The sequence below is a fragment of the Symphalangus syndactylus genome, chromosome 1 (genome assembly GCF_028878055.3).
Source record: "Symphalangus syndactylus isolate Jambi chromosome 1, NHGRI_mSymSyn1-v2.1_pri, whole genome shotgun sequence".
Lineage (NCBI taxonomy): Eukaryota > Metazoa > Chordata > Mammalia > Primates > Hylobatidae > Symphalangus > Symphalangus syndactylus.
The window spans coordinates 38,577,654-38,721,832 of NC_072423.2; the positions used below are offsets into that span (position 1 = coordinate 38,577,654).

Consider the following 144,179-nt stretch of genomic DNA (forward strand, 5'->3'; position numbering starts at 1 on the left):
CCTCCCCGCCCCCGAGCCCCGGTGGGAGCGCGCCGGAGCCCAACTCAGGCGAAACCGCGGGCGTCCCGCCCCGCCCGGCCGCGCCCCGCCTCGCCTCACGCTACACTGGGGAGGCGGGACCAATCAGCGAGCGACGTCTCCCTTCCGATTCGAGGCCCCCGACGCGCGGCTCACACCCCGAGCTTCCCGCGTGCTGATTGGCTGCGGGCGCCGCCGGTCCGGCCGGGAGGCGGGGCGGGCCGTAGGCAAAGGGAGGTGGGGAGGCGGTGGCCGGCGACTCCCCGCGCCCCGCTCGCCCCCCGGCCCTTCCCGCGGCGCTCGGCCTCGTTCGTTTCCTCCTCCGCTCCCTCCGTCTTCCGTACCCGCCCCGCGCGGCTTTCGGCCGGCGTGCCTCGCGCCCTAACGGGCGGCTGGAGGCGCCAATCAGCGGGCGGCAGGGTGCCAGCCCCGGGGCTGCGCCGGCGAATCGGCGGGGCCCGCGGCCCAGGGTGGCAGGCGGGTCTACCCGCGCGGCCGCGGCGGCGGAGGAGCAGCTCGCCAGCCAGCAGCCCGCCAGCCGCCGGGAGGTGGGTGCGTGGCGCCGCGGCGGCCGGCGGCCGAGGGCGGAGGGCGGAAGCGGAGGTGGGCCGGCGGGGGAGGGCGCGGCCGTGCGGGCGGCCGGTAGGGCTGCGGGCGCGCGCCTGAGGGGAGGAGGGGCAGCGCGGGCGCGCGCGTCCTCACCCCCTCCTTCCCCGCGGGCGGCGGCCAGGCTCCCTCCGCTCCGCTCTCCTCCCCTCCCCTCCCCTCCCCTCCCCTCCCCTCCCCTCCCCTCCCGCGCGCCGGGGCCGCCGGCCGGGCCCGGGCCTGGGGCGGGGCGGGAAGACGGCGGCCGGGAGTGTTTTCAGTTCCGCCTCCAATCGCCCATTCCCCTCTTCCCCTCCCAGCCCCCTCCATCCCATCGGAAGAGGAAGGAACAAAAGGTCCCGGACCCCCCGGATCTGACGGGGCGGGACCTGGCGCCACCTTGCAGGTAAAGCCTGGGCGCCCGCGGGCCTCCAGCTAGGGAAGTGTTTGCGTGCGTCCGCGGCCGGGGCGATGGGCCGTGTCACATGGCCGCTGCGGGTGGGGGCTGGGGTGTGGCGAGTTCGGGGGCTGTGGGTGCGCCGGCCCGGGCGTGCGGGTTCGGGGCCGGAGAGCCGGGAAGGGACGGGGCTCGGCTGCACTGCGCTGCCGCCCAGCCTGGCGGGGGCGGGGGCTGCCTGCGTCCCTTCCCCTCGCTGCTCTCACACTCCATAGTTTGTGGTTCTGATTTTTAAAGCCGAAGGGCCAGAGCTCTTGTTTCAGGAGTTGTGGGGAAGCCTTGTTAGGGGCGCGTAATACTTTGCTTCCACTTTTTATTTTGGTCTCGTAACCTTTGTTAACCGTGGTAGTCTCGGGTTTTCCATGGCTTGTGTGTACTCACAAACACGCACACAGCTGATAACTCGGTGATCATCCTTCACTCACTTGTGAAAGTTGTTCTGCGAGTGGAGCCTATTAGTTTTTATCACACGCCTTTGGAAAGCCCTCGAAGTGATTTCTCGTATTTCAAACTTGGTTTTTAAAATTGCAACTTATTTTGTTCTCTTGGAGGGCTTGGGTCAGGTACTTTTGTCTTTTACTTATCCTTACGATTTCCTTTTGATCCTAAACAGAAAAAGAATGCCTGGGTTGGTTTTGTTATTCTCTTGACCCTTTAAAAGCAAAATACCACCAGTGTGTTGTCAACCATACCTTTAAAAAAGAAATCTCCAGGTAAAACGAATTTGCAAGCAGCATTTTCCATCAAAGTCATGTCTTGTTTGTTACAGTTTGGACTATCTTAAATTTGGGTGTGTGAAACTTTTAAAACGACATGTGTAAAATAATTGTTAATAAATAGCTTGGAGTAATTACATCTTTTTAGAAATGGTCTTTGAAATGTGATTTAATTTCCAAAATGCTTTTTCTCTCTTCTGACTTCATTTGAATTGAACCTGATAGTTTAGTATGAATGAATCGCTGATAGGATGTTTTCCTTGAGCCTAGTAATAAATTTGCTCTTATGCTGAAAATTTGCTATTGTACTTTAACACCCTTTAAAAAAGTTTCCATCTTACAGAGAAGTTAGTCAAATAGTTAATTGGAGTTTCAACAGTTTTAATACATTAATTAGTGAAGCAAATGAAGCAGAGATGGGAGAAATAATTTAAAATGGGCTTCATAAATGTACTATAGTTTGAGAGTTTTTAAAAAATGTGCCTTCGGAAAACCCATACAAGATATTTAAAGAATTTCCTCTGCCAGAGGGTCATTTAGCAAACGTTTATATCAAATTCAAAGGTAATACTTTTATTTTTAAAGTTCCTTAGCCGTTGCCGTAAACTTAGCTGTGGTAGTAAATATAAATAGTTCACATCTTTCGGCATTTCTAAAGAGTGTGCCCACTTTTACTATAAATATTAAACTCTACAGGATTTAATTGAGTTTAAGGCTGTTCACTGGCCAGGTTTAGTTAATATAATGTGATTGGAAACGTTCATTTTGGGGTTTAATAAGAAATTGCTCTTAGAGCTTAGTTTTTATACTTAGCCCACCTTGTAAAGTGCGGCCACAAGCATTGTAGGTGTTCAACAAAAGTTTGTGTTTTCAAGGTTGTAACCTACGTTTACTTAGTCATAAGTGGTCATGTCTCTACACAGTCTGTAAGTTTCATGAAATAATAGTCTTTTAAGAAACTGTGCAGGGTAATTTCCTGTTGTTTGTGGCTTATCAGGCTTGGTATGTGTTTTAACTCTTGTGTAGGAATATTGGGGATGGTTTTGTGTATTTCAACAGAACTTTCCTTTAATAGGAACAAAGGTTGTTTGTATTCTACTTCAAGATGGCCAGAGGTTGTTGTCCCCTTTTCATTTTCACATTGTAAATATTAGAATCATGTTGCTATAATTTTTACTTCACATTTGGGGGAATATATGTGAATGGAAAACTCAGTTTAGCTGTGTAAACTGCTGGCCTATTGAATTTTTACATTTTGGAAATATTGTCAGTTTTAAAAGTCTTCCCTTACTCTTGTTTGGTTTTGATTCTGTTGGTTTTGTGCTTTAGGGCTCCAAAAACCTCGTTTTGTAGCAGCTTTTTTATACAGGTGTTTTTGTAATGCATATAAAAGCTGTATTTAGTGCAGTCTGGCAGATGGAGATTTATTCATATTCTTAGGACAAAGAGTCATTTTTAGAGGGTAGAGGGGGGCATGTCTTTTAGATTCTTAGTCTTTTGATGGGTGTAGAAGAGCCATTTTTAGGCCCTTAGTTTCTGTGAGAGGTAAGATGTTTTCCCCTAAGTATTCCAAAGGTATGTCAGAAAATGTGAAACGTAAGGAATTCACAACCAGTTAAGAGAGGTTATGCATTTATTTATTTTATTTTAGTTTAGTTTTTTTTTTTTTTGAGACGGAGTTCACTCTTGTTGCCCGGGCTGGAGTGCAGTGGCACGATCTCCGCTCACTGCAATTTCCGCCTCCTGGGTTCAAGCGCTTCTCCTGCCTCAGCCTCCTGAGTAGCTGGGATTACAGGCATGCGCCACCATGCCTGGCTAATTTTGTATTTTTAGTAGAGACGGGGTTTCACCATGTTGGTCAGGCTGGTCTCGAACTCCCGACCTCAGGTGATCCGTCCACCTCGGCCTCTCAAAGTGCTGGGATTACAGGCATGAGCCACCGTGCCCGGCCGATGCATTGATTTTCAACAAATACATTTATTCATTTATTCAACAAACAGCTTTTTCTGTGTGTCAGGCCCTGGACTAGGCAATAAAGTCTCTTAACAGCAAACAAGTACACCCCTGTTCCTTAATGCAGTTAGAAAAGTGGAAACTCATGTCCCTTGCCCGATTCTCCAGTGATTAGAGTAAGACAATTGTTAGTGTACAAATCAAGGGCACATGCATTACTGAGCCATTCCTAAAGTGAGCTTGCCTTGCTTCCTATCACATGTAGCAGATAGCACTAGGGAAGATGTGAAGTGTTAACTCAATGTCACTGGGAACAGTCTGTGTATTTTGGGGGGACCTTGGCACCAGTTTTGCACAGTCTATACAAACTGAAGATAGGCCAGTCTTTCAGAAACGTGTTTATTGCTGAACAGATGTACACTTGTAGAGCTAAGCTTCATCTGACCTTAATTTGATCACTTATTGCCCTTTAATTACAGAAACTGGTTAAGGAAAGAAAGCAGAGTTGAATAACTCAGTGAAAGGATCAGTAATAAAGTGTAAAAACAATTAGTTAAACCGAGACCCAGGATTGGACAGCAATCTCATGTAGTGGAAAGGCCTTGGGTTTTGGAATCAGAGAGCCCTAGCCTAATATTTTGTTTCTCAGTTACAGTATTGGGCAATTTACTACCAACCCCTGACCCTTGGTTTTCTGACAGAAAATGGAAGTAATAACCCCTTCCTCTTATTCAGTAATCACAATTAAAGTACCTAGAACATTGCCTGAGACATAAGAGTCCTCCCAAATGATTTCTTCCTCTCTTGTAGTTGTGGGTTTGTTACTTGGGCTCTAATCCAAATGATTTGCCTACACTGTTATTATTGACCTATTGTAAAATGTATTTGAGAAGCAGACAATGAACAACAAAGGCCTAGGATAGCTAAATTGTCCCAGTCCATAGCTTAAAGCTTAGGAGAGCCTTGGAGACCCTTAATAAGAATGTATTGGCATTTATTTAAAGTGTTTCTAACAAGCAAAATTATCTGGCTTCTAAACCTGCACTAGATTAGAAACAAGTAGATTATGGGTACTGTGGGAGGTTTAGAGGGGGTGTGGTGGGGGCTGGGGAGTAGGGTGTTAGCCTAGTGTCTCTTGTAAGAAAAAACAGATAACAGCCCGGTGAGGATAATAGAGGTAATCTACAAGACACAAAAATAGTCAAAGCCTGACTAGCATGTCTGGGGCCATTGAGTGCAGGACCAGACCTGAAAGCACAGTAATGAATGTTCATCAATTGGCTTAAATCATGTTTGGGAAAATCTTTTTAAGAGTGCAGTAATCTACATAATATACTTTAGATTGTCACTCAGGATGATTAAGAAATGTTCTTGAAGGGGTTGAAGATTGTGCTATAGCTTATGGCTTATTTCATGAAAGATCCACAGTACCTGTTATGACCAAGATGTTTTTCATTTGTTTTGCCATTCAGACTCCAAGCTGAAAGGGTAGCCAGCAGTAAAGAAAGGCTGTTTCAGTGTGGTAGTACCCTATGCCACCCCTTTCTTCGGTGTAAGTAATTTTTTGTCAGTCTGCAGGAGTGTCATATAAATTTTCACTTGTGCTTTGACAGTAGCGTATGCTTTTCACTGTGCTTTGAGATAGAGTATGCTCGAGATTTCTAGGATAAAGCAAGAGTGGATAGTTGGCCAGTCTCTCTGTTGAGGGTTTCTTGACTCTTATAATATGACTTCTGCCCAGTATTGTCATTGATAATTTTTTTGATCCCCTTTCTTGTAACCTTACCTCAGGGTTACTTAAGTTTAAACCATCTACACCATCAGATAATTATTGGTGACCTTGTAATATGTAGCCTTGGCTGTTTTTAAAAATCTGGGTTTTTTTTAGCAGTAGTACAAAAGTACTAGCCTTTTTGGTTTAAAAATGCATAGAGGCTTATTGCTTGTCATTGATCAATTTTGATCATTTTTTCAGGTTGGTGTAATTGTGATGTATTCAGTTAGGACATAATTCAATGTTGATTCTAGATTTACATCTCAAAGATAGCTCGCAGCTTCAGTTCAGCAATTTCATGTAGGGAGAATGTAATTTTTCCAAGCCAGGTGGATTTAGACACTGCCTTTAGTTTGTTCAGATAGCCAGAAATATTAGGGCGATTCTGTTTAAAAGTAAACTACATTTTCATATGCTGCTTCAGCTACTTCCAGAAATTCTGTAAAGACATAATGGTTAAGGTCTTGTAAATATCAAGGAAATGTTCCATCCTCATCATGTCTTTCATTTAAGAATGTGGGGTGGTGAGGCCGGAGGCAGTGGCTCACACCTGTAATCCCAGTACTGGGAGGCCGAGGCGGGCGGATCACGTTGAGGTCAGGAGTTTGAGACCAGCCTGGCCAACATGGTGAAACCTTGTCTCTACTAAAAATGCAAAAATTAGCTGGGTTTGGTGGCGAGTACCTGTAGTCCCAGCTACTCGAGAGGCTGAGGTAGGAGACTTGCTTGAACCGGGTAGGCCGAGGTTGCAGTTAGCCGAGATCCCGCGACTGCCCTCCAGCCTGGGAGACAGAGCGAGACTCTGTCTCAAAAAAAAAAAAAAAAAAAAGAAAGAAAGAAAATGTGGGGTGGCGAATCTTTTTTGCAGAGTCCCCTATATACAATCCTCATAAATGATGTAGTGGAAGCTGGGCCCATGAGCCTTCTGCCTTGACTTGAATGAACTATTGAAACTTTTTTGTTGACTAGAGATACTTTATCTGTGGTAGTGAATGCAAATTTTCCTTAGTGAGATCAACTTTTAAAGTTCTTTTTTTTTTTTGAGATGGAGTTTTGCTGTTGTTGCCCAGGCTGGAGTGCAGTGGTGTGATCTCGGCTCACTGCAACCTCCACCTCCTAGGTTCAAGCAGTTCTCCTGCCTCAGCCTCCCGAGTAGCTGGGATTACAGGCATGCGCCACCATGCCCGGCTAATTTTGTATTTTTAATAGAGACGGGGTTTCACCATGTTGGTCAGGCTGGTCTGGAACTCCTGACCTCAGGTGATCCGCCCACCTTGGCCTCCCAAAGTGTTGGGATTACATGCGTGAGCCACTGTGCCCGGCCTAAAATTCTTAATAGGTAGTTAGGTTGTAGTTCATGTTAGCTGATCAATTAAACTTTTTTTAAAAAAATGTTTTAGTTATCAGGAGGGTCCAGCTTTGGCCTGAGGTTGTGTGCATTGGCCATTTCTGCTCGAAACCAGTAGTAGTCAGACTTAAAACATGCGCACACCTGCACACATGGCAGCAATTAGAAAGCCTTTAGAGAGAAATATGCAGGATTTCAAAATGTAAAACAGATAAAAAAGGAGTAAAGTTGTTTTGTGGAAGGAAGAATAGGCAGTTGTTGAAGTCCTGCCTGATCAGTTTTCCTCTCATCCTCACCACCAGGAAGCCTTTGAAGCACCACTGAAGAACAGTAGGTCTTGGAGAAATTTTTGCTGTAGACCTGCTCTATCTTAACAGGTAGCTGCCAGCCACATGTGGCTATTTAGCACTTGAAATGTGGCTGCTGTGACTGAGAAACTGAATGTTAAATTTTACTTAATCTAAATTTAGATAGCCATGTGCAGCTAATGGCTACTGTATTAGACAGCACAGATACCCAAGGACATTTACATCATTGTATAAAGTTGTGTTGGGTGGCACTACTCTAGACTTTGCTTTAATTGAACTTTTACGGCCTGAGGACCCCACTCACATGAATTGACGTGGTATTAGTTGCTGCTTCAGAAGAGGGTCAGGATAGACTTGAGAATTTGAAGAGCAATTAGAGTACTTGTACTTTATATTTGTGCTGATTTGAGTCTGGGCCTGGGTAGTGTCATAGGTGCTTTTTTTTTTTTTTTTTTTTTTTTAATAATCTGGGAATGATAAACCAATACGTAAGTTATATGTTTACAAGTTGATTATAGAGTTGTGGATTCCACAAAACTCATTATAGGTGATAGGAATATAACTCCTAGGTAAGAAAAAAAAATAGGTCATCTCTTTACACAGCAGTCCCTATTTAATGTGGACTTTTGCTAAAATAATAATTTTCTTGAATTAAATTCAAGCCTGCATTAGGTTTGACAGTCCATAAAGTTGAACACATGAATGTTTTCTGTTTGTTTTTGTTTAAAAGACATCACCCATCATTCTCCATGGGGACCAACCTAGGTTTCCAGTTGGCAGTGTCTTTCCTTACTAGCTAATGCTTTGGAAAGAACATAGTTATCGTGAGAATTGAAAAATCTGTTTTTAAAAAATTGGCTCTTATGTATTTTAATTTTTTTGAGGTTTTCTATTATCCTGGTTACTAATGAATTATTTATTTAACTAAAACAGTTGTAAAATTCCAGGTCATTGATGCTGCTGCTTTTTCCTCTGCCTTGTAGTATGTTTGAATGTAGATTGCTAAAAATCTCGATCTCCAGGAGTCTCCTCCAGGCACCAGAATCTGAGAACGCTGAAGTCTCTTGTATAAAATGGTGTAGAATTTGTTTTATGCACATTTTATTGTTATTCTTTAAATCATCTCTAGATTACTTAATATCTAATACAATGTAAATAGTTGTTATTCTATATTGTTTTAGAAATGATGAGAAAAAAGTCTGTACATGTTCAGTACCGTCACAGTTTTTTCCTGAATATTTTTTACCCATGGTTGGTTTAATCCATGTATTTGGAACCCACAGATAAGGAGGATTGACTGTACAGTGATTTTATATTATTTCTAGTGGGACCTTAGATGTTCTAGATGAGGCAGCACCATCATATTTAAAGTATTTTTGTTGAAATAATTAACTGGTTTTCTTTCGAAATAAAAATTCACATAGGTATTTGGGGGAATATTTTGTATTTCCTGCAGTTTGAAGATCTGAAATTTCTCTTCCCTCCATACCTTTTAAAAGTGCAATCTACATTTGCTTTCTACATTTAATCACTCTCTGTTCTTGACTTCAACTTTGCAAAAGTATTTTTTAACCATTCTTTTTCACATTTCCCTTCCTACTGGCCTTCCAGATGAACTGCCAAGTTTAGCAGTCTTTTCTCAATGATCATACTTTCTTCAGTGTTTGCTGTTATTGTTTATACTGTCTTTATCTAAATTTCTTAAAATGACACAGACACAAGTTAGGCCCATTCTTCCTACTGTAAACAAATGAAAATGTTGGATAAAATATTAAAGTTTTCTCTTATGTATATAGTTGATCTTAAAGGGAGAGAGAAAGTGCCCACATACTAGAAACTTAGAAAAATCAGTCAACTTTAAGGAAAGTGTGGCCTTGGGGGATTTACTAGACATAAGATTCAGTAGTTGGGGCTGAGGTTATAATGCCATTCAGTGCAAGGAGACAGAACTGTGGGAACTGTGTGCTTAAAAAAATTAAAAAATAAAAACCGTTCTGATATCATTGCAACATCTGGGGCTTCTTGGAGAAAGAAGCCTCACACCTCTCTATGGAGGAACTGGAAAAACAGTAGGCTTTAGATGGATTTTAATATCACAGCAAGGTAAGGCAGGGTACATGAAAACATCTACAGCTGCACGTGGAATAGTGAATTTTTGTATACATAATACGTGACTGCAATCCAAAATTCAGGGATACGCAGTGAAGAGTCTCTTTACTGGTCTGTTCTTTGCCGTACAGTTGCCTTTTCAAAGGCAAGTAGCTTTACTAGGTTTTTGTGTGGTGTTCCAGAGATTTTATGCATCTATGAACAATTTTGTGTGTGTATTACCTTTTAGTACAAGTGGTCACATATGTCACTTAATAGTACATCTTATTTTGTGTCAGTATGTAATGAGTGCCTTTCTTCCTTTTTGGAGGAGTGGGTTGTATAATATTCTTTTGTATGGGTGTCTGTAATTTTTTTTTTTTTTTTTTTTTTTTTTAAAACAGTGTCTCACTCTGTCACCCGGGCGGGAGTGCAGTGGTGCGATCACAGCTCACTGCAACCTCGACTGCCAGGGGTCAAGTTAATCTCCCACCTCAGCCACCTGAGTAGTTGGGACTGCAGGCACGCGCCTACCATATCCAGCTAACTTTTAAAATTTTTTGTAGAGATGGGGTTTCGCCATGTTGCCTAGGTTTGTCTTGAACTCCTGGGCTCAAGCGATTTGCCTGCCATGGCCCCTCAAAGTTTTGGGATTACAGGCGTAAGCCACTGTGCCTGGCCAGGTGTCTGAATATATCATCAGTCCTCTGTTGAACGTTTGGATATTTCCAGTCTTGTGGTATTAAAAACAATGCTACAACAAATAATTTCGTTTATATAGCATTTTGCTCCTTTGCAGGTATGTCCGTAAGATAGATTTCTAGGAGTAGTTCAAAGAATATCTACATTTGTAATTTATTTTAGAGAATGTACTTTATTCATTTTTTCGAATAACACATGCACATGGTATAAAAGTCAAGGGGAACAAAATAGTAAATACTGAAAGAAGTAAGCCTCCTTTACATCTCTTACCTCCTGCTGCCCAGTTGTGCTTTCCAGAAATGTAATCACTGTTACTAGCTTTTCGTTTATCCTTCTAGAGTTGCTCTGTCCAGTATGATAGCCACTAGCCACACGTGACTATTGAGCTCTTGAAATTGAGATGGACCACAACTGTAAAAGACACACCAATTTTCTAACAGTACAAAAACAGAATGTTAAATATTTCAATGGTTTTTAATACCGATTGCTAATTGAAATAGTATTTTGGTTATATTGGGTTAGATTAATAAAAAAATTATGATTTCATCTTGTAATTCCCGCTGTGATGGCATCAGGAAAATGGGATCTTTGGGAGATAATGAGGTCAGGAGAGTAGAGCCCTCATGAATGGGATTAGTGCCTTTATAAAAGAGACCCTTGTTAGCATTTTGTCCTCCATGTGTAGATACCGGAAAAAAGCGGCAGTCTGCAACCCAGGAGAGGGCCTTCCTTGGAACCTAACCATGCTGGTACCCTGATCTCGGATTTGCAGCCTCCGGAACTGTGAGAAATAAATTTCTGTTGTTTATAAGCCACCTAGTCTATAGTACTTTGTTATAGCATCCTGAACTGACTAAGGCACACCAATTTTTACTTTTTTAATGTGGCTGATAGAAAATTTAACAATATGTGGTTGCATCCTGCTCCTGTTGGGTAGCACTGGTCTGAAGAAATCCATACATATATAAACATGTACTAATATAAGAATTCCACTTAGGCAAAATTTTTTTCTTTTGCATTGTAATCTTTGGAATCAGAAATCTGCTGTGATGTTGGTAAAGAGTGGTACAAAACTGTTCTTTATGGCCCCATCAGTCACCCTCATCCATTTATCATTATGGCTCTAATCAGTGAAGGTTATGCTTCCATTGACTTTTACAGTGTTCACTTTGGAGAGAAGGCTGCCATTGTTTTGACTTCGTCTTTTTTAACTTGCTCCGATTTGCACTGGTTGCCTATACACCTAGTACGCAGCAGTCATCCTGAGATTCCCCCTCACTAGCATATTAGGGATTGCCTTCATTTTTTCTTCTTTGTTAGATCTCCTATTTTTTCTTTGTGTGTATGTGTGTGTGTGTATGTGTGTGTATATTTTTTTTGAGGTAAGGTCACACTCTTGTCTAGTTGGAGTGTAGTAGAGTGATCATGGCTCACTGCAGCCTTGCACTCCTGGGTTCAAGTGTAGATCGTATTCCTTTTTGTTTTACTAGTATCTCCTTTCGATGAGACATATTCTTCAGGACCTTCCTGGAGAGTGTGTTGGGGGTGGGACGGTAAATACTTGGAGATGTTGCATGTCTGAAAATGCCTTTGTTCTGGGTAACATAAGTCTAGGTTGGAAATTTTTTTTTTTTTAAATTATGAAGCCCAGAATTACGAAGCCATTGCTCTCTTGACTTTATTTACAGTGTACTGTTGACAAAACGAAAGCCATTTTGATTGTTTTCTATATAACCTATTTTTTTTTTCCTCCTTGGAAACTTTAGGCCCTTTCTTTGTCCTTGGCATTCTGGTTTTGCTACCGTGGGCCTTCATGTAGGTTTGTTTTCATCTGTTTTACTGGGGTCTTGATGGGCCCTTTCCATCTGGAAACTCCCATCTTTCAGTTCAGGGGCCTTTTCTTAATTTATCTATTTGACTCCCCTGCTCTGCATCTCTTTGTTTGGAACTGCTGTTGGGACATTGGACCTCTGGAACCAGCCTTCCAATTTTTTTCACTTTTCTCTACTGTTTCCCATCTTTCTTTTTTACTTTCTGGAAGATTTCTTCTACTTTATCTTCTAGCACTTCTATTGATTTTTTTTCCCCCCTGTTTCTGCTGTCATGAGCTATCAAGCTATGCAAGAGCTGTTAAGTTCTCTGAATGCTGCCTTTGAGAGCATGCTGCTCTTTCTTCAGGGTTGCTCAGTCTTATTTCTCTGGCCATGTTGATGTTTTAAAAATGTTTTCTTTCTCTGTATAGTCTTTTCTTGAAGCTGAATTTTTCTGGTTTTGTTTGACGTTTTTCCTCAGATAATCAAAGTAATTCTTAAGAAGTGGGGATCTAAAAAGCTGATCAAAAACTGAACATGTGGGTGAAACTTGTCTCCTTTCAGTTTCACTGGAGAGGGATCTGAGCAGGCAGGCTGTTTGTTGGTAAACTCCCAATATTAGCATCTATATGCCTTTCCTCCTGGGTCGGTCAGGTACCCTAGTGAAGTCTTTTGATCTGAATAACTGGGCGGAGGTCTGGCTGCTAGTATTTGGGAGCCAGAACCCAGTGGAGGAAGGGGTTTGGGAGTCGACATTTAACATAGCGTGCTCATGTTCATTCACACCCTCTTTTCTTCCTACTTATACCCAGGCCATCTCCTAGTCCAGGGATGTTGTTTTCCCCTTTGCAGAAAGTAAACGTTGAGGCAGAGGATTAGTTATCCAGAGACAGTAGGGGCGGAAATCTAAGAACTGAATTCCTTTCTACGAAGCTCTTAAGTGCTACCTATTATTCCTTCCCCCGCCTGGCCCTCAGTTCCTGCTGTGGCTTGCTGTTGGTTCCTTAACTTTTTGAGGATTCTGTGTTAATCAATGGTTTTCAGCTTTCCCTACAGCTAGCATAGTTAGTAATTTCTGATCTGTTCAATTACTACTCACCCATTTTCCAGCCATTAAAATTTTGCTTCTGTTTTCTCCTTACCTCTTCTCCCTATCCTCTTGAGGTTTCTGGTTTCTAAAAATTCCCTTGGTCAGGCATGGTGGCTCATGCCTGTAATCCTAGCACTTTGGGAGGCTGAGGCAGGAGCATCGCTTGAGTCCAGGAGTTCAAGCCTGGACAACATAGGGAGAACCCATATCTTAAAAAAAAATTCTTTATTATGGTTTTTAATAGGCTGTTTTCATCTACAGTGCAATAATGAGTTAAAGTTTTCCATTAAAAAATGTTTACCAGTAACTCTCCAAAAGAATTGAAATAGAATAACGTATAACTCCAAGTCAGTGGGGATAAGGGGTGGAAATAAAGAGAATTTGATCACTCCAGTATAAGGCAGGGAAGAAGAAAAAAGCAAAGAAAAATGCATAGGTACTAGAAACACAAAATAAGATGGTAGAAAATAAGCTGAAATATCTCTATAAACCCAATATGTAATCTCAGATTAAACTTGCTGGCTAAAGGAGAAAAAAAATTTAAAAAATCCAACCAACTGTATTTTACAAGTGGAGATACTCCTAAACGTATGATGACACAGTTTAAAAGCAGAGGAATGGAAAAGATACACTAGGTGTAATTTATAAGGTAAAATTGGAAGAATTACAGGGATAAATCAAATCTATAATCATAGTAGAAAATTTTAATATACCTCTCAGTAATTTATGAAAAGGTAGATTAAAAAAACTACAAGGTTATAAAGGATTGGAAGAGTACAATTAGCAAGCACCCAACAATTACAGAAGATACATTCTGTAAGGAGAATCGCTTGAACCCAGGAGGCAGAGGTTGCAGTGAGCAACCACTGCACTCCAGGCTGGGCGACAGAGCGAGACTCCGTCTCAACAACGACAACAACAAAAATAGTATCTTTGATTTAGTGTGTGTAACTAAGTTGAAAAGAGTGCCAAGATTGATAGAGGAGAAAAAATGTACAAATGTATTGGAAATGAAGGGGTGGTATAACTGCAGACAAACTGAGATTTTAAAACTGCAAGAATACTGTGAACAGTTTTATTTCTTTAAATTTGGAAACAGGTAAAGTAGACAATTTCTAGCAAAATAAATTACAAAGTTGGCTTAGTAAGAATTAGAAACTTCACTAGATTATTATTTAAAAACTTAGTCATGTTTAGAAATATACCTTTACCAGGCTGGGCGTGGTGGCTACCAGCGGGCGGATCACTTGAAGTCAGCAGTTTGAGACCAGCCTGGCCAACATGGTGAAACCCCATCTCTATCAAAAATACAAAAAATTAGCCAAGCATGGTTGCAGTCGCCTGTAATCCCAGCTAATCAGGTGGCTGAGGCGGAGCCCAAGAGACAGAGGTTGCAGTGAGACAAGATCCTGCCACTGCACTCCAGCCTGGGCGACAGAGTGAGACTGTGTCTCAAAACAAAACAAAATAAATAAATAAATATACCTGTACCAATATAAAATTTTAAGTCCTCAAGCAAAACACCAGACTACAAATGAAAACCCCATATGGACAAGTGCAACCAAACGTGAGGGATTAACTCCAATCTTACACAAAATGTTACAGAAAAATTATTTTGCAAGGCTACTATAATCTTGATACCCCAACCAGATAGTGTGAGAAGGGGATATAGGCTGCATTCTCACCAATGAACATGGCAATAAAAATTGTAGTTTGTAAAATGTTAGCATTTACTCAGAACAAAAATACCATGACTAATTAGGGTTTGTCTCAGGAATGTAGGGATGATTAAGCATTAGAAAACTCGTAAATGAAATTTACCATGTTAACACATTAAAGGAGAAAAGCTATATGATAATTTTCATGGACAACGGGAAAGCATATGATAACATTTAGTACTTGTTCATGACAAAAATTCTTAGAAAAGGAATACAAGAGAACTTTCAAAAGGGTGTTAAAAAACACAGAAGAGTACATACGGTATAATTCCATCTATATGAATTTCTGGAACAGGTAAAATTAATACTCAGTAATAGAAGTCAGTAGTTGCCTGACGGGGGAAGGTGGATTGACTGAAAGGGAACATAAGGGAGACATCTGAGATGCTGGAAATGTTGTCTCTTTTGGGATTGTGGTTACATTACTGTTAACATTTGTTAGAATTATTGATTTCATGCCCACTCATGGTTCGTGACCCTCAGTTTAGAGAAATTGCCGAGTGCAGCATATGGTGAAATGTCTCTTTTAGTGTGTGTGTATATACTAGGTTGCGTGTAAAATGTACTTTTCACTGTGGGACTTTTTTTGGTTAAAAAGTTTGAAAGTTTCTGCCCTAGAAGATCTTTTACATAGTATAAAATGATATATACCAGCCTATTCATAGCAGGTTGTGAGAGAGGAAAATTGGAAACCTAACTAGTCATTCAGAGTGAATGGACAGTGAACTGTGCTAGTCATCAAATGGAATACCATGTGACAGCTAAAATGAATGAACTAGGATTTAGGATTATGTGTGTATCAGCATGGACTGAACAGTATCAAACTTTCATATAAATTTATAAAATGTACAGAACTGTATTGTATGGATACAATATGTAGCAAAACTGTTAAATGACCATGGGGGAACATCAGGATAGTGATAATCTCTGAGAAGCAAGAGGGAGGGAAATGGTATCAAAAAGGAATATATGGGGGGCTTTAGCTGTATCCATATCTTATTTCTTATATCTGATCAAGTACTGCAAATGCTAAGATATGACAGCTAGATGGAAAGTACATGAGTGTTGAGTGTAATATTTTTGTATAATTAAAGTCCCCATTTACAATAAAAACCAAGATACCTGGAGAAATAAGTAAATTTGACAAGATGTAAGATTTTTTATGGATAAAATATGCAACTTATCAATAGATAATAATAAATGGAAATACTCATTTGCATAGTAGCAGTACTTGATATCATAAATATGTTCTCCATAAACTAATATAAATTCATTGCACTTCCAATCAAAATCCTATAGGATTTTTGTAGAACATGCTAAACTTAAAGTAACCAGCAATACTACACATCTGAAAAATAAGGAAGGGGGCTTACCCTGGCAAATATCAAGACTAACTAGAAAGCAGTAGTAATTAATATTTTCTTACATTGATGTTCAGTGTGAACAAATAACAGAGTGTGTGTGATCAGACCTTTAGTAGGAATTTGCTATGCAACAGAAGTGGCATTATGACTTAGCGAAAGGTAAACTTTAATACACAGGCTGTCCTTATGAGAGATGGTTAGATCACTATCTCACTTCTTAAAACCAAATTTCTGATCTTTCTTTTAGAAACTTAATATGAAAAGTAAACTAAAGTGTCCATAAGAATATCTGGAGGGGATTCTCTGTATTACGTCAGGATATTTATTTGTGCCTCACATTCCTCATTTGTAAATAATAGTACCTAACCCCAGTTGGTTCTTAGGATTCGGAATTCTTGCTTACTGGACTCTTAGGCTTAAGCACTCAATAAATGTTTCCTACTATATTTAGAGGCACAGCAAGATTTCTTTGAAAAGAAGCAAGGTTGTGGCATAAAATATTTTTAATTAAAATACAGCTTTGTGTATTCCAAAAGACAACATAAAATGAAAAGTCATTCTAAGGATTTGGAGATTTTTTTGTAGTACATACTTAGTGATAGGGTTTATGTCAGAGTAAAAACAGTAAGAAAAGGACCACATAGTTGAGGACTCTGGAAAGAGTATACACTGTTTAATTAAATGTGTAGAGAATGCTATTTGTCAAACCATAGTATAGAGTTAATAACTTGAAGGCTTTACTGCAAGTTCAGGATAATTAGACCTCTTACCTTATTGAAACTTTCCGGTGAGTAATCTTAGAATCCTAATTTTACTAAGGTATCATTTGGTAAGCCGACTTATTCAGCTGTAAAGATAGTCTTTGTGTTCTTTTGAAATCTGCATTATGTAAGTATCACTTATTGCTGGAATTAGAAATAGTGTCTGAACTTAGATTTCAATTCTTGCAGATGTTGAAAATTTATTTCAGTAGAGAACTTGCTGCCACACCATTGAAGGAAATCTGTATATTCTGTAAATGACTCATTCACGTTTTGATAGCAACTTGATCATAAATCTAGTTTCCTTTTTTGTATTTCATTTGTTTTTAACCTGGAACACATTGTTACCTGTTCCTTGTCAGCCTACATTCAGTCTATTTACACTTCAAAAATATTGGCTAAAAATACTTCAGTTTTTAAAATAAAAGCTTAACTAATTGAGATGTATTATCAGCATTACGTACAACAAATGCTATTTTATTACATAATTTAAAAATTCTCTGGAGATATTAGACAGATGTCAGCCAACCATGGTTACTGAGACATGCAAAGGTAAGGCTGGTAACTTTAAGTGTTCACTTAGTTCCAAAATGGTTTTAACCCTTCTTTTAAGACATGGGACACTGACATCACGTGGCAATACCAGGTCATGTGGCCATTCAGATGACCCAGAATAGGCCTAAACTTAAGTTAGTTTCATTTCAGTGAAGAAAACATACTGTAAAGGTTTTATAGAAAACTTTTAGATCCCCAGGAATACAGCTTAACTCATAAGAAACATTTCTTCTAACGAAAGTGTAAGAGAGGCTGGGCGTTGTAACTCATGCCTGTAATCCCTGTGCTTTGGGAGGCCGAGGCGGATGGATCATCTGAGGTTGGGAGTTCGAGATCAGCCTGGCCAATATGGTGAAACCCCATCTCTACTAAAAATACAAAAAATTAGCCGGGCGTGTTGGCGCGTGCCTGTAATCCCAGCTACTCCGAAGGCTGAGGCAGGAGAACTGCTTGAACCCGGGAGGCAGAGATTGCAGTGAGCTGAGGTCACGCCATTGCACTCCAGCCTGGGCAACAAGAGTGAAACTCCGTCTCAAAAAAAAAAGTGTGGCTGGGCGCGGTGGCTCACGCTTGTAATCCCAGCACTTTGGGAGGCCGAGGCGGGCGGATCACGAGGTCAGGAGATCGAGACCACAGTGAAACCCCGTCTCTACTAAAAATGCAAAAAATTAGCCGGGCGTGGTGGCGGGCGCCTGTAGTCCCAGCTACTCGGAGAGGCTGAGGCAGGAGAATGGCGTGAACCCGGGAGGCGGAGCTTGCAGTGAGCCGAGATTGCGCCACTGCACTCCAGCCTGGGCGACAGAGCTAGACTCCGTCTCAAAAAAAAAAAAAAAAAAAAAAAAAGTGTTGCAGAAACTGTTTACTCTCATTCCTCCTAATGCCGGAAATCACTTTTATTTTTGCTGTTTATACAGAAGTTTCATTTTTTATTCTTTTTTTAGGCTAAATTCTTATGAATGGAATAATTGAACAAAAGATATAGACATTTCTAGGGAGATTTCTTCTTATATCTTGCTTTTTCTATCAGTTTTTCACAAGGAACAGAGATATTACTCATGCTAAGTCAAAAAGAGGTTTTGTTCTGAGGATATAATTGTGGAGCTGGAACAGGCCTGGACAGTCCTCAGAAACCAAGCCTAGAGATTGGCTGCTCTACTTTTCTTCAAGACACCAGTTGTCTCTGCCTAGCTTGGGCTCACACTCTTACTTGTACACTGACTGCTAGCTACCCTGAGTCTACTATATTTTATGCTGCCTCCTGGCCACCTGATGAACATAGTTACTTACATAAAGGCATGTATAAAACTGACCCTTCGGCCTTCAGGGTTGCTTCTCTTTCCTCATTCCAAATAGTGACGAATGTACCATTACATGCCACTCAGTTACATTAGGTAGTCGGTCACATTAGTTGTGTTTCAATCCTTTTCCCTAAACTGCACTTCCAGTAGGTCATTCAAAATGCGAATTGTCACTGAAATAAATGAAGTAATACTCCTATCATTAGCAGTAATTTTTGTCTTCAGCTCTTTAATCTGTACTGGCCTTATTTTCCCCTCATCTTCTGCCACAGTGCTTCCTGTGCACCATATTTTAGTGGTAACCTAAATTTTTCGTCTCTCCTAAAACGTTTCCTGTCTTTAGAAAACATGCTGAACTTTCTGCCTGGTGTACTCTCTCAATACTTGCGCTCTGGTGTCAACTTTAGTGACACCTTTCCCTTCCAAAAGTTGAATTAATCCTGTTCTCTGTGCTAGGATAAGACTGTGTCGCATGATATTACAGTGTCTGTAGTTGGCTCCTCTAGAGCATACTTTGTGGCACAGAGTAGGAATCCAACAGGGACCAAAGGTAGCCAAGTACACTTTTTGCTGCCTGATAGTCCCAGGTTATTAGTTGGTAGATTATTACATGTGTTTGATGGAGTTTTGTGCATTTGCTTTATTTTATCAAGTTACATACTACCGTGCTTATTTACGTGTCATATTATAGGTCTACCACTATAGACAGTTTAACCAGGCTACTGTTAAGTTCACTGTTGCTCTTTTATTTGCATTACAGTTCCCTAATTCTATGCAAACCTCACTTTCCCACCATTTCTACTATATTGCTGAAGAAAGTTACATAATCCTATTATTGACTCCTTTCAAATTTTTAGTGTTTGAACCCTAGTTGGATTCCCAAGGTTGCCAATGCAGTATTGGTATGTGGCATTCCATACATCCCTAAAAAGTGTTGACATAGCCAAATTTATGAAATTTATGAAATTTGGCATGCTGTGTTGCCTCTTCCTGGAGGGAGGCCTTTGGGGCCAGTCTCCTGAATTGAGCTTGAGGACGCATTGATTTTTTTTCTGTTTTGAGGGGCGTGAGTATGATTATATTAGGTTATGACCATTCTTTTCTTTTCTTTTCTTTCTTTCTTTTTTTTTTTTTTTCAGATGGAGTCTCGCTCTGTTGCCCAAGCTAGAGTGTAGTGGCGTGCTTTTGGCTCACTGCAACCTCTGCCTCCCAGGTTCAAGCGATTCTCCTGCCTCAGCCTCCTGAGTAGTTGGGACTACAGGCACTCGCCACCATGCCCAGCTAATTTTTGTATTTTTAGTAGAGATGGGGTTTCACCATGTTGGTCAGGCTGGTTCTCAAACGCCTGACCTCGTGATCCACCCGCCTCTGCCTCTCAAAGTGCTGGGATTACAGGTGTGAGCTACCACGCCTGGCAGTTATGGCCATTATTTTCTAGCAAATTATACCAAGGGCTGAATATCTTCAGTTTGAGGACCTTTTTTGAGAACATTCTTTTGATAATTTAAAGTTCTTTTTTGAGCTCTTACTTAATGTTTCTTTTTTAGTAAATATACAATTGACCCTTGAACAATGGGGTGGTTAGGATGCTGTCCTCCTGCACAGTGAAGAATCTGTGTATAACTTTTGACTCTCCTAAAACTTATGACCTACTGTTAACTGGAAGCCTTACCAATACATAAACAGTTGATTAACCCATATTTTGCATGTCACATGCATGATAAACTGTATTCTTTAAGCTAGAGAAAAGAAACTTACTAAGAAAATCATAAGGAAGAGAAAATATATATACTATTCACTAAGTGGAAGTGGATCTTCATGAAGGTCATCATCCTCATTGTCTTCACTCTGAGTAGGCTGAGGAGTCATGCTGTCTCACAGGTGGAAGAGGCAGACTGGGAGTCAGGCACATTCAGTGTAACTTTATGAAAATAAGCAATTTTTGCCTGACTTTGCATTTTCATTTCTCCGAAAATGTTTCTGTGTGGTACCAGTCCTCCTTACGCCTTTTGGTTTAGTTTCAGTGCCCATGTCATAGAAGGATCTGTGTTATAAAAGAAGTCAAAAGCAGCCTTGAATAACTAGAACCCTGTATATATATAGCTAGATTGTCCTATGTCAATTTGTTTTCTGGCACTGCTTCTTCTGCATCTTCTTCCTCATCATCTGGAGCTAGTTTAGAAGCACTGATCTCTGTTATGTCGTCTTCTGTTAATTCCTCTGATGTGTGGAGTCTGTTAGCCCTTGAATTTCTGTACAAAGATGCATCTCTTGAAGCCCTTCACTCCTCTACTTTTTTTTTTTTTTTTGCCATATCCACAATCTCTTATGATTTCCTCGATAGGCTCTGGTGTAAATCCTGTCAAGTCAGGCACATCTGGACACTGTTTTCTCTAGTAGGAATGTATCATTTTGGACTTGATGGCTTTCGTGGTTTTTTCTGTAACAGCGATGGTATCTTCAATGGTGTAATCCTTCCATACTTTGATGACATTCTATCAGAGTTCTTTTTCGTAGCATTGGCAGTCTTTTCCATGGAGTACTGTGTGTAATGAGCCTTAAAGGTCCTTATGACTCCCTGATTTAGAGATGTTATTAATGTGTTCAGGAGCAAGTAGATCACTTTGACACATTTGGTGTTGGAATCATGGGGTTGTGGGTTACCAGTGGCATTGTCCAATGTCAAAAGAATTTTAAAAGGCAGTCTTTTACTGGCAGGGTACTTGACTTCAGGGACAAAGCATTGATGGAACAAATCCAGAGAAAAGGGTTCTGGTTGCCCTGGCCTTTTTGTTGTGGCAGCCGGTGTTTATCTTTTCCCTTCAAGGATTGGAGGTCAGCAGCTTTATAGAGAAGGGCAGTCCTGATCATAAACCTGGCTATATTTGCACAAAACAGTAGAGTTAGCCTGTCCTTTCCTACCTCAAATCTGGTGCTTGTTTCTGTTTTTGCTAATAAATGTCCTTTCTGGCAGTTTTTTCCCCTAGAATAGAGCACTTGGGTCTGCATTAAAAACCTGTTCAGGCAGATACCCTTTCTCCTCAATGATTTTCTTAATGGCGCCTGGGAACTCATCTACTTTGGTTGACAGAAGCTCCTTTCCTGTTATCTTGACATTTCTTAAGTCAGCCTGTTTCTAAATTCTCAGCCATCTTTTACTTTCATTAAATTTTCCAGCTTTAGATCCTTCACCTTAATTTTGCTTTAAGTTGTCGTATAATGTCTCCGCTTTTTCTCAAACCATATAATAGTCTATAGGTATGCCTTTCTTTATAGCAATCCTGTACCTACATAAAACCTGCATTTTCAATATGAGATAAAAAGTTGTTTCACAAAAGGTGCAAGATCTTCACACCTGCTGGCCTAGCTGCAGTGGCAGCTTCACAAATTTTCTTTTTTTTTTTAACAGTAGTTCTTACACTGGGTTCATTTATCTTGAAATGACGGGCAACTGCAGCTGCAGACCTCAGTCTGTGGTACATACCAAGCAATTGGAGTTTTTATTGTAATGTCATGATTTTTCTCTGCTTCTTGGGAGCACTTTCAGCATCACTAGTGGCACATCGTATGGATCTCATGGTATTAGTCAAGGCTTATGGTATTGCACTACACATGGTGAAAATTACATGAGAAATGTGAGAGATCACTTTTTACTGTGATAGTTTACTGGAGAGAAGAACTGCTCACGCAGAGATGATTAGCCTCACACGGTGGATACTCGCAACACTTCTGCTCACCATGATAGCAACAGGAGGTGGCGATGAAATTATTACAGTAGTACAGTATATACTACCTTTAATTTTATGTAGTTATGATTTAATACATCATCTGAATGTTTACATTTCTGGACTGTAAATGGCTCCATGTATGGTCTGTGTTTGTGTAAGTTTTGATAAATTTTAACTTTTTATAGTAGATTTTTGTATTTCATGATGGTAAATGATAGACTAGTATCTACATATCTTTTATGCTTTATAACCTACCTTTTTCTTAGTTTTTTTTTTTCAGTGTTTCTAGGTTACCTGGTTTATCTGAGTTTTTTTCAGATCGTCTCAAATCTCCAAGACATTTTGCAATGTTTCTTGAATAAAATCTGTGTATAAATGGACCTATGCAGTTTAAACCCATGTTGTCCAAGGGTCAATTGTATAGCTCTGTTACAACAACCATTTTGTCAGTGCCTCATTAAGTTTGTGATGGCTGTCATTTGGGCTCTCAATTTTTGTCCTCAAAACAATACCCCTTCCACCCTCCATCCACGAACATTTGCCTACATGTACTTGCAGAGGCTATCTGCATGTTATGGATGGAAACTTCTAAGCTTACATCTTTGGTCACTTGCAACCTCCTCCCTTCTGAAATTTGCAATGTGCATTGGCATGTTGAAGCTTTTGAGAAGTTCTTCAGTAAAGTCTATTTAACTTAGTTTATTTAGGAACTTCTTAATGTGTTTGTCCAGGCACCTTTTTTTTTGAATTGTAATTTACATTGCTAAAATGCACAAACTTTAAATGTTCAGTTCTGTGAGTGTTTTTGAGATAGAGTCTCACTCTGTTGCCCAGGGTGCTGGAGTGCAGTGGCACGATCTCAATTCACTGCAGCCTCTGCCTCCTGGGCTCCAGTGATCCTTTCAAGTAGCTAGGACTATAGACATGCACATGGCTAATTTTTTTCTGTATTTTTTGTAGAGATAGGGTTTCGCCATGTTGCCCAGGCTGGTCTTGAACTCCAGAAATCAAGCGATCTGTCCGCCTCAGCCTCCCAAAGTGCTGGGATTATAGGTGTGAGCCACTGGGCTTGGCCAGTTCTGTGAATTTTGGTAATTTGTACTCATGTGTGATTACCTCTCAAGATAGAAAACATTCAGGAATTCAACAGTGGATTTACAGGAGCGAGGGAATAAAACAAAGATAGAGAACACTTTTATCACCCTAGAAAGGTACTTTGTGCTTCTGTCCAAACATTTTCACTTCTCTTCCTCACTGCCTCTGAGATGATCATTTTGACTTGTCATTAGATTAGTTTTGCCTGTTGTGGGAAGCCGTGAATGAAATCAGTCTATATTTCTTTGTCTTTTGCTCAGCATGTTTTTGAGACTGATCCATGTTGTGGCGTGTATAAGCTCATTCATATTTGTTCCTGAGCAGTATTCCTTTTTATGAGTACATTATAATTTTTTGTTTTCTTTTGATATTTTGGCTGTTTTTAGTTTTTGGCTATTATTAACATGGCTACTATGAACATTCTTATACAGGTTTCTTTTTGTGGACATATGTATTTATTTTTCTTGAATGTGTGATACGGGGTAGATCTATGTTTAACTTTTTGGAACTTGCCGGTTTTCCAAATGTGCTATACCATTTTATACTTTCATTTCGGCAGTTTATGAATGTTCTAGTTGCTTGATGTGGTAGACTGAACCATGGTCTCCAAAGATATTCGGGTTCTAATCCCAAGAACCTGTGAATGTTTTGTATGGCAAAAGAGACTTTACAGATGTGATTAAATTAAGGATCTTGAGATGGGGAGATTATCCTGGATTATCTGGGTGGGCTTTAAATGTAATGCCAAGAGCTCTTACTAGAAGGCCGTTGAGGGAGATTTGAATACAGAAGAGAAGGCAGTATGATGATGGGAGCAGAGATTGGAATGATGTGCTCTGAAGGTGGGGGAGGGAGCACAAGCTAAGGGAAGGGAGCACAAGCTAAGGACTACAGGTAACCACTAGAAGCTGCAAAAGGCAAGGACGAACTTCCCCTCAGACACTCCAGGAGGAATCAGTCCTGCCAACACTGTGACTTTAGTTCATTGAAACTGATTTTGCTAAATTTGTGCTGTGATTGTGATTATTTGTTACAGCAGTGGTAGTATACTAATACACTCCACATCTTCATCAACATTTAGTAGTGTTGGAAAAATTTTAAACCATTCTAGATGGTGTGAAACGGTATCGCATTATGATTTTAGTTTGCGTTTTCCTGATGATTGGTGATACTAAATACCTCTTAATGTACTCCCGTATCTTCTTTTATGACATGTCTGTTATTCTTTTCCTGTTTAACAAAAAAGCTGAGCTTACCTTTTTCTGTGATTTTTAAATTTCAGTGGTTTACGTTACATACACAGGTTTGAGTATCCCTTATCTGAAACGCTTGGGACCCGAAGTGGTTAAGATTTTTTCCAATTTTTAGAATATTTGCATTGTAGCTGTATACTACAATGACCATTTTTTTGGGGGTGTCATGTTGGTATTCAAGAAGTTTCAGACTTTGGAGCATTTTAGATTTCAGTTTTCAGATTTGGGATGCTCAGCTTGTATTTTTTTTTTTTTTTTTTTTGAGACAGAGTCTTGCTCTGCCACCCAGCCTAGAGTACAGTGGAGTGATCTTGGCTCACTGCAGCCTCCGCACCCCTGTGCTCAAATGATCCTTCCACCTCAGCCTCCTGAGTAACTGGGAGCACAGGAGGCACCATGCCCAGCTATTTTTTTTTGTATTTTTTGTTTTTTAGTAGAGATGGGACCTCGCCATGCTGCCCAGGCTGGTCTTGAACGCTTGAGCTCAAGCAGTCTGCCTATTTTGGCCTCCCAAAGTGCTAGGATTACAGGTGTGAGCCACCATGCGTGGCTCAACTGTATTTCTCTTGTGGTTAATGCTTTTTATGTTTTAAGGTCGTGAATGTATTCTGTGTTTTCCTCTAAGAGCTTAAGATTCTACTTTCCCATTGAAGATGGTATGCACTTGTGGTTGAGGCTTATTCTTTTCCATGTTGTGGAAAAGTTGTTGAAAACTAGATTGACCTTGGGCCTTACTGGAAAATGAGTTGACTGTATATGTGTGGGTCTATTTCTAGACTTGTTCTGTTCCACTGATCTTTTTTTCTTATGCCTACTCTATACTCTTGATTACTAAATCTTTTTAGTAAGCCTTGAAATAAGGTGGTGTAAGGCCTCCAATTTTCTTTTTCAAGAATGGTTTGGTTATTCTAGTTTTTTTTTTTTGTTTCCATATGAATTTTATATCATGAATTTCTTAACTCTGCTGGAATTTTGGTAGGGATTACATTGAATCCATATATCAAATTGGAAAGAATGGACATTTAAGCAATATGAGTCTTCCAGTCTATGAACATGGTCTTTCTTTGTTCAGTGTTTTTCATTTTTCTTAGCAATATTTTGTAATTCTTAGTGTTGAGATCTTGAGTATCTTTCTTTAGATATGTAGAAAATATCTGTTGTTTCAAGCATATTTGTTGAAATTTCATTTTCCAAATCTTGACTCTTTATCTTGAAACCTTGCTAAATTTACTTACTAGTTCCAGTAAGTAGATTACTTGTAGATTCCGTGCACTTTTCCATGGAGACAGTCATATCACTGTAGAATATAAAGTCAGTTTTATTTATTTCTTTCCTGTCCATCTTTTCTTTGTTGTGTAGTTTTCCTGTCTAGAATATCCAATGCATTACTGAAAAGAAAGGGTAACCGTGGACATCTTTGTCTTATTCCCAGTTGTAAGGGAGAGATTTAACGTTTCTTTATGACATATGCTAGCTCTAGGTTTTTCATAGATGTCCTTTTCAGATTGAAGAACGTTCTTTTCTAGTGTTGCTGGGCGTTTTAAATTATAGATGAGTGTTGAATTAACATTTTCAGATACCTTTTTTCTTGCTCATTTGAGAGAATCATAGGCGCGTTTTCTCTTTTATACTATAAATGAGGTGCTTGATTTTTTAATGTTAAACCAATTTTGCTCCTTGGGATAAATCCTACTTAGTGATGATGACCTTTTCTATTATGTTGCTGGATGTGATTTGCTAATATTTTGTTAAGGATTTTTGCATCTAGTAGTAACAGACCTTTGCTGTGTATTAGTACGGGATCTTGGGCCCAAGTGGGTTTGTTGTCCCTTTTTCAATATCAGACAGCTGTTGATTCTCATTCCTCAGCATCTGTATGCCTTTGTCTGGGACTGGTGGTAGCATTGTTTCCTCCCTTCCCCTGGCAGTAGAATATGGTGTTTATTGTTACAGAGTGAAAGGCATGTTTGTGTGTGGGAGATGGGCAAGTAAGTTGTGCTCCACAAATCCCCCAACTCAACAGCACATGTCTTTTGCTCTACTCTTCCCTTTGAGGCAGGGGATCTTTGCTTTCCCTTGGGTTTGGTAGACTTTCCTGCATCTCCCATCATAGTTGAAGGCATTTGCTTCATACGAGATGCCACCAAGTGGGAGGAAGGAGCTCTCCCATTTTCTGCCTTTTTTCAAGAGCACTCAGTTGAGGCCCTTGGAAAAGAGCTTGTGAATGAGTGCAGATTCTCTTTCTATCGGGGACTCCCGGGGATTCTTAACTGTTATCCTAGCTCAGCCTTTCATCCTTACTTTTATCTTTAATATTCAGCAGGTTGACCATGAATGTGTTTTCTTTCCATATGTGGATTAGTATCTGTCATCTCTTGAAAAGTTTGTGGCCATTATCTCTTCATACATTTTTTTGTTCCCCATTCTCTTTCATCTTTCTCTGGCACTCTAATTAAACCCAACTGACATTTGGTTTTGGATATTCTGAGTTTTTCCCCCCACACTGTTTTTTCCCTCTTTGTGTTTCAATTTGCATACTTTAATTTGGCCTGTCTTCAAGTTCACTGGTCATTTCTGTTAAGCCCATCTAATGATATCCTTAATTTCTAATGCTGTATTTTTCATTTCTAACGTTTTCCTGTGATCCTTTTTTGTAACTTTGATATCTGTGATGAAATTTTTTTGTTATTCATGTTGCTATCTCTTCCATCAGTTTCTTTAACATTTTTATTATAGTTATCTGATTTTATTCATGTTTTGACTGTTTGCTACTCCCTGTATCTTGTAATTTTTGATTGAATGCTGAACATTTGTATAAAAACAATGGAGATTGAAGTAAATAATATTTACTTTTAGAAAATGGTCCGTCATTTCTTGTGTTGTCCAAGCGTGATTTTGGATCTCTTTTTGGTTTATAGCTGAGCCATCAGCTTTCTGAACCATGAGAGATTTCTCTATAGCTCAGCTGTCAATTCATTGGTCATTCTTTTTTTCTTTCCCCCACCCCCTCTTTCTCTAGTCCTGCCTCCAAGCTTTTATGCCCAGTGAGAGATCTTTCTGCTATTAATACCTTCCAGAGGTTTCTTTTAGCAATCCTACCCTGTCTTCAAGTTCACTACTCATTTCAGCCATGGTAGGTCAACGTCCTGAGTATCTGGGTGAAAGTTTTTTTCATCTTTCCTGTCCTACCACAGTCCTTGGCAGCTCAATGTCTAGAGTCTCTTGGGATCATCTTTTTCTCACCTTTCTTGCCTGTCCCTCCCCTCATCCCCCATTGATGAGGGTAGATTGTTTGCATTTGTGGGAGATCTTAAGCTCCTTAGGGGATCTCCCTCAGCTTTCCAGCCCTGTTCCCCAACCTTTGACATAGTTTTTGCAGGTACTTAGTGGAAACCTACGGGAATGAGTGGTTGGGATGGATGCACGCTTGCTCTGTGGGATCCTTGCAATTTAATATGCCATGTCATGTACATGTAGGCTGGTTGCTTCTTACTTTCATTTGTGGCAGGATTATTCCTCACTAGTCACTCCGCCAGGAAAGAGACCATCCATGCAGCCTCTCTCCTCTCAAGGCTCAACACTTGGAATTTAGTTTTTCTTAGGCTACTTTGTATCCTTAACTCTCTGGTTCAGAGAGACCATGATTTTGTAGCTTATCTGGCTAGTTTTGATTATTAGAATGAAAGTGATGCCCTGTTGTAACTTTCTACATCCTAATCAGAAGTGGAATTCCTTCTATGGAATACTTTTTAAATATATAGTCTGATAATATATACCTGACACGTTTTCTGTTGTTTCATTATGGTTGATTTTCTCAGGGCTAGGTTTCTAAATTTTTTCCTGTTCTTCTCAAATCTTAACTCTCCATCTCTGTCCTCAAGTGTTAAGTGATCTTTTGTCTTATTTTGAAATTAAAGTCATCAACAAATTATTTCAACATATAGGTTTATAGTTGTGGAAGACTCGCTACTCAAATGGAATGAGAACGTTTTGGGGGATAGGATGCAGTAGTTCTTGGTAGTCCAAGACTCTTAATAAAACAACTAGAAAAGCCAGGTAATTTACAAAATTTATATATTTAGTGATACAGAACAATGGGTGTAAAAATGATTAAAGAAAGCAAAATTTTGCACCCTGGGGGAATACCTTTCACAAGTGAGCAGAGAGGTCTGCAGCTGATCATTGTTTTTCCTGGGTACAGAGTAGAGGAGGCCTTTGGGCTGCAGCCTGAGTGGCAGATTGGAAATATGAGGGGCCTTTAAACACACAGAACCCCCTCAATATATTCCTAAATTCCGTAGTTCAACTGGGCGGAAGAGATAAACCAAAATCTCAGAAAAGGAGATTGTGATATTTTCTAGTCCTGTGGTGTTGAGATAAAGATTCTCTAGGGGAAGCGACTTGAGAACAATAGGTGAGAGTTGAAAGCGTTTGAGGAAGTGGTGAATACACACTGATGATTTTCAACACACCCAGTTTCTTCCCCCGTAGACATTTGCCAAATTCTGAAGCTGCTTAGGCTAGAGAGCTAAACCAGAAATCTCTTAAAAACAAAGCAATTCTTATAGTATCTAGGTACCTAGAAGATAAGGATCTGCTAGTTTTTGAAATGAAGGCTCTGCAGAGTCTCATCCTAGGAACAGGGACAAACCAGAGGTAGTCTGGTTCATAGCAAAACTGCTACTCAGCAGTGTTCTATGATTCTGGCATTATAGAGGAAGTAGTAAAAGTCTATGTATGAAATTGTGTTAAGTGAAGGATGAATAAGAATATCTAGGGTAACCACTAAAAGAAAAGAATGTGTAACAAATGAATACAGAAAAAAATTGGATATAGAATATGTGATAAATTCAGAAGAAGACAAAGAAAATGTAAAACAAGCAGACAACTAAATTAGTAATTATATTACGTGGAAATGGGCTAAATATTCCAAGTAAATGGCAAAAATAATCAGACTGGACAAATAATAATTACCTAAATATAAGTACCTAGAAAGATTGAGAGAAAATGATGCGAAAAGATATACCATCCAAATGCTAACTGAAGGAAATAAGTGTGGCTATACCAATCAGGCAAAGGAGACTTTAATACAGTAAACAGTAGTAGAAAAAGAGAACTACATTTTATAATGTAAGGGGATTGATCCACCAGAGTTATCACAATCCTTTATCTGTACCCAGTAAAATAGCCCAAACATCTATAAACCAAAAATTTTATTTTGAACTAAAAGAAACAGACAAATAGGCCATCACAATGGATGCAGGTGCGTAGGACATACATACATCACAATCAGCAGGCTTGATCTAAATGTCATACGTAGAACATTGAAACTATTAATGGTGGTATTAACCATCTTTTTCCCTTGCACATGGAAATTGTACTAAAATTGACCATAAGCTGGGGCCATAAACAAAGCCTCAGCAAATATCATTGATTTTAATAATTGAATATGTTGTTTGTATTATAGTAAATAAAAATAACTAGAAAATTCCTAGCTGCCTAGAAATAAAATACCATGCTTTTGAATAACATGACTTAAAGAAGAAATTATGATGGCTATTAGAAAATATTTTAAACTGATTGAAAATGAAGGTGAACTACAATGATCTGGAATGCTGCTGCTGAAATGCTAAGATGAAATTTATAGCCTTAAGTCTATGCATTGGAAAAGAAAGCTTTTTTAAGGAGGTAGAAAAGGAATAGGAAATCAAACCTAAAGACAGTAGAAGTAAGGAAATAATGAAGACAAGAGCAGAAATTAGTGAATAGAAAGTAATCTTAGAGAAAATTGACAAAGCTAAGAAAAAGTTGGTTCTTTGAAAAGATTAATGGAGAGACACCATAAATTTAAATAATAGGAATTGAAAAATGTCACATCACTACGGATCCTACAGTCGTTAAATAGAGGCATTTATGAACAGTTTATGGAGAATATGGGATAGGGAGAGAATGCAGAAATTTTTAGTTAGGGCTGGACCATTCAATATGGGTAGGCAGTACCTTTGTGTAGCTATTGAGTACTTGAAATGTGGCTAGTCCTAGCTGAGTTGTCCTGTAAGTGTAAAGTACTCAACAGATTTTGTAGACTTAGTATGAAAATTTTTTTTATATTGATTGCATGTTGAAATGATGGCATTTTGGATATATTGGATTAAATACATCATTAAAATGTTGCCTATATCCTTTTACTTTCTAAAATGTCACTAGAGAACTTAAAGTACATATGTAGCTCATATTACATTTTTATAGAGGTTGTTATATTGGCTTTAAGATAGGTACTGTTATCCTTATTTTACAGCTGAGAAAAGTGGGGTATATAGAGGTGGCCATGCAGCTAGTAAGTGGCATCCTTGGGATTTGAACCGGCCAACTGGCTTCAGAATCTGTTCTCTGAAGCATTACACTGTTTGTGTGTTCTTAAAGGATATTAAGTCATTTTACTGTTATTTTTTGCAAATACTGAAGGATTTTTAGTAGTAGGGTGACATGCAGTATGCATTTTAGAAAGCTGTTTGCATCAAAGAAGGTAGAAGGTGGTGACTGAAAGACTAGTTAAATGATTTGTAGATTGAGAAAGGAGTTGGAGCTAAATGTGTCATTCTAATCCTATCTAATGGACTAATTTGTCAGGCACAGATAGCTCTGTTATTGTATAAAGAGCTCAGCCTTTAATGGCTCTTTTTAGGTCTCCAGATTAGCTCCAGATTGTTAGGTGCAACACAATACATTGACACAGTTAAGTACTTGTTCTCTGGCATCATGCTGCTTGATTCAAATCCTAGTGTTGGCACTTAAAAGTTGTGTTATCATGTTGTGTTGCTATAAATTGTCCTTTGTATTCATGACACCTTTCTCCCTAATCATCTACTTTTTTTCCACATTTGATAACTCCTTTATATGTATTTCTTAGAATTTTTTTTTTCACTGAGCTTGGCGCTTTCTGAGTTCTCTCGTATACCAGCGTTGTGTTTCATTACGACGTGACCGTTTGATCTCTGCTAAGCTCTAAATCTTTGTTTCTAGTTGCTTATCGGGCACCTCCTTCTGGAATTTCATAGTCACAGCAGATTTAGTTTGACTAACACAACACTTATGTTCCCCAAATACTTCATATTTTGGCGAATTGTATTTTCATTCAACTGGTTTTTCAAGCAAGAACCTGTAATTTGTAACTTTTTCTTAGTAAACTCTGTTCCTTCTGTCTCCCTAATATGTATTCTTTCCTTTTGTGTATTGCAATTCTCTGCTGGTTGATCTCTCTGCCCTTAGAAATTTACCCCTTCTCGATTCCTCGCTCCCAATACCTTGCTACAAAGGATTTCTCTTGTCCTACCCATCCCAGCTCAACAGTGTAGTTTGCAGATGAATAACACAGACTGGATTTGAGAATAAACAGGTAAATACAGGCACGATAGATGGGCAAAAAAAAAAAAAAAATTGTTGAATGCAAAAAGGAATGAATAAATGGCAAGCTGCCAAGGAAGTGCAAATATTTCCTCAGGAAAATCTTTCCTGACACCTAAGGCAAAGTTAGGTGATGTTTCTTTGTGTACCTGTAATCCCCATTGCAATTTCTCTTACTTGTCATGTGTATTTTAATCATGGCAGTCTTCTTCACTAGTCATTGACCATCCTGAGAAGAGGGAATATTTTTTTAAAAAAATTATTTTTCCATGTGGTGCAAACCAAAATAATGGAATTATGGAGAGGTTAGAGCAGGAATGCAGTTTGTGTACATTGGAAATGAATCTTAGCATATAATATATGAAAATTAGCCATGTTCTTTGATGGGAAATAAATTTGCATCTTGTGTTCGGATCTTCTTTGACGTTAAAAGTATGTGCAAAGTGTGTTTAAAAACTGTTTTTTTTTTTTTTACTTTAAAAATGTTTTATCCAGTTTCTTGTACACACATACACATAAACATACACAATGGCCATATCATTCAGCCTTTTTCATCTTTTCACCCCCTTTTCTGCATATTGGTATATCTGCAACCCATATTAATATCCTAGATTTTTGTTTATACACGTATAATCCTGTTACTAGTTGTAACACATGACACATTGCCAGATGACTTAGAATAAAGCTGTCACATTTGACCTTTTCACTAGCAATGTGGAATGATAACAGTTTCTTCACATCTTCTCTAGCAGTAGGTATTTTAATTAACTCAATTTTTGCCAGCTAGATTGGGCATGAAATGATGCCTCATTATTATTTTAATTTGTACTTCCTCCTCTATGTTTAATAACTATTGTCTGATCATTATGATTATTAAGGAACAAACTAATGAAAATGTAAGCATCATTGTTTTCATAAAGATACACTTTGAAAACTACAATTTCAGTATTTGGGGTGTGTGATGTAAAGACTACAGACCTCTTTACTTTCTAAAAAGGATGCTTTTGGGAACTTTATTAAATATGGCAAATTGAACACATTCATTTTCCTTTTTCCTATATCTCACTAAAATTGAAGGCAACGGAAAGAAAAGCGTAAGAGCTAAGATATTAAGAGCTTCTGGAGCGAAACAATTTTTAAACCCCAATTAAAGGATCAGGAATAAAAGTTATGTGGGACTTATCAGTATCAGTAGTGGAGTCTAGAAAATTGAGGGCACAGTGCTTTCTAAATTCTGTGTGAACTGATAAGGAATGACCTACAGGGAATTAAGCAAAAAAGTAAAAATAAAAAATTTCAAGATATACAAAATCAAGGAATATTATGCTACTTTTGTACAGGAATAAGGTGGTGAGAATGTGGTTAGTTGTATGTACATATGTTTATATTTGTAAAATGACGCTGAATAGACAAAACAGCTTAATAAAAATGATTCCTATGGAAGAGAAAAGACAAGGTACAGTTCCTTAAATTGGGAAGAGAAACTATCTGACTTTACTCACCATGCAAATTGTTATTTAGATGAAAATGAAAAAATATGTGTTAAAAAATTTCTCTCAAGGGCAGGTGAAACCGGACTACAGCTTTTCTTCACAGACTCTGTTTGCCATGTTTATTTCTTTGTTCTTGATTACTTCACACTTGATGCATTTTTCCCTTCTTGTAACTGTAGATTTTGCCTCCTAATAGTTATGAAAGTTTAAAACCTGGGGGAGAGTGGGCTTACAAATTTTCAATGTATTTTTGTATAGTCTTTTGAGAGTAGATTGAAGTTCTAAAAAGTAAGAAAACCTTTTGTGAAAATATTTTAATGGACACTATTAAGAGTTTAAAATAGTATTGGTGGTGAAAAATCGTTAAAAGTATCTGATTTTACTTGAAAAATCACTGTATTTTCCCACAAGAAGAGTCCTTATAACATTCTTGTTTTTAGAAGGGTTTGTTTCCATCATTCATTTAAATTCATAAAGATAACATTTTCATGGGTGGAGAAGTCTGTTGGGAAAGTCATAATTTGAATTTCTATCTTGTTTTGCAGTTTGCTTTCTGTGATAAGTTGAAATTATTACTTGATGTTCAAGGTAGTCTCTACATCATCCTTTCAATATCTTTGCTAGGTTCGATACAAGAGGCTGTTTTCCTAGCGTGGCTTGCTGCCTTTGGTAAGAACATGTCGTCCATCTTGCCATTCACGCCGCCAGTTGTGAAGAGACTGCTGGGATGGAAGAAGTCAGCTGGTGGGTCTGGAGGAGCAGGCGGAGGAGAGCAGAATGGGCAGGAAGAAAAGTGGTGTGAGAAAGCAGTGAAAAGTCTGGTGAAGAAGCTAAAGAAAACAGGACGATTAGATGAGCTTGAGAAAGCCATCACCACTCAAAACTGTAATACTAAATGTGTTACCATACCAAGGTAAGTTTTGTTAGATCCCATGTTTGATCAAATTATGTCAAGGAATCTGAAGGAAAGTTACTGAATTTGTGTTCCTTTCAAGTCACCTGTAAAAAGTGATGATTGAAATATGACTGTTTTTAACCTTGTATAAATTGTTTTTGCTAGCTGTCTTGTTTTATAAATTTTCTTGAATAGTGAGAAGGTTTAATCAAGCTAAATAAGATACTTAGATTTATTATCTTCATTGCCTAAATTTGTATGTTATCCTCATTTCTGTGATCGAATGATACTTGAATAAAGAATTGAAGCTTTTTCTATCACTAACATAGTAGCAGCCTACAGTTTGCTCCTCCCTTAGTCAAAGCTTTCATCAGGGGTGAAAAGAGGCTGCTCACTTTTTAATGAATTTTATATGGTTTTTCTTTGCGTTGCAGCATTGCTTCCAAGAAAGAATAGTGTGTTAGGTGGCTTCTTAAATGTTGTAGGCATTAGTCAGAACCTGTCTTAAAGACCTGCCTCTTAGGTTAGGAGGACCTGTTACTTTAAAAGTCTGAAGTTTTCTGAGGATAAATTTAATCATTTACAGATAAATAGCACTGTCATAAGTATTGTTTTTTAATAAAGTGGCAGGTGTTTTAAAATATGTTTTACTACTTGTGTACATTACAGGTTTTGGGGGGAGTGTTAAGAAATTTAAGAATTCTCTAAAATGATTGTTTGCAGTGTCATACCGTGGGCTAGCATATAGCATGTGAAACCATTCTACTTGACTTTGAACTTTGAGAAGTACACTTTTGATGCTTGTAGATAACAGATGCCAGTAACACCAGTGCAGCCTGTCTAGTTGCAAATACTAACAGTAGAATGTTTCTTGCCTTGTTTGGTAGACCATCCATTTCTTTCCCTTACTTGTTTTATGTATATCTTAAAGGTTGCTTTTTTGGTTTGTTGATTTGTTTTACAAATGCTTATTGAGTGTTTGCTATGTAGAAGACACTGTTTCTAGACATATGGGGATACAGTGATTAACAAAACACAAAACTCCTGCCTTCCTAAGGGATAGAAATACACAATAAACAAGTAAACAAATTAATTATAATTTGATATGGTAATGAGTGCAAAGAAGACAACCAAATGCAGTGATAATGATAGAATGAAGAATTAAAAAGCTGCTTTGGGTTGGATTGTGATGCTTGCGTGGAGCTTCGAGAAGCAGCAGCCAACTGAGGGAATAGTCTTCTCTGCAGAGGGAAGAGAGGGAAGAGCCAGAGTGAAGACACTGAGGTGAGCTTCTTGTATTAGAATATTTAAAAGGAGCCCAGTGTAGACAGAGGACAAGACTTTCCCAAAGCTTATAGAGGGCATCCTAGGGTATGGTGACAGTTTGAATGTTAGTCTAAATATAACAGGATGCAAGTAAGTTTATTCTGATGGATTTTAAAGAGGATCTTATGCATTTTTACAAAGATTTTTCTGGCTGTGGGAGAGAGGTATGTGTGTACTAGCGTAGATACGGAAGCAGGAAAATTAGGAGGCTGTGAGGAATCTAAATGCAAGATGATAGAGGCTGGACTGGCGTGGTGGCTGTGCTAGCACACCAAGTAAACAGATTTGGCATAGTTTTAGAAGTGGAACTGGGAACTTCCTGGTGAATGGGCTGAGAAGTCAAGCTATATTTCATTCTTCATTGTGTAGTGTGAGATTTCAGTTAGGTAACCATTTATCATATGCCCACTACGTGGCTGGTGTGCACTTCCTCACTGGAGTTAAGATACAGTGTTTGCTTTTAAACTACTTACTTTCTAGTAAGGGAGATAAACTTAGAAAAAGATGGTTTCATAAGGCTTGGTAGATGTTACAAAAGAAGTATACTTGGGGCTATATCCAGAGGAGGCTTGTGGAAAGTTTCCTTCTGGAGGAATACTGGTGCTTTTGAGTTGAGCGGGGTAAAGAAGGAATTAGGAGAAGCCTGTTTCATCACATGTAGAGCGGTGGTGTGGAGATTGGGAGGTTGGGGAGCATTGGTGAAGTGTTCCAAACAAGTTGGGTATCCTTAGAGTATAAAGTAAGGAGTGGCAAATGGCCAGAGTGTGTATAGGTAGTAAGGAGTCACTGCGTGCTTGCCAGCGTTCACACTTAACCTGAGGGTGACTGGTGAGGTTGGGGCCATTTAAGTGCGGTAGGGTCTGAAGGCTCAGAAGTCAGATTAATTTCAAGTGCAACGTGGGTTGCAGCGAGAAAACTCCTTGTGAGGCTGTCAAGAATGGAGGCCGGGAGACTGGTATCACTTGATTGAAGGGAGCTGTGTGATACAGCAGAGATAGAGCCATGTTTTTGTACGACTTCAGCAAGGCTCAAGTTGCCATTGCAGTGAGGTTATCCACAGAGCAGAGCCTGAGAGAGTCTAATCTTTTAGGGAGGTACAACAGTACTAAAATTGGCCATTGCTGGTATTTAACCTGTGGAGGAGTTCACCTTAGTCATAGCTCTTTTCCTTATTTCCCATTCTTTTTGCAGCCTCTTTTGGAGATAGAGATCTCTGAGAGCTCATATTCTGGAGCTGCTTCATCATTAAAAACATTTTTTTCTGCTCTTTCGCCTGATTAATGAAGTTGAAGTGATAATTATCCATTATCTTGTTTTTCACTATTAAAGTTCCCTTGAAGCATAGAAATTTGCCTAATTTGGTGGTTTTTTTAGATGTTGCAAAAATGGAGATTTGTTGTTATTGATGGTCTATCAAAAAAATCTTAACTTTTTACACACTGTAGCTTGGTGCCATATATTTTATAAAGCTTGTTTTTAGTAGTAGAACAATTAAATTGTGTCAGATTATTAGTCATTTCTTAACTAAATATTCTTAAACGTAAGAAATTTAGTTGGAATTCAGGGAACTCATTTATATGTAAAGTGTAAAAGATGGGAAGTGGGATGGAAAAGTTTTGTTATAGATAAATCCAAACCTTAGCTTAAGCAGAATTATTCAAAATGTGATACACGATGGATTTGTAAGCACATTTACTCAGAATTTCAAGAAAAATGTTAGTAAAGTGCCTTTATAGTTTTATAAGCCAGAAAATACAAGTAAGTTCAACTGATGAAGAACAGGAAACAAATTGTTTAATTTTAAGAAATGGCAAATGTTTTCTGTTGAAATGTTTACTGAACAGTTCCTCCTCTCTACTCTCAGCCCCTTAATATTAGAGTGGGGTTAAAGTTAGGGCAGAAACATAGTCCTGGCCTTGTGTCCCTCCCACTCCCCTCATCTCATTACTCTTGTTGCCTCTGGCAGTTTAAAAGCTGTAGTTATAGATAGGTCACTGTTGCTCCCTTCCCACCATTTTCTGTGGTGACACAGAGTAATTTATAGGTAGAGCTTAACCTCAATAAAAGCTGCAGTGAGCTAAATAATAAAAAATTTCAGGAAGCTTTTTCATCTCAAACATTTTTGAGTCCGAGGGATGGGAGACAAGTTGGTCGTGAAGTCAGAATGGCAGTTGATATTTAGGTAAAGAATCAGACATAAGGAAAAAGCTTTCAATATATTATTATCCACAATAAAGTAAAATTGAAATTGCAGTGGGGATGGAGTTCTGTAAAGTTAAAAGTAAGGGACTCTGAAGTGTTAAACGTTCTATAAAGTTAAAAGTAAGGGATGGAGTTCTGTAAAGTTAAAAGTAAGGACTATGGGGTCTAAAATGGCTATTTTATAATATTGATTATACATAAATGTATAGGAATGCAAAATTTATTTTCGTAAGCATAAATTAAAAGGACTTTCCTAAGGTGCTACTCTGACCATGTAATCACATTTTTGATCTTTCATCCCAAGGAAATAATCAGAATATTGTCAAAGATTTCTGATGTTTGTTTCAGTATCATTATTTCTTTTTTTCTCCCAGTCCATTGGAATCTGTATTGTTTTTAATATGAATTAGAAAAAAACCCAGTCCTAACTTTTAGTTTCTTTTAACTCTAATAAAGAACACTTAAGCTTATTTTATACCACAATTAAACAAGAATAGCAACAGAAAAGTTTATGCCACTCTTTATAAACATAGATGCAAAAGTCATAAAATATCAGAAACTAGAATTCAGTGGTTTATTAAAAACAAAACCACAAAAACATAACTAGGCACGGTGGCTCATGCCTGTAATCCTAGCACTTTGGGAGGCCGAGGCAGGCAGATCACCTGAGGTCAGGAGTTTGAGACTAGCCTGGCCAACATGGTGAAACCCCGTCTGTCCTGAAAATACAAAAACTAGCTGGGTGTGGTGGCATGTGCCTGTAATCCCAGCTACTCGGGAGGCTGAGGCAGGAGAATTGCTTGAACCTAGGAGGCACAGGTTGCGGTGAACCCAGATTGAGCCACTGCACTGCAGCTTGGGCGACGAGCAAAATTCCATCTCAAAAAAAAAAATGACTAGGTAATGTTTATTGTCATTCAAGGATGACTCAACTACAGGAAATCTAGTAGTATAAGATACCACATAATCATATTTAAGAAGCACTTTATGATCATCATGGATCCAGAAAGGGCTTTCTATAAAATTCGCTATTAACAAATTAGAAATGAGTTTTCTTAGCTTGATAAAGCATACTTCTAAAAATGTTAACACTTAATTATGAAACTTTTAGAGATTAATTGGCCAAATTTTTAGTAATGAGTATGGGTGACCCAGAAAAGTCTTGTGTTTTTTTTCTAATATTTATATATAAAATATCACTTTTATAGTCAGCACAATTAAATGTTTAAATAGGACTTTTGGGCAATTCTTGTCTATTTATGACAAGACTATTCTTGTCTTTTTTCTTTGAAGTCAGTTTTTTCTGTTAAAAGGCAATTCTATTTTTTTAGCATTCTCTTGATATTTGCATGTTTATGACTGTTTTTGCCTTTAAAAAGCATATTTCTAGCCAGACATGGTGGCATGCACCTGTAGTCCCCGCTGCTTGGGAGGTTGAGGCAGGAGGGTCACTTGAGCTCAGAAGTTCCAGGCTGCAGTGTGCAGTGATCACATCTGTGAACAGCCACTGCACTCCATACCAGGCAACATAGTGAGAGTCTGGCCCTTTAAAAAAAAAAAAAAGAAAAGTTACTTAAAAACATAAAGTAGCATGTACATAACTGAAAAATCAACCATGATTATACGATGGAAAAATCAGTCCCCCTCCCACCCCTGTTCTTTCGTCACCCAGTTTTCCTCTGTAGTATTACTAGTGCCTCATGTATCCTTCCAGGATGTTTCTTTTTAATGCTGCCGTTAACATTTGGATTTTGTTTTGCCTCTTAGAAACTTTTTTTTTTTTTTTTTTTTGAGACAGAGTTCCGCTGTTATTTCCCAGGCTGGAGTGCAGTGAGGGGATCTCGGCTCACCGCAACTTCCGCCTCCCAGGTTCAAGCGATTCTCCTGCCTCAGCCTCCCAAGTAGCTGGGATTATAGGCATGCACCACCATGCCTGTCTGATTTTGTATTCTTTAGTAGAGACAGGGTTTCTCCACATTGGTCAGGCTGGTTTCGAACTCCTGACCTCAGGTGATCTGCCCACCTCGGCTTCCCAAAGTGCTGGGATTACAGGCATGAGCCACCATGCCCGGCCACCTCTTACAGACTTTTAAACATCAGAGTAATTAGTAACTTTATGCAGACTATCTTGGAATAGAGCAGTTCTAGTTAAAAAAACTGTCATCTTTTATTTCTAACTTCATGTTCATACCGTTTTGCTTCTCTAGGTAACCAGGAATAGCTAAAGAGAAGTCCTTTTGAACCCAAACTGTGGTATTCTTCCATTCTTAAGCGAGCGCTTTTTCATAATAGGATAATTCTTTCTTTTCATTCATACATAGGCATGTGTGTGTGTCTGTCTGTATCGTAATGTGTATGAAGCACTATGGTGGAGGGAACTCTGAATTTCAGGTTTGATAACCTGTTTCTGTGTCAGCTTCTTTAGTATTGATGAGTGTAGATCTGGGGAATATGACTGTACTTTTTACTGTTCACAGCTGTGAAAGGCAGTAGTGCTATCTGAGTACTTCCACAGTATGACTTTTGGGTCTATTGAAATAATCTAAATGAGCTTCATAAACTATAAAACATTATAGTTAGGAATGTGATTTATTGGAAATATTCAGATATTCTAGGTCTTCGTTTTCTATTTTTGTTTTTCAAGAGAACTGACATTAAATTGTAGACATTAAAATGTATTGTCTCTGCTTAGAAAAAGTTTTTGCCAGGCAACATTGCATGATGTATAATTTAGTTTATTAAATGTATAAAATTTGTTGATAAAGTCAGAACAATAAAACTTTACAAATATGAATTAGAACTTTGAGGTTATGGGGAATAGGGACCTTTTAGCCTTAGCATCCAGTTTGTCATATATTGTTTATAAATGTGAAAGCACTTGTGATGAGGTCAAGTATCATGTGAAACACACTGTGGAAGGCACTTTGCTAAACCCTGGACCTTATCTGGTGCCTGCATTTTACAGTTAGGTATTTTGAGGGGGCTCTGCTCCAGGACCTGGTATTCAAAGTCCCTTGTGTATATGGTATATTGCATGCGACATTTTTATCACTTAACTTTATCAGGGAAAATACCTACCTGCCCTAGGACCTTTGTCCCTTTATAAAAATTACTGAATTATACCCAAATTAATCAATTTCTGTAATTTTATCATGTAACACCTGATGCAATGAACAATATACCCGCTTTTCTCGTCTTATTAGTTTAACATATTGGCGTCAGGAAAGAGTCAACCTAGCTAAAATAGGCATTTAGAAAATTACAGTAATCTTGTTTTCCCAACATCCTTGGTCTGTTTCCAGTCTTTTTTTTTTTTGAGACGGCGTCTCGCTCTGTCACCCAGGCTGGAGTGCAGTGGCGTGATCTCGGCTCACTGCAAGCTCTGCCTCCCGGATTCACGCCGTTCTCCTGCCTCAGCCTCCTGAGTAGCTGGGACTACAGGCGCCTGCCACCATGTCCGGCTAATTTTTTGTATTTTTAGTAGAGCTGGAGTTTCACCGTGTTAGCCAGGATGGTCTCGATGTCCTGATCTCATGATCCGCCCACCTCGGCCTCCCAAAGTGCTGGGATTACAGGCGTGAGCCACCACGCCTGGCTGTTTCCAGTCTTACTTGGAACCATTCTAGGCTACCCAGGCTTTTTTTTTTTTTTTTTTTTTTTTTAAGTATTTACCATCCAGCCCAAAATGTGACACCCAGGACATTCTTGTGTGACTACATTCTGGGGAAAAACCATACTGTTTACTCCTTCCCCTTCTCTTGTAGTAGAGTCCTTCCAGGCCTGTGTGGTCCTCACTGGCAATATAAGTAAGTGTATCACTATCCAAAGTGCCTGAGATAGACAATACCCACACATGGACTATGGAGAGTGGTGAGATAATAGTAAAACAGCAGTTTAGGATATCTTGCTTTAAATCTTCTCTTGTACTTGGGCTAAAATCAGAACGTCTCTTACAGTCTGTTGTTTTCATTTCCTTTTTTTTCTTTTCTTTTTCTCTTTTTCAATTTAGATATTTTCTGTTGATCTACTTTTGAATTTACTGGTCATGTTTTTGTGCTGTATTCAGTCTGTTAAGCCTACGTAAGTTCTTAATTTCAAATATATCTTTCAGTTATAGTATGTTCCTTTGATATTATAGATCCCAAATCTGTTCAAATTCGCCATCCATTTTGTCTGTTTCCTTAATATATTTATAATAGTTACTTTAAAGTCTTCTGTGTAGCAGTTCTAATGTCTGGATCATTATTGGTCTGCTTCTGTTATTGTTCATTCTTTCTCTAATTTTCCTGCATTTTCATGTCATACAACTTTTATTGTATGCCATATGTTTTGTACATTATGTAAAATTCACTCATAAAGATCTTGCAAATAATGCTCTCCCCAGAGTATTTGACCTTTCCTACCTTTACCAGGTAGATAGAGAGGATGCTCACCTTAATCTAATTAGCGATTGAGCTGGGTGGGGCTAGACTGCCATTTTAATTTGGTTTAGTCTGCCACTGGATTATACCTTCCCTGCAAACAAAGTGCTCCAGGGATTTTGATTGAAAGCTTGTTAGACTGTCACCTAACCCCTGAAACACTGGGAGATTCACTTCTACTTTTTCGAAGTATGAGGTGACTTTGAAAGTATGAGCTCTTCAGCCTCAGCTTTAAGATCTGATAAGCGTCTTGAGGGGGAGTACTCATGTGACTGTCAAAAGTTCTGCTGTTTTATTCCTCAGAGCTTCTTTTCTCAGACCAAGCCTTTAGCCTGCACCCAGAATCTGCACATGACCCCAGGGGAGGAAGTGATAGGCATTTGTCAGTTCACCTAGAAAGCTGCTTTGCTGCAGTTTTAGTTCATCTGGATCTCATTAGTTTGATAGCTCTCCATTGTCTTTTGAGTAAGTTTTTTTCTTTTTTTTTTTTTTTTTTGTTTCCTTTTTTCCCCTCTAGTAAGAACATTGGACTGCTGTGACCTGCTTATATTTTACTTGGAAGTGGAACTGTAGCAGAATGTTATAATAGGAAATGTTCTGGTATTTACCAAATCTGGTATTTACCCCAAATCTGAGAACAGTAGATTGCCAATAACCTGCATTCAAAATTGAGTTGCTACAGTGTTCATGCAGGACTTGCAGAAAAGATACCCTGAGTCAAGCATTGCTACAGTTAAAACCTGTTACTCACCTGTAGGCTGTATAAAGATTGTGAATTCAGGAGAAGGACCCCATAGTGAAAAGATTTTTGGCGAGACTAGTATATGTTAAGGTATTTCTCCCTTTTGTTAATTCAATTTGAAGGACTTGACGAGAACTTCTCAGTTTGACATGTGTCTGCTGAGGTTTGAGAGATAAATAGACTGGTACTTGACTTCTATCTGAAAAAGCCTAAAAAGTGAGATAAAGGCTGGAGCTGCCCCTGTATTGATAGAACGAAGAAAGGGCACAATGGGAGTGGCCAGTACTTTGTCAGAGTTTGATGGGTCAAAGATGGAAGAATTACCCCCATGGACTAAGTAGACTTTAGTAAGACATAATAGTTGAAGTTGGCTTACCTTGAAAGGATCAAGAGGCCATACTTGGTTGGAGGGTCACCGTGATCCAAGCAGACAAGCCTGAGAAGTTCCTGCATCAGGAACTAACTGTAGGTGAGAGAGTCCACATTTAGACTTCCAACCTCCACAGGACTCCATCACACATTACTGTCACATCAGATTACAGTCCAGCCAGCCACATAAGATTGTGCCCCTTTTCTCTCAGACTCCCTCTTCCTGCTGTTTCAGAACCGGGAGGGGCCTTAAAAATAATAGCTAGAGAGTACTGGAAGAGGTAACGTGAAAAGAATTAATGAGATAGTAAGATTTTGGCTTTGCTGTGGCTGGATTTTTAATTTCTGAAGACATCTGTTAATACAAATATCTGGATGTGACTAGAAAGTGTTGAAATCTTTTTGGGATTTTGTGCAGACAGGATAAAAGCAGCTTGAGAAGAGCTTGTTGGAGAGCAATGACTAGAGTGGTGGCGGGAGGGAGCTCACTAAGTCTAGTTTGTTTTATGAGCTGTCTGTATCCTCTTTTTGAAAATTGAGAATTCCAAATTTAGTGGTTGCTGGGGACAGGGAGAATATGTGGGGAGAAAAGAGGGATGTTACGTGTGTCTGCATGAAATATGTACCATTTTAACAAAAGCATTTTTTTTTGCATATAATCATGATACTGGTTAAATTAGCCAGTGATGCTTTATTTTCAAAGAAATGTTACAACTTTTTATAAAAACTGAAGATTTCGCTCTTTTGTTACCGTTTTCTTCTGTTACCGTCATCGTTTTCCTTGAAGCGGTAGGTTAGTCTTTACTCTCAAAAGCCAACTTTTAACTCTGACTTTGGGTTATTATGGGAAGTGCTATGAAATGGTCTTGGTGCTCTTATGAAACGGTGATCACTAGTAATACATAAATTAGAACTGAAATATATAAGGAGACTTCTCACTAACTTCTTCACCCCAGCCTTTTGTCTTTTAGAACTTTGCTTATCTTTACGGTTTTATATATATATGTAGATATAGTTTCTCTGAAATTTGCTAGGACAGTGGGGATTGGGGGCAATGAAAGAAGATTTTATATTTATATTTAGGATGATAGGGAAATTGAGAGATACTGAACACAAATTTATAATGAAGTTAAGTAATTCAAAAGGGTTTTCCTGTAATTTTTATATGATGCCTTATATAATTTGCATCCACAGGTATAAAACATTAATCTATGTGCTTAAACATTTGCCTAGACATTTTAACATGTTATCTAAACATAGCCTCTATGCATAAAAGCACTTTATCACATTCAGAGTGCTATACAAATTTGAGTTGATTTTTATTTTGTGGGATGCTAATTGTCAAAAATTGTCAGATTATAAAAACTTTTACAGTCAATAAGTCAAGCATTATAAAACTGTATAACTTAAAAAGTTGAATTTCATGGAATCACATTCTGTATTGCAATCATTGTTTTATGTTTGATGTAAAGTCATCCCTTGGTATCCTTGGGATACCCTATATCTCCAAAATCTGGAGACACTCAAGTCCCTTATATAAAATGGCATAGTATTTGCATATAACCTGTGTACATCCCCCCCATATACTTTGTTTTGGAGGCGGTGGGGAGACAGCGTCTGGCTCTGTCATCCAGGCTGGAGTGCAGTAGTGCATTCTTGGCTTACTGCAGCCTCTGCTTCCTGGGCTCCGGTGATCCTCCCACCTCAGCCTCTTGAATACCTGGGACTACAAGTGCGTGCCACCATGCTAGGCTAATTTTTGTATTTTTGGTAGAGACAGGGTTTCATCATGTTGCCTAGTCTGATCTTGAACTCCTGGGCTCAAGCGATCTGCCTGCCTCAGCCTCCCAAAGTTGCTGGGATTACAAGCGTGAGTCACCATGCCCAGCCTGTATTCTTCATTGTTGTATTGTTATTTTATATAGTTTTTCCTCCAGTATTTTCTATCCATGGATGTGGAGCCCACAGATACAGAGACCAACAATGTATTCCAGATTTTATGCACTTATTTTAAGATTAGAATGACATGTACTTATATTTTATATTTGTTTATTTTGTCATTTACGTTACTTTTTTTTTATAATTGTTAAAAACAGTATATATTGGCCAGACACGGTGGCTCATGCCTGTAATCCCAGCACTTTGGGAGGCTGAGGCAGGTGGATCACTTGAGGTCATGAGTTCGAGACCAGCCTGGCCAACATAGTGAAATCCCGTGTCTACTAAACATACAAAAATTAGCTGGGCCAAGTGGCATAATTCCAGCTATCCGAGAGGCTGAGGCATGAGAATTGCTTGAACCCAGGAGGCGGAGGTTGCAGTGAGCCAAGATTTTGCCACTGCACTCCAGCCTGGGTGACAGAGTGAGACTGTCTTGGGGGGGAAAAAATAAATATATATATTATATATATATATATAAATATTTATTTATATAAATTATATTTATAATATAAATATATATAATATATATATATTATATAACATATATTTTTATATAATATATATTTATATCATATAATATATGACTAAATCTAGAAAATCGATAAGCTATGTTATTAAAGTAAATGTACCTGAACCCTTTCAGTGTTAGCTTTTGTTTTTTTTTTAAGTAAAAGGTTTGTATTTGGAAGGGCTTGAAATACTTCAACCATTTTTAGAATTGATATTTAAATCTTTTCAATAGTAGAGACTATTTTATGCGTGGGAGATATTTTGTTTTTTCAGGGGCAGCAGAAATATCAAACAGTATCTCAGAGTAGAGTTTTTAATACAGCATTTGGAGGTGGAGGTGGAAAATATTGAGAAAGTTTTTTTCAATCATCACCTGGTCCTTCTTCTAAGAAAGGGTATACCATGTCAAAGATGAGTAGAAGTGTCAATTTTATTCTTATAGGACTATGTGACTTATAGGAGTGTGATTATGGAAGTTCTGTTGTCTCCCCCTATTTTTTATTTAGTTATTAATATTTGGAAACCTAAGCTGCTTATTTTAATTTGGAAGGGGCTTTCTTAATTTACTTGTCTAAAGAAATTTTATTTCCTGAGAAAATGTCTCTTAGAGTGAAATCTTCAGTTTTTATAATTAAACATGTTCTGTAAATGTTTTACATACCTAGGATATTATACCAGTTTTATTGTTTTAGCTTTGATTTGCTATGTTTATATTACTTGTTTCTTTTTAGTAACTATATGTGGGGCGGAATAATGTTAATAATTAAGAATGTGGCCTCTGTCTCTTCCACTTGCTGGCTGTAGGACCTTGGACGTGTTACTTTGTCTCTGTGCTTCCATTATCTCATTTGTCAAATGGGGACAACAGTGCCTGATTCATGGCACTGTCGAAGGATTAAGCGGTTTAATATGTGTAAGAGCTTAGTACATAGTTGGTGCTTAATAAGTGTGAACTATATGTGGGATGGGATTTTATATATAAAATTTGATTTTGGTGTGAAACTGATGATGTCACCTATATTACATGCACCAAGAGGGCGTGAAAAGGTTTATTACTCACATAATGATGCTGTCTGAGTAGAGCATGGCAGGTTTCCAAGTTGGTCCAAAAATGACTTGAGAGAGCAGTGATAGGAGACTGGCTTGGGGTTTTATGGTGATTAGGGAATGGGGCTGTGGGCTGGGTTTTACAGTGTACATATGCTGAGACTTGCCTGGTTTGAAATTTCTCTAATAACAACAGGTGGAGCACCTCGACTTTCTTACCAGCTTGTCCAGATTCCAGGCAGAAGGGGAAGAAGAAATGGTGGGGCTTGAAACCTATCAGCAGTCAAATATCAGAAATGGAGTCGGATTTCCTATTCAACACAAACAGGATAAATAAAAAGAAAACCACACTTAGATGTATCATGGTCAAACTAATGAAAGAGGGAATCTTAAAGCAACTGGTGAAAAATGGCATGCAACATACAAATGACAGGTGATCAGCACAGAGAATATTATAAAGTGACATCTCTAAATCACCAACATCAGGGAGTCATAACAATAAATTGTATCTGCTTAATAAAGGAACTTAAAAATACATGCAGCAAAACTGGGTAGAATTAATGGGACAGAATCACAAATCCACAATTGAGAGTTCAATTAGAACAAAAAAATCAGTAAAGACATAGAAGTTTTAAGTTACAATTATTAAGTTACATTATTAACTACCTACATGATATTTATAGAATACTAAACCCAACATGAGTAGAAATACAAGCGTTTCAAGTGTTCATTGTAACTTCACCATGGAAAGACTGTTTACAGGGCACAAGTCTCAATCAGTTTTAAAAGATTGAAATCCAAAGTATGTTCTCTGCCACCTCTGCCAACAATAGAATAAGAAATTAATACCAATAAGACATCTGTTAAGAATCGGAAATTAAAACTTAAAATTCTGACTTACGGGTTATTTAAGGGAAAAATGAGGTAAAATATATTTTAAACCAAATTATAATGAAAATACAGCATATCACATATGTGGGATGTAGCTGAAAGAGTGCTTAATGGAAAATTTTATAGTTTTAAATAATCTGCTAGGAAAGAAAGTTACCTAAAAAGATAGAAAGTAAGTAGAAAGAAGAAATAATAAAAATAAGAGTAGAAATCAGAAAGCCAAAAGCGGGTTCTTTGGAGAGAGAAACGCTTATTAGACTGATCAAGAAAAAGACAGCCCACAGTCACAAATGACCTATGTTAGTACTGAAAGACGGATTGTCATGGTAGGTCCTACAGACAGTAAAAAGATTATAAGCAAATATTATAAACAATTTTATGCCATTAAATTTGATGACTAAATGTAATGATGAAATTTAGGTTACCCCCAGCTGATGCATGAAGAAATACAAGATCTGGGTAGCCCTGTAACAATGAAAGAAGTTGACTTCATAATCAAAAGCTTTCCTGCAAAGGAAACTTCAGGCCCTCATGGTTTTACTGGTAAATTTAAGCATTTGTGCAACAAATATCACCAATCTTATAGACAAAATCAACTCAGAAAAATGTTTTATGAGGCTCACATAACCCTGAAACCAAAACCTGACAAAGATGCAACTAAAAGAAAAGTTAAAGATTAATATGTTGCTAACATACATGAGAAAAGAATACATCGTAATTGAGTTCTATTCCAACAATACAAGGTTAGTTTATAACTTTCAAAAATTAATCAGTGTAAGCCAGGCACAGTGACTCATACCTGTAATCCCAGCACTTTGGGAGGCCAAGGCAGGAGGATTGCTTAAGCCTAGGAGTTCAAGACCAGCCTGGTCAACAAAGCAAAACCCCATTTCTATAGACAGATAAAATTACCCACCCAGGCATGGTGGCATGCCCCTGTGGTTTTAGCTACTCAGAGGCTGAGGAAGGAGGATCACTTGAGCCCAGAGGTTCAAGGCTGAAGTGAGCTATGATTGTACCAATATGATTGCACCAATACACTCCAGCCTGCATGAGACATTGGGACCTTGTCCCCCACGCCCCAAAAAAGAAAAATTAATCAGGTCAGACGCGATGGCTTACGCCTCTAATCCCAACACTTTGGGAGGCCAAGGCAGGAGGATTGCTTGAGAGTTAAGGAGTTTGAAACCAGCCTAGGCAACATAAGACTCCGTCTCCACAAAAAAAAAAAAAAAAAAAAAAAGCCAAGCACGGTAGTACATTCCTGTGGTTTCAGTTATTTGGAAGGCTGAGGTGGGAGGATTACTTGGGCCCGGGAAGTTGAACCTGCAGTGAGTAGTGATCACACCACCACACTCCAGTTTGGGTGACAGAGCAAGACCCTGTCGGGCAAAAAACAAAACAAAACAAAACAAAAAAAACTATGTAATTTACTGCATTAACCAAGGAGGAAAACTGTAGGATCACCTCATTTGGTCAAAAGCGTTTGACAAAATTCATCATCCATTCATGATAAGCACTTCCAGCAAATGAGAAACGAAGAGACTTTCTCAGTCTGATAAAAGGTATTTAAGAAACACCAATAGCTAAGGATATACTTAATCATGAAATACTGTGTTTTCCCTCAAGAACAAGACAGGGATGTCTACTCTTGTGTCCTTATTTTAATAGAAGACCTAGCAAGTGCAGTGAGTCAGGAAAACAAAATATAAAAGGTTTAAAGATCTGAAGGAATGTTTCAAAATTCTATTTGTAGATGACATGCTTATTTATGTAGGAAATCCTAAGGAATCTATAGATACAGCCACTAAAGCAAATGAGTAAATTTAGCAAGGCTGCACTTTATAGATTCAGTGTCTAAAAATCAATTGTATTTTTGTAAATACTAGCAGCAGACAAATAGGGGTGTTAAGAAAATTCATGAATAGTAGCATCAGTACTAAAATACTTAAGAATACATTAAACACACACACAACCTCTGCTTAAAATGCTAAAACCTTGCTGAGAGAAATTAAACAAATGAAGAGGGAGTTGTGATTCTCATATGGCCAGGTGTGCTCTTACCAGACTGACACTCACTCAATAACAAACTGCACAAAATTCTAAAAATAACATGAAGTACTGGAGAATAAACAAAAATAGGCATGTTTTAGAGGGGATTGACACTTGGAAGAAGGAAATGGCATAGGCGAATTTTCTTTTTTACAGCTTTTGTCCATGCAAAGTGTGCAGGGTAGCTAAAATTCCAACACAAAACCAAGTCTTCCTGGCCTTGAAGCACCATAGGTAAGACTTGGGAGAATCACAGCTACTGGAGAGTGAGGCGTGAATATCAGCAAGGAGAGTTTCAGAAAGAGAGCCCTGGATTCTGCCTACAAACTCTGCCAAAATCACCTGCTGACCCCACATGTGTACGGTAGACAGTACAGCCAGATAATCAGCCTGATTTGAATTGCTCCAGGACAGAGTTTGTGGTTTGAATGCAACCAGGTTAATTGGTGAAACAAAAGTGAAGACTTTTGGAAGATTGTAACAGAACCTCTAACTACCATCAGATAAAATTCACAATGTCTGGCATACGATCCTAAATTACTTAACATAGAAAGAGCAAAGAAAATGTGACCCTTTATAATGAGGAGACCAACCCTAGAAGACCTACATGTTGGAATTACCATGCAGTAAACTGACGGATACACTTGTGAATTGGAAAACCCAGTAATAAGTTAGAGTACTTAAATTACCTGACTTCAAGACTCACCTTGAAGCCATAGTAATCTGTACAGTGTGATACTGACATAAAAACAGATAAGATAGCGCCACATAGATAAACACTGTGTGCCTATTTGATTTTCAACAAAGTTGCCAAAGCAACCCAGTAGGGAAAGGAAAGTCTTTCAACAAATGGTGCTAAAACAGCTGAATATCCATGTGGAAGAATGAACATGACTCCACCTTACACCAGTGAAAACAAAATAATTCTGGATAAATTGTAGTGTAATTAAAGCTAAAACTATAAAGCTTTTATAAGAAAATATAGAATATTTGTGACTTGGGGGTAAACAGAGAATTGTTCAAAGTATATAGAAAGCAGTGACCATGAAAGCTGCTAAGTTAGACTCCATCGGTATACAAAGCATCTTATTAAAATACATTGTTAAAAAATAAGTCAGAGTGGGAGAAAATATTTGCAAAACATTTCTGAAAGGATTGAATCTAGAATTTATAAAGATTTCTATAACTCAGTAATGGAAAGATAGCTTAATTTTAAAGTGGACAGTAGTTGGCTACTTCACTGAAGATAAAGGTCCAGTAAAGAAATGGAAAAGAGTGTAATATCGGCAGGCTTCAGGAAAATGAAAATGGAAACCACAATGAAATACCACTGCACAATCGTCAGACTACCTATAATTTAAAGACTGACCACACCAAATGTTGATGAGTCTTTGGAATAACCAGGAGCTCTCATACATTGAAAGAGGGAGGACTGTAAAATCGTACTTCCGCTCTGGAAACAGATCTAGCAATTTATTGAAAAGCTAAACACGCATCTACCCACTGACTCAAGATTTTCACTTCTAGGTATTTACCCGAGAAAAAAAAAATCATATTTCTATAAAATGACATATACTTTCTTGAATGTTCATGACAACTTTATTCACAATAATTAAAACCTGGCAACAGGTCAGGTGTCTGTCAGTATAAGAATGACTAAATAAATCATGCTTGTTCAAGTAATGGAAAACAACTCCACACACACACACACACACACACACACACACGCGCGTGTCATATACATTAACATGGATGAATCTCAGAATCATGCTGAGTCAAAAACCCAAAATAATATGTACCATATTCCATTCATAGACTTTCCAGAAGACACCACACCTATGGTGAAAAGATCAGATTAGTGGTTGCCTCTGGGTATGAGGGCATGGATGCCAAACATTGAGAAATGGACATGGATGATGATCTTGACAGGGTTGAGAAGTGTACAATGTATGCATCGGAGAAAACTCAAATGGTATACTATTAAGATATGTGTTTCATGCTGTGTAAATTTCACCTAAAGAAAAAAAGAACAGCAAACTCTAGTTATATGCATTCTTAAGTGTCTAGATTTGTGGTATCTACACCTTTTTTTTTCCCTCTGAGACAGGGTCTAGCTCTGTCATTCAAGGTGGAGTGAGTGCTGTGGTGCAGTCTTACTGCAGCCTCCACCTACTGGGCTCAAGCCTCGGCCTCCTGAGTACTAGGAGCATAAGTGTGCACCAGCACACCCAGCTAATATTTTGTATTTTTGGTAGAGATGGGGTTTCACCATGTTGCCCAGGCTGCCCATGTACACCCTTATGTTTAATGTTCCAAAAAGTAAGAGATGGATAGAGAAGTTAAGTAGATACATGATAGAGCAAAGGAAGACCCAAATTGCAGAATCTAGCTGATGAATAGGGTGCTTACTCATAACTTTAATGGATGTTTGAAATTTTTTATCATACAGAACTCAGGAGAAGATGGAAAGCTTGTTCATGGAAGTATCTGAGAAGTTGGAATAAATACTTGGAAACTGTTGAGTTTTTCTTTTCTGAGATATTCCTCTCCAAAAGTTTGCTTGATTCTTTTGTTTTGTTTTGTTTTTTAAGATGGGATCTCACGGTTACCCAGGCTGGAGTGCAGTAGTGCGTCATAGCTCACTGTGGCCTGAAACTCCTGAACTCAAACCATCCTCCTGCCTCAGCCTCCCAAACAGCTGGGACTGCAGGCACATGCCACCGTGCCTGGCTAATTTTTTAATTATTTTGTAGAGATGGGGTCTCACTTTGTTGCCCAGGCTGTTTGCTTGATTCTTAAGAACGTATAGGGATCCAGCTGTACAGAGCTTTCTGCAAACTTTCGTAATAGAATTAGTTGTTAAAATTGTACTTACTACATGAGCATCAAAGACCTTGGAATAAAGCTATTCCTCACATATCTGGACATATATTTGGACTTACTATGTTACTGATTAGGAAGACTTGGTATTAGTTTATTTTTTAAAATTCTGTTTCATGGGTGTTCTTATAAAATTATACAAATAACTGTACCACAGCATTGTGTGGTGAGCTCTAAGAGCTGTGTACAGCTTGGGTATCTGGAAAGTAGACAATGCTCTGTTGTGATTTGAAACTTAGAATGAAACCCTGACATACCGGAATGCATATTTGGTCACTCTTGTTTGTTTTTGAATGGTTACTATTTCATTGCTACAAGATAAAATCGAAAAACATTTTCTATACAGAGTGAAGGTTTAAGCCAGTTAAGGACCCTGTTAAACTGTCTCCAGATTTAATTACTGCCCAATTATGCCTTAATTATGAAAGAATGTGAGCACTTACTAGCTATTGTTGATGATTCAACCTTTTTGAAATAAATTTCTTACTATATTTCTTTCATATTTTCAATTTTTATTCAGGAATATCTTGAATTTTCAAGAGATAACAGCTTTTTGCATCTGTAATGCAGCAACTTAAAAAATCATTTGCACCTACTTGTTTCTCAATCAGGATTGTCTACATTTTGTGAACAAAACGTAGGGAAGAGACTGGATTCTGAGGCAAATAAAAGGCTGTCATTCTTAATCATTGATTAAAAATTTAAGTTTAATCAAAGCAGTCACATTGTTTTCAGTGATGTGATGACATTTAAACATTTGTAATTGAGTACTACAATCTATTTTGTGACTTTCAATTATATTTGTAGTGAAGATAAAATATACAGCCACACATAGTACTTGTAATTATGGAGACTTAAAAAATTATTACAATGATTAACTCTTCATTCCTGAGTTGTTTAAATCTAAACTTTTAAGTCACATATAAAAATGAAAGGATTATTTTAAGTAGAAATAATTATGGATGCATAGTTACAAATTACTCCCCTAGAAGTCTATATTAAATGAGTAGATAAGTAATCAAGAGCTGGAGCCTCAGGAAAGTTACTTTGTTGATAGTATTCTGCTAATTAACTAATTTTACTGAGTGTTCAGCATGCTTTAATCTTACCAAGGTGACAACTTAGGTTGTTATCCCTTTTGATTTGTTAAAAAAAAAAAAAATACACTGTTTAGGCAAGAAGATCAGGAAAAATAATAAATTAGTAAAACAATGGGGTTTATTACTTTTGATATTGGTTGTCTAACTGCAGCAGTAAATCTTGCAGATATGGTAGGAACAGTAAAACTGGTTTAAAGGGTTACCAGATTCTGTGATATGAGCCACCTTTTGCCCAAAGTTGGTGGTGTTTTCTTCAACTTAATTCTCACTACTTCTTTTTTCTTTCTCCATAACAAAGATGTGAATAAATATCTATATCCTTAATGCAAAAAAAGTAGTATATTGACATAAACATAATATCTGGATGATTGGAACAAAGTGCAAAACGTTAATTTAGATGTGTATATATGTAGGCGAGTGTATACTTTGTAAATTGTACACTAGATATTAAATGTTAATTTCAGTTTTCAAAAGTCAGCTTATTAGATGAAGAAAATCTTTGATGTGTTTTACTGAAATACTTATTGTAAAAGTTATTACTAGGGAAATGTGATAAGGATTTCTATTAGATTTATTACCAAGTCATCCTGTTAGTTCAGTGATTAATACACTGTATGCCAACAAATGTAGTTGCTATATTAGTATGTTTATGACTTTAATAGCTGTTTTACCTCTCCTCCCCACATCTTTTTAATTCAAGCTAGATATATAAGCAAGAACATTACACAGTTGATGGGGGATAATCTGTCTTTAAGAAACTGTTCCATGTAAAGAACTTTGAGACTTTGCGTGAGATAACATATGTATGCTTGTTTATCTGTATATTGATGCAGGGACATCATTGTAGTTAGTTAATGGTCTGCTACATCTTATTTCAACATATTGTAATATTTCACATTAGTTTGTTAGTAAACAATATCAAATTTGTTCAGGCAGAATTTATGAGACCAATTTTTGCTGATACTTTTCAATATATAAGAGTTTTAAGAATATCCTGAAGTTACATGGTCAAATAAATTTAGGAAATGTTGAGCCAATGTGTTTGGGATATTGCTATCATTGTTATAATAATTTAATAATCTCTTTAGGATATGTCGATTTTACATAGCAAGTAGTCTAACATTTTCAGACCTATTTTCTATCCTTAGTACTTTGTAAACAGCTTGATGTTGTACAGGTTTATGTTTTTCACATTTGAGTAATGTACAGACATTTCTTGTGGACTTCCTTTAATATTATTTAAATGTATAGAAACATACTTGAGTGCAAACTTAACGCTAACCAAAAGACAAATTTATACTCAGTTATATAACCCACAAAATTCCAATTAACATCAATTTAATAGGTGGTGGATACTATTTTTACATAACTTGCAGGTTACTTTGAGGTCCCTAATCCATTTAGTCTTACACAGTGCTTGATATAAAGTAACTAGCTTATGAAGACAATTGTCATTAAATATTTGTTTGTAAGATGCACATTTTTTTCACTTTGAGATGCCCCTTATAAATAAAATTGAAAGAGGGTTTTCAAGTGTTACACAAATAATGTTGCATTTTAAAGTAGATAATCTTAGATTAGTGAAATTTATTGAATGTGTAAAAGGCTTTTTATATAGTTGTTATAATCAGTGCTACTTCTCTAAAATTTTTCCTGCATTTGTTTCTTTTAATATGTTTTAGAAACTGGCCATACTTGGAAGTTATAACTTACACTTTTTATTAACAAAATGAAAACCTGGGAGATACAATTTTTCCCCAGTGTTATTTAGGATGTTATGATTTAATGTGACTAGGAATATTATAATCCACTTCTTGTACTATGAAAATACCAGTTGGATCACCAAATATGTTGTTTGCTGGGTGGTACACAAAGGTCTTTGGGAGCTCAGGGTGTTGTGGGGAAATACGTGTGGTTAGACAGAATCTTTAAGGAAGAGTGGGTGATTAAAACTGCCTTATTAAAACCTACCAAAGGCATCTTAAAAATTGACCTCGTTTGCTAGACATATTAAAGAATTAGTAGTAAAGTTAAAAGGTGGCTAGGAAGGGGCAGTTAACATAAATGCACGTGGAAGAAAATTGGTACCAAAGGTTCATGTGAGACAGAAAGGACATTGTGTGAAAAAAGAATGATCAGGGCTCAGGCTGGCATGTTATTATGTGTCTCTTATAGTAATGCCTATACTGTGCTTTAAATGATGCAGTATAGGAAGTAATGTGCCTCTGATGTTTTAGAACCATATCTTTTTATAGAAGTGTCAAGATGACATTGACTTGCATTTTATTCTCTGGCAATATTTTCTTCTGTTTTATTTTTATAATTTTGGTGAAAGGCAGTACACTCACATGGCTCAAAAATACGTATGTTTATGTATGTATACACATACAAGCATGCATATACACAAACATACATTGGAATCTCTCCCTTCCCACTCTGCACTTCAAGTAACTACTGTTAATGATGTATGTGTGTCTTTATGCATATATTAGCGAGTAATTACAGATCTTTTTACCTGTCATTTTTTAATACAGGGAGTAGCATATTTTAGACCTTTCCATATCAATTCATAGGGTGCCTTCATCATATGCTAAATTGTCCTATGAATTTTTTGTTGGGACTTTTTCTGTTTTGGTTTTTACTTTTCTTTGCATTCTTTTGTGTTTTTCCTTTTTTCAGGTAAAATTTTTATGTGGTGAAGTGCACAAATCATATATTCAGTTTAGTTAGATTCAACAAATGTGTATACTAGTGTTTTAAGATAAAGAAATTTCAATCATCCAGAAAGTTCTTTCATACTCTTTCCTAGTGGTTCTTCTGGAAACAACTACTGTTGTTTTTCACTTTGAATTTGTTCTGCCACTTCTAGAGCTTCATGTAAGTGGAGTCATTCAGTGTAGATACTTTAGTGTTCAGCTTCTCTTGATCAGAATATTCCCAAGATTCATCCATGGGTCAGTAATTCTTTTTCAAGATTGTTTTGCTATTCAAGATCCTTAGTATTTCCATATACATTTTAGATCAGCTTGTCAGTTGCTACAAAAATATTTTTGCTGAAGTGGTCACTGTAATAGATATAAAACGAATAGGCAACAATCATTAGGGAATTAGGTCAGATGGACATCTTAGTATTGACTCATCTGTGAATATGCTGTATCTCTATATACTTAGCTTTTAAAAAATATCTGTGAGCAAAGTTGAGTTTGGGCAGAGTTCACAGTCACATTTTGATGTTTTCCCCTTGTGCCTTTCTTTACAGGGTATCTTCCTTCTTTTTTCAAACTCTCTGGCAGCCCCAAATGTGTCCTCTGATTCTAGGTCAGTAAATCTGCAGTTTTCTAAAAACAACCCCCCCTGCAGTATTCTGTTTGAATTCTAGTTGCCCTGCCTAGCTGTGGCTGGGGAGTGCCCTTGGGTACACAGCCACAGAAATGCAGCTCTCATCCAGTACAGTTTGCAGCTTTGACAGGTGGACCTGCCTTCAGCTTTTGTCTGTTTTTGGTTTGTCTCCACTATTTTCAAATAGCTGATTATTTTGTTCAGAGTTTATCATTGTTATGTGAAGGAAAGTTAGCCTAATTGAGGCTGCTCTGCCATTACTGGAAGTAGAACCTCCATTCTGTTTTGTGTATTCTTTTACTAATTGCATACTGTTTTAATTATTGAGAATTTATAATATGCTTCAGAATCTGGTAGGACAGGTCTTTACTATTAGAATTTTTCTGGTCATACTTACTTGTTTTGGCTTATTACAGTATTTGGACTAATACCTGGATTTTAAAAACATTTATCTTTATTGAGATTGCATCAAATATATAAATTTGGTAGAATTAATACCTCTATGATGGTATCTTCCTGTGTAGGGACGTATGTTTTTCTTTTTGCTCAGTGCACTTTTGTGTTCTTTAGTTATGTTTAAAATGTTTCTTTGTATAGTTTGACACAGTTATAATTACATTTATCTAGATACTGCTTATACAACTCTCACTAAGGGGGATTGGTTCTAGGATTTCCCGCTCATACCAGAATTAGTGGATGCTCAAGTCTCTGATATAAAATGGCATTGTAAGGCTGGGCACGTTTCTCACTTCTGTAATCCCAGCACTTTGGGAGGCTGAGGTGGGAGGATCGCTTGAGTCCAGGACTCAAGAGGCTTTGTCTCTACAAAAAGTGTTAAAATTAGCCAATTGTGGTGACACACGCCTATAGTCCCAGCTACTCAGGAGGCTGAGGCTGGAGAACTACTTGAGGCTGGGAGGTCAAGGCTGCAGTAAGCCTTATTTTAAAAATAAAATGGCATTGTATTTGCATATAATCTACGCACATTTTCTCATACTTTAAATCGGCTGTTCCCAACCGTTTTGGCACCAGGAGCCAGATTCATGAAAGACAAGTTTTCCACTGACTGTGGCGGTGTGGCAATGGTTTTGGGATAAAGCCGTTCCACCTCAGGTCACCAGGCATTAGTTAGGTTCTCTTAAGGAGTGCCCAGCCTAAAGCCCTCGCATTCGCAGTTCACAATAGGGTTCTTGCACCTATGAGAATCTAATGCCACTGCTGATCTTCCAGGAGACGGAGCTCAGGTGGTAATGGTCTCTCCCCTGCTGCCCACCTTCTGCTGTGTGTCCTGGTTCCTAACAGGCCGTGGACCGTTATCAGTCTGTGGCCTCTGAGACTTCTGCTTTAAGTCATCTCTGTATTCTGCATAATATGTAATACAGTGTAAATGCTGTGTAAATAGTTGTTATACCATATTGTTTCTAAATTTTGTATTTTTCAATTGTTGTATTTTTTAGTTTTAAAAATTTACTTATTTTTACTACTTTTTGATCCACAGTTGGTTGAATCCAAGGATGTGGAACCCTTGGATACAGAGGGCTCTATGTTTTATTATAAATTGGCTTATTTTTTGAAATATTTTTTATTATGTAAACAGGCAATGATTTTACTAGCTAGAAGCAAATTTAATATTTTAAAATAAACCTACCAATTTTGTTAGGCATGATAATGATGGAACTGAGGCTTAAATATACCCTATGGCAGCAGTTGGAAAGTGGCCGAATTAGGGTTGGGGTCTAAATCTATCTGCCTCTAGATTGATTGCAAGTTCTTAACAGTTACTGTTTATTCTTCTCTGATTCCTTTCAAGGATTAAATAAAGTACAACTTAAACTTCATGCTCTATTTTAGATTCTGGTTCTCACGTCAGTCCCAGAATAACTTGAGTGAAATGTTCTGATAGCAGAGCAGAATAGCCTCTTGTGCTACACTTTTGTTAATTATTTTCAAAGAATAGTCTCCTGTACCACCATTTCTTTAATAAACTCAGACTCAGAAGTCTGTAGAATTGAGGTGATTCTATTGTGATTTAAACTACATTGTGCTATATGTTTCCAATAGATACTTGAAAATATCTTTTAAATAAACCATTAATGTCATGGTTTTTAAATCAGTATATCTTTGGAAAAAAGGGAAAGGTCTAAGCCTTAATTTACCTGACTTTTTCTGACTTTTATAGTCTGGTAAATTTTGCAGCCTGAAAAAGCAAGAGAGTCTGTAAAATACTTAATGAGGTACTGGAAAATTTCTGAACCGGTTTTGTTTTGAACTGTCTGGTCACTGTAGCCCCCAAAGCAGGGCATGATGTGTTCCTGCAGCCTGATAGCTATGTGACAGCACCTGTAGCACTAAAGCCAAGGATGCCAGGTGGTTCTGTTGCCTGGCCACAGGAAGCCAGCACTTCTCACCATTGCCCTTTGAACTGTTGATCCAGTTAAGCTCACTAACAATGTGTAAATTTGAAATTTAATCAATTGCTTGATTGATTTTCAAAAGATGTTTTGAAATACTCCTTTATCTGCATTGAAGTTTTGATGATTTTGTAACATGTAAGAAATGGACTTTTCAGAAAAGTACAACTTAGTACTTGAGACATTGGCTGACAAAGTTGCATTCCAAAACTTCGTTTTAAGCTCTCTTTCCCTTCTCCCACTGACCAGAAGTTACTCTGAAATGAAATAGAGGTAGGGAAAAAGGGAGAATTATCTCAGCTGCCCATATTCTGGAGAGAAATGTGGGAGAAAAATTTTAAGGCGGCATAGTAAATTACAGTGACTTCAAAGTCTATTTATTCTAGAGATGAGAGCAAAATAATTTTCAGTAAAACTTAAAAATATCATGACCAAATAACCTGAAAATCTTAACTGTGGATATATGTCTATTTTTATTGGGATTTTTTTCTATATTAAAAATCAGTTGACATCTGGTTTTAGATAATTTTTTTAAAAACTGGATTATAAAATGCACTGTTAGTAAAGCTGATGGCAGAGGTTTTAGATCTTTTGAATACAGGAAAGTGGTAAGGGCATTATAGGTATGATTCATTGAGCTAGAGGGCATTGGTGTTCACATTTTAAAAACATAATCATGACTTATCTGGAGTCACATGTTCCATTTTATTGGCTTCCTTCATATAGAAAATATAGTAACCAGCACTACATGCCTGTGAAAAAGTGAAGCAATTGTATATTTTCTGGGTGAAGGAAGTATTCTGTACATTCTCCATGTTTTACATCATGGTATTTTGAATAACCATGCTTCCATGTTCACATCAATTTTTTGTTTTTCAATTTATGCACAGCACTTGCTCTGAAATTTGGGGACTGAGTACACCAAATACGATAGATCAGTGGGATACAACAGGCCTTTACAGCTTCTCTGAACAAACCAGGTGAATATTCTGCCCTCTGTCGAATCCTAGAGATCTTGTGGGAGGGGGGTATATTTTGAAAGACCTATATGGGGTTGCTTAGTATAATTTTGCCTAGGATGTTTCCTTAATGTAAAATAAGGCATAGCATTTAAAATATCTGCTTGCCAGTATACAAAATATATTAAATGTTTCAGCTGATGTTTTAATCAATGCAATTCTAGTTTGAATCTTCTTTAAATTACTGTATCCCCTAAAGAATAATAATTTTGATAACAATATATTTATTTTAGCTTGAGATCAGATTATAATCTGTTGTTGGCCTAATTTTTAAGTAGATACATGATCAGTTTTGCTAAATTTCTTGTTATCAGAATCTCATCTTTATACTAATAAATACATATTTAATGAACCCCTTATATCACAATTAACAGTAGGTTAACTCATTTTTATGTTACTTTTTTAAATCACTTCATTCTCTTTTTGGCGTATATGGTATTTGTTCATTTCATCTCATCATATTCATCACCATCCACATTTATTTGTGAACTACATAAATAAACCTCAGTTCTCAAAACAGTCACAACTGGGTAAAGAGTTGCAGTAGTCTGAGGAAGTTACTATCACATCATTGTTGGTATTTATCATTCTTCACACTAGTTCCTTTTCTGACTATTCAGTCACCTCCAGAATTAATATCCTTAGAAGCATCTCTAAAATGAGTTTGATTTACTAAACATAGAAGTTGACAAAGTTTTTCAAGTATAACTGCATAAACTCTTTCTTAAAAAAATCAGTTTTTCCCAAGTTGTTAGCCTTTCATTGGCATTTGAGTCATTTATGTGACATATTTATAAGAAACATCTGCTAGTGCTGCTGCATACTTTTATCAGATCCATTAAATAGTACATTTTTCTTCTTGATTCTCACTAAAACTAACTAGATGGCTGTCATTCTTTTCTTTATGCTTTTACTGTACTAATTTAGCCCATTTGACTGCACTTTTTTTTCTTTTTTTTAATTAAAGTTCCCTCCTTTCTTTTCCCCTTGCTTCCCAATAGGTCTCTTGATGGTCGTCTCCAGGTATCCCATCGAAAAGGATTGCCACATGTTATATATTGCCGATTATGGCGCTGGCCTGATCTTCACAGTCATCATGAACTCAAGGCAATTGAAAACTGCGAATATGCTTTTAATCTTAAAAAGGATGAAGTATGTGTAAACCCTTACCACTATCAGAGAGTTGAGACACCAGGTAGGAACATTGCAAGTTTTTTTCTTGGTTTTGAATTAAATGCCTGAACTTCAGTATATTTAGGTACTCTTGTGACCCGGGAAAATTTTAGTGTAAATTCTAATAAATTACCTTAAATTGTGCATATTATTTGGTGGTAATTAAAATTTTTTTATTTTTAAAAATTTTTAATGAGAAAACATACCTGTTTCTTGGAATAGCATATGATTCGGCATGAAAATGCATATCCAGGAAATGCTGTAGGTTGGCAGTCTGCCCAGAGCTATGCTGATGTGCTTCTACATGTCCCTGCTGCAGTAACTCATTTTCAAGCATTTTGCACTTGGAGTCCTTTTAGAAGTACTTTAATGACATCATTTGTATGTACACCGTTTAGTAAAGCTTGTAACAAGACTTTTCATTTAGTTAGCTGTCTACCTGAAACTATTAAAAAATATAGCAGTAGCTGTGTTTTTGGAAAATTTCCTATATCTTGATTTTACAGATAAAGACATTTCCAATGGGGATTTGTGAACTTTTATGGTAATATACTATTACCAGGATCACATTGTTCCCAAAAGTTTGAGATAAATTAGAACTTAGAAATTTGGATAATAGACTACCTAAGTTAAAGCCATAATCAGATTTGTCATTTTCTCAATAACTAGTATATATCGAATAGGTGGACCCTAACTTTAAAAATTAAGCTACAACTTCTCTTCTTCTTGTTGAAAACTTTAAAAAAGATTCCCCCACTCCCTTTTGCTCTTTGCCATTAACTTGGATTTCTTGAACTTTTTCAGTTTTGCCTCCAGTATTAGTGCCCCGACACACCGAGATCCTAACAGAACTTCCGCCTCTGGATGACTATACTCACTCCATTCCAGAAAACACTAACTTCCCAGCAGGAATTGAGCCACAGAGTAATTATATTCCAGGTATTTTTGCCTTCTGAATCTCCTAAAACTTGGATAGATACAAATTTTGTTCATAAGCATTCAAGTTTTAGTAAATTGTGGTTTCACTTTTTTAAAAATGCTTTTGAGTTTTTAATAGAAAAATCGGATTTGTTGGGTGATTATTTTGTGAAATGTATAAGCCTAGTACATTAAACAGTTTTGTTTGGAGAAGAGTTTTACTTTATATTTCATTTTCTTTTGCAGTGACTTTAATCAAAGTACTGTGAGAAGCAGAAAAGAAAAGATCTTAGTAAGTTTGTCTTAGTTGTTGAAGCTAAGCGAGATGCAGAATGTAAGCAAAACAAATGGTGTAGGAGAAAAGTACCCCCGAAACACATATAACTGAAAATCTACCCAATGATCACTTTTTCTTAGATAACTTGGTAATATTTAACAGAAATACAACATTTCTATAAGAAATATAATACTTAGTTCTATAGACGTAGCAACACTTACATATTATACTGAACATCAGAAAACCTCTTTTAGTTATGTTTCGTCTACATCTCAGTAATTCCTGATGAAAAATGAATTCAGCTACATGGTTCTCAAATTTTGTTCTGATGTATTATGTGATCCAGTAATACTCCACAATATGATATCTGGCCTTTTCGTTTTTTATGGGTTGTTTTTTTTTTTTTTTTTTTTTTTTTTTGAGAACAACTAATACTTTGTTACTTTTGTTGCATGTTTTCCTTTTTGTTTGATTTTTCTCCCTAGCAGAAACAGCATGATGTTAGGATAAGGATTAAGCTGTAGTGTCTCGATTTCTTTCTTCCTTTTGTAATATTCTTCTATTCCACTCTTATTTTATACACTAAAAATATGTAAGGAACTTAAGACCATTTACAAAATTCTTAAAATACGGTTTTAATACATTTAAACAATTACTTCTTTTATGTATCCATCATAGAAATAATGCTTATTCATTGAAGATAATTTTTAAAATGTAAGGAAGAAAAAAAGAAAAGAAAACTAAGATAAGTTTTTTTTTTTAAATCGCTGGTTTTACAGATGGGAAGTGGTTTTTGATTGTTTTAATGTATATTTCTTTGATTACTGTTTTATTCCAGAAGAGGATTTAAAGCTGCTTTTTGGGTTGCTAGGAAATACAAACTTACTGAAGTTAAGAGAGGGAGAGGGTGGGGTATAGTATGATATACTAGGAGGATGAAAAACCCAGGACTATGAAACAGGGCAGTTGCTAGGTAGAAAAGGGAGTGGAGTTTTGTGAACATTGGTGTGGGGAAAGGGAGGCATTTTAAGTCGTTAGTGTGGAAATTAGTTATTCAGCCAGTAATGCTAACCTTAGATATAAGCATGCAGTCTTACAACACGAATATCCAGTAATTATTTGAAAGGATATTCACCAGAATGTTTAGTGGCTTTCACTTGTGAAGATGTTCGGGCTCATTTTTCCTTTCTTTTTTGTTCCTTTAGTTATTTAGATTTGAGTATTTTATAAAGTTAGAAAATCAGAAGTGGATTATACCCATTTGCTTTTCTGGACAGTGGGGCTTTATCCAGTTTCAAGCAGCAGCAAAACCAAAGGGTTCACGTTTTATTCCACTTAAAAGAAATTTTAACGTTTTCTCGAAAATGCTAATAGCTTTATTATTTATTACAATAATGGAAAAAATAAACAGTAAGATAATGTATTTTAAGGTTCAGCATTTCTTTCTGATTAGATCTTTGAGATACAGGTTAAACTCAAAGCTTAGCACCGTTTAACTTTATTAGCTTTAACTTTTAAAATATGCATAATATATACACTTATTTTTATGTTCTTTATTGTTTGAGTATATGAAGATAGTTTATTCTTAGAATTTTTGTTTTAAAAATTTGGGGGTACTGACACTTAAATGAAAAGTTTGATACTTAAAGTTTGTGGTTAGTTTATTGAATAGATACTGTAAAAGGTTATTGAAGGAGACCCTTAACCTGTATCTTCTCTCCCTCTTCTTTTTTTTTTTTTTTTTTTTTTGAGATGGTGTTTCGCTCTTGTTGCCCAGGCTGGAGTACAATGGTGTGATCTCGGCTCACCGCAGCCTCCGCCTCCTGGGTTCAAATGATTCTCCTGCCTCAGCCTCCCTAGTAACTGGAATTACAGGCATGCACCACCATGCCCGGCTAATTTTGTATTTTTAGTAGAGATGGGTTTCTCCATGTTTGTCAGGCAGGTCTCGAACTCCCGACCTCAGGTGATCTGCCCGCCTCGGCCTCCCAAAGTGCTGGGATTACAGGCGTAAGCCACCGTGCCTGGCCTCTTTCTTTTGATAATTTTAAAATTCTGTTTGGATATGTGTCTGTGTTATCTTGAATCGCTCAAAACTGTTCAGCAGTGTAAATGTTAAACTGATGAACGTCTTTTGAACTTATTTTTCCTCCCTGGAATTACAGTTGATTAAATTGTATACATGTTTTTATTTTACATGCAGTTTATTCAGCTATTCAGATAGCTTTCTGAACATAAATGTTTTATTCAGACAACATGTTGGAAATAACATATTAGAATCCTAATGGTTATTTTCAGGGAGCATTTTACCTCTTTATACAGTAGTCTGTATTTGAATTGAATTTTCCGCTTCAAACACTTAGACTTTACCGGTTAGGAATCCTTGGAGAAACATACTTTTTAGGTAGAATTCAGCCTGGACCAATCCAGAACCATACTCTACCATATTTTACCCTATAGAACTTAGTGTAAGTTGTAAGCCTGTATTATTGAATACTTTTATAATCCAAAATCTTGTGTGTTTTTTAATTTTCTGAGTACTCATAAAATAACAATGTTCATTAGATTAAACAACAACAACAAGAAATTGTAGTTACTGATGGTTTTGCAGCCTACTGAGTCAGATCTGAAGCATTTTTGAAGTTACGTTTTTGGCTCTTGCCCCAGAATATATACATATAGGAATGAGCAAGATACGTACGTAATGTGTATGTCCAGAGAGTAGGATTTTATTAAAAGTAGATGTTAAGGATTCGCCACAGAATTTGGACAAGATCCTGAATTATACACCCTTAGTATGCAATATTACTTTTTATAATAATGTTATATAACATTATTATTTGTTATTTGGAGTGATTCATTGGTTCTCTCTGGTAGCTGAGAGAAAAGGTAGTGAGATTATGTTGCAGTTATGCTTGATTTGTTTTAAACTTTTGTAGAAACGCCACCTCCTGGATATATCAGTGAAGATGGAGAAACAAGTGACCAACAGTTGAATCAAAGTATGGACACAGGTAAAAAAAAAAAATGTCTTTGAAAATTCCTCAGTTATTAGATATACATTTCTTGTATTGTTTGAAATTCACAAAAGATGTTACTCTTAAATTAAGAGAAGTTGAGAAGCATACCAAAAAAGGTGATCTTCTATCTTGATTTAACATATCTGAGCTACCAAAGGGGTCCATGTTGTCACTGAAAAATTAATGTATGCTACTCTGCAGAATAATTGTTATATTTTTTTATTAGAGTAAATGAAAATTTGAAAATCTGCAGAATAATTGTTATATTTTTTTATTAGAGTAAATGAAAATTTGAAAACATGCGCGTGCTTTTATTTCTTTTTAAGTATTTGCTTCTGTTGAAAATTGTAGTTAACCCTATAACTAAATATTTCTCTGTGATAAAAGACCATAATTACTCAAATGACAGATTTTCAGAGGAATTTGGGGGTGAAAGATGGGGATCAGCTTTTCACTGCTTTTTTAACCTAATAGTGAGTTTTGAATTATAGTAGATTAATTTCTTATACTTAGCTATCAACTCCAAACAGTGATGAAGAAAAAAATTAAAGCTTTAAATCACATCTTATGTAATAAAATGTGTAACTCAGCAGAAGTAATAAACTACCAGTGAAATCACTTTGATGTCATTGTAATTGTCCAGTTTGATTCATTTCACCTGTCTATATCTTAACTATTGGACACCTTAATATCACAACCTGACAAAGTATACCATCAGTCTTTCTCCACATCTTAACACTAATGCATTCTTGGTTATGATAATCTAAATTATTTTTAAATGGATTAACATTGGTGGGGGAGGGAGGGGTTACAATAATTCTGTTGTTGGAGTCCGTTTTTTGGACTCCCAGGTGAAGAAGTTTCTGCTGTAGCTAATCATACATCTGGGTGTTTAGGAGTACCAGATAACTAAGAAAGGTAGATAATCTAATGAACACTGGAAATAACATGTTATACATCTTAATGCAAATGATATTTGACTTTCCACATATGTTTTACTAAAATTAGATGACACTCTTCTTGAAGCAATATTATTCTTTTTTGCGAAAGCAATAATATTCTTTTGTGATGGACAGCTGTTACTGTGACATTTAAAAGTGAATGATAGGAAAACATACTGAACATCATAAACCACAGTGAGATACTACCTCATACCTACTAGATGCTATAATCAAAAAAGGGCAATAACAAATGTTGGTGAGGATGTGGAGAAATTGGAGTCCTCATATATTGCTAGTAGGAATGTTAAATGGTTCAACACTTCCGTAAAGTTTGCTGTTCCTCAAAAAGTTAAATATAGAGTTAACATATTGTGGCCAGCTATGTACCCAAGTGAATTGAAAACATGTCTGCTCAAAAACTTGTACATGACCATTTATGCAGGCGTTATTCTTAATATTCAAAGTTAGAAACAACTCAGATGTCCATCAAATGATGAATGGATAAATAAAATGAGGTATGTTTCTACAATAGAATTATTCAACCATGTAAAGGAATGATAGTATAGCATGACGTGTGGCAACATGGATGGACCTTGAAAGCAGTATGTTAAGTGAAATAAGCCAGAAAAAAAAGGCTGCAGGTATTCTAATTAGTGCACAGACACCTATTCAACAATGTAACTGAAACACAGGAGGAGCAGTAATACGAGTATTCGTTATGTATGATAAATTAATCAAAGTACAAAAGTGGAGAATAAGCTGAATCAGCCAGTTAAAATAATTGCAGTGTTGGGGCTAACTTTGAACTCAACCTAATATTTCTGTTTCAGTGGAGCAATGTTACTGGCTTTCTGAATGACACGTTTAAAATTACTGTATGGCAATGGGAATTTGTGATTCATGAGATGCCAACAGTTGGTTTGGCTGCCAGCCTCTTACCCAGTATCAGTTTCTCTCTCGGGGCCATGGCAAGAAACACAATTCTGACTGATGCAGGGCTCCAATTTAGAACAGAGTTGGCCACCTTTCTAACTCTGGTTCATACCTTCCAGAGGGAAGGACATAATTAAATTCATCTTTCATAACCTGCTGTTAAAAATAATGAATTGAAATCTTTTAAAAAGGCAACCAGAGGATAAATTAGGCATAATAAGTAACTGTACGAACAAGCACTTGTTACTTTTTTCTTTTTTTTAAATTTAGATTTCGCTGGTCAAGACTTTATTCTTCCTTTATAGTCTTGTGGATATTAGAGATCAGGCTGGACATCGTAAGAAATTTTTAAGTTCGATTAACCTTTGTAGTATTGTATAATCAGTCCCTTTTCAAGTCATGATTTTTATGAACATATTTGTTCAAACAGGTATATAGAGAAATAGAATATAATAGATCATAAAATGTGGATTTCATAACTCACAATTCAGTTTTGTATCTTCTACATACGCTGTGCTTAGTCTAAGATACACAAAGAGACTTAAAGGGTTTTTTAATCTGCCTGTGTCCCAGAAGATAAAATGAGGTCCTAACCTCCAATACCTCAGAATATGGCCTTGTTTGGAAGTAGCATCTTTGTAAATGTAATTGTTTAAGATGAAGTCATACTGAAGTACGATGGGCCCTAATTCTATATGACTGGTGTCTTTATAAGATAGGGAGGAATGTGCCATATGAAGATGGAGGCAGGTAACTGGAGTTAGCACCTGCAAGCTGAGCAATTCCTAGGATTGTTGGGAAACCCAAAAGCTTAAGAGAAAGGCATGGAACAGATTCTCCCCTTGAGCCTTTGAGAGAGCATGGCTTTGCTGACACCTTGACTTGGGACTTATGTCCTCCAAAGGTCTGAGAAAATAAATTTCTGTTGTTTTAAGCCACCCAGTTTGTGGTATTTTGTTAGAGCAAGCCCTAAGAAGTATTACAGTGAGTATTAAGATTTTGAGAGTATCCTACTAATATGTATACTTAATTATTTGTAAGTTATATACAGGCACTTCATGTACATTTAAAAATATATACAAAAATTAGAAATTGAAGGATGAGATTAAATAAATAGAAAATACATTTTAATTTTTTTGTTTTTGTAAACTAGTAGTTTTGTGTACTTCTAGACAGTGTTCCCATACACTCCACTTATAAGACTTACTCCTCTTAAGTAAATGCATATAACCAAAATAGCATAGTGAGACTCTGAGCTAGACTACCTGAGTTTGAAATGTTCCTCCTACATATGCTAGCTAGGTAACCTAGTTTTTTAAATCTGTAAAATAGGGACAATAATAGCATTTAACTCATAGAATATTAATAGGGCTAATATTTGTAAGGCATCTATGTGTTCCTAACCTGTAATAAGCACTGTATGAATGTAGTTAAAATGTTAAGAGGAGTTAACCATTAAGAAAAAGGAAGATAGTGGATTGCACAAAGATTTGAAGGAAAGCGAAGAATTGAGATCCAGACACAGAGGCACTGGATTTTTGTGGTTTAGGATCATCTCTATAAAATAGGAAAGTAAGATTTTTGTCAAAAATGAGGGGTCAGGTTTGACAGCTTCAGGATAATAGTCTTAATAACAATGCCTTTTCTCTGCCATGTGTTAAACAGTTTTTGATGTAGATGTATAGCATGTCTTTCATTAGATAAATTTTTTAGTATTTTATACTTTTAGTGCTGTTATACACGTTTTTGTTTTTACATTTTTCCAGTTGTTCCTAGGATATGGGAAATACTTGATTTTTGTATATTAATCTTTTCTCCTGCATTCTTGTTAAATTGACTTTTTGGTTCTAGAATTCTGTAGATTCTTGAGGTTTTTTGCATACACAGCCGTGTCATCTATTGATAAGGACAGTTTTTTCTTTTTTTCTTTTTTTTTTTGAGACGGAGTTTCACCCTTGTTGCCCAGGCTAGAGTGCAATGGCACGATCTCAGCTCACTGTAACCTCCGCCTCCCAGGTTCAAGTGAGCCTCCCGAGTATCTGGGTTTACAAGCATGCACCACCACGCCCAGCTAATTTTTTGTATTTTTAGTAGAGATGGGGTTTCTTCATGTTGGTCAGGCTGGTCTCAAACTCCCAACCTCAGGTGATCCGCCCGCCTCGGCCTCCCAAAGTGCTGGGATTACAGCTGTGAGCCACCGTGCCCGGCTGACAGTTTTTCTTTTTTTCCCCAGTCTTTATGCGTTTTTCTTTTTCTGTCCTAACTAAGACCTACAATAAACTGTTGAAGCTATAAGAATGGACATTTTTGCATTGTTCTGATTATAGGAAGAACACATTTCACAATTCCCCCTTTAAGTATGATGTTAATTGTGGATATTTTGGAGATTGTATCTGATTGAGGAAGTTCTTTTTCCTTTTTGTTCTTAATGTTCTTTTTTTTTTTTTTTTTTGAGATGGAGTCTTGCTGTCGCCCAGGCTGGAGTGCAGTGGCGTGATCTCGGCTCACTGCAGGCTCCACCCCCCGGGGTTGACACCATTCTCCTGCCTCAGTCTCCTGAGTAGCGGGGACTATAGGCGCCTGCCACCTCTCCTGGCTAATTTTTTTGTGTTTTTAGTAGAGACGGGGTTTCACTGTGTTGGCAAGGATGGTCTCGAACTCCTGACCTCGTGATCCGCCCGCCTCGGCCTCCCAAAGGGCTGGGATTACAGGCGTGAGCCACCGCGCCCGGCCTGTTCTTAACGTTCTAATTGTGTTTTATAAATGGCTGTTGAATTTTGTCAGATGTTTTTTCTGCGTTTATAAAGAGGGTCATATAGTTTCATGGACTTGAATTGTTTTATTTTTGAGAATTTTTCCATCTATGTTTATGAGAGATTGGTCTATAGGGTTTTTTCCCTTGTAATGTGTTTATTTTAATATCATAAAATGTGTTGGAAATGGCTTTCTCCTGTTTTCTCAAAGAGTTTCTTTAAGGTTGGCATTATTTCTTTCTTAATTTTTGATAGGGCTGGGCATGGTGGTTCTTGCCTGTAATCCTAGCACTTTAGGAGGCCAAGGCTGGAGAATTGCTTGAGCACATGAGGTCAAGACCAACCTAGGCAACAAAGCAAGACCCTGTCTCTTCAAAAAAAAAATTTTTTTTAATTAGCCAGGGGTAGTGGCATTCACCTGTGGTCCCAGCTACTTAAGAGGCTAAGGTGGGAGGGTCACTTGAGCCCAGGAGGTTGAGGTTGCATTGAGCCATGTTTGTGTCGCTGCACTCCAGCCTGGGCAACAGCGAGACCTTGTATTCAAAAGAAAAGTTTGATTTTTCCAGAGAAACCATCTCTTGTAGGAAAAGGTTTTTTAAATTGAGAATTATTTAGATTTTTAATTTTGTGTATGTGTTTGATAAACTTGGATTTTGTTAGAAATGTGTTCATTTCATCTAAGTCATAGGATTGATTAATTGAGACAGGATCTCACTTTGTTGCCCAGGCTGGAGTGCAGTGGCCTGGTTGGCTCACTGCAGCCTCAACATCCCAGGCTCAGGCAATCTTCCCCACTTTAGCGTCACGAGGAGCTGGGACCACAGGTACATGCTACTGCGCCTGGCTAATTTTTGTGCTTTATGTAGAGATGGGATTTCACCATGTTGCCCAGGCTGGAGAATTTATTGATATTAAGTTATTTCTGATATTTCTTATCCCTTTCATATATGTGAGATCCATTTTAAAATTTATAATGTTAGTAATTTGACTTTTTAATTTTTTATTAGAATGTCTTGTAATGGATTAATCAGTAGTCTCAAAGGACTGATTTTTTGTCTTGTTCATTTTTTGTTGTCTTTGTCTCTTTTCTGTTTTGTTTGTATTCATCATCTTTTTGTCTGCTTACTTTTCATTTAATCTGGTCTTTTTCTAACCTCTTGTGGTATACATTTAGATCATTGATTTGTTTATAATGTACACATTTAAAGCTATACGTTTCCCTCTAAGCTTTATGTTAGCTCTATATTACAAATTTTATATTGTTTTTAAATTATCACTTAATTATTTTCTAATTCTTCTTGATTCATGAGTTATTTAGAAGTTTGGGTTTTTCTTAGGAGTGTGAGGATTTTCTAGATACTTCATTGATTTCTAATTTAATTCTGTTACAGTCCAGCATATAGTGTGTGTGACTTTAGTCCTTGGAAATTTGTGAAAATTATTTTATGCTATAACTTGTAACTTATCTTGATAAGAGTTCCATATATAGTTGGAAAGAATGTATATACTATAGTGTTCCAAATGTCATTTAGGTCAGGGTGGTTGATGGTGTTTAAATCTTAATTCTTTATGATTTTTAAAAATCTCATTATTTTGTCAGTTATGATAAGTGTTAAAATCTTCAGCTCTGATTTTAGAGTCATCTGTTTGTGCCTTTAGTCCTGTCAGTTTTTGCTTCATGTATCTTTAACCTCTGTTATTAGATGATACACATTTGGAATTACTCCATCTTCCTAATGAATTTACTCTAATTATAAAATGCATTTCATATTAACATCTCCGTATCTTCTTTCTTACCTCTGGTTACATGATATATTTTTAATTGTTTCAGTCTATCCGAAATCTTTATATTTATGGTGTGTTTCTTGTGGACAGCATTTTTTTGGTTTTATTTAATCTAACAATTTTTGTCTTTTAGTTGGAAAATTTAGTCCACTTATATTTAGAGGAATTATTGATACTGGGTTTAGGCCTCCATTTTGCAATTGTTGGTCTGTCTGTTCTCTCTGGTTTTTATCTGTTTGTTTTCTTGCCTTTTAGACTAATCAAATAATTTCTGTTTCATTCTATTTACTCTCTTGGCTTTTTACCAATAACAGTATTATTTTCTCAGTTGGCATTCTTGTGACTACATTGTACTTATGTTATACCTAGAAGGTTATTTAAGTTGTAATATTTTACAACGTCATGTAAAATTTAAGAACTTTACACCACTCTAATTTCATTCATCTACTTCTGTTGTTTGTACTATTATTGACATGTATTTTACTTAATAAAAATATATAAACCCCAAAGTACAGTGTTATTTTTTGCTTTTGAGATCAAGTTGATTTTTAAAGAAAATTAGAAGGGATAAAAAGAAGTGTTTTATATTTACCTACATATTCACCAGTTTTGCTCCTTTTTATTCCTTTACTACAGACATTTCTTTCAGTTGTTTTAGCACCATTTTGCAGAGATGTTCCTTTCTCCATTGATTTACTTTGGCTCCTTTTTTGAAAATCAAGTAATAATATGTATGTGACCCTGACTTTGGGTGTGCTCTTAATCCAATTAAATGAGTTTATAATTTCAGATCCTTTATTTTTTAGCTATATAATTTCCATTTTAAAGTCTTTGATAATTTGTGTCCAGTTAATATGTAACATGGCCTGCTTTTGTTGACAGTTTTATCTCTTGGTTATGGGTCATTTTTTCCCCCTCCATCTTTGAATATCTCGTTTTTTAATTGGATAGTGAGTGTTGTATATGAAATAATATTAGAGATTAAAATAGATAACACTTTCTTTGGAAAGACCAACTCTTTTCTCTCTCCATTTGCTAAGTTGAGGAGCTGATCCTTTCCCTGCCCTTAGGATTTGAGTTGGAAAGGTGATAATTTGGTGCTTTAATATCACATCACTCAGGTTTCAGGGAGGGTCAGTTCCCTACCTTATCAGAACTTTCGGATATGAGTATGGCAAGACTGCATATTCTTATTTCTTTCCAGCCTTGCCCAAGACTTCCTATGCTACCATGTACTCAGCTAAAGACATGTATTGGAACCGACTGGTGAAGAGGAGCTCTGTGCTTTCAGCTTCTTAGATTCCTGTCATCTGTGCATGGCCATTGAAATTTTAGTTGGCTTCTCCTTTGGCAAGCTCAGTCCTTTGTCTGTGTCCTGACTTGGCAGATGCTATCAGTAGTGAAAGTGATTACCACTCTCTGTTAACCGGGGAGGAGCTCATCCCTCTCTGTAAATTAGTTCCTGTGGACTTACTTGGATCTATATCTGTGTGATAACTTCAAAGAAAAATAGGATTTTTTTTTTGTTTATACACTATTTTCTTACTGCTATTTCAGAAGCAAAGGTTTTCCCCAATCTTCTACATACTAACTATAAGGGGAACTCTGTAGGAGTTTTCTAATAAAAACAAAAGCAGCCTTTTTTCTCATTATGAACAGAATTATGCTCTCATAGAAAAATTGGAAATATATAAAACCTAAGATGCTATCGCATTGGGGATTAAGTTTTTTAAAACAAGAAATGAAAAAATGATCATTTATGCATTATGTATTTCATAAGCTGAATTTGATAATTATAATGTTGTATCACTTTGGCAGGGAAGCTCAATCTCTTATTTCTACCATTATTCTGTGTCAGATAAAAGTTAAACAGTGTTCTACACATAAGATTATGACACAGCGTTTCGAATTATACAACAAATGGTTGTTCATTATAAAAAATTAGGATAGTTAGGCAAAACAGGAAAACTTAAGCATTACATGTAATTGCATCTAGCAAAAAATTAAAATTTTAAAAGGTTCAACTTTTACCAGAAATTAAAAAAACAGTGCTGTAATGAACCTCATTATTTTTATAGCTAGAAAATGACAGAGAAATTCAGTAGGATGTCAGATTCTAGAGTTCCTGTTCTTGTTTATTACACTGTATCTCTGGCTGGTTTTAGGTGACATGGGGGAGAAGTGGGTGCTTTTGATACATATTGCTGAGGCTTAGAATATGACTAGTGATCATACCTGGGTTAAGGTTGAAGAAGCAACCCAGGATGATTTCCTAGTTTTCTGGAGGGTTTGTGAACACTTTGGTCTGTATTCAGTAAATTAGACTTTTTAAAGCATACATTTTTATTGTGTATGTTTAAGGTATATAACATGGTATTTGGTGTATGTAGTGAAATGGTTGCCGTAGTCAACTAAATCCATCATCTCACATAGTCACTTTTTTATGTGTGTGATAAGAGCACCTAAAATTGACTCAGTAAATTTCCAGTATGCAACACAATATTGTAACTGTAGTCCTCAGGTTGTACATTAGATCTCTGGGCATATCTTACATATCTGCAACTTTATACCGTTTGACCTATAATCTCCCTATTTACCCCCCAACCCGTAATCACCATTTTATTATGTTTCTATGTATTTGGCTTAAAAAAAAAAAAACCCCACATATGAGATTATGCCATGTTTCTTTCTGTGTCCACCTAATTTCCCTTAGCATAATGTCTTCCAGATTCATCCATGCTAAAAGTGGTAGGATCTCCCTTTTTAAGGCAGGATAACATTCAATTGTGTGTATAATCCTCCATTTCTTCATTCATCTGCTGATGGGACACTTGGGTTGCCTTCTGTGTCTTTGCTAAAGCAGCAAGAGAAAAAGCAACGTGCCACATAACAAAGGAGTCTTCATTAGACGATCAGATTTTTCAGCAGAAAGTTTGCAGGTCAGGAGAGATGGATGGTGTATTTAAAGTGCTGAAAGAATTAAAAGACAAAACTGAAATTAGCTGGGTGTGTTGGTATGCACCTGTGGTCCCAGCTACTCAGGAGGCCAAGGTGGGAAAATTGCTTGAGCCTAGCAGGTGGAGGTTGTAGTGAGCCAAGATTGTGCCACTGCCCTCCAACCTGGGTGACAGAGTGAGACCCCATCTAAAAAAAAAAAAAAGTACACCTGCCAACCAAGAATACTATAACCAGTAAAGCTGTCCTTCAGAAATGGAGAAATAAAAAATTTCTCAGACAAACAAAAGCTGAGGGGTTCATCAGTGCTGGTGTGGTGAGGATGGGGAGCAACAGGCACACTCATTTATTGCTGGTCAGAATGAAAAATGGTATAGCCACTTTGGAAGACAGTTTGGTGATTTCTTACAAAACTAACTATATTCTTACCATATGGTTTAGCAGTTTTGCTTCTCCTTGGTATTTACCCAAATGGATTGAAAACTTAGGTCTACACAAAAACCTGCAGATTGATGTTCATAGCAGCTTTATTTATAATTTCCAAAACTTGGCAGCAACCAAGATGTTTTTAATAGGTGACTAGATAAATAAACTGATATATCCAATTAATGTACAACAGGTCCTCAAGTAATGTGATTTCGTTACAATGTTGATGATTGGGGAATGTTGGTTTTGTTGTACAATTATTTTGCTTAAGTCAGTTTCCAAAAACCTATGGAAAATGTTAAATGAAGACTTACTATATATGACATTCTGGAGAAGGCAGAACTATGGAGACAGTAGAAAGATAAGTGGTTACTGAGGCTTTGTGGGAGGGAAAGAGGACTAGGTGGAGCACAGGGCATTTTTAGGGCAGTGAAACTACTCTGTTCGAAACTGTAAATGGATACACGTCATTATACATTTGTCAAAACCCAGAGAATGTATAACAGTGAGCCCTGATGTAAATTATGGACTTTCGGTGATAATGATGTGTCAGTGTAGGTTCATTATTATAACAAATGGACCATTGTGGTTTACAGATGTTATAGGGAATTTGGGGAAGCAGGGCAGGGGTCATATGGGAGCTCTTTGTACTTTCTGTTCAGTTTTGCTGTGATCTTGAAACTACTCTAAAAAAAAGTCTATATTTTAAATTAATACAATTTAATGTCACCTTAAAAGATATAACAGATTTTTTTTTAAAAAGCCTGGGTGAATATTTGCAAACAGATGACAAGTCTAAGAACTGGTTTTTAAGTTTAAAAACTTACAAATCAAGAAGAAAAAGATAGTTAATAGAATTGGCTAAAAGAACAGGAATACACTATTTACAACAAAAACAAGAAATTTAAAAATTGCTCCCTTTAAACCTATCATTGGCAGATGTCAACATGTAGTGACACAGTGTGAAGAAACACTAGCTTATAAATTCTTAGTGAGATGAAACATTTTTGAGAGGGTATTTTGGCACTTATAAAAGTTTAACACATTTTATTTGACATTTGTTAATTTGTCAAACAAAGGTTTGACAAATATATCCCAGAAATATATGTAAATTTGTATGCAAAGATGCATGCACAGGGATTTCTGTAGTTGGTTTAGCTGTAAGTAGACACTGCTAATTCACGCTAGATCTCAAATAGGATATTTATAATATTTCTCCTAAGTGGAAGGCCTTTGGCAGGTGAGACTCTAGTAGCGGCATTTATGTGTGAATAATTCATAGGCTAATCATCAGTTCCTTGCCTCTGGGTTTTTTTTTTTTTTTTTTAAGGCTTCTATTAATTGTTAGCTTATTTTAAGTTTTTAAAATTTGTCTTTTTTGTAATCTGTAATTCTAACCTGTCACATCTGATTGAACGCCTGTTAATTTAAATGATCCTACTGGTCATTTCTGAGTATTTAATAGAGGAGTAAACAGTTAAAAGATATGAATAATTGGGCAGATTCCTCCATTTCTAATAGTGGCTTTGTTTATTTTATATTGGCTTCAGGAAACAGCAGTGAACTTTAGCTCATTGTTCCAAATATATTTTGACCTTTCTTAGTTGTACCTGTTGTGACTTGCCAGCAGATTTGTGACTTGCCAGCAGATTTTTAAAACTGAGAAAAAAGGAACATAATTATGTTGTGGAAGACCGTTCTGTCTTCTAAAAATTAAGCGTCTCTTCTCTGATTCATTTATTTATCTAGGGGCTACCATTTCACCTTTATTGCCTGGTATTTTATGTCATGGTTATAATAGTGTGTGGTAGGGAGGAGGTGTGTAAGATGGTCTGACCTATCTTACTCTTTTTTTTTTTCTCTTGAGACAGAGTCTTGCTCTGTCGCCCAGGCTGGAGTGCAGTGGGATGCCCTCAGCTCACTGCAACCTCCGCCTCCTGGATTCAAGCGATTCTTCTGCCTTAGCCTTCCAAGTAGCAGGGATTACAGGTGTACGCCACCATGCCTGACTAAGTTTTGTGTTTTCAGTAGAGATGGGGTTTCACTATGTTGGCCAGGTTGGTCTCTAACTCCTGACCTCGTGATCCACCCACCTCAGTCTCCCAAAGTGCTGGGATTACAGGCGTGAGCCACCATGCCCGGCCTGACCTCTCTTATTCTACAATTATGCTCTTGGTATACATTTGAAGCTTGGGTCATGCTCTTTTAGATAACTTTCCCTAAACGTGTAGAGAATGATGATCATAAAATAAAATATATCTTATATATTTAATAAGATTATTTAACAACGTTTATAGCAAACGTGTTTTAAAATTGAGTTGCATGGAATTGAGCAGACTAGTCACGCCATGATTTTTCATCTGTTGTCTCTGGTGGTTCTTATTTTGTATATTTGTGCCCCCTTATTTTCTTGATTAGATTTAGCCTGTTTACCCAAAAGAAGAAACAGATCATTTTCTAAGAAAGTGTAATTTACCAGAACTGACTCCAGAAAATAGAGCTATCTGAACAAGTCACCCTTCATAGAATAATGTCTCACAGTAAACTCTAGAAAGTTACTAATTATAAATAATTTCACAGAAGAATTCTACCAAACTTTTAAAGAATATACTGTTATAATACTATTTAAACCTTTGCAGAGGATAAAGCTGCTAGATTGTCATAACATTGACCACAAAGCCTTACAAACATAGCACTCATGTAAATCTTCTGGCGCATATTGCTTGAGACTATTGATGCAAAAATCCTAAATAAATATTTTATTGCTGTTAGCCTCAAAGCCAATGCCATGCTTAATGGGAAAATGGTAGAAACATTACCCTAAAAGTCAAGAGTAAGATATCCACCGTCATCACTGTTTTATCCCAAAGTGTGACGCTAACCCAAAGATGATTGATAAGTCATGTAGAAGGGCTTTTATTTTAGTGCTGCATGATCAAAATTAGGATTAAGAGTCATAAGACCAATGATTAAATATTTGTAACTCATACCATAAGACTTATATCCCTAATACATATAAAGAGTTTTCAAACAATCAGTAAGGAAATGATCAACATCGCAAAAGAAAATAATAGACTATTACAGAAAGGAAATATAATAAAAACGTGTAAAGCTACTCAAAATTAAAACTGTGCTTGTGACCGTGTTTTCATCTAGAAGCAATAACACTTCAGGCATCCCTTTACTATGTTGTGACTGGGAATGTAAACTGGTATAACCTTGATGAATGATAATTTTACCCAAATCTGTCAAAATTGCAAAAACACAAACCTTTCGACCTGGCAGTTTCTTTAAGAATGTATCCTTCAGATGTGATTGGAAAAGCATGCAAAATGGTCAAGATTAGTTATTGCAGTCTTAAAGCGTTGGTTCTTACAGCAAAAGATTGAAAATAGCCTGAATATCCATCAGTATGGGATCCCGATGTTATGTGACTAATTGATATGTAGACAGACAAATAAGGAAACACATTGTGAACAATCTGATAGAATAATATAGAAGATGAAAAACGGTTACTACTTGTGTATGAAAAGAAAGGACACAGAACGAAAATGTATTTGCTTATGTGGTTCATAGAATATTTTGGAAAGATACCCAAGGAACTGTCAACATTAGATATCTTTGGGAAGATGAACTGGTGGGCTAGAAGCCAAAACTGTTGCACCTTTTATACTGGAACCCCCCCTTCTCTCCCCCCGACCCCCTACAAATTAAACTAAATTTAAGCACTTACATATTCTGAATTCTTGGTATTTAAATTGTCTTTGTAATATTGTTGATAATTATAACCAGATAAAGCTAGTTTTATGATTACTTGATCAGAAGTTCTGGAAATACTTCATTTATTTTTAAATTAAATCCTTTTGTTTTAGGCTCTCCAGCAGAACTATCTCCTACTACTCTTTCCCCTGTTAATCATAGCTTGGGTAAGTTGCAAATATGTTCCCCTCATCATGTTTATACTGTATCACTTAATAATAAAAATCATCTCTAGGAGTTATTTTTTATATATCCGAGAAAGGGATCCTAATGAATAGCCAAATAATTATGTATGTGGTTTACAGTAGTGCTTTTTAAAAAGAATATTGACACCATCCCTCAAAATTATTAAAAGTCTTTTCTGCTGGCACATGTAAGAAATAGGTATAATCTATTTATTATTGAAATCATATTCCTCATAGAAAATTATATAATGGCTAGATTTTTATGGTTATGTTTATTTTATGATGTAATTAATAAAAGAGGTATGTGTATTACATATATATACACATTGATGTAAATATGTATACGTGTATACGTAGTATGGGGGTTTCATATATATATGTATATATATATATATATATATATATGAGAGTGTGCACGTATATGTACAAATATGTATGTGTATGGTCCCTTCATAACCATGAGTTCAGCATCTGCAGATTCAACCAACTGCAGATTGAAAATAATCGGGAAAAAATGAAAATAACAGTACAACAATAAAAACTAATACAAATTTTATTTATTTTTATTTTTTTGAGACAGAGTCTCGCTCTGTCGCCCAGGCTAGAGTGCAGTGGTGCAATCTCGGCGCACTGCAACCTCTGCCTCCTGGGTTCAAGCAATTCTCTGCCTCAGCCTCCTGAGTAGCTGGGACTACAGGTGCATGCCACCACACCCAGCTAATTTTTGTATTTTTAGTAGAGACGGGGTTTCACTATGTTGCCCAGGCTGGTCTCAAACTCCTGGCCTCAAACGAATCACCCACCTCGACCTCTTAAAGTGCTGGGATTACAGGCATGAGCCATGGCGCCAGGCCCAAATTTTAAAATACAATATAACAAATATTTGTATAGCATTTACATTGTTAGGTATTATAAGTAATCGAGAGATTATTTAAAGTATACAGGATGACGTGAATTTAAGTTACATGCAAATAGTACACCCTTTTATGTCAGAGACTTGAACATCTGAGGGTTTTTAGTTAGGGGGAGCCGGTCCTAGAACCAATCCCCTGTAAATGCCAAGGGATGACTATATATACATTTCTGTATTACTATTATTATTTTTGCCCTCATTTTACCCTGCTATTTCACAATTTCTCTTCGGTTGTTACATGTTTGGAATTTATTCTACAAAATTGTGAGGTTTTTTTCTTTTGCAGTATTCCTTATGATGTGTTTTAGTCAAAACTGCAGAAGCTAAATATATAGTTTTCCAGTGAAATAAGTAGTCTTTTGACTCTGTGGTCTGTTTCCACTTGCATGATCTTTGTGTGTTACTGCTTTCTGGTTCTTATGTATGAGTGGGTTTTCTTTTTTTGTACCTAGGGTATCTCACCAAGAGTTTGATGTTAAAATAGACAAATGTCAAAAATATGTCATATTTTGTATCCTTTTATTATGACTGTTTTTTTGTGTGTGGCTTTTGACTCATTAATCTTTGCTCTGGCTTTATCTTACCCCACATTAGCTTTTTTATGTGCTTTAGAAATGCACCAAGTATGGCAAGTTGACTGACTTTGCTATGATTGTTTTGTATTTGAACAGGAGCTAGACTAAAACTATTGGTAAAACAAAGAATCCAACATAAAGTGATTTAATGACATGGGGGAAATTTGAAAAAATCTGGTATGATCTGTGAAACTGGAGTTTTGTGTGAAAAATACTGAAAATCTGGTATGATCTATGGAAACCGATATAATATGTCTACTTCCTGAGCTTTTGCCAGTGCAGGCTGGCATAGAGCATGTAAAGATGATTATATTAAATCTATTTATGGCTTGAATTGTTCACACATTTCTTCCTTTTATTATTTTTTTATTTTTTTATTTTTCAGATTTACAGCCAGTTACTTACTCAGAACCTGCATTTTGGTGTTCAATAGCATATTATGAATTAAATCAGAGGGTTGGAGAAACCTTCCATGCATCACAGCCCTCACTCACTGTAGATGGCTTTACAGATCCATCAAATTCAGAGAGGTTCTGCTTAGGTTTACTCTCCAATGTTAACCGAAATGCCACAGTAGAAATGACAAGAAGGCATATAGGTATGTTTTATTTTCCTTGTTGTGAAAAATCAATGCTGTATACTCGTAATGTAGGCATTGCATGATGTGCCACATCAAGAGCTTGTGTGCAGTAAAACCAGCTTTCTCTCTGGTGTAAGTGCCAACACATTTAAGTGCACAGGCTTCACTGCTTCTAATAGATCCTGGTGATGCTTCAGTTGCAAACTCTTCAACTTTTATTTGGCACCCTTGATACTGGAGAGTTCTTCAATAAATATGTGTGAAGATAAGTTTAATTTGCTGAGTCTCTACCAGTCATAAAATTGCCATGTTCAGATTTGGGGTTTAATACTTTTTTATAAATCATGATTTTTTTTTTTTTCCAGTTTCTTTATATAGCGCCCAGGTTTTTTCCCCCTTTGGTGAGTTTATATGTTAAATGAAATCTGCTTGCTGTTCATCTGAAATGAGATATCTAAAACAAGAACTGCATTTAATATAGTTCAAAATATAATTCAGGGACATCTCAAAATGTGGTCTGGGGACTTCTGGTAGTCCCAGAAACCCTTTCAGCTAGTTTGTGAGGTCAAAGCTATTTTCATAGTAGTACTGAGATGCTGTTTGCCGTTTTTACTCTCATTCTCTCATGAGTGTACAGTGGAGTATTCCAGAGCCTACATGCATATGATTTTGCAAGAGATGAAATGTAGATTTGATAATGAGACTCCAATTCGGTTACACTAGACATAAATGTTGAAATGTTGCCACTTTTTTTTTTTTTTTTTTTTTTTTTTGCTTTGGGAATATAGTTGTTTTTCATAGACAAAAATGGTGAAATGTTGCTACTTTTTTTTTTTTTGCTTTGGAAATACAGTTTTTTATAAACATTGTTAATATGTAATGGATTTGATTTTTAAATGAATTTTTTAAATCTCAGTTTTTATATCTAATATGGTCATTTTCCATAATATTCACATAAACAAAAGCTCTTTGGGGTCCTCAGTATTTCCTTAACGATGAAGTGAAAAAGTGTGAGAGCCATTCATAATTGAACATCATTCGCATCACCTTAACTTCTTTTAACAATAGTTTAATTCTGTTTTTTTTCTAATTAACCATCACCTCCTGTGAGAAGTAATGCTGGTTATCAAAGTGTGATTTTGATACTGCAAAGTGATAGTGACTAAAAGATCTATTACTTGGTTCCAAGTGGAAGTTCTCAAATCTTGCTTGAGGTATAAATTTGGATAATCTTATTAAGATACCCAGTGTCGCTGTAGGTGCTTTAACTAAAATAGTTAGTTTTTTGTTTTTGTGTCTTCATTGGGGTTCTGCAAAAAAATTTAATGGGTTTTCTCTGCCCTATTCTCTTCCCCTTCCAAAGTTTTAGATTGCTGTCATCATTAGATTTTTTGTGTTTTTGATTTCTAGTTTTATAGGTGATATTGATCAGGGAATATAGCCTGAAAAATCTCTACTTTTGGACTTACTGTTTTCCCAATGACCACATGCATGACTGTTTTATAAATATTCCATAGTCTTAAGAGAACCAGCATACCAGGTTCTGTATTAAATCTGGAATGTTAGTTGTTTTATTAGTTTTCTTTTGCTGTGTAACAAATTAACACAAACTCAGTGGCCTAAAGCACCAATTTTTTACCTCACAGTTTCTGTGGGTCAGGAGTCCAGACATGGGTTAGGCGGTCTTTTCAGGGTTTAACAAGGCCAAAATTGAGGTGTCAGCTGGCCTGTATTCTTATCTGGAGCTTGAGGTCCTCTTCTAAGCCCACATGGTTGTGGCAGAATTCAGCTCCTAGATGTCACCTGAATTCCTTGTCACATGGTGCCATCCATCTTCAAAGTCAGTAATGGAGAATGTCTCATGTTGAATACCTCATGCTTTGAATCACTTTGGCCTATGACAGTCTAGTCGCTTTTAAAGGATTGCCTGATGAAGTCAGGCCCACCAAAGATAATCTCCCTTTCTTAAGGTTAACTGATTTGCTACCTTAATTACATCTGAAAAATTCCTTAACAGCAGCACCTAGTGTTTGATTAACAGAGAATGTATGTGCACCTCAGGGCTGAGACTCTTAGGTGCCATGTTAGAAGTCTGCCTCTCACAATTTTTTTTTTTTTTTTAATTCTTATATCTCATATTATTTTGCATCTGTGATCTCTCAGATTCTGAAAGAAGTATATTAAAAATCTCCCAGTAGAATTTTTTCTCACCTAATCATGCTTATACATCTAGAGGTTTGGTTTCCACCATAATATATAGTTTTTAAAATGGCAAATGACTCTTAACCTCTTGATGTTTTTACATCTTTTTTTCTTAACATTAGTGGGATCTTTAAGAAAATACAGTTGTAATGAAGATATATTTCTCCAAACATTAGTGAATTCCTTCAAAATTAACTCAATCTTTTACTTATCTTAAAATAATATATATCATTTGTATGAAACTATTTTACTATCTGTGTACTTTTTCTACATTGTTTAAATACTTTCAGTACACATGTATTTTAAAATCAATAAAATTATTGTTAGAAAATACTTGGGAGAAATATACAGTAGTATATTTAAAGTTAGACTTCAGAAAGACATTATCTGTGAAAAAGATCCTGGAAATACCTTAAATCATTTTAGAATTTTTCCAAGAAAATGCTTCCAAAGTCACACTGAAATAGTAAATGTTACAAAACTAATCTTATTTGTATTTTGTTTCAGGAAGAGGAGTGCGCTTATATTACATAGGTGGGGAAGTTTTTGCTGAGTGCCTAAGTGATAGTGCAATCTTTGTGCAGAGCCCCAATTGTAATCAGAGATATGGCTGGCACCCTGCAACAGTGTGTAAAATTCCACCAGGTATGGATTCAATAATGTAAATAAACCTGTCATGTCAACTTGCTTAGTTTTTCTTGTTGCTAATTTTAGGAATCGGTAGATGATTGCATGCTCATATTCTAAAACTTGTAACCCTTTTAAAATTACTTTTTAATAATGATACTCTTTTGACAGCTTCTTTTACCTTTTTTAATCATAGGCTGTAATCTGAAGATCTTCAACAACCAGGAATTTGCTGCTCTTCTGGCTCAGTCTGTTAATCAGGGTTTTGAAGCCGTCTATCAGCTAACTAGAATGTGCACCATAAGAATGAGTTTTGTGAAAGGGTGGGGAGCAGAATACCGGTATGAAATACATATTTGGTTCTTAAATTTCCACAGTGTAATTATGTTTCATTGCATTCTTGCATATTCTGGAGTTCATTTGTATCTATTTTCATTGAGGTTATAGAGTCAGCTGATCTTTATGTAAAATAAAGTTGGAGGCCTCCAAATTCAAAACTATTGGAAATTACTGAGCTGCCATTATGGAAGATATTAAAACATGCACAGGCATGCATTTTAACATAATTCAGAGTGTTAAATATCATAAAAGGGGTGTATATGAAGGGTTATGTCAGTTTATGGAAGGAGAGATGTTTGCACACGGTGCTCAAGGAAAACTTGATGGCACATGATCTAGTTGTAAAAGATGCATTGGATTTCAATAGTCATAAATGGGGTGGGCAGAGTTGCAAAGTGATAATCTTGACGATAGCATAGCAATTCAGTTTGGAGAATAGAAAAAATAAGGCTGAACAAATAAATTGAGACAAACTAGATGTAGGTTAAGAGGAACTTCATTCAGAAGTAGAAGGAATACTTGCTAATGTGCCAGGCACTGTGCTGTTTTAAGTGTAGTATCTAAAAATTACTATTTCTATTGTCAGTTCATTCTTTGTAAGGTTGAAAGATATGAAATTGCCATCGTTGGAGGTAACAAGTGATTCAAACTAATACATATTTGGAAATAGACATAGAAAGCTGATAATTTGCCCAAGGTTACATTATAAGTGGTTGAGATGGGACTGGAAGATAGTTCTCCTGGACTCTTAACCTCTTCTATAAGGATAGTAGTAACAATTATATGTTTAAGTTTTACAAAAACTAAATTTGTCATCAGTGGATAAGATAGTCTAGATTATTGATGAATTAAACAATAGATTGGATTTCACATCAAAGACAGAGAAGACTTCTTTACCATATTTAAGAGTAGGAATTATGTAAAATACTTAGTCTACTTTCTTCAATTCATATTGCTTACTCCGTATGCCTGCTTAAGAAATACTCATGTAATATAGTGATTGTATTCCTGCTTCTTCCAGCAATGTAGTCCCTTCCAAATTTATTTGTTTTGGACTTGCTTGTCTATCTTAAGTTTTGTCAGAAATCTGACTTTGAGATTGTGAAATGTGAGGTCTACTTGTTGAATACATTTAAAAATATATGTTATATATTTATATCAGAGAATGAAGACTTGTCACTATTTTTTTCTGAGTTATATTGGTAGAATAATTCATTTTGTGATTTTGCTGTACTTCTGTTTTGATTATTACCCTTTTGAGATGTTGTTACCTGTTAAGAATGCTGAATGCCATTTTTTAAAACTTTAGACTTGACCTGAGTTGATAGCAAAATTAGATTTAAATTATATTGTTTAATAAGATTTCAGGTCAGACTTTTTTTTTTTCTTCAAAAGGTTAGAATAATGCAAAATACGGTAGGAATTTAGTGGAAGTAAGAGTGAATTACAGAGGGAATTCCATGTATATCTATAGATCTGCTAAGAACAGTTTTACTTGGTAAAGATACTGCCCTTCTTCATTCACTGTGGACTCTGCTATTCTTTAACTCAGAGATAAAGTAAAATCTGTAATTTCAGAAGCAGTAATATACAGTATGTTTTTATAAGTATTGGGAGTCAGGTACATCTGACTTTGGAAAATCAAGTAGTTTCCTGTAACATTTACAAATCAAAATAGCAAATATCCATCTATCTGTGGATATGTGGGTAGCTACCCGGAACTTATTGTCTGTAATCATTCTGGAGCTGAGGAAATAGACCTAATGTTTAGGTTTCTAAAACTACTTTTTTTTAATTTCCTTAATGTCATCTTGGTTGTTAGCACAAAAATTGGGAAATGTAGTAAACAGGGAATTTAGATGTATGAAGAATTCATATTTAATTGAGTGGCAGTCTTCTTAAACCTACTCCCCTTGGGTGACCTGGATTATGAATTATTCTAGAAAGGGAAGTGGGACAGGGGAGAACAGGGCAGCCAGGACCATTGTTAAGCCATCTATCACAGTGGGTGGGTCACTAGAACTGACACCCTTGGGGAAACTCTGGGAAACAGTGAACAGTCTACAGAATTATCCTACCCAGAGGAACAGAAGTGCTGGGCATGTAAATGTCAATTTCTGTTTCCTTGGTTGAGGGCTGCTCCTGGGGATGCTAATTTCCTGGCACCTCTAGCCTTTTAGGGTATATCAGAGAGGTTCCTGGGCACAGCAATGCAGATACGTGCAATTGGAAGTTGTCTGGAGCACACTGAAAAATCCAAAGGGTATATAGTGGGGCACTGATACCAGCTGCCTCAGAAAATGACATCCTTGGAAGTACAGTTTTAAATTATATTGAACATGTGTTGCTTGGAGATGAAGAGTTGATATTGGGCTTTTCTCCTATTTGAAGGGCTGTTTGTAGAAGCAAGTGGATTTATTGACTTATTCTGTATAGCAAATAAGATGGAACTAAAATCAGTGCATGGAAGTGACAGGATGTCATCGAATAATTTGTAATTCTCATAGAGTTGCCCCTTTTGTTGAAGCACTATTAAAAGCCGGAATGGTGTTGCTAAGAGGGATGTTCATTGGCTTTGGCAGGGAAAGTTGAGTTCCAGCTTTTAACACTCTCTGTGGTGTGGGTTTAGCTTTGGCCAAAATTTTGTTTTTGCTTTGGTATACTTTTATTTAGATTCCATTTGATATTTGAGTATCTACTATTCTGTGGTTGATTTGATAAGTACAGTTACTTTATGTCTTGGTTTGCTTGGACAATCCTGATTCACGTGTCTCCTTTTGGCCTGATTTTTTTTTTTTTTTTCGAGACAGAGTCTCGCTCTGTCGCCAGACTAGAATGCAGTGGCATGATCTCGGCTCACTGCAGCCTCTGCCTCCTGTGTTCAAGTGACTCTCCTGTCTCAGCCTCCTGAGTAGCTGGGACTACTGGCACACGCCACCACGCCCAGCTAATTTTTGTATTTTTAGTAGAGACGGGGTTTCACCATGTTGGTCAGGCTGGTCTCAATCTCTTGACCTTGTGATCCACCCGCCTCGGCCTCCCAAAGTGCTGGGCTTACAGGTGTAAGCCACTACGCCTGGCCCTGGCCTGATATTAATAGTATCTACATTCTCTCTCAGGTGTTCCATTTTGGATGATGGTGAATAATACCACCTTATTAATTTTAGTTTGATGAGAAAAAGATGTTCTTGTAAATCACTTCTGAAACAAGGTCATCAGAAGTACTTTGACTTTGAGGATCAACCATTTTTCGGAATAATCGTGTCCAAAATTATAACACAACCTTTTAATTTCTGTAAATTTTTAATGCAGTGTACCTAAACATAGCCATTTTCCCTGCCTGTGGACTTGAATTTCATAATCATTTTCCTGTATTCTTTTAAACAGAAGGCAGACGGTAACAAGTACTCCTTGCTGGATTGAACTTCATCTGAATGGACCTCTACAGTGGTTGGACAAAGTATTAACTCAGATGGGATCCCCTTCAGTGCGTTGCTCAAGCATGTCATAAAGCTTCACCAATCAAGTCCCATGAAAAGACTTAATGTAACAACTCTTCTGTCATAGCATTGTGTGTGGTCCCTATGGACTGTTTACTATCCAAAAGTTCAAGAGAGAAAACAGCACTTGAGGTCTCATCAATTAAAGCACCTTGTGGAATCTGTTTCCTATATTTGAATATTAGACGGGAAAATTAGTGTCTAGAAATACTCTCCCATTAAAGAGGAAGAGAAGATTTTAAAGACTTAATGATGTCTTATTGGGCATACAACTGAGTGTCCCAAAGGTTTATTAATAACAGTAGTAGTTATGTGTACAGGTAATGTATCATGATCCAGTATCACAGTATTGTGCTGTTTATATACATTTTTAGTTTGCATAGATGAGGTGTGTGTGTGCGCTGCTTCTTGATCTAGGCAAACCTTTATAAAGTTACAGTACCTAATCTGTTATTCCCACTTCTCTGTTATTTTTGTGTGTCTTTTTTAATATATAATATATATCAAGATTTTCAAATTATTTAGAAGCAGATTTTCCTTGTAGAAAAACTAATTTTTCTGCCTTTTACCAAAAATAAACTCTTGGGGGAAGAAAAGTGGATTAACTTTTGAAATCCTTGACCTTAATGTGTTCAGTGGAGCTTAAACAGTCATTCTTTTTGTGGTTTTTTGTTTTGGTTTGTTTTTTTAACTGCTAAATCTTATTATAAGGAAACCGTACCGAAAACCTTTCCAAGCCTCTTTTTTCCATTCCCATTTTTGTCCTCATAATCAAAACAGCATAACATGACATGATCACCAGTAATAGTTGCACTGATAATGCTGGCACCAGTTAATTCTGGGGTACAGTAAGAATTCATATGGAGAAAGTCCCTTTGTCTTATGCCCAATTTTCAACAGGAATAATCGGCTTGTATAATCTAGCAGTCTGTTGATTTATCCTTCCACCTCATAAAAAATGCATAGGTGGCAGTATAATTATTTTCGGGGCTATGCTAGAATTACTTCCACATATTTATCCCTTTTTAAAAAAAGCTAATCTATAAATACCATTTTTCCAAAGGTATTTTAAAATATTTCAACAGCAGACCTTCTGCTCTTTGAGTAGTTTGATTTGGTTTAGTTACCAGATTGTATTATGAAATGGATCTTTTGTAAATGTAATTGTTTCTGCAAAATACCTAGAAAAGTGATGCTGAGGTACGATCATCAGATATGGGCCATCTGTTTTTAAAGTATGTTGTATTCAATTTATAAATTGATTGTTATTCTACACATAATTATGAATTCAGAATTTTAAAAATTGGTGGAAAAGCCATTTATTTAGCAAGTTTTTTAGCTTATAAGTTACCTGCAGTCTGAACTGTTCTTGACTGATCCTGGTTTTGTGATTGACAATACTTTATACTCTGTAGTGAGAGGAGATTTCCGAAACTCTGTTGCTAGTTCATTCTGCAGCAAATAATTATTATGTCTAATGTTGACTCATTGCAGTTTAAACATTTCTTCTTGTTTGCATCTTAGTAGAAATGGAAAATAACCACTCCTGGTCGTCTTTTCATAAATTTTCATATTTTTGAAGCTATCTTTGGTACTTGTTCTTTGAAATCATATCCACCTGTCTCTATAGGTATCATTTTCAATACTTTCAACATTTGGTGGTTTTCTATTGGGTACTCCCCATTTTCCTATATTTGTGTGTATATGTATGTGTTCATGTAAATTTGGTATAGTAATTTTTTATTCGTTCAACAAATATTTATTGTTCACCTGTTTGTACCAGGAACTTTCTTAGTCTTTGGGTAAAGGTGAACAAGACAACTACAGTTCCTGCCTTTGCTGAGACAGCAGTTACACTAACCCTTAATCATCTTACTTGTCTATGAAGGAGATAATCAGGGTACTGTACTGGAGAATAACAGATGGGATGCTTCAGGTAGGACATCAAGGAAAGCCTCTAAGGAAAGGATGCATGAGCTAACACCTGACATTGAAGAAGCAAGCCAAGTGATGAGCCAGGGGAGATAAGCATTCCTGGCAAAGAGAATAGCATCAAATGCAAAAAGGTTCACACTAAAGGAAACTCATGATTAGGTATTAATGCTTTATACAGAAACCTCTATACAAATCCAAACTTGAAGATCAGAATGGTTCTACAGTTTATAATATTTTGAAGGTGGCCTTATTTTGTGATAGTCTGCTTCATATCATTCTAATACATCTTCTTCCTCAACCTTTGCTGTAAAAATTTCGTTTGCACCCACCACATCAGTACTACTTAATTTAACAAGCTTTTGTTGTGTAAACTCTCACCGTTTTAGTGCCCTGCTGCTTGCTTCCAGACTTCGTGCTATCCAGTAATTATGTCTTCTACTACCCATCTTGTGAGCAGAGTAAATGTCCTAGGTAATACCACTATCAGGCCTGTAGGAGATACTCAGTGGAGCCTCTGCCCTCTTTTTCTTACTTGAGAACTTGTAATGGTGTTAGGGAACAGTTGTAGGGGCAGAAAATAACTCTGAAAGTGGTAGAAGATCCTGATCTTGGCGGTTACTCTTGCGTTACTGTGTTATGTGAAGCAGTGCCTACTATGCTGTTTCATAGTGGAGCACATCTCTACAGTTCTGGTGTGATTTTTCTGTACAGTATGAAATTGGGACTCAACTGTTTGAAAACACCTATTGAGCAGTTATACCTGTTGAGCAGTTTACTTCATGGTTGTAATTACATTTGTGTGAATATGTTTGATGCTTTTTAATGAGATGATGTTTTTTGTATTTTATCTACTGTGGCTTGATTTTTTTTTGTTTTCTGCCCCTCCCCCCATTTATAGGTGTGGTTTTCATTTTTCTAAGTGATAGAATCCCCTCTTTGTTGAATTTTTGTCTTTATTTAAATTAGCAACATTACTTAGGATTTATTCTCCACAATACTGGTAATTTTCTAGGAGTGATGACCTGAGAACTGAATGGCCATGCTTTCTATCACATTTTTAAGATAAGTAGTAGTTTTTCCAGTAGGTTCCACAGAGACACCTTGGGGGCTGGCTTAGGGGAGGCTCTTGGAGTTCTCACTGACTTTGGTCTAGCCAGTGGCATCTTTATTCTGTACTGAAGAACTGCATGGGGTTTCTTTTGGAAAGAGTTTCATTGCTTTAAAAAGAAGCTCAGAAAGTCTTTATAACCACTGGTTGAGATTAGAAAATATAACTGGATTTAGGCCTACCTTCTGGAATACCACTGATTGCGCTCTTTTTATCCTACTTTAAAGAAGCTTTCATGATTAGATTTGAGCTATATCAATTATACTGATTATACCTTATAATACACATTCAGTTAGTAAACATTTATTGATGCCTGTTGTTTGCCCAGCCACTGTGATAGATATTGAATAATAAAAAGATGACGGATGGGGCCCTGACCCTTGAGCTGTGCTTGGTCTTGTAGAGGTTATGTTTTTTTTCTCAGGACCTGTCACTTTGGCAGAAGGAAATCTGCCTAATTTTTCTTGAAAGCTAAATTTTCTTTGTAAGTTTTTACAAATTGTTTAATACCTAGTTGTATTTTTTACCTTAAGCCACATTCAGTTTTGCTTGATTTGTCTGTCTTTTAAACACTGTCAAACGCTTTCCCTTTTGTTAAAATTATTTTAATTTCACTTTTTTTGTGCTTTTGTCAGTTTAAGACTAAGACTTTGAAGGGAAAACAAACAAACAAACATCAGTCTCAGTCTCTTGCTAGTTGAAATCAAATAAAATGTATACCCAGTTGGTTTCTCTACCTCTTAAAAGCTTCCCATATATACCTTTAAGATCCTTCTCTTTTTTCTTTAACTACTAAATACTTTCAGCATTTATTCAGTGTTAGATACCCTCTTGGTCTGAGGGTAGGGTAGGTTTATGGTGGGATATAAAGTAACACAAGACAATCTTCACTGTACATAAAATATGTCTTCACGTACAGTCTTTGCTTTAAAAGCTGAACATTCCAATTTGCGCCTTCCATCCCAAGCCCCTTCCCACCAAGTATCTCTTTAGATATCTAGTCTGTGGACATGAACAATGAATACTTTTTTTCTTACTCTGGTCTAAGGCACTGATATTTAGACATATCAAACATTTCTTCCTTTCATATACTTTACTTTGCTAAATCTATTATATTCATTACCTGATTTTTATTCTTCCTTTCTACCTGACAACACACATCCAGTTGGTACTTGCTAGTTATCCTCTTTCTTGTTAGCCATGTTTTTTTTTTTTTTTTTTTGAGAGGGAGTCTTGCTCTGTCACCCAAGCTAGAGTGCAGTAGTGTGATCTTGGCTCACTGCAAGCTCCGCCTCCCAGGTTCACACCATTCTCCTGCCTCAGCCTCCCAAGTAGCTGGGACTACAGGCGCCCACCGCCACGCCCAGCTAATTTTTTGTATTTTTAGTAGAGACGGGGTTTCACCGTGTTAGGATGATCTCGATTGCCTGACCTCGCGATCTGCCCACCTTGGCCTCCCAAAGTGCTGGGATTACAGGCGTGAGCCACCGTGCACGGCCTAGCCATATTTTTATCTGCATATATCAGAATGTTTCTCTCCTTTGAACTTATTAACAAAAAAGGAATGTGCTTTCATACCTAGAGTCCTAATTTCTTCATCGTGAAGTTTGCTATTCAAATTGATCATTTTAATTTTACAAATGGCTCAAAAATTCTGTTCAGTAAATGTCTTTGTGACTGGCAAATGGCATAAATTATGTTAAAGATTATGAACTTTTCTGACAGTTGCAGTCAATGTTTTCCCTACGATACCAGATTTCCATCTTGGGGCATATTGGATTGTTGTATTTAAGACAGGAATAATGATAGTGTGTGGTCTCCAGAGGTAGTCAGAATCCTGCTATTGAGTTCTTTTCATATCTTTTCAATTTTTTATTACCATTTTGTTTGTTTAGACTACGCTTTGTATGTGAGGATTGAGGGGCAAATTATCTCTTGGAGTGGAATTCTTGTGTTTTGAGCCTTACAACCAGGAAATATGAGCTATACTAGATAGCCTCATGATAGCATTTACAATAAGAAGTTATCTCATGTGTTCATGTAGTTTTTTTGAGTAGGAACTATTTTATCTTGAATATTGTAGCTAACTATGTGTAGCAGAACTGCCTCAATCTTTTTAAGTAGGAAATAAATAATGTGTGTGTATGAATTTATATATACATATATACTTAACAGTTGGGGTCATTCTAACAAACTTAACAGTTGGGGTCATTCCAACAGTTAAAACAATTGTTCCATTGTTTAAATCTCAGATCCGGGTAAAATGTTCCTAATTTGTCTGTATACATTTTCCTTTCATGGACAGACCATTGGAGTACATTAATTTTCTTAATCTGCCATTTGGCAGTTCAGTTAGTATACCATTTTTTGGCAACTTGGTAACTAAGAATCACAGCCAAAATTTGTTAACATCAAAGAAAGCTCTGTCATATACCCCATTACTAAATTACTATACATCCAGCAGACTCTGGGATGTACTAACTTAGGGTTAACTTTGTTGTTGTTGTTGTTGTTGTTGATGATAATACTAGATTGCTCCCTCTTTAATTCTTCTTCTGGTGCAAGGTTGCTGCTTAAGTTACCCTGGGAAATACTACTACAAGGTCAAATTTTCTTGTATCTTACAGCCTGATTGAAGGTGATTCAGATCTTTGCTCAGCATAAATGGGTTTTCCAAGATTCTCTGGGCCATCCTTGACCCACAGGTGATCTTGCTGGAGTATATTAACTTAACTTCAGTGCCAGTTGGTTTGGTGCCATGAGGTCCATAATGAATCCAGAACTTCACCATTGCTTAGATGTAAGAGTCCCTTGGAAGAAGAATGCCACTGATGATGGGGGTCAGAAGGTGTATTAACTCAACATAGAGGGCTTTTAGATTTTTCTTCAAAAAAATTTCAAGAAAAATATTCTTTTACCCTCCAAACAGTAACAGCTCTTTAGTTTCTCCAAAATATGCTCTTTGGTTTACTTATTTTTAATAAAGATGGTAATTTATTGAACAATGAAATCCGTAATATATTGATTTAAGGACAAAAGTGAAGTTTTAGAATTATAAAAATACTTAAATATTATATATTTTCCATTTCATAATTGTTCTCCTTTCTCTGTGGCTTTAAAGTTTTTGACTGTTTTACAATGTTAATCACTAGGTAACTCTCCATATTTCTGGTTCTATATTAAGTTCTATCCTTTATAATGCTGTTATTATAAAGTTGGTTTTTAGCATTTGTCTGTAGCGTAGAATTTTACTAAGTCTCTGTTCTCCCAGTAAGTTTTTTCTTTCCTCAGTAAGTCCCTAAGAAAACATTTGTTTGCCACTCTTACTATTCCCAATCTTGGAATGTTCAAGCAGAAAAAAAATGTGATGAGAAACAGGAGGGTCCTTTTCTGGTGAATATAGGTTCCTGCTTTAAGAATGTGGAAATCCATTGCTTTATATGACTGATATACACACAGATTAGTTAAAATTGTGAGAAATAATTCACACATAACAAGTAGGTAACATGCATGAGTTTTGAATTTTTTTAAAAACCAACTGTTTGACAAAATACAGAACCCAAATTGGTACTTTCTTAGACCAGTGTAACCTCACACCTCATTTTTGCTTTTCCAACCCTGACTTGAAAAGCATATTTCTATCTTTTTATTAGTAATAGTGAAGCTGTGACACTAACCTTTTATACAAAAGAGTAAAGAAAGAAAAACTACAGCGATTAAGATGAGAACAGTTCTGCAGTTGTTGAACCAGATCACAGCATTGCAGGCAGAATAAAAAATGTTCATATCTGAGAATATTCCTTTTGCCATCTTTTCCCAAGGCCAGACCTCCTGGTGGAGCACAGTTAAAAGTAACATTCTGGGCCTTTGTAATCGGAGGGCTGTGTCTCCAGTTGGCAGCCTTTGTTTTAATATATACTGCAGGACTGTGGAAAACAGTTGGCATGGAATATTTTCACCTAAAAAAAAAGAAAAGACACACAAAACTGGATTAATTGCGAAAAGAGAACACAATAAAATACCATATAACTGGACAAAGCTAGAAGAACCTTTAGATTTGTCTGAAAACAAGTTTCAAGAGTGAGCTTTTATACACTGCTCACTAATTTGCTTGATTACTACCAACTCTTCTTAAAGTTAACATCTTTAAATAAGGTATTTCTGGACTTCTAGCCTTTTAGCAAGCTTAGAGGAACTAGCCATTAGCTAGTGATGTAAAAATATTTCGGGGACTGATGCCCTTAAAGGTTATGCCCTTGAAAGTTCTTACCTTTTCTCTAGTGACACTAAGGAAAGAGTGAGTAGTGTTCTCAGGGTGACCAGCTTCTCTAATGTGCCTGGGACTGAGGGTTTCTGTGGATGCGGGACTTTCCCTGGATACAAAATTTTTAGCAGAGTTTTGTATATTTGTGGATTTTTCTGATAAGCAGCAAATCAGAGGTCTTAACCACTGTCCAACAGCAATTCTCCATTGAGAGTACGTATCTTGAACTTAAGAAATACATTTGTTCTGATTTTTAATCTTGTAAAGTTTTTGCTAAACCCAAGCAAGTCCCAGGCACACCAGAAGGAGCTGACCACCTTAGGTGTTTTTGTGATTTACCCTCACTTCCTAATGTTGTCATAGTTGCTTCTAAACTCAGCTGCACTATGGCTGTCAACATTTCTGATACTTACTGGGATATGTGCCATCCAGTCACTTAGTACTGTGAATGGAACATGAGATTTATAACACAGGTAATAGCTGAAGGTGCCAGTATGGTGGTGAGACTCACACTTAGTGATCCAGCTAAGGTAACTGATGTTTTAATGGAACAGAGAGGAGGCCAACTAGATAGCTAAGTTATTCTGAACCTATGTGTATATGTAAGTACAAATCATGCGTCCTTAACGGGGTTAAACAATCTGAAATTTACATTTTTCATAGTAAAAGGAAACCAATTGTGGTCGCAGATTTCTTTTCTTGTGAGGAAATACATGGCCTTTGATGCTCTGGCGTCTACTGCATTTCCCAGTCGGTTCTGCTCACGAAGCCAGAATGTGTTGTTATATTTTTCCCTGAATGTTGTGTTAAAATGATTAAATGCATCAGCCAATGGCAAGTGAAGGAATTGGGTGTCCTGATGCGGACTGAGCAGTTTCTCTCAATTCTAGCCTCATACTAATAAGGTGCTTACCAGCTAGAACATTGAGCACGTGAGGTGAGATTTTTTTCTCTGATGGCATTAACTTTGTAACGCAATATGATGGATGCAGACCCTGTTCTTGTTTCCCTCTGGTAGTCCTCAGTGGCTGCATCCTTGGTGCACTGTGATGGAGATATTAAATGTGTTCTTTGTAAGCTTTCGTTCTATGATTGTCAAAAGTACGATGTGGTTCCTTTTTATTTTTATTAAACAATCAGCTGAGGCTTTATTACAGCTGGTTTTCCAGTTAAAATTGTTGAATACTGATGTCTTTCTCCCACCTACACCAAATATTTTAGTCTATTTAAAGTACAAAAAAAGTTCTGCTTAAGAAAACATTGCTTACATGTCCTGTGATTTCTGGTCAATTTTTATATATATTTGTGTGCATCATCTGTATGTGCTTTCACTTTTTACCTTGTTTGCTCTTACCTGTGTTAACAACCCTGTCACCGTTGAAAGGTGGACAGTTTTCCTAGCATTAAAAGAAAGCCATTTGAGTTGTTTACCATGTTACTATGGGACTAATTTTTAATTGTTTTAATTTTTATTTAAACTGATCTTTTTTTATATGGGATTACATTTTGGTGTTCGCTCCCTAAATTATATGGAAACCAAAAAAAGTGATTGTATTTCACATATGGACGTATGATTTTAAGAGTGCACGTTTTTGCTTTTTTAATTTGGTGTTATATAAAAGATTATCTTATCCCCCCGGGAGATAAATTTATATTACTTAATATAGCCCCACAACAGGCACACACCACACACTGCACAGTGCTATTTATACATTTTTATTTATTTCAGGGTTTGCCTATGCCACATTAGTGCTCTAATACATAAGATCTATGCTGTAAACAAAAACATCTTCAAAGTTGAAATTTGCTAAAATATACTTTTAACAAAATAACATTTTTAAGGCTCCATTGAAAAATACAAGATAAGATATAATCTCATATAATCAGTATGAATAATTTTAAAACTGAGAAATATTTAGGTCAGCCACACTTCCTTTGTGCCTTGCAAGAATTCAGTTCTGTGGATGAATCAGTACTGGTTAGCAGACTGTTTTCTGCAAACCATTTTAAACATGCTTTAGTGTGCAACAAAAAGGGACCTCAAATGCTAAAATACACTATTTTATGTGGCATTGAATAGCCTTGGGACTGGTGCAGTTTTATCAACACTTTTTTATTAGGAGGAAACCCAAGAAAATTTACTGTAATTGCTACCACCTGCCACTATATAAATAAAAGGAACTTCCCAACATTGAACAACAACATTGAGGGCTGACTCGAGGAGATCCTTCTACATTGTCACCTCATGCTGGCATTGCCTGCCACTGCTTGCTTGAAGTAGTGACACTGTTCTGTATCAGGAGATTTTTATAATGGCCCTAGCATCCATAATTCCACACGTTCATCAAGTGGCTGAAGAGTATGACAGAAGTATTAAGGTCTATGTTGGGCTGTCTCCCCACTTGGCATATTCTGTTTTTCACTCTTCAAAATAGATTGAAAGCCTCTTAGTGCAGGAAGCAGGCATCAGTATCAAACTGATGTCATCCAATGCAATTATTTTAAGCTCCAGGTTGTCTAAGTTTGGGTGAAGAATGTTCATGAACATGTTTGCAACATACAGTTATCCAGCTTCCCCTTTGACAGATTCACCCTTCCCATCAAAATACACAGTAAGCCCAACCTAAAAATTATAAGTTTACAAATAAAGGAAATGAAAAACCCAAAAAGCTAATTTACACATAAAAATTATCTTTTGCTGCAATAAATAGGTATGGAAATATTTGTAGCATTGGTTTAACTGATTTTGTAAAACAAATGTCATGGTATTTTGCCATAGTGAGACATGCAGTAATTCTTAAAATCACGTTAATAGAAGGCAAGAACATTGAATCAGACCTAGCAGATAACAGATTCAGTGATAAATGAACAATAGACTAAGCATGGTCTTTAGGAAGCTACATGAGAACAGAGTATTACTGTGCTCCCGTCCAAACTGCATGACTTTATTGGTTATAGAATAAATGGAATTTGAGATGGGGATTTGCCAGTTTTTACAGTCTGTCTTCAATAGTTTTGTTGGCTGCCTCTGCACCTTTCTAAATGTTACATGAAAATAAAATTACTTAAGTTCTAAAGTAGTTTAGGAAAGAGATGTGATGACAGGAAAAAGAAGTTAACTTCTGAACAGTTTGGTCCAGGAAGAAGATGGGCAGAATACAGTACGCCCAGGGTTGAAGAATACATTCAATTTGGAGAGATGGAGAAGACCTTTGAAGAAGGTCAAAATGAGATCTTGGAACAGAATTGTCACCTGTGTGTCTGGATATACATGAAAACTGGACAGTGTTATTGAGCTACTGCTTATATGGTGAGCAGAAAATTGATAACCACAAGCCTGGTAGGTTCTGTTATGAAGCCCACATACAATCACAAGGCCTAGATAGCTTAGAGTTAAAAGCCAAGGATAGCTGTATAGTTTGGGCTCCATAGTTTACAGTGAGATTGTGCTACTGAGCAGTCATTTGGGGGCAGTGGTTCTGAGATTACAAGCCATAACCCAGCCAAGAATGGGCTACATGTGGAATGAGGATGAGGAAGTTGCTACATATAAACCCTAGTGTGTGTGTGTATTTAGTGAAACTTAGTTAACTTTTTTGCTCACAGCCAAAGATTATTCATCTAGAGAAGCCATTGGAATTTTAGCAGAGTTTTGTATATATGTGGATTTTTCTAATGAGTAGCAAATCAGAGGTCTTAACCACTGCCCAACAGCGATTCTCCATTGAGAGTATGTATCTTGAACTTAAGAAATTCATTTGCTCTGATTTTAGATCTTGTAAAGTTTTTCTTCATGAGAGTTCTAATCTCTAAACTATATTGTGGCAGTATTTGATCAAACTACATAAGTACCGTGTAAATAAGATTTTAATACAAATGATGACTCACTTCTAAATGGTTTGCTGTTAAAAAATGTGCTGCTGTGAGAAAAATGAATTTTTTTTTTTTTTGGAGACAGTCTTGCTCTGTTGCCCAGGCTGGGGTGCAGTGGCGCGATCTCGGCTCACTGCAGCCTCTGCCTCCCGGGTTCAAGTGATTCTCCTGCCTTAGCCTCCTGAGTAGCTGGGATTACAGGCACACACCACCACGCCTGGCTACTTTTTGTATTTTTAGTGGAGACGGGGTTTCACCATGTTTGCCAGGCTGGTCTTGAACTGACCTCAGATGATTTGCCTGCCTCGGCCTCCCAAAGTGCTGGAATTACAGGCGTGAGCCATCGCGCCTGGCTGAAAAGTGAAAATTTAAGCCTAGCTTACCACCTGGAATAAAAATGTTTTATAGGAATGTCTAGATTGCTCTTTTATATTGAAAAAAAAAACTTACCTGTTTTACCCAAGAACCACAAGCTACTTCATTTCAACTTTTAAATCGTGAATAATAGCATGTGTTATCACCATATTTAAAAATGTACATAGTCAATCACAAACACATATTCTAAGGAATTGAATTTTTTAGAGATAATTGAATGCTTTCATCTGTAAAAGAATTAGTGGCCTGCAAACCACTGTGGATTCTTGCTATGCTTTGAAGTTGTCAGTGGGGGAGTTTGCTGCTGCAAGTTACTTACACTTGTAGGCAAAGGGAAATTCAAATTTTTAATTCTGAAATGAAAACCACTGACAAAATTTTATACTCTGAAAGTTTGGTTATTAGCTTAGTCATTATTTTTCTGTTCTTTATCATTTCGGGATTCAGATGCTTAAATTTAACATACAAATTATTTGTTGGTAAAACATACAAAACATAAAAAGCTACATTTGGTAAACTAAATTTTAGGATTCAAAGTCTCTAACAATTTCTGTGTGACATGTCATATGGTGCAATTTTTATTTGCCAAAATGTCTACTTCATACTGCCTATCCACTGCTTCCCGTTTTTACCTCTCTACCCCAACCCCCTGTAATTAAAGAAACCCTAGAAAACTGCCTTTTTTAAGAACACCTAATTGATTAAATATTTTTTCAGAATCAAAATTACAAAAGAGAGAGATACCTAAGAATCTGGCTTGTTTATATTCTTTAAAAGATCGCATTTGATTGAAGGTGGGTGCATATTTTTTATATCCACTCTTTCCCCATTTGTATGTGACCATTGTAAAAATGGATGTGCTTTTTTTCTAACCGTTATTGCCACCAAGTAATAATGTCTTAATTCACAATTTACATAGTGATTGGCTGGAGAGAGGTATTGAACATAAATTTGTTTTTAAGATTAAACTGGGAAATGGATGATTTACATGATTTTAGTCTCTTTAGTTGTCTGGGTATTTCTCGACTGGGAATAACAGTATCTTAAAGGCCGTTTTTAACAAGAATGCTAAGGATGGACCGCTTGAAGGAAACAGTCCTGTACAGTCAAATACTTCAGTTACCTTGGATAATAGAATGAAAACTCAATTGCCTACTTTGAACAAATTTTTTTTTGGATTTTAATGGCTGGACAGAATAACATTCTGCTAATTTTAATCCTTGGTCATTTCCGATGTAATGGAAAATGCAGTTTGACTCAGAATCAGAGGCCTGGGGTTTGGACCCTGATCGTGCCAATTTGTGTGACTTTAGATAAATCTTTTCATCAGTCTGCCTTAAAGTTCTTCATTTCCTCCAGTTCCCTAAAATGAGGAAGTTAGTTTTCAGGGTGGTTATGAGAACTAAATGAGAGCACTTGAGAGATCGTTCAGCCGAAAGTGGGTACTCAGTATTAGATGGCTAAATCTGCACAGTCTAGAATACCAGGCAAAGGTTACTCTGAAGGTCTTTGCTAATAACAAATCTTTCTCTAAGAAAGTTTGCAAATGTGATGTCAAACTCAGAAATGTCACATAGAGCATATTGGAGGAATTATTGCTGCAAAAGTAACTCGTAGCAACCACAAAAACCCAGTGGTGTGCAGCAGCAAACAGTTTATCAATTAGGTAAGTGATTTTGGCTAGGTGTCTCTGGAGCAGTTGTAGTCTTTCCTCGTTCATGAGGGAGTTGGCCTCAACTGGAAGGACTTGGCATTTTTCCACATGCCTCCTATCCTCCGTTAAACAAGCATGTTTTTGTGGAGGTTGTTGAAGGCAACAACAGCCAAGCCCAATCCCATAACTCCCTTTCACGTCTGCGTGCTTCATGCTAACCAGCATTCACCAGAAACAAGCCACATGGCTAAACCCAGTGTGGAAAGGCACTACAGAGTTATTAGACCAAGGGAGAGAACACGGGAGGGGTGAAGAATTGGAGCCTTAAATGCAGTCAATCTACCACACCCTTGCTTTGTATTTTTAACAGGTTACTGTACTAGTTTGCCAGCAAATAATGGAAAATATGGAGAAGCTGAAGAGTGCTCAAGCTGGGAATAGAGCGGCCTATTTGGTTCGAAATGTTTTAACTTATAGAGCATTGAGTAGAAGCCTAATCTAACATACATAAGGAAGACAAAAGCAAAGGAATGTGTTTTCTATCTAAAGGTTAATCATTGTGGTTGCTCCTGGCCATTATCACATGACTGGAAGTTAACTCTCTAAACGCTGAGCCTATCCTGTACAGCACTAGAAGGTAGAATCACTCAGTGCAGGGAAACCATTTTCTCTTAAGGTGAACATTTACATTAATGCCATTTCCAAAACCATTCTGGGACTTCTTAAATGCAAAGATGCTATTTGCTTTACTTCATGCTGACTGTTTTTAGAAGCTTGGAGTGCTTTAGGAAGCTTCTCAATACTGGTTTAGCAGTAATTTGGTTGACTGATCAAGGCATGTTTTAACTTTGACACTGAAATTTGAAAAAGACAACAGTTACCTTGCCTGGAGAGTCAAGTTTCTGCTTCCAAGGAGGTCAGAAAGTGTTCTCTTTGGTGATGTGGCTGTGCTTGGTAGCCCTTGAAAGTGGAGTCGACATCAGTCCTCAGCTTTTGTGTGCCTGTCTTAGTCTGTTTTGTGTTACTATGACAGGATAGCTGAGGCAGGGTCAGTTACAAAGGAAGCTCACAGTTCTACAGGCTGGGAAGTTCAAGGGCATTGCTCTGGCTTCTGGCAAGGGCTTTGCTGCTGCTTCATAGCTTGATGGAGAAGGTCAGAGGGGAAGCATACGTGCAAACAACCCACTTGTTAACAACAACCAAACAAGTCTCTTTTTAACAACCCACTCCTGGGGACTAATCTAGTCTTGAGAGAGTGAGAACTCATTGCAAGAGCAGCACCAAGCCATTCATGAGGCATCTGCCTCAGTGAACCAAACATCTCCCACTAGGCCCCAGCTCTCAGCACCATCACAAGATAAAATCTCATGATACATTTGAGGGACAGTTTGGGAGACAGACCATAGTAGTGCTCAGTATTTCTACCCAAATGTTCAGGTAACTTAATATATTTTTCCTTGAATATATGTTTAAATGGGCTTCCCTTCCCCACACTCATCTTGAATGGTCCCACAGCAACTTTTGATTATCCCATTCCTGTAAATACACAAAAATATTTTGCGGTCTTTTACTGGCAGCCCAGTGGATGGGACTTTAAAAAATCACCCAGATTCCAACAACCAGAGAAAACGACTGTTTGTTGTATATTTTTTCCAGTCTTTATTTGGATGTCTGTGTATATTCAATGGAAAATGTCTGAAGCTCCACTCACAGCACATTCCATTAGAGAAAGCTACTAAAATCATAAGGAAAATCTAAAATGCAGTAAGCCAGTCAGCAAGCCATAATGGGCATATGAAAACAAAGTGTTTTTGCCATGATTTGTGGACCACAGAAGATCTGTGTTATTAGTTGATTTAAGTTTGGTGTTTGAAATTAAATATAAAAGTGTTTGACATACTTTTTGTGTTTTTTTTTTAATGTATACTGTCTATATTTAAAAGTGAGTATACTGTACTTTAGTGTGTTTGGAAGCAGATGTCCTCAAATAAAAGTATACAGTAGAACCAAAGAATTTTATTGATCAGCTAGAATTTAGTTTTCAGGTGTAATAACTGTCAACCTAAATAACAGGCTTTCTAAAAGAAAATGATGTTTATTTGGGAATAGGGCATTGTGAAGGCAATATGCATGCCATAGTAAACTGTGTGTATTCAGGAAGATGAAGACAGGTTTTTAAAGGACAGATAAAGATTATATAATTGTCATGAGATAATTATTCTTGGCTACAAGGATTAATAACAAGGATGCTGCCAGTTCGGGGTTGGACAATCGGCTTCTAGGCAGATGTCCCAAAAGTACTTTCTGTGTAAGGTTGCAAATAGTGTTTGTGCAAGCTGGCGTGATTTCTTTTGGGTCTTTGAGGTAGTGCGTAAGAACCCTCTCTTCGTGGACTTCCCTGGCTCCGTTTGTCAGGGCTTTTGGAAACATGACTCTGTTTTGATTCTGACAGCGTTCACCTTTCCCTCTCTTGATCAAGATCTTTTTCCAAAAGTATCTATGATCAATCATCTTGTAGTTAGGCTTTGATTGTCCCTTGGTGACAGAATAGACCTTTCCCGGATTATTGGTCTGGTCCTGCATCCTGCATTGGCAGGAGTGATTGGCAACTAAAAGTCAGTGTTAAAACCCTTTTAGCCACTTTTGAGGGTAGGGAGGCTTTAAGGGAGTGGCACTCAGGCAAAGTCCACCTGGAGTCTATTATTAAGTTCAATTTTTTCCTTAGTCCTTTGTTGTCCCCTCAAAGTGCTGGGCTAGCATTATTCTGTTAGGAATTGTACTTCTTTCTGCAGAAAACTTGGCAAAGAACAGATACAAAGTTTAAAAAGGAAATACACAAAGTAAAATTAATAGTAATGTGACAATCCCCGTTTGCATAATGGTTTTGAGCCCTGAACCTAGGCTTAAAGGCAACCAATTGAGTAAATCAAATTATAATACAGTTCTTGCTCTGATGTCTTGGGAAAAATGTCTACAGCCTGAAATCATCAACGTTTTGTCCTGGTTTGCAGTTTGAATGTCTCTGGCTATGGCATTGGTTGGTGTGGTGAACTTTTGTGTGACCCATACATCAGCATGAGACTTGCTCCTTTAAAAATTCATCACATCTTAGCTTATAGGCCTCAGAGCATGGGAATAGTTTTTTTTCTTAGAGAGTCGTAGCCAAATATTGAAGGAAATTAGGAGGGTTCAGGAGCAAATCCAGTTTGCAGGTGGATAACAGGAGTTTCAAAACGGTACAGAGCTGTGATCTAATAACAGGAACGTATAGCTTTCTTCAGAAACTTAAAGTTATCCTGATTTTTACCAAAGATGTTCAGAATAAAACAGATTTGTAAAATTTATCAGATTTTGTCTGCAAGAATAGTAGTATGGTCACAGTAATCTCAGATTTAAAAACCTCGTTGAGGCTAGGAAGCTAAGTCAAGGTAGACTTTAGATTTTACCTATAGTTTTAAGGTTCCTGGGCCTGCCAGGAAATGATAATTTTTAATTCAGTGTAATGCTGAGAACCATTGAAGCCAGGCATTCTACACATTCTCAAATATGACATTTCAATCAAAGCCTTGGTAATATAACCAGTGTTTCCAGTTGTATCCTGTTATAATGAGAGCCGATTTTTATTGAACTTAAGCAAATCATATTGCCTTAAGAATACTCACAAATAGGCTGGGCACAGTGGCTCACGCCTGTAATCCCAGCCCTTTGGGAGGCTAAGATGGGTGGATCACCTGAGGTCAGGAGTTTGAAACCAGCCTGGCCAACATAGTGAAACCTCCCCCGCCCGCCACCGTCTCTACTAAAAAATACAAAAATTAGCCGGGTGTGGTGGCACATGCCTGTAGTCCCAGCTAGTTGGGAGGCTGAGGCAGGAGAATTGCTTGAACCCTGGAGGCAGAAGTTGCATTGAAACAAGATCGCGCCACTGCACTCCAGCCGGGCAACAGAGCGAGACTCCGTCTCAAAAACAAAAACAAATGAATACTCAAATAATCTGTTTCCAAATTGGAGGGATCAAGAAGAAAGGAAAAGCAAGTATTTCCACCTTTGTTCGCAAAAAGTATTCCAAATTGCTGTAAACTATAGATAGCATGAGAGAATTTTCTTAAACATGGAAAACAAAGCATTTAAGTAAAAAACCAATAATGCTTCAAATAAAAGTCACAAACACATCTTCAGTTACTCAGTCTCGTAACTTTTTTGTTGTGGTTCATCTTAATTAGTAGTTACATGGACTCATCAGTTTCTTTAAGTTCTGAAAAAATATTTCGTCCATTGGTATTAAAGTGATTAGTAACCTGTTTTTAAAAGTGTGTTAGCATCTTTTCCATGAATCTGATTGCAAATGCTGTAGAGAAAAAGCAATAACTGGGAATGACAAAAACTTAGAATAACCGTGATTAAAAATCTGATGAGAGTTTACCATAACCAGAAATAGACAAAGAGTTTTGGTTATTTTTGTGGCAAACAGCATAATCAGAATTATGACTGATGACAGATTTCTAATGGCATCATACAATTTTGGAACACTCATATCAATAACATACTCATAAACGTAACTGTGTCTAGTATTACATCATTAGACAATGCTTTTCATACAATTTAATACATCAAAGAAGCCTAATTAGCTAACATCTCTACCAGATGGCATACACATGCCCTGAGGCTTTCCAGAGGCCCAAGTGGAAAACTCCAAAGGTAATTTTAAGTCAAAAACACTTAATTTAGAACTTGAGCCTAGAGAAGCCTGTCAAAGATGTCAAAAGTTCAAAACAGGATCACAGGTCACTGTAAAATATTTAACGAACGATAATCAAAAGACTTAAGAAGCAATGTAGAAAGTTACATACATTTAAAAACCTTCATCTTTTCAAAGCTTCATTTTTCCCAAGGAAAAAAAAAAAAACACAAGAATTCATCTTGATAGAACATAAAATTTTTCTTAGGCCAGTTACCAAAATGGTAAAGAAAAATCTCTTGCAGTGTGACTGCCTTTCCTTATGGGAAGCCTATTTGGATATACTGAAAGTTGAATCTGATGAAAAGGTACTTGAATTTAATCAGACAGGAAGAGTATTTCCAAGGTTATGAGTGTATGCCTTATAGAGGAATGTAAATAAGAAAGCTAGTATGTTGAGCAGAATACATGGCTCTTGGAAAAATTACGAGAAATTTCCTGGTTACGTGGAACAATTCAAACATCAAGAAAAGCCAAGAATTCAGAATCAAGTTATACTGGAGGAAAACATTGCTTTTCTAGGCCTTCTGCGGAAGATTTCAGTATCAAGTTATAACAGCAAGAGTTAGAACCAGAGGAAAAAAGTTACAGGAGCTAATGAAAAAGTTACAGGAGCTAATGAAAAAGTTAAGAGTTATCACCCCTGCCAAACAAAAAGTTGTACCTTCTTAAGGGGAGAAAGAGCTGAAGGCAATGATGTGCGACGTGCAAATAAGGTGCAGCAAGATACAGCAAAGTTTGAACTTGTGAGATATAAATCAGGATCTTCAAGAAGAAAACTACCTCAAGAAATGACCATCTTAAATGAAAAAAGACAGCCTTTCTAACCTGAATCTAGGGGAAATTAAACGGATCTCGGAAGGAAATATGGCAGAAATTTAACTGCGGTTTAGAAGATGGCTGATTTTAGAATTAAAAATTAAAACCTCTTTCAATTTTATTAAGGCCAGATCCTTAAAAAGAACCTTGTTCTAACATTGGGGACCAAATTTTGTGTGTGTGTAGTGCATGTATAACATTTACACTATAGTGTATATACAAATATATAGCATATATATAGAATATACTGTATTACATATGTATAAGTATATATGTAAGCTCAATGTCTTATGATTTCATTCTAACCTATAGCCAACTTCATTACACACAAAACTCCTTTCATAAATGTATCCTTCATGAACCTTTCATGACCTGCACAGACCTTCAGTGACATGCTTAAAGTTTCTGCTTTGTTTTATACTTCCCCTTAAACAACTGGTCATCCTGCTTTAGGACAAAAAGTTACTATGCAAGACTCATACAGAATTATTCTGTTAACTTTGTAACCTTCCTTACCAAAGGTACGTTCTCACACCCATTAACTTCCTTCATATTTCTGTCCTCCTCCTACTTAGTGGTTCCTTTCTATCTTGTTTCCATATTTGAAACAACCTCTAATAAACTCTGAATTTAAACAACTATTTTTTCCCAATAAAAAGCAATTTTTATGCCTTATAACCAAAACACATCTTTTTTTTGGTGCACTTTATATATGGAATTGTGTATTTTCAAATTTTAACTTATTAATCTTAATTTTTAGTGAAAACCTGGGAAGCAAAATTTTGAACTGTTATATCTGCATTTTATAGATGAGAACCATATTATAATTTTTAGAAACATGTTTCCTTATAACTTTGTGTATTAATAGGCCCAAATATATTTAGTCTTTCTATAATTTAGGAAGCCAAGAACAAACTAATATTTTCAAGAGTTTATTTTTATTTGGAAATGATCTAGACACTTAACGAAGATTATAAGATTTCAAATTACATGAAAAGTTCACTAACATCCTATTTTTAAAAACATTCTTTTGGTTTATTTTTTAGAGACAAGGGCTTGCTGTATTACCCAGGCTGGAGTTCAATGGCTGTTCACAGGCACAATTGTAGCACACTGCAGCCTCAAACTCCAACTCACACAATCCTCCTGCCTCCGTTTCCTGAGTAGCTGGAACTATAGATGCATACCACTATGTCTCACCCTTGCTTATCCCATTTATATCCATCCAATTTTTTTTTTTTTTTTTTTTTTTTTGAGACAAGAGTCTCGCTCTGTCACCCAGGCTGGAGTGCAGTGGCATGATCTCGGCTTACTGCAAGCTCCACCTTACGGGTTCATGCCATTCTCCTGCCTCAGCCTCCCGAGTAGCTGGGACTATAGGCGCCCGCCACCGCGCCCAGCTAATTTTTTGTATTTTTAGTAGAGACGAGGTTTCACCGTGGTCTCGATCTCCTGACCTCGTGATCCGCCCGTCTCGGCCTCCCAAAGTGCTGAGATTACAGGCGTGAGCCACCGCACCTGGCCCGCAATTCATTTTTAACAATTATTCCTCGATTACTTATAAAAACTGAGATATTAGAGCTAGTCACTTCAAGTTATTTTCCTGTTAACCATTTTTATTACCTGTATCGTGTTCAATTAAGAACCATAAAAATACGTGGATATTTTGCCAGTAACTCAGAGGATACAGCTGTTTTCATTAAGTCAATAATACTAAATTAGTCCAACTTACAGTTATACAAAGACCATTCTGTTTTTGAGTTTATAGTTTTATGACCTTAAAAAGTCTTAACAGAGACAAATATAAAACTGAGTAGTAAATTCAGGCAAAAACTTTAAAGACACTTATTTTTGATTTACCAATTATTTTAAAACCAGCTTATCAAATGTTTAAGTTATAGTAACTAAAAGGCATTTGTGTTAATTACTGTATACTTTGTATTAGCACTCATTTATCTGATGAATAGAATTCCTTAAGGGATTTGTGACCAACTATGCCAGATTTTTCCATGTAGACACAACATACAACAAATATGTACATATGTGTAAACACCTAAACATACACATACACAAACATAGATTTCATTTTAGAATTTTAGTCATACGATAGTAATACAGACTTGCTGGTTTATAAAAGACAGTTATTGGATTCAAATTATATTTCTGAGAAAATGGGACCTGCTCAGCTGGGTAAACATGCAGAATAGGTAATCTTACGAAGGCTGTGAACCAAGTTTCAGTAAATAGCAGTTTGGATTTTTAAAAAATCTCTTATCCCACCTCCCCAACCCCTTTTTTCCCTTTTTTCAGTTTCAAATGAGCTTAATGTTAATATTTAAATGCTTACATTTTTAGCTAGGACTGGCTGAATTGTATAAGAAAAAACAATCTCCAAGTGGCCTTGAATTTTTAGTAACAAATCGTTTGCCATTCTGGTTTTTTTGACTAGTCAGTGCAGGCAGGGAAGCATTTTAGCAGTTATTTTTGTTTTTTTTAGCCTTTGCATAGCAGGCAAACAATTTTTGTGCTATACCAGAGATACCTTATATTATTGCCCTGAGCTCAAGATTTTGACCCATTTGAGAGCCTAATTTTTATACATATTTATCTAGTTCTTTTAGGCTATTAACCCTTTAATTAACTGTTCCATCACCCTAAGCAGTTGTTAGGCAAACCTAAATTTACATTAAAAGGGATACTTCTTAATTCTAGGTGTTGGTTGCCAGGGAGCTATTGTAATTTATAAAGCCATTAATTTGAAGGCCTTTAAGACCTTTTTTTTCTTTTTGTTCTTGGCTGGAATGCCGTAAGGAGTGAGTTTTATCTCAATACCAGCAGAAACTTCAGCAGACTTAAAGTAGGCAGAAAAAAAAATAGAGAGCTTAGAAGACTCTACATATCAACTCTGTAGCTGTAGTCTCTTGGTACTAACAATAAAAAATCTTGGGGAGTTTAATCTCTGTGATGGTCATTGATCCAAAAACATGCATGAGGAAAAGCCACATAGCTGACCTGAAGTCCCAGAAAAGTGGGCATGCCTTAATGTTTGAGAATTTCCATTTTGTTTCTTCTCAATCTCTTTTAAGAGCAAAGAACATTCTATAAATCCTGACAGATAAGTCAGGTGTTTGGACCGGTGTTTTAGTTGGTGGCAACTGCCCTAGTGGCTTTTAACGAGCCATCCTGTGCCCAAAATTTAGAATGTTTATTTTCACTCTTGGGAGATGTTCAGAAACAAGGGAAAAGAGCCAAATCATTTACAGATGCATGTAACCAAACCAAAATGAAACCAAAATCAGTGTTCCCAAAAGTGTTAGTCATGCAGATTAAAAAATAATAAAAACACAGAAGAACCCAAAGCAAATTTACCAGAAAAGGCATGCCTCAGAATCCAGAGTACTCGGCCAGGCGCAGTGGCCCACGCCTGTAATCCCAGCATTTTGGGAGGCCAAGGCAGGAGGATCGCTTGAGCCCATGAGTTCAAGACCAGCCTCAGCAGCATAGTGAGACACCGTCTCTAAAAAAAATTGTTTTTAAATCCAGAGTACTCAAACCAGAGGGACACTTGTCTTTATATCAAAAGGGACTTGCCAGGAAAGACAAAAAGTCTTTTGTCATCCCAGGAGGGATGTAAAGTCCTTTATTAAAGTGGACTTAGAACCAAGACAAATCCAAAGTCAAGTCAAAAAGCCTCTGCCAAAAGTGGGAGGCTCTGCCTGAGAGAAGACTCACTGGGGCAGAACAGACAAGCTATGTAAGCGGAGAGCCCAAAGGGCTCCTGTGAGTACTGCATGCTGGTTCTGAGATCACCAATTCTCTCTGAAATGTGTCCTACTTCAGGTCCTACTGCTGAACACTATGTCAACACAGAGAGAGGCTCTCTAAAAGAAAACTCTATTTGGGAATACAGCATTGCAGTAGAAATACGCATGTCATGGGCCGTGCACGGTGGCTTATGCCTGTAATCCCGGCACTTTGGGAGGCTGAGGCGGGCCAGTCACGAGGTCAGGGGTTTGAGACCAGCCTGGCCAACATAGTGAAACCCCCTCTCTACTAAAAATACAAAAAATTAGATGGGTGTGGTGGTAGGTGCCTGTAATCCCAGCTACTTCGGAGGCTGAGGCAGGAGACTCGCTTGAACCTGGGAGGTGGAGGTTGCAGTGAGCCTAGATGTGCCACTGCACTCCAGCCCGGGCGACAGTGCAAAACTCCGTCTCAAAAAAAAAAAAGACCCATGTCATGGTAAACTACGTGTGTATTCAGGGAAGTAAAGGAAGACAAAGATTTTAAAGAAAAATGAGGAGGGTTGCATAATTGTTTTGAGATAATTGTCCTTGGTTACAAAGATCAATAGCAATGGTGGTGCCAGTCTGAAGTTGGACAGGCAGTGGCTAGGCAAAAGTATTTTGTGGGTAACCTTTGTGAAAGGTTGCAGTTTTTGTAACACAAGTTACTTTATTTTTCCAAAAGCTTTCACAGTACATAGAAAATATATTGGACGTGTATTAAATGTGCCAAATTAATCAGCAATATTACATTAAAATATGTGTTATTACTTGTTAATGTTCTTAATAAGTTGTTCAGGCAGTTATACCAGACTCTACCTTTTCTCATTTTCCACTTTATAAGTGTATTATCCAAAAATGTTAGTTTTAGGGTGACCACTGTATATTTTGGTATTTTTTAAAGCTACCTAATTGTGTATAATTTATAAAAATCTTTTTTTCATAAGACCTAAAACTTCTGAACAATACATAGGTGCAAATAAATAAATTCCTTTTTATCTCGAACTCACTTCCACTGCCCTCCCTGAAGAAAGCCTTTTGTTATTGTTGTGTTGACTAAATGTGGCATGGGAGCTAACATTTTCAAGGGAAGCTGATCTTATCTCCGAGCTCTAGAAGCCAAGACATGAGGTACGTCTTTACCATCTCTTAGGTGACTCTCCAGAACTTTCATTCTCAACCTCCTCCCTCACTGCCAGTTCCTCCTCAGCTTCTTAGCCAAGTGTCAGAGGAAAAATGGTCTCTTATGTCAGGACTAAGCCATGTGCTCTGAGCCCCGGGTAAGTCTGCAAGGCTTCTCTAGACCTCATACATATGTCAATTATTCCTCCTCTGAAAACTTAAACTCTGGCACCACTAGCTTTTTCCTACAGCGTACATGGGCTCAGTAAATCCTCTTAAGACAACAGGAAAATTAAGACAACGTCCTTGCAAGCCCCATAACTACTTTCTATCCCTGCTATTCACAGCCAAGTGTGTCGAGACCAGTTCACACAAACCATGTTGATTTTCAGTTTCACCCCCTCCTTACTAAATCACCCCTCCATTTGCTGCAATTGCCCTTAGGTGCTGTACTCAGACTTGGAGGAAGTGATGTCTTATTCAAGGCCAGTTTTTGTACTAGTGGTTAAATAGGTGGTTTCCAAATTGGAGCCACAAGGAGAGCTTCTAAAATGCAGGTTCCCTGGCCTCAATTGTGAGATTCTGATTTAGCAGATCCGGAATTGGAGCATTGCGATCTGCATTTTCAGAAAACCCAAAATGATTATCAGCCAGGACTTAAACTTCTACTTTAGACCACATTCCCTGTGGGCTTTCAGATTTTCTATCAATGTTCTTCCCTCTTCCCAGCTCCCACACGTTAAAACTCAGATCATGCAGAAAAGAAGTTACAGTTCCTTCATTTCACATCAATTTCTCATGCATCCCATCTGGCTTTGGGAAGGTGTGGGAAGAGGTGGATGGCCTTAAACTTGCCAATCAAAGATAACGTTCTCTCATTCTCTTTCGATTCAAATAGCTATCTCAGGCTTAAAACTATCTCTTTGGATAAATGCTCAGCTTTTCAAAGGTTCTTCCTAGCTTCTTCCTCATGATGGCATCTAGTGGGTGAGAAGAACAGTCATCTCCAGGTGACACAGGAAACAGTTTAATGTATGTGCTGAGGTCCTTGACAGTCCTGCTGCTGGTGCTCATCCTGCCATCTTTGCTGGATGTCACTGAGTCTACTGGGTAATGTAAGTGGGTCCCTGGCTTTTGTTCACTGCTGTCATGCCCTGCTCCTGACCACAACCCTGCCATTGCCTTTGGTCTCAAGGTCTCTACCTTAATAGCTTCCATCTCCCAACTATGGGACTGTTAATCTGCTGGGCTTTGGAGTGGGTGGGAAGGGATGATGTCGGAACTTTGGGATGTACTGAACATCTTGCTCAAGCTTTGGGAAGCCAACATATTCTCAGACTGACTAGACACCTCCTTCCACCAATGCTGAGCTAGTGCTCCTGTGCCATACTGGGTAAGCCTCTAAGTCATGAGCAGGACTTTTCTGAGTGGCTTGCAGTCTTCCCCAGGCTATGCCAGGAAAGTAGTTGACTAACCCTGCTGCTCCAAGACTCACATACCCACCCTGAAGTTTCCGTTTATTTCCCAACAGGGCAATTGCAATCTCAATCAATCTCTCCCTGCCCTGGGAGTCATTCCACTTCCTGCCTAATGAAGAGACTCTTCTCACATCATATTCTGAGTTTCTCTTATCCATGGCTTGGAGTAAAACTCATGTTCAATTGTCCAAGCTTTGCTTTTAGTATGAGAATGGAGCTCTTAACATGTGGAACTCCCTTCTCATTCTCAGTAAAGTCTGACTTTGAAGACTACTTATCATCTTCCTAGAGATGCCAAAGAATAATCAAGATAATAAAGGCAGGCTCTGAGGTTCACAGCTGTGTAGCGACTGTGCTGTTACTCTAGTACACACCCTCTCCTTTCCTGTGACTGTCAGGCTTCAGGGCTTACCTTTATTGGAAAGACAGCAGGGGGGCATATATGATGAAAATGGAATCTTCAATATTGTCAAAGTTTTGACCCAACAGAGACGTTCTTGCCCCAGACTCTCTTGCTTCAGTGCCTTTGCCTGTTCTGGTCCTAAGTACCTTGAATATCCTCTTGATGCCCTGATATAAAACTGTTTATTCCTCAAAGCCAAGTTCAGGTTATCACCTCCACCACAGACTTTTCCTTCCCTCCCCAAACTTCATTGCCTCTTCTCATCACTCCCTTTGTAATTTGTTTATACTGGTAAGAGAGCATTCATATTATAATTAGGCCTATCTATGCCTAAATTTCTTGTTAAATTATGAGCTCTGTTCTGCCTTGGAAATCTCTCTGGCCTTTGCTCTGCACTTCCAAATGTATCCACTATTCAAGACCCAGGTTTCCAGCCTGATCAACATAGCAAGACCCTATCTCTCAAAAAAAAAAAAAAAAAAACCATGGTGGGGCCGAGTACAGCGGCTCATGCCTGTAATCCCAGCACTTTGGGAGGCCAAGGCTGGTGGATCATGAGGTCAGGAGTTTGAGACCAGTCTGGTCAACATAGTGAAACCCCATCTGTACTAAAAATGCAAAAAATTAGCCGGGTGTGGTGATGTGTGCCTGTAATCCCAGTTACTCGGGAGGCCGAGGCAGGAGAATCGCATGAACCCGGGAGGCGGAGGTTGCAGTGAGCTGAGAGCGCACCACTGCACTCCAGCCTGGGTGACATTGCAAGACTCCATCTCAAAAAAAAAAAAAATTAGCTGGGCATGGTGGCAGGCACCTGTAGTCCCAGCTACTTGAGAGGCTGAGGTGGGAGGATTGCTTGAGCCCAGGAAGTTGAGGCTTCATGAGCCATGATTGTGCTACTGCACTCTAGCCTGGATGGCAAAGTGAGATCCTGTCTAAAAATAAGGACCCAGTTTATTTTATTTAATTAGTTATTTAGTTATTTTTGAGACCAAGTTTCACTCTCATCACTCAGGCTGGAGTGCAATGGCACAGTCTTGATTCACTGCAACCTCTGCCTCCTGGGTTCAAGCAATTCTTCTGCCTCAGCCTCTCTAGTAGCTGGGATTGCAGGTGCCCGCCACCACAGCCAGCTAATTTTTGTATTTTTGGTAGAGACGAGGTTTCACCATGTTGGCCAGGCTGGTCTCGAACTCCTGACCTCAGGTGATCCACCTGCCTTGGTCTCCCAAACTGCTGGGATTACAGGTGTGAGTCACTGTGCCTGGCCAGAACCCAGTTTAAATTCCATGCTCTCTGCAGAGTCTTCCTTAACCACCCCTATTGAAAGTTACCACTGCTTCCTACAGGAAGTGGTACTTGGATGTTCATGAGATACCTGTGCAAGGCTCCTGTGGGGGTCCTGGGGAGACAGTGACACAGACACTCATGAAAGAAACCTTGGAATACTGAGTGTGTGTGCTACAAAATGTGCTTTAGATTTGATTACCACCACTTAAGTTATGAGCTCTGATACGGTTTGGGTCTCCATCCCCACCCAAATCTCATCTTGAATTGTAATCCCTACACATTGAGAGAGGGAGGTAATTGTATTATGGGGGTGGTTCTCCCCTGTTGTTCTCGTGACAGTGAATTCTCACAGGATCTGATGGTTTTATAAATGGTAGCTTTTCCTGTACTTTCACACACTCACACCCTCTTCTGCCACCTTGTGAAGAAGGTGCCTGCTTCCCCTTCTGCCATAATTGTAAGTTTCCTGAGGCCTCCCCAGCTGTATTAGTCTGTTCTCACATGGCTAATAAAGAGATACCGGAGACTGGGTAATTTATAAAAAAAAAGAGGTTTAATTGACTCACAGTTTTACATGGTTGGGGAGGCCTCACAATTATGGCAGAAGGCGAAGGGGGAGCAAGACACATCTTACATGGCATCAGGCAAGACAGAGCTTGTGTAGGGGAACTCTCCTTTATAAAACCATCAGATCTCGTGAGACTTATTCACTATGATGAGAGCAGCACGGGAAAGACCCACCCCCATGATTCAATTACCTCTCACCCGGTCCCTCCCATAACATGGGGAATTATGGGAGCTACAATTCAAGATGAGATTTGGGTGGGGACACAGCCAAACTATCTCACCAGCCATATGGAACTGTTGAGTCAATTAAACCTCTTTCCTTTCCTTTATAAATTACCCAGTCTCAGGTATTTCTTTATAGCAGTGTGAGAACGGACTAATACAAGCACCTTGAGGTCAGAGGCTAAAATCACTTTTTCCCAAACATTTGCTTTTTATATATGCTACATCTTTGTGTCTGCTTCAACATTTCCAGCGGTGCTTTATATATGGTAGGCATGCAATAAATGCTTCTTGATCGACTGACAGGTGCTCAGAAGATCTAGGTTGGTTGATTCTTTTGTGATGCCATCTTTTCCTGAGAGCTCATTAATTTTTAAGTTGTTTTCCTTGAAATGCATGGTATGTTTCCTCCACCCTGCTCTTTGCCTTTCATAGGGTTCCATCTTGATCAGCAGCTCTCATTGCCTGTTTTGTGATCAAAGGTTCTGATGAACTTTGGAATATGTGTATGTTTGGAGTGAGGATGGGGCCTGGAGGAGATGCATGGTTGAGGACCAATTCACCCAACCTAGCTTATAGAAGTAAAGTGGCCCCTAAGGAGGACCGAAGCATTGCTGTGGATTTCAGAATTACCTTCTTTCTTTCTTTTTTTTTTTTTTTTTTTTGAGATGGAGTCTCATTCTGTCGCCCAGGCTGGAGTGCAGTGGCGCTATCTTGGCTCACTGCAACCTCTACCTTCCAAGTTCAAGCGATTCTCCTGCCTCAGCCTCCCGAGTAGCTGGGATTACAGGCACATGCCACCACGCCTGGCTAATTTTTGTATTTTTCGTGGAGATGGGGTTTTACCATGTTAGCCAGGATGGTCTCAATCTCCTGCCCTTGTGATCCACCCGCCTCAGTCTCTCAAAGTGCTGGGATTACAGGCGTGAGCCACCGTGCCCGGCCAGCTTCTTTCAAATCAGCATAGGCCTTCCAATGTGGCAGGCCATAAGATCTGAGATTTTCACCCTGTTCCTGGAAGCCAAGTGGACAGCAACTAATTTTTACTTTCTTTATTGCACATTTGGGGCTTGGGGGATAGAGTCAGATGTGTGTCAGTTGAAACTGTAGCTACTGCATTCCACTCCTTGAGGGATCGTAGTGCTCATGCCAACAGAAAACTTCGAGGCTAATAATTACTGTCTTCAGAGTACAAGACAGGCACGGAAGTTGTTTTGGCATAAGAAAACCACGATTTGCATCCCACAGTGTAAGGAAGACAATGGTGAATTCAGAAGATGGTGCAAAATTGTGACAGTTCAGCTGTGGCGGCTGTTGCTGATGCATGGGGCTATTTTATTTACATTTCCTTTTTTCTTTTTTAACAGAGACAGAATCTTGCTGTGTTGCCCAGCCTGGTCTTAAACTCCTGGACCCAAGTGATCCTCCCGCCTCGGCCTCCCAAAGTGTTGGGATTACAGGTGTGAGCCACCATGCCTGGGCTTTATTTATATTTCCAAGTCAAATGTTAGTTGGTCAATCAGTCTTTTTAAGCACCAATTTTGTGCCTAGCCTTGTGGGAACTGTAGGAAAAAGATACTCTTTATTTGGCAGGACCTTGATTTATTGTCACAGGTGCCACTAATGCCAATTATAAGGCAGTGTGGAATGAGGTGATTGAAAGCCCAGTCTGTAGCATAAACTGCTGCAGGGTTCCAGTATGGGCAATTGAGGTGGTCAGGGAGGGTGGATAGCATTTGACTTTGACAGCATAGCCTGAGCAGAGGCGCAGTGGGAGGAGGGAGAGAGGTAAGTGGTAGGGAAGAGGTGGGAGGGGGCAAGGAGAAGGTTCAGGAGGTTTTGGGACAGGGAAATGACTTGATTGGCGACCACTTAGTTTCTTCTCACATGTGTACAATTTGGAATTCACTTGGTTCTTAGTATTTCTGGGTCAGATGACTTCTTTCCAGTATGAGAAACCATTTCCCAGGCCGGCTACCTGGGCTGTGGTATCTTTCAGTGCTCCTCTGTGATTGTACTCAGATCAGCTCGTCTAGGCAGGCAGGATGGCAGTAGCCCTCTGACTTCATGTCTGAAAGAGTATGTGTTTCAACTCTATAATTACAGCAATTAACAGACGATATCAGCCCTCTTTGGGATGGCTTTTGGCAAATGGGCTAGAAGTCTATTGTGCATTTAAATGATACTGCATCTTCTCTTTAAAAGGTTTCTCAGTGAGTCCACCCTACTCTGTATCCAAGTATGTCTCAGGCCATGAGTTAAAAGGAAATGAGTAGTTCTTTTGGTTGGAGAATTAAAAAGAAATCTCCACCCAAGTAACAGGTACATAGTGGGAAAAAATAACATCTCCCTGAAAGCTTAATCTTCAGGCAAAGAGAGGGTCAGGGGATGGGGGCTTAGCAATGGAGAAGCCTCAGAAGATTTAAAGAGAATTACAGACAGACAAGGCTGAACATTGGCTGTCATCCAACAAAGCTCTTATAAGATTGGAATCACTGCCCGGTTCTTGAGCTCCGACCTGGAGGGAAGAGGAGTCTGGAAGACTTGGCACAGGCCCGAGTGCTTCATTGTCTTTCTGGTTCCAAGTCCTCCTTAGCTCACTAGGAAGGAAGTGGGGTGGAGGCAGGTAGGCCACTCTGCATAAGTACACACATCTACACTGGCTAGTCTACTTCACAATTTCCCCGCAGGTTATCCTCACCTCTACCTGGTTCCAGTTCCAGATGGGAGGGATATAGAATGCCATCCTCACCCCTCACCTTGCTTGCTCTGCCTGGAAAACTGTCATTCCTTTACCACCAGCTGGCATCTGCCATATGCTTCAAGGAACTGAATAAAGAGGAAGGGGGGAAGAAGAAACTAGAGAAACTGGAATGTTTCCTATCTGACCCCCAAGTACGGGGACTGCCTCTTTCCATAACAGCACAGAACATCTCCATCCCTTTGACCTCCATCTCCCCGGAGATGCCCAAGGAGGACAGCCTTGTTTCTGTGATCTGTTGTTGAGAACTGCTGGCTGAGAATTCTTCCTTCAGCACCGCCTTAGGCACCATTGGTTTTTCACTAGGTCCGCTGTAGGAAACAGGAATTACTTAGTTGACTACCATCTGAGGTGCTGTTTGGTGTTGGTAATAAAGAATAAAGGTGGAAATGAAGCAACGAGACTGCTTTTCTTTGTCAGGCCAAGGCGGGCTGATCACACGAGGCCAGGAGTTCAAAACCAGCCTGGCCAACATGGCAAAACCCCTTCTGTACTAAAAATACAAAAATTAGCCAAGTGTGGTGGTGCACATCTGTAATCCCAGCTATTTGAGAGGCTGAGGCACAAGAATTGCTTGAGCCTGGGAGGCGGAGGTTACAGTGAGCCGAGATCACACCACTGCACTGCAGCCTGGGCAACAGAGCAAGACTCTGTCACAGAAAAAAAAAAAAAAAAAAGAATAGGAATAATGAATTAATTGATAAAGATATAGAAAATTTTAGGAGAAATATGGAAACTGTTAAAAAAAAAAAACCTATTACAATAGTCTAAATAGTGAGGAATAATAATGTCTCACAAATAGAAGCCCCAAAGTAGCCCAGCCCTATATTGCAAAGGAGTGAGTTACCTCCTATCTCTGTGTTCCACTATCCTCCATTAATTTGTTCATTCAATGAATATTTATCGGGCGAATACTTCATGTCAGGCGCTGCTCTAGGGGCTGGAGTCATATCAATGAACAACCAAAATTACTTCTCTTGGCATTTACTTTCTATTTTGGAGAGACAGACAAATAAAACAAGTGCACGTGGTGATAAATTATGTAAAAAGCTGGGCAAGGACTAGAAAGTGACAGAAACTAAGGAGTCTCTTTTACATAGAATGGTCAGAGAGGACCTCTTTGATAAAATGGCATTCGGGCAGGGACCAGTGGAAGCAAGCCAAGTGAGTGTCTGGGAGAAGAACCTTCCAGGCTGAAGGAAGAGCAAGCACCGCGGCTGACGGCAGAGTGGCTTGGTGAGTTTGGGACATCAGCATGGCTGGGGTGCGGCAGGTGAGGTGTGCTGGGAGCTGAAGATGGGGAGGTGGAAGCAGTGGGCCAGCTCACACAGGCTGTGGAGGCCATAGTAAGGATGCTGGATGTACTGAAGCCCTTTCAGGATTTTGAGAAGAGGTGTACCTGGATTGACTTCGTCTTAAAGAATCACTCCCTCCTGGAGAAGGGCAAGTGCAACAGCAGGAAGCTTAGTTGAATGGTGCTTGCAATAGTCCAAGCCAGGTGTGGTAGCATGTACCTGTAATCCCAGCTACTTGGGAGGCTGAGGCAGGAGGATTGCTTGAGCCCAGGAGTTTGAATCCAACATGGGGAACACAGCAAGACCCCATCTCTAAAAAATAAATAAATAAAAATAAAACAAAGGGCCAACTCGGGAAAATAATAGCCCAGGTGAAAGATGATGGACCAGGGTAGTAGCAGAAATGGTCAGATTTGGGATATATTTTGAAGGTGGGGCAAACAGAGTTTGCTGATGAATTGGATTAATTGAAATCTCAAGGTTTTGGACCTGAATGACTTGAAGAATGGAGCTTCTAATAACTGAGGCAGAAGACTGGGGGGCAGTAGGGGAGTAGTAGATTTATGGGTTAAAATAAAGAGTTTAGTTTTGGATGTTTTTAAACCTTTGTTCAAGAGGAGCTGTTGATTAGGCAACTGAAGATGCAAATCTGAACTCTGGGGAGATGATGGGGCTTGAAACCTAAGTTTGATGTCTGTAGGATGCAGGGGTGCTCAATGTTGTGTGACCGATGTGCCACACACCCAGGACCTGAGCATGGGAAGAAAGAAGGTAGATTCCCAGATTCTCCGAAGTTTAAGGACTGGAAAGATTAGTCGAAACTAGTAAGGAGACTGAATGGAATGACCAGCAAAATAGGAGGGGAACAAAGGGTCTCAGTGCCATCCCTGTGACCAAGTTTCAGGAAGATGGGATTTGTCTGTGTCTAAATGCTGCTGGTGGGTGAGAAAGGTAAGAACTGACTATTAGATTAACAACGTGGAGGTCATTGGTGACTAGACAAGACCAGTTTCTATGGGTGGTGGACAAAACCTCCGAATGGAATAAGCCAAGAGAGAATGGAAATTGAGGAATTTGGGATGGAGCACAGAGATTTTTCAAGGGCATTTTCTGCAAACAGGAGCAGAGAAATGGGTGGCAGCTAGAGAAGGAGGTTGGTCAAGCAAGTATTTTGAAAGATAAGGGATGAGGCAGCATGCTCAATCCTAAGGAGAAGGGAAAACAGAGGATGTCAGGATATTGGGGTGATGACCACGAGCAGGTGATAGGAGATGACTTGAGTGCCCACACGGAAGGGCCTTTGAGAGCAGCGTGGACACTTCAAGCACAGTGAAAGGAGAGCAGGCCAAGGGCATGCACTCAGGCGCAGCTGAGCGAGTAGACTTGGTGGCCAAGGTGAGTGAAAGCTGTCTTGTGGTTGCTTCTACCTCCTCAGGGACATAAGAAGGTGAGTCATTAATTAGCTAGAGTGAAAATGAGGAAGGAGGTGCTGGGCATTTGGGATAAGTGGAGAAGGCATAAAGTAGGGGTCAAGGAGTTGGGGAATTGAGTGGACTGGGCAAATAGAGGAGAGTTCCTTAAGGCATCAACAGCCAATTTGACGTGAGTGGTCACGCCTTTTAGGCGAGACAGTATGCTTGTTTGCTAGACTGTTATTATTCTGCAAAAAAATTCACCAGCCCTCTCTGGAGGAGAACTATATTTTTTCCTTCTCTGATGACATCAGGCTTGAGCATAAGATTTGCATTGATCAACAAAACATGGATGGAAGTGATATGTGTCACGTCTAAGTGGAAGCTTTATGAAACAGCATGTCTTTACCGTGTTCTTTACCCCTTGGCCAACTGGCCATATCCCAGGGGAGCTGCTCCATCATCCTGGAGACTGGAGTGAAGACAATGAGCAGCAGAGCCACAGCCAGTTTGCAGTGAGCACATTCTACAAGTGAAAGATGCATCTCTGAAGCAGCTGGGCCCTGAGGCTGAGGTTGGTTGTTACAGTGGCATGGTCGGTGCTGACCGATACAGCCCACTGTGTGCCTTTCTCCAGCTGTCTTCCCTCTGCCTCTCTGCAGGTGCAAAGAGGATCGACTCAGTTTAATTAGCACTGGGGCTTTGAGAGGGGCAGAGCAGGGAAAGCCGAGGGCCCAGGAAACTGAGGGTGTATTTAAAGGAGACTGAGTTGGGGAGGAAGGGAAGCAAGGGACATGCTAGAGTCATCCTTGGGTTCATTTCTTACAGTGACAAGACGGCTGCCAGGGGCAGTCAGGACTACATGTGTCCTTGCTCATGTCCCTGAGGAGAATGTGTCCATGTGTCCAGTTGGAACTTCTGGCGACAAAGAGTCACCAGAATTTCTTTTTGAAAGGACTTATTTTAATTTGTCTTGCCAGCAGAGCCTCTGCCCCTGATATTTCAGGTATCTGCTTTTGTTTGTCCTTTTGACCTTTTCAGATTGAATTAAACTGGAGACACACACACACACACACACACACAGAGACACACACACACAGAGACAGAGACAGAGAGAGGTAGGTTGTTCCTGGGCTAGTAGGAGTTTCTGATGCTTGGGTAAGGATGGTCCTGTGTGGTCTGCTCATACCCTCCAAGTCCTAATCGCTGCCTATCCATTCCTGATGGGGATAAGGTCCAAATCACCTATTTTGGAAGCTGGGCAAGATGGAACCTGGTCTGTCTGACTGGAACCCATTAATTCTCTGTACCTTCCTGCCCAGAGGCTAGAAGGCTTCCATACTCATGACCCCCCCCTTCCCCTTATTAGAGAAGCCAGACAGACCTGCACAGCCATGGGCCCTGCCCCTAGAGACTGTCTGCTAGTTCTGGCCCCGGCATTCAGGCCTGTTGCCCAACCAAGCACAGGAGAACCTCGGCAGTCCTGCCTGGATGTCTCTCCCAGCTGCCTGCCCCTCCAGCCATAGACACTGGACAGGAGCCCACATGCTCCTTACTCCCCCTCATTTGGGCATCAGCACTTAAAAGAGGCTTTATGATGAAGAGTGGGAGGTCCAGACAGGCCCCATTTCCCAAGATTGCAGGGTACAGGCCTTGGCGGGGCTGAGCCATCCCCTTGATCTGGGTGCTTCTCCCACAGGAGTCTAGCCTTGCTTCAGGCTGGCTCTGTGAGCCCACCTGGCCCCTCACTCGTCCTCAGCAAGCCTCCCACTGAAGTCAGGGCATGTGTGAGGTGACCACACAGCAGGGGGTGCTGAAGATGTCATGGTGCAATGTTGGGATTTCTGCAGGGTTTATGTTCAGTGACCCTCAAAAAGGCCCAATGGGGCGGGAAAGGCCAGGACAGGTTTACAGATGGGAAGCTGGCCCTCTGAGAGGGGAGCACCCACTCAAGGTCACATGGCTGGTTGGTGGCTAACCAACCTGTGGCCTCATGACACCAAGTCCCATGATCTTTTCACTGCCCCTCACTCCCAGGGAGAGCCACTGTCATTCAGTGTGGTGTTAACCTGGACTGCAGCAGACCCTCAGGCCTTGGCTAGCTGGTAAACCTCACCCACAGCTCCAGGCTGGGCTTGCTCAGGGACTGCTGGAACACACCGGTGGTCAGGCCAGGGGAGGGTAGAAGATGGGGAGTCCCTGCCAGACTTCCGTGGGGTTTCCCAGGTGCCCTGCGGCGGGGGGGTTGGAGGGAAACTGCTTTTGTGTTTCATGGAAAATTAGTTTGTTATTTGCTCAGTGACCCAAAATCGAAACTCAGGTCCCTTGGAGGAAGCTCTAGGCTCTGAAATTACTTCCCTCGGCCTCAGTTTCTCCATGGGTTTTGGATTCAGGGGTTGACCACAGTGATTCTGAGGATAGTTTGCATGATGCCTGGCCTGGCTCATGGGCCTTATTCTGCCGCAGTGGAGGAGGGCGTGCAGGCCATCTGGCTGGGTGGGGAGTGCCAGCTGGCAACAGGGTCCACTGAGGCACTGACTCCCTGCCCTGGGGCTCTCAGCAAGTCCAGCCAGCCAGCCTCCGTTTTCCCAAGTGTAAAATGGGTGTCAGGCCATTTGCTTCTGTGGGAGGGCCTGGAGGGCTGTAATTATGGGAGGGTGTGTGAAGTCCTGGGAGCCCTCGATGGGGTTTTGCAAGGAAGCTGCAGATAGCCATGGGTCATGACTGGTTAGGAGAGTTATGAAATTCCTTTAGTAAAAAGAACCATGTGGGGAGTGGGCGGGAGGGGGAGATGGCAACTCAGGAAGAAAGTGTCTGGCGCCCTTGGGAAGACATCTTAGTACTCACCAAAGCCCTCTCTCACAATTCAATCAAGTTGTTGCTTCTGTTCATACCAAAAGGGCCTTTTTAAAATACAATTAGGCTCTGTTTTATTATGTGTGACAGACGAGGCCATTAACCATTCCGACTATTAAATCAGACTTCATTAAAAAAAATGGAAGTAACTGTAAATTGCCTTGGGTCACGATCGTTTAGAGCCGAGACATTTCAAAGAAAAACATTAGGGAGCTCACAACCATGATGAAGTTAATCAATTTGACATCCCACGGAGGGCCGGGCGTGTCTGCACCAGAAGAGCGGCTTCACAGCCTCTCCCCAGAGCCTGGCTCCTGGGGAGCAGGGGGGTCTCTGCCTCTCCTCTCTCCAAAGGAGAGTTGGGAAGGCTGTGAAAATAACTTGGAAATTTGGGGGAAAGGGAATTTCTTGTCTCTCAGTGAGGTGTTACTGGTTTGCTTTTCTGAAAAACTATCTAAATATATCAAATGTGATACCAAGTCATACATAATACATTTTCATGTTTTTGCACCAAAAAGTGACTTTAGAGCTGTAAGGAGCAGTGCTATATAAGTATAATGTATCTTGCCTAGCCCTCTAAGTGGGGTGGGGTGGCTTCCACAGACTTCCTCATTTCTGAACAGGTTGTGCCCTTTCTCCAGGTATCTACTTCTTGGCAGGAGTCCTGAGGGAGAGACCCCTGTGCTGGGGTGAATCTCGCCCTCCTCTCCTTTGTGGGGGTAGAAAAGGGGGGATGGACAGGGCAGTACAGCACAGAGGGCTACAAAAAGATGGGAGGAAACCCAGCCCCTGCATCTTCTCCCCCAGGCAGTGCTGAGCCCGGAGAGAGCAAACCCCAGTGTTCCTCCAAGGCTAAGGAGAGGTGGGGGCTGAGTTGTGTCTGGGATGCATCCTGGCCTTGAGATGGCAACAGGCATGGCAGGGGTGGGGATGGGCGGAGACCACTCAAGGCCAATTCAGGAGGGGTGGGAGCCAGGGTCAGGGATAGGTAATGAGAGGAAGGTCTGGTTGTAAAGCCCTGGAAGGTGGGGTCCCGTCTAAGGAGGAATTTCCTGGCTGGATTATTAGCGTAAGTCCATGGTGGGGGTGGAAGGGGAGCATGTTTATCTGGAACGCAGAGATGGGAGGAGCGGGCGCCATCAGCCTCAGAGAGCTTGCCTCTGGGACCTTGTGCGCTGTCTCTCTTTTCCCACTGTCCTGCTGATTGAGATGCACCATGGGCCCACCTGAACGCCAAGCTTGCTTTCCTTCTGGTATGGCCTGCACAGGGCTCACTTACCTCCTCCACGAAGACCCCGAGACACTACCCCGGCTGCACCCTCTGCTTGGGGACTCTTTTGCCTCCCCACTCTGCTGGCACTGTCTGAAAGCTGCTAGATCAAGTAGGCCCTTGCCAGCAAGCCTCTGTTCAGTCTCCATCTCTCTCTCTTCCAGCACGCCTTCTTCCCGGTCCTCTGCTGCACTGCTCTAGATCATTCCTACAGCCCAAGGACACCTTTGCTGGCCTCAAGCCCCTTCAGAAGATGTCCCCACCTACCTCTCTGGCCTCACCTCCTGCCTCTCTGCTCCAAACTCTTAGCACTTTGCACTGTGGTTTTTTCCAGCTTCCTTGACTTTGCAGGTTCCTTTTGCCCGAACTGCTTGTTCCTGTCTTCTCAGCCCAGGGAAACTCTTTTCAGATTGCTCAGGGTTGGTGACTCATAGTATCTTCCTTCCTTTCTTAACTCTCTTTCCCTCTTTCCCTTCCCTCCCTCCCTCCCTCCCTTCCTTCCTTCCTTCCTTCCTTCCTTCCTTCCACTGTGCCAAGCACAAGATCTCTACTTCACAGAATTGCAAAGACAATAAAGAAATGTATTGTCAGGTGGTGATGGCACTGTGTAGAAACACAGGGCACGGTAAGGGGAGAGGGAGCGAAGGGGAGTGGTCAGGGAAGGCCTCCATGGCAAAGGGGCGTTGGAACAGAGACCTGAGGGAAGTGAGGGAGTGGTCACTGCCGCAGTGTCCCAGGGCCAGGGGCGGGGACATGCCCACGTGTGTCCCACAACACAGCTCCATGACTGGGACAGCTCTGGGGCCAGTTGTGCATCGTATTGTCACAATCATAGTTATGCCAGTCTGTTTCCCCTGGCCCTTCGAGACATGCAGGGGCAAAGATTTGTCCTGTTACTCTTGGAATCTGCCCTCCGGAGCCACGCACAGTATCAGGCACCTGCAGGTAATTGGCACGCGCCTGTGGATTAAGAGAACGAATGAATGCCTGAACATGGGGAAAAAATGAGCAGATTTCTGGACTTGTGCAAGGCTGTGGGGAGGAGAGAAAGAAGGAAAGATGCATCTGGTTTTTGCATTCAAGGAATTTTCAATTAATTAGAAAAGACATGCACACACCTAAAATTAAGATAACTTAAACCTAGTTCAGATACAAAGTTAAATAACTTTAGGTGATACCTTAGAATCCATTAATTCCACATTTTATCCAAGATGAGTGTCAAACACTTCCAAGTCCCTTAGATGCCCCTACATTTACTCCAAGAATACTCCAGAACGTTTATTTGGGGGTGGCTTCCCAGGCTGCTTCAGACTCATGAATTGTTCCCTGGACTCTGAGATCCTTACTTACCTGTTTTTAACCCCAAACACTCTCTCTGGAGTGATGTTACTCCCTCACTCAGCAATGGTTGTACATCACAGATTCTTCCTATTGTCTTCCTAGCAAGCTTCATAAGAAACTGTCTCTGTATGTTTTTCTCTATTTGCTTACTTGGAGCAAATAAGCCAACTGTGGTAAGCTTGTGTTTTATCATCTGTCTCCACACCACCAGCATGTAAGCTACCTGAGGGCAGGGACCATGTCTGTTGTGTCCGCTTTGTATTCCCATGCTTACAGCAGTGCTGGTTCTCAAGAAATACAGAATGAATGAATGAATGAATGAATGTCAAGAAAACCTGTACTTTTTCCAAAAACTCAGCCTATTCTGGAAGGATGGAGATTGTTAGCCCACTACAGGCAGTTCCTTGATGATGGAGCCATGTATCCCTTGTCTCTGGATTCCTCATCCTGGCATGGGGCTCAGCATGTAGGTTTGTCCCACACACACCTGCAGGGGGTACTGGGCAAAAGAGGGCCCTCTGGAGCCTGCAGCAGTGACTGGCAACTCTCTGTGGCCAGCAGTGTCAGGCTCCCGGGGGCAATTGGCATGTGCCTGTAGAATGGCAAAATGAGCAAATGTAGGGACAAAGGGAGAGATGAATGCATTTCTGGACTTGTGCAAATACCTGTCATCAGGTGTCTACTAATGCTATCTTGCCCCAGTAAAGCAGGACAGAGCCTTACATTCTGGCCACAGTGCTCTGTGACCCCAGCTCGTGACTCTTCTCCAGCCAGAAGCAGGCCACGGGGGTGGCTTCTCGGGGACTCCACACTGCCAGTGTTCATTCTTCTTTCCTAACTGTGCCAGTGCTGAGAGAGTAAAACGTGTGTTTAATTTTTTCTTTCTTTTTTAAAAATTTTATTTATTTATTTTGAGACGGAGTCTTGCTCTGTCGCCCAGGCTGGAGTGCAGTGGTGCGATCTCGGCTCACTGCAAGCTCCACCTCCTGGGTTCACGCCATTTTCCTGCCTCAGCCTCTCGAGTAGCTGGGACTACAGGCACCCGCCACCATGGCTAGCTAATTTTTTTGTATTTTTAGTAGAGACGGGGTTTCACCGTGTTAGCCAGGATGGTCTCGATCTCCTGACCTCGTGATCTCCCCACCTCGACCTCCCAAAGTGCTGGGATTACAGGTGTGAGCCATTGAGCCTGGCCTTCTTTCTTTTCTTTTTTTTTTTTTTTTTTTTTTTTTGAGACAGAGTCTCACTCTGTTGCCCGGACTGGAGTGCAAGTGGCACGATCTCAGCTCACTGTAACCTCTGCCTCCTGGACTCAAAGGATCCTCCCACCTCAGCCTCCCAAGTAGCTGGGACCACAAGCGCATGCCAGCACACCCAGCTAATTTTTGTATGTTTTTTAGAGACTGAGTTTTGCCATGTTGTCCAGGCTGGTCTTGAACTCCTGGACTCAAGCAATCCACTCCCTTTGGCCTCCCAACGTGCTGGGACTATAGGTATGAGCTGCCGTGCCTGGCCTATTTTAATTTTAATTAGTTATTTTTAGACAGAGGCTTTTGCTCTGTCACCCAGGCTGGAGTGCAGCAGTGCGATCGCAGCTTACTGTAGCCTCAGTCCCCTGGACTCAAGTGATCCTCCCTCCTCAGCCTCCCGAGTACCTGGGACTACAAGGCACACACCTCTATGCCCAGCTAATTAAAAAAACAATTTTTTTTTTTAGAGATGGAGTCTTGCTATGTTGCCCAGGCTAGTCTCAAACTCCTGGCCTCCAGCGATCCTCCTGCCTCAGCATCCCAGAATGCGGGGATTACAAGCATGAACCATCACACGTGGCCCAAAATGTGTGTTTGGATAAAACCTTTGAGGGTTTGGGATGAGGTTTTGTGGGCCCTGGCAATGAGAGTGTATCAGTGAATGTCTATATTTTTTTTTCTGTTTGTGTCATTCCCTTATGTGTGACTTACTGCAAAGATGGGGTTTAATAGAGAAGAGAACCAGGCCTCAATCTTTTCTTTGAATGAGAAGTCTAAAATATAAGTCCTTAAAAACTTTAGCCTGGGGCAAGCAAAATCTGAATTATCTTATCCATGGGTACTCACACCTAGGGATGTGATGAATTCGTCACTCCTGGCCAGTTGGTTGCATGATCTTGTTCTTGGATTGCAGGCAGGCCCCTGGGTCTTGTCCCTGCCATGGGCCAGAGGAAAAATGGGCTCCCGCATCCCAGCCAAGCAAACACCATCTTCCCCATCATCATACTTCCTGCACATCCCTCACCAGGCACCCACGTGCCCTGGAGATTGTTGCTGTTGCCAACCATTGTGAATTTAATCCTTGCTCTGTTTTTCCTTCCTGGAGACCAGGGACCTTCCTGAGGTTTGTCCCTGCAAAGCTTCTCCTGGGCACTCCGTGGCCGTTTCCTCCAAAGACCACTCCTTGGGGAGGAGTGAGTCACTAGAACAGATCTAGGGGCAGGGGACTGGCTTCTGGGGAGTGGGGGGCCCCACTATTCTTTTCTTTGGCTCTTTGCCTGGAGCACGTCTAAGCGATGACCCGAACTTGGCGGGCCCCTGGTTCTCCCGACAGCCACGGTGCTTTTCACAGCTTTCCATTCTGAGAGGGGCCACTGTCTCTGGAGGTGGGGGAGGCTTTCTGCTCCTACCCAGCCGTGGCCGCTTAGCAACGCTGGTGCCAGGAGAGCACCCAAGGAGCCGCTGATGTGTCCTGGAGCAAGCTCGCTCCCTGGGGTCCTGCCCAGCTTCCTGCCCTCGGATCCTAACCTTGACTCTCTGAGCCCTGACCTGGGAGCCAGCGATGATGAATTCCAGCTGAAACTACCTTTCCCTAGCTGGGTAGTCTTTGCAAATCACTTCTCCCCAGCCCCTAGCTTCTTCGCCTGTTAAAGGAGGGTTAAAAAGAGAAAAATTTAAAAATAACACCCTGTCTTGCCAACCTCATGGAGCAGGAGCCTGTTGTGAAAGTCACATTAGCTGAGGCTGGAGACATGGCTTAGAAAGTGCAGGGCACTGTGCAGATACAAGGCTGCAGCTATTTTATTTTTAACATTGTGATCCTGTGTGTCTCTGGGCAATCCCGGCCTCGAGAAGAGACAGCCATTAGGGGATACAGGAGCCTTTAAAGGGGAGGTAATGAAAAATATTGAGGCCAAGATTAATTTTCTTAAGCAATCATGAAAAAGCAAGAGATTTGTGCTAATCGTTAACAAAAACGTCAGTTGCCTTTTTTCATTCTGCCATATTATTATATAAATACATAGTCTATGGAAAAATAGACTATGATAAAATGTTTATTTATAAAATAAACAGAAAGTAAATCACTGGAGGAGCAAGCCAAGCCCATCACCATTGGCTACGCTATTCTCTGACTTCTCCACTCTGGAATTACGGTGTTTTCACAGAGCCTTTGCCATGCTCAGAAACACCCCCCTCGCTCCGGGGGCACTGTGCCCACTGTCCCTTGCTCAGAGGTGGCCTCTGACTCTGAGGGAGATGAGTCTTCCCTCTTCACTGTCACCGGGATTTCCAGCTGACTCCAATGATCCTTTACTTCAGGGCATCCTCACTGGGGGACCTCCCTGCCCCATCAATGAACAGTCATGATTTCAGGGTTTGGAAAAGGGATTAAGAGAGGCATTCAAAAACTGGTGCCTGGGGACGGGGCCTGGCAGTCTTATTGGGTTTCTTGAACAACCCTTCCCCCATTCCCACCTCACTCCCCATGACTATTTCAAGCCTTCCTCATTTTCCTCAACTCTCCTGTGTGCCTTCCCCTCGCGGGCACCTGAGGACCAAGTGCCGTGCTCCGAGAACAGCCATCAGATGGCAGCCCATCCTGAGCCTCCCAGCTGGCCTCCTCTCACTGCCTTTCCTTCTCCCTTCCTGCTGTGACACCCCTAGCCTTGGTCCCGTGGTCAGCTTCTCCCTCTCCCATGTCTTGACTCCCCCCTCGCTCCTCGATCAAGATGCTCTGCCTCCCACATGGCGAAAGAAAACCTCCCTCAACTCCTTGTCCTTCTACTGTCCTGCCCAGTCAAGCTTGTCAGAAAAGGCACCTACACATCCTTCTGCTCTCCTTCACTCTGCTTTGTTCCCCAGCCCACTCTGGGTGGATTTCTGACACTGAACCTGCTTCCTTGGTGCTGTGTGGGACTCCAGTCGGTGGGTGGATGGGTGGGGTGGAACTGGCCCCTTCTCCCTTGTTACTCTCTCTCTTCAGCCTCCACAAGATCAACTCCCCCAGGCCATTCAGGCCACAGAATTTCTTACCCAGGGCTTAGGAGAGTTTCAGGAGCTATGGAGGGCTGGGACAAAGATTCGACTTCTGGCTGTTTTGCACTTCCCCTTGGATCTCATGCAGGGAGATACCTAAAGACATAAGCCATTCAAATGAAACCATGGAAAGGTGCTCAACCTTACTGCTAATTAAGCAAAGTGCAAATTAAAATCCCAGAAACATACCGTTTCATACCCATTAGCATGGTAAAAAAAAAGTTTTGTTTTAAGACAGTCTCGTTCTGTTGCCCAGGCTGGAGTGCAGTGGTGTGATCTCAGCTCACTGCAACCTCCACCTCCCAGGTTCCAGTGATTCTCCTGCCTTAGCCTCCCGAGTAGCTGGGATTACAGGTGCGTACCACCAACCCTGGCTAATTTTTGTGGTTTTAGTAGAGACAGCGTTTCACCATGTTGGCCAGTCTGGTCTCGAACTCCTGACCTCAGGTGATCCTCCCGCCTCAGCCTCCCAAAGTGCTAGGATTACAGGAATGAGCCACCATGCTGGCCAGTAAACATTTTTTAAAAGCCTGATAATACCAAGTGTAATCAAGGATGTGCTGAGATCAAATGTACCCAGCTGGGAGTGTCATTGGAAGAACCACTTTTGAGAGAAATTTGGCAATAGCCAGAGAGTTGAAGATGTTCCTGCCCCATGACCTGGGCATCACACTTCTAGGTCTGTGTTGCAGAGGAGTATGAGGAGCCTGGTTGGTGCAAAAATATTCTTGCAGGATCATTTGTAACATAAAAAATTGGAAACAACCAGAAAATAAATGTAAAGGTTGTGCTCTACCCATATAGCAGTTAAAATGAATGAACTACAGTCACAGGCATCAACATAGATACATCTCAAAGACATCATGTTGAGTGGAAAAGACAAGTTACAGAAGGAATGTCTAGTATGAGACTATTTGTATAATGTTTTAAGACATGCAAATTAGTACTATAAAATGTGTGTGGATACATAAATATGTATTAAAACTATAAAAATCTGCACAGGAATGATAAACACCAAATTCCTAAGAGGTTCTTCTTTATTTTCCCTGGGGAGAAGGGGAATGATGGCAGGAACGATATGCAGGGTCCAACTTGATCTGTTGTTCCATTTCTTAAAAGTGAAAATCTGAAGCAAATGTGGCTTAGTGTTCAATTTGATAAAGCCGGGTTGTGGGTAGATGTTTATCTTTGATGTTTATCTATATGTTTGATATGTTTTCTAATAAAGCCAATCCATTCATGAAAAATGCTACTTGGGCCTCCTCAACATTGGGGAGCATGAAGGATTTCTCCCATTCCAAATGGCTCTCCTGTCCCAGGGTGGCATCTTTTCTACTCAGCACTGGTGCCCCTTCTTCAAGGCACTGAGTTGGAAAATTCTGAAGCACAACGGTGGAAAATTCTGCCCTTCCTCCAGGCTGAGCCTCTCTCCCGGAGTCCTGCCCTTCACATCACATCATACAGCTGATCCTTTTGGTCTGGGTAGTGGCCCAGCTTCAGCCTGATGCAAGAAAATATGGTGTTTAGGAGCCAGATTGGCTGGGTCCAGATGCTGGCTCTGCCACTTGACTGCATGACCTTGGGCAAGTTACTCCGACTTTCTCTGCCATAGAATGGAGGGTGCATGGGAAGGGGAGAATGTGGCCCATGAGTCCAGGAAGGTAAGCAGGGGCAGCTCAGGGGGCTTGAGATCCTCATCCTATCCACAGCTGGGCTACTTGGCACAGAGTGACCAGGTTATATTGATACCAGGCAGCAGGAAATGGCAGCCCGCTGTCCACCTATCCCAAACCACATGGGAGTTGAAATGAACAGGATTGATGCTAAAACAATTTACTTGGACTGGTTTCCCTACCCAGATAACCAAGCAAGTGTCATTGAAAGCAAATCTGCTGTTGATTGCAGCAAACCCTTAGATAGGACAGGAAAGAAACCCAAGCCCCTCCAGCTGGTGCAGAGCAGCTCAGAGGCCTTGCCTCTGTGAAAACTCTTTCCGGGGTTTATCTTCTTACATCAAGCATTTCAAGGAAACCTAGATAATCCTGCTGCATGGGATCTCCACAGAGCTCTCCAGGAGAGTCGTGAGCCCCTCACACCTCCATGCTCCTGCCTCTTGGGGGCGTTACAGCCACGTCTCAGTGGTCCAGATCCTGGGGAGCTCACACCTGCCCTTCCATCCTGTCTTCTTATCTTCCCCTAAGAGCATTCACATGCATGGCCTTCTGTGACACTCGAGATGCAAGCCGTGCTGGGATGAATACAGGGAATTGCTGTGGGTTAAATTGTGTCCTCCCAAAATTCATGTGTTGAAATCCTCACGCTCAGTACCTCAGAATGGGATCTTACTTGGAAATGGGGTCATTGCAGGTGGAATTAGGTTAAGATGAGGTCACTAAGGTGAGCCCTAAGCCAATATAACTGGTATTCTTATAAAAAAGGAAGAATGTGGACCCATACACACACACACACACACACACACACACACAGAGAGAGAGAGAGAGAGAGAGAGACAGAGAGAGAGACAGACAGAGACAGAGAGAAAGGCCATGTGAATATGAAGGCAGAGATTGGGGTGATGCCTTTATCAGCCAAGGAACTCCAAAGATGACCAGCAAACCTCCAGAGGCTGGGAGGGAGGCCTGGAACAGATTCTCCCTCACCGCCCTCAGAAGGAACCAACTCTGCCAACACCTTGATCTCAGACTTCCAGCCTCCAGAACCATGAGAAAATACATTTCTATTGCCTAAGCCCCCAGTTTGTGGTACTTTGTACGGCAGCTCTTAGCAAGCCAATACAGGGACTATGTGACCACCTTTCACCTGAGGACCCCTGAGAGCAGTGGTGTGCTCAAGGTCACTCAGCTACTAAGGAAATCTAGCCAACACCTGGCTTCTCTGATGGTGTCTCCTTGGATACTTATATGAGGGGGTCAGTGATTTCAATAGGGACTGGGAATAAAGATGTATTGCTGTTTATGCTTCTATGAAGTGTGATATATCACGATGGCTTCTGGGTGGGCTGTTCCTGAGCTTGATTGAGATGGTGTTTGGGGAAAATAATACTTTACTTATCACCTGTAGGAGATCACACAACATGCCAGATTCAAGTGATGGGCCCCATCATAAAGACCACAGCCTTCAGACACACTGTCAGTGTGGCAGCTCATTATATAGCTAGTCCGGCATGTCTGGCTGCCTAATTTATGGGACCTATGGCATTTTGGCATGACCTTGGCCTTCTGATCCTGGCATCTTTTCTGCCTTATATCCATGGGTGTGGATGATTCTAAGCATCTTTGTTTGGGAGTTATTCTTTTCCTCCCCACAGTGGTGCCAAGCTGGCTCCTACACCGTGGGTTGGAGGGCTGGAGTTGAGCAGTGGGGAATGTGTAGGAGGAGGCAGGACAGTGGCTACCCATCAGGAGATTCGTGACACAGTCTTGCCTCCATCTCTCCACTCACAGCTATGTGGCCTTGGTCAAGCCACTTCCCCTTCCGAGTCCCAGTTTTCTTACCAGTAAAGGGGAGATTGGGGAGTTGGGAAGATGAGTGCTTTTCAAATTGGGAGGAGGCTGGAGACCAACAAAGATGGTAAGAGACACCAAGAATGGGGCTGGCTCGCCAGCTATTTTTGCTGTTTTAAAAACCCCACCTAAGTGCTGGATTTTTCTGCAGCATGAGCCTGAGCAGGACAGTCAAGGCTGAGCATCTGTCAGTGCACCTGCTTTGCTCATGAGAGCCTGTGGCCAGGAAATACATGTTTTTAGATGAAAAATACAGGACACATGCATGAATTCTTAATTTGTACAATTTAGTTGGCAAGCAGCTCTTAAAACAGAAGTCTCTTGAGATGGCGCATACTAAAAGGTGTCTTTGGTTTTGAAAAGATGGAACCACTGAGTTTTAGGGCCCAGGTTACCTCCTGCTCTACACCTATGATCCTAGCCCCACACTGGGGTGGCACCCTTCCTCTCGGTGATCCAGGTGGATGGCAACCCCACCTGGATGGCTGGTCGATGGCTGTGCCCCATAACTCCCTCCCTCCCCTAGTCATGTTACATCCTGCCTCTTCAGGTTAGAATTCAAAGTCACCTGATATAGGAGAGTTTCCATCTCCAATTTGCAGGCAGTTGCCAACACCATCCTTGGCAATTTTTGTCTGTACCTCTCTGTGCTGAGCGTGGTTTTTGTATATGTCTTTGTATTGAATGTGTCATACCTTCCTTTAAGATGTGAAGCTCCTTGAGCATTGGAACAGAGTTATTCCAGCTAGAACTGGATCTGGGGCTATGGATTCTTCCAGCTTGTGGCCAGGACCTGCGTGTCTGGTGCTGCAGTGTCAGGCTCAATGAACAAGAGGCTCAGAGCTTGGGTTGACGATGGTCAGCACATCTGGTGAGGGGCAGAGCTGGAAAGCCAAGCTGAGTCTCACTGATTCCCTGCACAGTGCTCTCCTCTCCTCAGCAATGCAGAGCCATGCCACAGCCCATCTGGCTCAAGGAGGCGGCAGAGATGGACTCAGAGGGCAGGACAGCCCTTAAGGGGCCTAATAACAAAACCTGTAATAGCAACCTTGGTGGGAGACAGAAGTGTTTTCCCAAGCTCGGAAGAAACACTGTGCAAAGGAGACATGGGCTCAAGGCCGACTTCAGAGGCAGGCAGAGGTGTGTATTGAAAGTCTGGGCTTGGCTTGACTTACACGGACCCCCTAAGGTGACTCCTGGAGGCACACAAGCGCAGTGGAGAATCATGAAGCCACAGAGATTGCTATTGTTCATCCACCTTCCCCTTCTTCTCTAGTAATATAATTTTGCTTGCTATTTTTTTTAAGTGAGGCACTTGGCTGCCCAACATAAAGGTTACATTTCCTAGTCTCCCTGGCTGTGACTAACTTCTAGCCTATGGGGATGTAAGCAAAAGTGAGGAAGTGTTCTTAGAAAGAAGGGATGTTCCTTTTTCTTCTCCTTTTCTTTTTGCTGCTCTCTGAAAAGCAGAGGAGATGGCTGGTGCTGGAGGAGCATTCTTGGGCCTTGAAATGACCTTGTGATGGAACTCCAAGATAAAAGCCACCTCGTCATGACACTATGCGGTGTCTCAGCAGCCCTGGTCCACCTACTTTTCATCTTCTGTGTGAGATAGAAGTAAGTTTCTATTTTATTTAGGCCACTGTTTCTTTGGGGTTTCTGTCCTCTAATCCCAAGCTCCAGAGAACACTTTATTCCTTTTTCCAGTACTCTTGCAATTCTTCTGATTACATTTTGATGCTGGTTTATCACAATCACCTCTCTATGGCTTGTTAAAACTCCCCTGTCTTGGTAAAAAGAGAACAGAACTTATTCAGGCTCTGAGCCTTTGGTAGGCAGTAGATCTAAGTGTAATTTATTGACATTGTTTTGTTTTGTTTCTATGGTATTTATTTTTAGGTTACCATTTACTTAAAGTAAATGATATTACTTTTCCATTTACAATAGTGACATGAGGTCATCTTCGTTTATAAATAATTTACTTAAGCAAAAACAATTGAGTCGATTCAAAAGATATTAAGTGACTAAAAGTGCAGGTTATGTCAGCCATGGCTGAAATCAAAGAGGTGGCTGGAGGATGACAATGTTTGGGAAGCAAGGCTCTAGGTTGTGCTGCTTCAGAAAAAATTGTCTAAATATTCTTCCTCTAATATTTTATGGCTTTCATTTTTGATAATTCAAAGTATTCTTGTAATGGGGCTCCCCTAGACCAAGCATAGTAATTAAGAATGTGGGCTCTGAAGCTAGACTCCCTGGGTTCAATTCCTTGCTCCTCCAATTGCTAGCTGCGTAACCTTTGGCAAATTACTGTACCTCTCTGTGCTCAACCTCTCATCCATAAAATGGAGCTGATGATGTGTTTGGGAGGACTAAGTGACTAATTGCTTATAAAGTACTGAATGGAGTGTCTGGTGTGTATTAAATGTGCAATAAATGGCAGCTGTTATTGTTCTTGGTTTGTGTGACTTGAACACACCAACATGTCGATGTTGAGAGCTTTATATTAAGCTTTTTGGAGTAGAATAACTCTGACTTGATGCTTGAGGAGTTTCATATTGTAAAGGGAAGGTACACCACATTCAACCCGGAGAAATATACAAAAGCCATTCTCAACGTGGAGCTACAAACATAAATCACCAAGGATGGTCTTGGCAACTGCCAGCAAATTGGAGATGGAAATTCTCCAAATCAGGTGACCTTGAATTCTAATCTTTAGAAGGAAGGTGTCCTTTTAGAAGTCCTTTTCTGATATTTTGTAGAACATCCCTCAATTTGGATTTGTCTGATGCTTTCTGATGGTTAGAGTGAGGTTATATAATTTTGGGAGGAAGACCACAAAGGTGATGTGTCCTTCTCAGTGCATGGTATCAGGGAGTGTGTGGTATCACTAGGTCTTATTATGGTGATGTTAACTTTGATCACTCAATTTAGATGGTGTCTGTCAGCTTTATCCATGACAAAGTTAATATTTTCCTCTTCTTACACTCTGTTAGAAGAGATTCACTATGTCCCAGCCCACAATCAAGGAGAGGGAAATTAAGGTCCACCTCCAAGGGAGGGGTATCAAAGAATTTGTTAACATTTCTCACTACAGTAACTAATAAGTATTTTGAGGAAGATATTTTGAACATACATCCTGTTTTTTTCTTAAACTTTTACCTGTTAATGTTAGCATTCATTCGGAGATGGAGCCTACCTCTGCTTACAGTAATTGTAATTGAGATGTTCTAATGGTGATCTTCTATTTCTCTCATTTGTTCTACATTTATTAGTTGGAATTATTATTATTTTTTTTACAGGCAGGGTCTCGCTCTGTCACCGAGGCTGGAGTGTAGTGACATGATCACCGCTCACTGCAGCTTCAACCTCGTGGGTTCAAGTGATCCTCCCACCTCAGCTTCCTGAGTAGCTGGGACTATAGGCATGTGCCACCATGCCCAGCTATTAGTTGGAGTTTATTTGTTTATCCAATCATTTATTTATTTTGTTCTTTGGGATTTAATTCAATAATATCGTATTGGGAGCCTTTTCATAGTGGCTTGTGTCCTTTGACATGACCCCATTTTTTTTTTTTTTGAACACTTTCTTTCTTTCTGGTACCACAGGATACTCTTAGTTCATTTTGTATTTTTCTTACTCCAACTCTGGATCAACCATTTCTCCAAGGAGCCCTGATTCCTTTTACTGGGAAATGGTATTTAGAAACCAAAATCTTGGTATTAGATATGCACGTTGCTATTGGGATGTCACTGTTTCTAAGTCCTTTCAGTACACAGAGATAGAAATATGAATCTATCTATCTATCTATCTATCATCTATCTATCTATCTATCTATCTATCTATCTATCTATCTATTTAATCTCTATTGTGATGATCATAAATGAGTTTGTGCTGATGTCTCTAACACTAATTCAATGCAACAGGTTTCATTACAGTTTTCTGCCTTTGCTTATTTGTAACTTCTTTGTCCAATAGTGAGAAACTTGATTCTCATTTCTGTAATACATTTACATATTTGTTCAACCCTAGTGTATCTATAAAATAGTTTCAGAATCTAACAGTATCCCTATAGGAAACAAATTTACTAATGAAGACACAATGTTTGTATAGTTCTCTTTGTCTTTTACCTTACAGCATTTAGGCAAAACACTGCTTTCGAAAGTCAGAATGCTTTAGGTCAAAAGCATTATTTTAAAAGTTGAAACCTAAATTTAAAATATACTTATTCTATGTGCAGGCAAAGTCATTTTTAGGATTTTATATACTCTGTCAAATGCGTAAAAATATATGTGCAAGAATGTTTGCTGCAGCATGATTCGTAACAGTGAAAAATGGAGAAATACTAAAATGTCAGTTAGAAGGGATCACATTAAATACATTGTGGCACATAAATATTATGACACATGCATGCAATAAAATGCTATTATAGCCAATGAAAATAAATAAAATCATTTTATTTGTAATGATTTGGAAATTAACAAAAAATAAAAAACATTTATTATAGTATGATTTATTTGGTGTAGACGAATGCAATATACATATACATACTGATGCGGAGTGGAGCTGGAGTTGGGGAGGTGTCTGAGGAGGACTGAAAGACTAATTTTTATTCTCTGTTCTACTCTGTGCTATATGATTTTTTCTTATCTGAGTATACATTACTTTTATAAAAGAAAACATTTAAAAGTGAAAAAATAACTTGAAAAGAGAGGCATAAATGGGTACATGGAGGAGGTTTAATAAATAGTAGCTGGTTCCATTTCTGATCTGGTGGAATGAGCTCCTGATAAACTTGTAATCCTTCAAATAATAACAATAAATTCTGGAAAAAATACAAAAAAGCAATGACTTGAAGCCTCTGCAGAGTGAGAAAAATCAGGGAGAATTTGGAAGGGAGTTGAGACATGGAAAAAAGAACTGGCACATGGTGAATTTTCTGTTCTAATGGCTTCAGGCTGAAAACTGCTTGCTATGGCATTGTATGGAGTGACTAAAACCCTAATGGAAAATCTATCACCTTTCTGGTCTGAAATGTTAGAGGACAGAGCCTGGGGTGGCCACAGCCACTGGAACATGTAAGGATAGTCCCAAAAAGAGGAGAGCCAGAAAGAGCAACTCTTAAGTTCTGTGCGTGTACTCAGATACCCAAATTGAGGGACGTTGGTTAACCCTTGTACCATACATGTGCTTGCAGGTAAGGCTAACAGAACTGAACTGAGATTTGAATTGCTATCTACTTAAGGCAATTCAACTGAAATTTGAGTCTATCAAGTTAATTGTCTTCTAAAACAATAACATTAGCATTCTTTGGAAGAATATAATAGAGTTTAGAATCTCCATGATATAAAATTCACAGTCTATGGTGCAGTCCTAAATAACCTGACATTCAAAGAACCAGAAAAATATGACTTTTCTTAAGTGAAAAGACAATCAATGGAGGTCAATTGTAAGATACCCTGCTAGAATGATCACATAAGAACTTTGAAGCCACTATTATATGCACGCTCAATGAGGTAACGGAAAATACATTCATGTGATTGAAAAGATAGGAAAACTCAACAAATAAATATAAACAAGAGCCATATGAATTTTCTAGAGATGAAAAATAGCATATTTGAACTAAAGAATTTGTAGAGTTCATAGCAGTGTGGACCTAATAGCAGAATGGAGATGTCCCCTACCCCCCACCCCCCAAAAAGAATCAGTGAATGGAAAGGTACATCAATGAAAATTATCTAATCTGAAGAAGAAAGAGAAAAAAATGTTAAAAAAATGAACAAACCTTCCAGGAGCTGTAGAACATATGTATGTTTACTTAGAGTCTCAGATGGGGAGGAGAGAAAGAATGAGGTAGAAAAAATATTTGAAGAAATAGTGGATGAAAATTTTCCAAATCTGGTGAAAGGTATAAATGTATAGATTCAAAAAATGTGGTGAACCTCAAGTAGGATAAATGCAAATAAAACCACATCTAGGTACATTAGAGTGAAACCATTGAAAATCAAAGATAAAGAAAAAATTTGGAAGCATCCAGAGAAAACAACACATGACATTCTGGGGAACAATGATTTTACATCCACAAATTTCTCATGAGAAAACATAGAGGACAGAAAATAGTGGAACACCATCTTTAAAGGTCTGAAAGAAGAAGAAAGAAAAACCTGTCAACCCAAAATTCTGTACCCAGCAAACATATTCTTCAAAAAAAAAAAAAAGAAAACAAATAGACATTTATTTATTTACTTTTTACATTTCCAACAGACCTGCACTGGAAGAAAAGCAAAGGACATTCTTTAAGCTGAAAAGAAATTATGTAAGAGAGAAACTTGGACCTCTAGGAAAGAATAAGGAACATCAGTAATGGTAAATATCTGGGTAAATATATACGATTATTATTATCATTATTATTTGAGACAGGGTTTCTCTTCTGTTGCCCAGGCTGGAGTGCAGTGGGACACTCTTGGCTCACTACAATCTCCACTTCCCAGGCTTAAGTGATCCTCCTGCTTCAGCCTCCTGAGTAGCTTGGACTACAGGTGTGTGCCACCACACCCGGCAAATTGTTGTATTTTTAGTAGAGACGGGGTTTTTGCCATGTTGGCCAGGCTGCTCTCAAACTCCTGACCTCAAGTGATCTGCCTGTCTCAGCCTCCCAAAGTGCTGGGATTACAGGCGTAAGCCATGTACCTGGCCGTAAGATTATTTTTTAATTTCAATTTCCTTAAAATACATATGACTGTTTTGGCTAGGCATAGTGGCTCACACCTGTAATCCCAGCACTTTGGGAGGCTGAGGCAGGTGGATTGCTTGAGCCCAGGAGTTTGAGACCAGCCTGGGCAACATGGTGAAACCTCATCTCTACAAAAAATACAAATATTAGCCAGGTGTGGTGGCACATGCCTGTGGACCCAGCAACTCACGAGGCTAAGGTGGGAGGATCACCTGAGCCTGGGAGGTTGAGGCTGCAGTGAGCTTTGATCATGCCACTGCATTCCAGCCTGGGTGACAGAATGAGACCCTGTCACAAATACATACATACATACATACGACTATGTTAAAAAGAAAGCATAGTGTTTCTTGCAGGCTACAGTATATGTGGATGTAATATAAATTGCTGTTACAGCATAGGGAGTGCTGTGAGTGGGGTGGGGTGAGGGATAAATGGAACTGTACAGTTGTAAAGCATCCAAATTTTATGGGAAGGGACACAATATCAACTCTGTGAGAGATTAAGGATGCACACTGTAATCCCTAGTGTAACCTCTAAAAAATAATACAAATAGTTTTAGCTAAGAAGCCAATAGATACATTAAAATGTAATTCTAGAATATACTGCAATAGTCGAAAGATGGAAGGAAAGGAGGAACAGGGGAACAAAAACTGAGAAGGGATAAACAGAAGATAGGTAATGAAATGGTAGACTTAGCTCCAATCCTATCAACAATTAAATTAAATGTTAATGGACTAAGTAAGCACCCTAATTAATAAATAGTAATTCACATTATTATTACCATCACTACCACTATAGACTGCAGGAGAGTGTGGTCATCTTCTGTTCTGGTCCATCTTTTAGAATATCACAGATGCCCATGAGCATCTAAGGTTTGGCTTTGAGTTATCTGCTGCTTCTGGAATAACCTTACTTGTCTCCCCAGCAAGCAGGCAGGGTGCCCCCTGAAAAGGCCACCTCTCTGCCCTTTCTGTCCCTGCTGAGTGCCTAGGCTAAGCTCATCTTGGATGCTTAGAGCAGCACAGATGCAGAGCAGCACAGAATCAGCACCAGAGAAGATACTAGGACTATTGAATCTATCTTGAAAAATGTCTCAGTTTCCCTTGACAGAAATCTGTCAACCAAGATTAGTCTCTAAGCAGAACTTTTTTTTTTTTTTTGAGATGGAATTTTGTTCTTGTTGCCTAGGCTGGAGTGCAATGGCATGATCTCATCTCACTGCAACCTCTGCCCCCCGGGTTCAAGTGATTCTCCTGCCTCAGCCTTCCGAATAGCTGGGATTACAGGCACCTGCCACCATGCCCGGCTAATTGTTTGTTTGTTTGTTTGTTTGTTTTGTATTTTTAGTAGAAATGGGATTTCACCATTTTAGCCAGGCTAGTCTCGAACTCCTGACCTCAGGCGATCTGCCTTGCCTTAGCCTCCCAAAGTGTTGGGATTACAGGCATGAGCCAATGCACCTGGCTCTAAGCAGAATTTTAAAGATAATTAGCATGCACATAATATGTTTTGAAATTCTGTACAAAAAGATTTGCAGTAAAAAGTCAGCCTCCCTCCTATCCTGTATCCTTGAATCAGTTTGAAAGAAGTTTTTAATGTGTTTAGCCTGAACTACCTCTTGCAGGAGTGGGGCTGGGGGGCCTAGAGACACTAGCAGCAGGAGCAGTTGGGTTTTACATTTTCTACTCAAGCAGATGTCTGCCTCATGTTCTTTTTTTAGCATTTGAAACCAACTTCCTGGAATCTATGTCCTCACTATGGCAAGCAATAGTATTCCAGAAAGCTTGTTTTTATGGAAAAAAATGTAGCTAAGCATGGTGGACTGGTCTTGCCAGCTTCATAAAATACAGAATTTGCATGAAGATGAAAGTCCTTTGTAACTAGGAGTTGAAGAGGTGTGGGTGGGGAGGGTACCCAAAAATAGTCTCTGCTGGTTAAATTTGAGGATTAACAAAAGGTCATTGGTAAAACACCATTTAATATTGAAATGGTTTGGGATTTTGTTTTTCTGCAAAGGACAGAAGTAGAGTGGAAATGTGAGAAGGTCATGGACTATGAAATCTAACAGGATTGGTTTTCATCCTCATTCTACCACTAATAGCTTTGGCAAGTCACCTCTCTAAGCCTTAGTTCTGCCATCTGTGAAATGATCCCGGAATAAAGTAAATATTCAACAAGTACAGTTTTCTTACCCAACTCTTCCTCTCTGTGTTTTGGTGTTTTCCCATTATCTTACACTGCATAACAAACCATCCCAAAACTTAGTGGATTAAAATAAGCAAAACATTCATTTTTCTCAGTGCAGAGGCAGCTTCTGATATGGCTCCTGGGATTCTCACCCTTGGATAATCCCTTCCTCTGGAGCATGAGATAGATGTCGTGACTTGATTCCAATGAATAGAACATGGCAACAGAGATGGAATGTTGCTTCTGTGATTAGGTTATAAAAGACTGAAACTTCAGTGTTGCTACCATTTTTACTCTACTGCCTTCTTGGCTTGTGTGAAGTAAGCCATCGTGTTGGGGAGACCCATGTGGCAAGGAGCTGC

General features: G+C 38.9%; 1 protein-coding gene across 12 annotated transcripts; it reads left to right on the forward strand.

Moving 5' to 3' along the window:
* Positions 1–228: 228 nt before the first annotated feature.
* On the forward strand, positions 229–90,110 carry SMAD2 (SMAD family member 2). 12 transcript variants are annotated; one of them, XM_063639990.1, is made up of 13 exons: positions 231–566; positions 924–1,009; positions 10,635–10,732; positions 34,144–34,432; positions 60,536–60,625; positions 61,666–61,859; positions 62,642–62,776; positions 65,972–66,046; positions 79,718–79,771; positions 81,663–81,875; positions 84,567–84,704; positions 84,883–85,027; positions 88,413–90,110. In XM_063639990.1, exons 4-13 carry the CDS (start codon positions 34,197–34,199, stop codon positions 88,534–88,536), a joined length of 1,404 nt encoding a protein of 467 aa, XP_063496060.1. In that variant the 5' UTR covers positions 231–566; positions 924–1,009; positions 10,635–10,732; positions 34,144–34,196; the 3' UTR covers positions 88,537–90,110. The 12 variants fall into 12 exon arrangements, with proteins under 12 accessions (XP_055088831.1, XP_063496060.1, XP_055088840.1 ...); XM_063639992.1 differs by lacking the exon at positions 231–566 and adding an exon at positions 574–621; XM_055232856.2 differs by lacking the exon at positions 10,635–10,732 and having other exon boundaries at positions 229–566.
* Positions 90,111–144,179: the final 54,069 nt, after the last annotated feature.

What these genes read in the sequence shown, in the direction of transcription:
- SMAD2 (XM_055232856.2), top strand. Translation starts at nt 34,197, where the DNA reads ATGTCGTCCATCTTGCCATTCACGCCGCCAGTTGTGAAGAGACTGCTG. An exon ending in GAATCAAAGTATGGACACAG is followed by an intron (nt 66,047 to 79,717) that starts GTAAAAAAAAAA and finishes CTTTTGTTTTAG; the next exon opens with GCTCTCCAGCAGAACTATCT. An exon ending in AATGACAAGAAGGCATATAG is followed by an intron (nt 81,876 to 84,566) that starts GTATGTTTTATT and finishes ATTTTGTTTCAG; the next exon opens with GAAGAGGAGTGCGCTTATAT.